This window comes from Tasmannia lanceolata, unplaced genomic scaffold (assembly GCF_043159265.1).
Source record: "Tasmannia lanceolata isolate RefF3 unplaced genomic scaffold, GAP_Taslan_0.1 ptg000048l, whole genome shotgun sequence".
Classification (NCBI taxonomy): Eukaryota; Viridiplantae; Streptophyta; class Magnoliopsida; order Canellales; family Winteraceae; genus Tasmannia; species Tasmannia lanceolata.
This window is the reverse complement of record NW_027518725.1, coordinates 4,734,056-4,843,536: the sequence shown is the minus strand read 5'-3', so window position 1 is coordinate 4,843,536 and position 109,481 is coordinate 4,734,056. Positions and strand designations below refer to the sequence as shown.

Sequence of the window (109,481 nt, the reverse complement as noted above, 5' to 3'; positions counted from 1 at the left end):
GCTGATCCAATGCTACAGAGAATGGAGGAGATGGACCACCGAATAGACGAACTGGCAAGGGACCAGAGCCGGCCCGCCTCCAGGGGGTTTTCAAGTAAAATGCCGTTCACCGACGACGTCATGGGTGCTCCAGCACCCAGGGGATTCAAAATGCCAACCGTCCCGCAGTATGACGGGACTACTGACCCCGTGGACCACTTGGAGACATTCAGGACAATGATGCTCCTCCACGGTGCCTCCAATGGTTTCCTTTGTAGAGCATTCCCGACGACACTGACTGGTGCTACACGAGACTGGTACTCCAGGATCAAACCGAACTCTATCAGTAACTTCGATGATTTCGGGGAGGATCTGGTCCACCACTTCATGAGTAGCCGCAGGCCAAGGAAAACAACAGCATCCTTGATGGCCTTGCGGCAGGACGACAACGAGCCCCTGAAAGTATTCGTCCCCCGCTTCAATAGGGAGGCACTTCAGGTGCCAAATTTAGATCCCTCAGCAGCTATGAATTCGCTCCTCGCGGGTGCCAGATCTAATGACTTCCGCTGGGCAGTAGCTCGCCAAAATCCGCACTCATTAGCGGACCTAATGGCCGGGGCTGAGGAGTTCATAACAGTGGAAGAAACGCTGGCAGCTCTTAACTTGAGTCGGAGGAGAACCTCTGAAGATAAAAACCCTCCCAAGCAGCGTAGGGAGGATAAACCTCCCAGAAGAGAGAAGTCTCCACCTCTGCAAAGAAGAGAAGAGAACTTCACGCCTCTCAACACCTCCATGAAACATATATTGGCCGCAATCAGCGAAGAAGAATTCGTGAGGTGGCCTGCTAGAATGATCTCCAAAGGAAACAGGAGGGATCCATCAAAATACTGTCGGTTCCACAGGGACCATGGTCACGACACGGATGAATGCTGGCAGCTCAAGGAGGAAATCGAGCAGCTGATCGGCCGGGGCTATTTGAAAAAATATATCCGAACTGACGGCCGCAAGCCGAAGCGCAGAGAAAAGAGCCCCCAGGGCCGTAGCCCTCGACGATCGCAGCCGCCCCTTGCCCAGAACAAGTCCCCTCTGCCGTCCAGTACGCAGCCAGAGGCATCTTGATCTCAGCCAAGGGGGGTCATTAGTACGATCATGGGTGGGCTTGCTGCTAGGGGCACATCCTCGTCTGCTCGCAAAGCGTATGCGCGGCGAGTTAACGCCGTGCACACGTCCAGCAAGAAGACAAGGACGGAGAATGAGATCTCCTTCTCAGACGCAGATCTGGACAACCTCATACTGCCTCACGACGACGCACTGGTCTTAACCATGCTCGTCTCCAACTGGGACGTAAAGAAAATCCTCGTAGACAACGGGAGTTCGGCGGACATCTTGTACTATCACGCCTTCCAGAAGATGATGATAGGTGATGACCGCCTGAAGCCGGCGAACTCCGATCTGTTTGGCTTCTTAGGAGAGGTTGTGAAAGTAGAGGGGCAGATTGAGCTCCCAATCCTTGTCGGAGAACTGCCCTGTCAAGCGTTCGCCATGGTCAATTTCCTGGTAGTAAGGGCCACTTCGGTCTATAATGCTATCCTAGGACGGCCTGGCCAGAACCTGATTCGTGCAGTGGCTTCGGCATATCACCAAAAGATGAAGTTCATAACGCCTAATGGCGTGGGAGAAGTTCGAGGAGATCAACCCCAGTCCAGGGAGTGTTATGTAATGGCACTCAAAGGCAAAAATGCAGTGGAATCACTGCCAATCGAACTACTCGATGTAAGGGACGAACTCAAGGGGACTCAACCCGCTGAAGACCTCATCTCCATCCCGCTATGCCCAAAAGACCATGAGAAAGTCGCTCTGATCGGCTCCTCTCTCAGCAGCAGCATTCAGCACCAGCTCACCGAGTTTCTCCAAGACAATGCAGATATTTTCGCATGGGCTCCTGCTGATATGCCCGGCATTGATCCGGAGATCAGCACGCATAGACTCGGTGTTGATTCAACTTACAGACCGGTTAAGTAGAAAAGGAGGCATTTCGCTTTTGAAAGGCGACAGGCGATAAAAGAAGAAGTGGAGAGGCTTCTGAAGGCTGACTTCATTCGCGAGATTCGATATCCGGACTGGTTGGCAAACGTAATCCTAGTCAAGAAGACAAACGAAAAATGGAGGACCTGCGTCGACTTCACCGATCTAAATAAAGCCTGTCCAAAGGACAGCTATCCGCTCCCGAAGATTGATCAGCTCATCGACGCCACTGCAGGCCACGAATTGTTGAGCTTCATGGACGCCTTCTCCGGATACAACCAGATCAGAATGTACGAATCATATATACCGAAGACCTCCTTCGTCACAGATCAAGGGACTTATTGCTACCGTGTTATGCCCTTCGGCCTCAAAAATGCCGGGGCTACCTACCAAAGGCTAGTGAACAGACTTTTTATGAACCAGATCGGCCGTAACATGGAAGTCTATGTGGACGATATGCTGGTCAAGAGTCGAAGTGCACAGGATCACGTGTCTGATCTCAGAGAAACATTCCAGGTCTTGAAAAAGCACAGCATGAAGCTTAACCCCACCAAGTGCACTTACGGCGTTAGCTCAGGAAAGTTCTTGGGGTTCATGGTAAGCCAACGCGGGATAGAAGCAAATCCATAGAAGATTAGAGCCGTGGTGGAGCTCACTGCACAAAAAACTATCAGAGAAGTTCAGCGGCTCACAAGAATGATAGCCGCGCTGGGGCGCTTCATCTCGAAATCAGCAGAGAGGTGCCTGCCTTTCTTCAGCGCAGTCAAAGGACTTAAGACTGTGCCCTGGACGGAGGACTGCCAGATCGCGTTCGAAGAGTTAAAGCAGTATTTGTCCTCCCCACCACTATTGACAAAGCTGGAACCAGGCGAGGAGCTATTTCTATATCTCTCCGTGAGCCTCACGGCTCTGGCAGCTGTCCTTGTTTGTGAAGAGCACCGCCAGCAAAAACTTATCTATTATGTCAGCAAGGTTCTTCACGACGCAGAAATAAGGTATCAGCGGGTCGAGAAATTGGCTTACGCGCTGATAATGGAGGCCAGGAAGTTAAGACCGTACTTTCAACCCCACACCATAAAAGTCCTGACTAATCAGTCGCTCCGGCAAGTACTCCATCGACCAGATATCTCGAGACGACTCGTGAAATGGGCCGTGGAACTGAGCGAGTTTGATATCCAGTACGCACCCAGGCCAGCCATCAAGGCTCAAGTACTGGCAGACTTCGTGGCTGAGTGCACCATTCCCCAGCAAATCGCCGATCCTAAAGCTATGCAACCCCCGGTTGTGGAAAAATCAGTTACTAAAGAATGTATAGCAGAAGGAACTGAAACAGAAATCATTCATTCACCAGCCGAGCAGGGCTCGGCAACCGCCGCACTGATCTGGGAAGTACATGTCGACGGATCTTCGAACAAGAGTGGTTGTGGAGCCGGCCTCATTCTCACCGGGCCTGATGACTTCACTGCAGATTATGCCCTGAGGTTCGGATTCCGCGCATCCAACAACGAGGCAGAATATGAAGCCCTCCTTGCCGGGATGAATCTCGCGATTTAGACCGGCGCTCGAAAGCTAAAGGCATACTGCGACTCCCAGCTGGTTGCGAACCAGATTCAAGGAGTCTATGAAGCCCGAGACGAGCGCATGATCAAATACCTTTCCAAGGTCCGCCAGCTAGCCAGCAAGTTCGAAAGTTTTGAAGTTATCAGAATCCCCAGAACACAAAATGCAAAGGCAGATGTGCTCTCAAAACTGGCCGCCTCCGGATACATCACTCTCGGGAGTATATGTATGGAGTTTCTACAGAGATCCAGTATCGAAAGTGAAGCTGTAGAAATAATGTAGGTGGAAAACGAGCCGTGCTGGATGGACGAGATCATTGATTATCTGCGGGATGGTAAACTCCCCAAAGCTAAGAAGGAAGCCCGCAAAGTGATACAGAGAGCTGCCCGATTTTCCCTCAGCAGCGACAACCTGTATAAGAGATCCTATACTCTCCCATACCTAAAGTGCCTCAGGCCGGGCAACGCCGCATACGTCCTGCAGAAGACGCACGAAGGGATCTGTGGAGAGCATCTGGGGGGCAAAGCCCTAGCAATCAAAGTGCTGCTCAGAGGCCTGTACTGGCCTACCGTAAGGCAAGATGCGCTGAGTCTGGTTAAAAGGTGTGAGAAGTGTCAGAAATTCTCTCCCACCATCCACCAGCCTGCCGTAGCAATGGCCCCAATTATCAGCCCACTCCCCTTCGCAGTTTGGGGGATGGATATCCTGGGCCCCTTTCCACCGGCCTCCGGAAAGCGCACGTTCCTGGTAGTAGCGATCGACTATTTTACTAAGTGGGTGGAGGCTGAACCTCTAGCACAGATCACAGAGCAAAATGTGCAAAACTTCTTCTGGAAATCAGTAGTTTGCAGATTTGGGATTCCCCGTGCCTTGATAACGGACAACGGCAAACAGTTCGACTGCCGGAACTTTCGGAAGTTCTGCTCCGATTTGAAAATTGAACAGAGGTTCACTTCAGTAGCTCACCCCCAGACCAATGGGCAAACAGAAGTGACTAATAGAATCCTGCTTCAGGGGATAAAGAAAAGACTGGATGAAAAAGCTGGTCGGTGGGCAGACGAGCTTTATCACGTTCTATGAGCGTATCGCACCACTCCGCGTACGCCAACTGGTGAATCACCATTCAACCTCTCCTTTGGAACAGAGGCTGTGATACCGGTCGATATCGGCACTCCGTCTCCCAGAGTCACCAGCTTCAATGAGCAACTTAATGGTGACGGGCTCCGCGCAAATCTCGACTTATTAGAGGAGGTCCGGGAAGAATCTCGAATCCGAGTCGCCGCTTACAAGCAGAAAGTATCTAATTATCATGACTCAAAGATACGTCCCAGAGAATTCCGGACAGGAGATTTAGTCCTGAGGAAGGCAGCCGTCTCCCAACCTACGAAAGTCGGGAAACTCTCCCCGACTTGGGAGGGGCCGTATCGAACAAAAGAAGTCATTCGCCCAGGAAGCTATAAGCTGGAGACGCTGGAGGAACACCTATTACCCCACGCATGGAACTCCAAGAACCTCAGGAAATATTATCAGTAGCCAAATCGTCCGCCGTGAAAGGTGATTTCGTAAATTAAATATATGTTAAATATGAATAAATATAGAAATTCTTTTGCAGACTTACTCTTTTATCTGGAAACCCAGTTCATAAAAACTTGGGTACTATTTGGAAACCCAGTTCATAAAAACTTGGGTACTATCTGGAAACCCAGTTCATAAAAACTTGGGTACTATCTGGAAACCCAGTTTATAAAAACTTGTGTACTTTTATCTGGAAACCCAGTTCATAAAAACTCGGGTACTATTTGGAAACCCAGTTCATAAAAACTTGGGTACCATCTGGAAACCCAGTTCATAAAAACTTGGGTACTTTTATCTGGAAACCCAGTTCATAAAGACTTGGGTACTATCTGGAAACCCAGTTCGTAAAAACTTGGGTACTTTTATCTGGAAACCCAGTTCATAAAAACTTGGGTACTTTTATCTGGAAACCCAGTTCGCCAGAACTTGGGTATCAATCGCCTAGAATCCCAGTTTATTAAAACTAGGGGGCAAGCCGGACAAGTTTTTCGACTAAAGTTTGTCAAAGACCAAGGAGAACAGATATAGACAAGTATAATTTCATTCATCAAAAAGTGGGGCCTCAAGGACCATTACAGAGCGTAGCCTTAAGGGCTGTCAAAAATTGGGCCTCAAAGACCATTACAAAAAAGAGTAAAGAGGACGCTTAAGAGACGTCGTGGTCGCCTCCTTGTGGAGATCTGCCCTCTAGAACAGAAGCGGTGTCGGCGGCAGTATCAGCAGCGAGCCGCCTTGCGAAGATCTGCCCTCTGGAACAGAAGCGGTGTCGGCGGCAGTATCAGCAGCGATGTTTGGCTCCTCGTCGACAATCGTCGGCACTGCAGGGAGAGTCAGATTCGTTATCACCAAGGACGGATTGGATGCTTTGACTTGCTCAAGACAGTCATAGTACCCAAGTTTATAGGCCTCACTAGACAGACTGAAGAGTTCGTTCTCTTTCTCCTCTACAGCCTCCTTCACAGCCACTGTCTGCCTCTCCTTAGCTCTCTCCCTCTGAGCACCCATGGCTTAGGCCACCTTGTGTAATTTCTGCTTCTGAAGGGCCAGCTCCTCCACAAGCAACTCTTTCTCTGCCTCCACCTGTCCAATGCTCATCTGGAGCTCCTTGACCTCACTAGCCAGCTTCCCATTCACCACTTCAGATTCGGTGATTGCTTCGGAGAACTTCTTGCTCTTCTCCTTGAGATCGTTGTAGTACACCCCAATCTGTAGACAGAAACAAGTCAGTATAGGAGGAAAAACAAAAGACGGACAGGAAGTAAGCAAGCTCGTCACCTCCCCTTACCTGATAAAGTGAAGAGAACACCGCCTCTTCGCCTGTAGCTGGCGGCTCATGGATAACCTGCTGCTTATCCTTCACAAGGATACATTTGCTATGGATCTCAGCCGCTACTCGACATTCACCCAAGGCGGTGGAAATTTAATGCGAGGCACGCATCTCGAGGGCGCTCGACTGGTGCCACGTGTCCTCTAGTTATGAAGGACACGCACTTCAAGACAGAGACGTGATCGAATACGCGCGTATGATTTGATACGCGCGTATCTCCAAAAATCCAAGGGTCTACGCGCGTATCTCCAAGAAATAGAGGGTCTCCAGAGGGAAGAAAATGGTCGAGTTCACGACAAAAACCAGTCCGGCTTGGGCCGGACTGGATATGACGCGTTCCACAAAACGACAAAAACCAGTCCGGCCCAAGCCGGACTGGATATGACGCGTTCTACAAAACGACAAAAACCAGTCCGGCTCAAGCCGGACTGGATATGACGCGTTCCACAAAACGACAAAAACCAGTCCGGACTGGATATGACGCGTTCCACAAAACGACAAAAACCAGTCCGGCCCAAGCCGGACTGGATATGACGCGTTCCACAAAACGACAAAAACCAGTCCGGCCCAAGCCGGACTGGCTCAAGTCCGGACTGGATTTCCGGACTCATTTCCAGCCGGACTGGCTCAACTCCGGACTCATTTCCAGCCGGATTGGCTCAACTCCGGACTGGATTTCCGGACTCATTCTTAAGACGATGCCTGCCCCTCCAGGAATGTGATCAACCACACTTCCCCAAGTCACTCAATGACTTGGAGAAATGGGGGGCAACTGATGCGGTGTAAAAGCTCCAGCCTCTCACAGGCCGCCACCTGTCCTGGAGTAGGTGAACTCCAGCTCTCACAGGCCGCCACCTGTCCTGGAGTAGGTGAACTCCAGCCTCTCACAGGTCGCCACCTGTCCTGGGGTAGGTGAACTCCAGCTTCTCACAGGCCGCCACCTGTCCTGGATACCTGTCCTTGACACTTCACCAGGTTTTTCCCCTATAAAAAGGGGTTCAAAGCTCAAACCAATGGGTAATACAAAAAACCCTCTCCACCCAAAAACTCCTAAAAACTAGCTCTGCACTCCTGCTCATACTGACTTGAGTGTCGAAGGGCCTGTCCGGAGTAAAACCTGGGTTGGTCTTCTGACCTCGCTTGCCTTGTGCAGGACTCAGCCCTCATAGCAGGACTCAGCCACTTCATCTCACCTCACTCCGGTCCCTCAGGATTCAGCTCCTCTGGTCATCCAGCTCCGCTCTTACGTCACTGTCGTACCTGTTACCGATTTTCGGTCTAACAGAAACGAACAGGGCTTTATTTAGAAGTCTTTCTTTGCGTGTCTCACGAGTCACGACTATAGCTCAAACCCACAAGAAGTTTATTCTCAATAGCCCTCCCTATAAATTTACGAGGTGGGTTTCTCATATAGATAATGTACAAGATACATATGCCATAAACACAAGAATCACAACATTTATCCCTTAGATTACTGAATCAATCTATAAAAGTATAAAATTCTCTATCTCTCATCTTCAATTATTCCATGTGATTACAATGGGGCTCTTGACACTGATATTCGTTCTCCCAAATCACAGAGGCAAACCCAATATCAGTAGCAGAGCTATTACTTTCGACAACTATGCTCTTAAACTCAACACTGTAACTCAACTTTTCGTTCATCTTTTCAAAAGTCAGCATCTCTGGTTTCACCGATACCTCCACCCTATCGGGTACTTCATTATCTATTCTAACGCTGTAATTCCCTTCTCAATCTTCAACATTTGTCAATGTCCTCTTCAACACACGAACCTTGTTTTCACTACCAAATACTACAGAGAAAGAAGGATAATTGAGTTCTCCTGGTTCTCCTTCAAACTTCGAACAAGATACTGATCTCTTCACGATGCTTAGGATTTGTTGGTCAGTGTAATTTAAACTACACAAGAAATTGATATAGTGATTTGCATCGGCGCCATAAACTAGACCAGGGTTCTACGGTTTTCATTGTCATGATCGGTGGCAGCTGTCATCAGAGCCGACCTGATTGCTGCAGGAGACCTTGTTGGGTGGGCACTACGGAGCAGAGCAGCAAGGCCCTAGACATGGGGCAAGCCATGGAGGTGCTTGCTGTGAAACAACCAATTACTCCAAAAGCTTAATCTGTTATAGTTTGTGTTATTTAGTCATTTATACTTCAATACTCCCCTCGTGTGGCCCCCTCTTCGGGGTTGGGTTGGCCACAGTGGATTTTTAATATCAAGGAGTTGTTGGGTTTTGGACCCGGAACCTGCCGCGAGGCAGTAGCTAGTACAAGTGGATTTTAATATCAAAGGGTTGTTGGGTTTTGTGGGTTTTGAACCCGGCACATGCCACTAGGCAGTAGCGAGTACAAGTGGATTTTTAATATCAAAGGGTTGTCCGTGAGGCATGAAGTAGTAGCTAGCTCTGATACCATCTAAAAAACAATTGTAGGGAATTTAACCGTGTAGAACTCACCCCTAAAAGCTAGCCTTTAGAGGGAGAGAGTGCCCATTCCCTTATAACCCAGCCCCATCCTCATAACTTTACTAATGTGGGACTATTTGCTTTTGCGTGGAACCCCAACAATCACCCCCTCCACATATGGAAGCAACGTGGACCATCTCGCCCCTCCATGCGGTGGCAAGTAGCCGGCAACGTGGGAACCACAAGATCTTCTCCGAGGGAATTCCACCGTCCTCGGAGGCACATCGGGGTTACCGAGATCTTCCCGGGAGTTACCACGCCCCAGCTCTGATACCATTTGTAGGGAATTTAACCGAGTAGAACTCACCCCTAAAAGCTAGCCTTTAGAAGGAGGGTGCCCATCCCCATCCATCTCACTTTTCCGATGTGGGACTATTATGCTTTCACGTTGAACCCCCCAACAATCTCCCCCTCCACGTAGAAGCACCGTGGACAATCTCGTCCCTCCACGCGGCTGGAACGTGGGAACTACGAGATCTTCCCCGAGGAATTTTTCCATCCTCGGAGGCAAAACCGGGGTTACTGTGATTCTTCCCCGAGGGATTTTTCCATCCTCGGAGGATAATCCAGGGTTACCACGTGCCCGGCTCTGATACCACTTGTTGGGACCCGGGAAGAACTCGCCCTCAAAAGCTAGCTGTTAAGGGGAGGGAACCCATTCCCCTATAAGCCCATCCACATCATTACACTTTTCCGATGTGGGACTATTTGCTTTTGCATGAAACCCCAACAATCTCCCCCTCCACGAGGAAGCAACGTGGACCATCTTGCCCCTCCACGCGGCGGCATTGTGGGAACCACGAGATCTTCTCCAAGGGAATTCCACCATCCTCGGAGGCACACAGGGGTTACCGAGATCTTCCCTGGAGTTACCATGCCCCAGCTCTGATACTATTTGTAGGGAATTTAATCGGGTAGAACTCACCCCTAAAAGCTAGCCTTTAGAGGGAGGGAATTTGTAGGGAACTTAACCGGGTAGAACTCACCCCCAAAAGCTAATTGTTAGAGGGAGGGTGCCCATTCCCTTATAACCCAGCCCCATCCTCATCACTTTACTGATGTGGGACTATTTGCTTTTGCGTGGAACTCCAACAATCTCCCCCTCCACGCGGAAGCATCGAGGACCATCTCACCCCTCCACGCAGAAGCAACATGGGAACCATGAGATCTTCTCCGAGGGAATTCCACCGTCCTCAGAGGCACACCAGGGTTACCGAGATCTTCCCTGGAGTTACCACGCCCCTGCTCTGATACCATTTGTAGGGAATTTAATGGTCTCTTTGTACGGCTGCACAAGGTGTGTGTTGCGGCAAAAATCAAAGGAGGGAAAGAGAGAAGAAAGAGAGAGAAAGGAAGAGGGACAGAGATAGAGAGGAGAAATAGGGTTTTTTCTCTTTGGTTACTTCTTGGGTTCCTCTTTGGTTTCTTCTAGGGGCTTTCTCTTGGGTTTTTCTCGGGTTATCTCTTGGGTACGATCTTGGGTTTGAGAAGCAAGGAAAGGGTTGGTTGCGGGTTTTGGGTTTTGGTTGTAATCCATTATAATCCTTGTATATTGTTTTTATCAAAGTGACAGATCGTGTTACTCGTTGTGGAGTAGGCTTGGCCGAACCACGTAAAATCTTGGTGTTCATCTTGTGGCTTTATTTATTACTTTTACCTTTCCGTTAAATTTGTACACGATCTGATTGTTTTGCCCAGAAGGATTTTCTCAACAACAACCAATTACTCCAAAAGCTTAAACGGTTAGAGTTGGTGTTATTTAATCATTTAAACTTTAATACGTGGAAGCATGTTGAAATCCGCCCTTCTTGGGTCACCTTTCAATCCAGACGGAGCCTTAGTGGGAATCCATGCAGCTAAGATGTTCACTCGGGGAGCGAGAATATTCGGCTTTAGAACTTCTGGGACGACGGGATTTGGGCCTTTGGAGGAAGTGTAGTGCACGAATGGAGCTCTATTTTCCCCCACAATTGTAAGGTCATCCAATTTCAGAGCTGCCATTGGATTCTACGTACTAATAATATAAATATTTATCCCTATCGGCTACTCTTAGACCAGGCAATGTAAAATCAGTATTTGGGACGCCATCTTGTATGTACGTTGCATCCAAAACGGCCACTCCTGCACCGCCAGCATCTTGAACCAGAATCGGAGTATCTACATCGGCGGTCACTCCTGCACGGCCACCATCTTGAACTAGAATCGAAGTGTCTACATCGGCTCTTTTGCATACTACAATCTTTCTCATGACGTTATCCGGAATTATATCGGCAGAGTTGCAGTAATTAAGAAGAACAAGAGGAAACATAGTGCTAGCATTCACCTTCTCGTTGTAAAGAGAAGTATCCTCATAGACCTGTTGGGACACAATTGGTATCATGAATGATCAAATAGTGGAGATGCAGTAAGAAACCCAAATAGAAATTAGAAAGAGGGTTAGAAAAATGGAATGTAGGCAAGGTAAGCCGGGACTTTCACTCAAAGACTTAAGGGCCCGTTTGGATACCTCATATTTTGTATTTGGATTTGGAATTGAGTTTTAAATACAAAATGAATGGATCCGGCATCTCATGTTGAGGGAGACAAGGGGGTACTTCCTAGTGGAGGGGAGAGGTTGGGAAGCAAAGAGGGTGAAGGAAACTGCCAGAGGATTTCTAATTACTTATTTCCACAGCATATTTGGAAATCTGATTTTTTTCCCTGTCAATCATTGATTTGGAAATGAAAGGATTTGATCCAGATCCAATTCATAACACAAAAGGGGCTGCAAATGTTAGAAATCCAAATAAAAATCTTCTTGGCATCCAAACGAATTTCCCCACCTATCCAGGTGGCTACCATGGAAATAAGTCCTGATGTTACCATGCCCTTTTATTCTGCTTGTTTTGAGTTTGTCGTCAAGGGTATCATGACCCTGTTAGTGATTTTGGATTTTTCAAAATCTAATATTTTGCCATGATTTTGGAAAATATTTTCTCAATGGCGTTTGGGAAAAAGAAAATGTTTTCTTGGAAAGATTTGCTTTTTACAAAAGGATGTAGAAGTGTAGTTGAAAAGATAGTCTCGTACCGAATGAGAAAAATGAAAGAGAAGGGCTTATAAAGCCTTACCCTTCTCTACTACTTGTTTGGTTGCACATTGGGTTGAACCCATGGTTGGACCCGCGGGACGGTGCAACGCACCGTTTGCACGCGCGCGCGACGTGGGCAATGGGCTATAGGGCGTTTTATTGGCCTTTTTTAGGCGCACTTTGGTTTTACTCAAACCAACAGTCACCTCTAAGATCGATCAAGACCGTTCAATATCAAATGGGTGCGATCTAACGGTCAGATTTCAAACTTCTGAAAAGGTGCCCTGTAGAGGGGTTTTTCACACAGAAAAGACACCAGGTGGTCTATAAAATGTGCAGAATTCAGTCATTTATAGAAACAAATTGACAATTTCCTTGTGCAATTCTGACAAAATCTAAACACTCTTCTACATTCTTTCAAAATCCCTCAAGTGTTTCTACATATTGTTTTTCTTTTGTTTACTTCTTCTGCAGAAACAGTATCTAGAGATTTCTCTAAGGCTTGAGATTTCGAAAGGGCATTTCGGGTTTGATTCCGCTAGTGCAAGGCGTCATCAAACATTAGTAGGGCTTCCCTACTAGGCTTCATTGTATCTTGGAGGCAATTCGCGGATCCCCTTTGTATAGGCAAAAAATCAGATCCATAGGATCATCCTAACCGTTCGAACTGTGGAGGCAAAAAATGGACTAATTTGTGAAGGTTTAAAGACATCCATTTTACCTCCACAAATCGTAGGGTTGGGATGATCCAATGGATCTGATTTTTTGTAGACACCCTATCTATGTGAAGGCCTTTAATATGGATGGCTTGGATCACCCAAACAATGTGGGCCCCCACTGTATTTTAAGCTAGTGTGTAGAGAACTCTCTACACATATGTGTAGGAACCGTTTTCTCAATGTTTATATATATATATATATATATATATATATATATATATATATATATATATATATATATTTATTTATTTTTAGGTTTTCTTGCATATAGTTAAGGATTTTTTTTATTATTAACTAACTACGAAAACTCCATCATTTTACATCTCATGTTTTGATGGGATAGGTCTCACCATCTCCACCCAAATCCATGCATAGGTATGGGCCCAATATTTTACACCTCATGTGTTGATGGGATTGGGCCCACCATTTTACACCATGCATAGAATTATCCAAGAATACCAGTTATGTTATAGTTGGTTTGTATCTAGGGGTGTAAATGAGTCGAGCCAAGCTGAGCTTGGCTCGTTAAGCTCAAGAGCTCGACTCGGCCAGGCTGGCGAGCCTTATCGAACTCGGGATATATTAAGGCAATGATATATTCACACCCCTCATCCTCCCTGGACAGCCCTATCTAGTGTAATTTGACTACTCTTTTTACACCACCGGGGGTGGTCGAAGTAACAAATGGGGTTCCAAAAAAAAGTGACATATTTTGCCTCGCCCTTTCACTCCCTAGACAACCCTTTTAGTGAGAAAACGGTTCCTACACACATGTGTAGATAAGTTATCTACACACTAGCTTAAAATACAGTGGGGGCCACATTATTTGGGTGATCCAAACCATTCATTTTTAAGGCCCTCACATAGATAGGGTGTCCACAAAAAATCAGATCCATAGGGTCATCCTAACCATTCGAACTGTGGAGGCAAAAATTGGACTAATTTGTGAAGGTTTAAAGACATCCATTTTACCTCCACAAATCGTAGGGTTGGGATGATCCTATGGATCTGATTTTTTGTAGACACCCTATCTATGTGAGGGCCTTTAAAATGGATGGCTTGGATCACCCAAACAATGTGGGCCCCCACTGTATTTTAAGCTAGTGTGTAGAAAACTCTCTACACATATGTGTAGGAACCGTTTTCTCATATATATATATATATATATATATATATATATATATATATATATATATATATATATGAAAGTGTCTCTAGTCTCTCCCCTAGATAAGCTTATCTACTCCTCCCTTAAAAAAACACAGTGGGCCCACGCTGTTTGGATGATCCAAAGCATTCATTTGATAGGTCCTAACATAGATAGGGTGTGCCTAAAAAATCAGCACCAAAGGGTCATCCTAGAACTTCATTTTGTTGGGCACACCGTGTCCAAAATGGACGCATATAAACGTGGACGTTTATATGTGTCCATTATGGGTACCACAAGGCACCACAAAACGATGACCGTTTAATTTGAAAAAAAAACTTCCTTAGAAAATAAGCTGACCAAACGCTAAAAAATTTATTTTCCATGAAAAAATTTCCAATAAAATTTTGAGGAATGCTAAACTCACAGGAGCCTTTGCAAAAAAAGGGTACAAGGGCTCTCCCATTGGTCAATTTTTATTTATGACAGTTATGATTGTAATTTTCTGTGCCGTCATAAATGGAAATTGGCCAATAGGAGAGCCCTTGTTCCACTTTTTTGCAAGGGCTCCTGTGAGTCTAGCATTCCTCTAAAATTTTCTAATAAAAAATGGGAAATGTTATCAGCACTACTAAATTTTGATGAGGGCACTCCTCACTTTACTATATTAACCCTCTAACATTCACATTGGAGGGTTAGGATCAACCTATGGAAATAATTTTTGGGGCACAACCTGTTGCCCATCTAATGGACAGTTTGGATCATCCTATGGTGCAGGCCATACCGTACTTTTAATAAAGTGAGGAGTGCCCTCATCAAAATACAGTAGTGCTGATAACATTTTCCTAAAAAAATTTCAAACGTTTTCCCATACTTGAGATGGGGCTGCTCCAAGTAAAAAAAGGGGGCCGAATGTATTACTTCCCCAAAACTTAGACTAAGTGGGGTGTTGGATTTTCTTCCACTATTGACGAACAATCAGAAAGCTATTGTGTTGGATTTTCTTCGTGCTCGATGGCAAATCAACACTGTCACATTTCAATATAGCTTCAATTCGGTGAACCAGATATGCATCGTTCTTTCATTTTTTTTAAACGAGAAAAGAAAAGAATAAGAATGAGAGAAATCCCCACTAGGTTTCGTCATCTGTAAAAAAAAAAAATAGTTTTTTGGGGTCGAAATTGGAGGGGTTTTCTGTTTTTCTGCAAAATAAAAAATCCTATTTTGTTGGTTTTAAAGACAGGACTAGAGTGTTGTTGCTTTAACTCTTGTTATCCTTCCCATTACACTTTTTCACGCCGTTTGATTTCACAAGCTAAAACCTAGATTTTATAAACTAAAACCTAGATTTTATAAGCAAAAACCTAGATTGAACATTTTCAGGATTGTAAAATCTAGGTTTTAGCTTATAAAATTCAGGATTTTACAATCCTAGATTATAAAATCCATGAATCCATACCAGTCAAACAAAAAAATTCCATGAATCCAAAAGCCTCGAAGGGGGTTTTACTGAATTTTAAATACCAATTGGTGGTGGTGTTTATTAACGATCTGTAATTGCTATTAACATTGTTAGAGTTAGGGTTATTGCTAACTTTAGAGGCTGTTTAGAGACCATAGAGTTAGCCCTACAAAATACTTGAGAATTCCCTATTTCTATCGCTTTTCCAATCGATTTCTAAACTATGAAAATAAGAACCTATACTTGTTATATTTGCTTGCAATTCTATAATGTTTATGAGAAAACGGTTCCTACACACATGTGTAGATAAGTTATCTACACACTAGCTTAAAATACAGTGGGGGCCACATTATTTGGGCGATCCAAACCATTCATTTTTAAGGCCCTCACATAGATAGGGTGTCCACAAAAAATCAGATCCATAGGATCATCCTAACCGTTCGAACTGTGGAGGCAAAAAATGGACTAATTTGTGAAGGTTTAAAGACATCCATTTTACCTCCACAAATCGTAGGGTTGGGATGATCCAATGGATCTGATTTTTTGTAGACACCCTATCTATGTGAGGGCCTTTAATATGGATGGCTTGGATCACCCAAACAATGTGGGCCCCCACTGTATTTTAAGCTAGTGTGTAGAGAACTCTCTACACATATGTGTAGGAACCGTTTTCTCAATGTTTATATATATATTGAGAAAACGGTTCCTACACATATGTGTAGGAATCGTTTTCTCAATGTTTATATATATATTGAGAAAACGGTTCCTACATTGAGAAAACGGTTCCTACACATATGTTTAGAGAGTTCTCTACACTTTAGCTTAAAATACAGTGGGGGCTCACATTGTTTGGGTGATCCAAGCCATCCATTTTAAAGGCCCTCACATAGATAGGGTGTCTACAAAAAATCAGATCCATTGGATCATCCCAACCCTACGATTTGTGGAGGTAAAATGGATGTCTTTAAACCTTCACAAATTAGTCCATTTTTTGCCTCCACAGTTCGAACGGTTAGGATGATCCTATGGATCTGATTTTTTGTGGACACCCTATCTATGTGAGGGCCTTAAAAATGAATGGTTTGGATCGCCCAAATAATGTGGCCCCCACTGTATTTTAAGCTAGTGTGTAGATAACTTATCTACACGTGTAAGAACCGTTTTCTCATATATATATATATATATATATATATATATATGAGGAATAAGATTGTACGCTCGACCGTACCTAAAGTTAGGTACGGTAGAGTGCCAAATCACATGGGTCCCCCATTTTTGGTGGCCATCTAAACCATTCATTTGCAAGGCCCCATCATAGATAGGGTGCATACCAAAAATCAGCACCATTGAATCATCCTAACCCCTCCAAAACTGGAGGCCAAAATGGGCAGATTTGTGGACAAACACTGTCTGTCCATTTTGGCCTCCACAAATGGATGGGTTAGGATCATCCTGTGGAGCTGATTTTTGGTATGCACCCTATCTATGATGGGGCCTTGCAAATGAATAGTTTAGATGCTCACCAAAAATGTGGGACCCATGTGATTTCGCACTCTACCGTACCTAACTTTAGGTACGGTCGAGCATACAATCATTTTCCTCTATATATATATATTTATTTATTTATTTATTTTTTAGGTTTTCTTGCATATAGTTAAGGATTTTTTTTTTATTAACTAACTACGAAAACTTGTTGAACTTTGAAACTGTTGACAATTAAGCTATGTTTGGTGCCATTCAAAAAAAGAAGAAGCTATGTTTGGATTCCAAAAAAAACTTTTCTGGTGGAAGATTTTTTATCACGAAATTTTTTTCTTTCCACAATTTAGAGATAATTGATATGATTATGGTTAATTTGGAGGAATATTATAATAAATTTAAGGTCCTACTATTAAAAGTTGCGTAGGGTTGGTTCAAGTTGTCATTTTTAGTGTGTCAAACAAATAAGAAAATTTCAAAATATTTTTCTTTTTCAAACTTTTCCAAAAAAAAATAAAAAATCATGTGATCAAAACAGGGCCTTAAGGGTCCCTGTATATGAAAAAAAGACCAAAATGCCTTTTACATAGTTTCTTTCCATTTTCTTCCATCTCTAAGACACTTGTTTTCTCTTCAACAAGTATGATTTTGACGCAGGGAGAGCGTCAATACAAGATGGAGATCAACACAAGAAGCGACTAGAATAATCTCGTGGGAGCTTAAAAACCCATGCCACGGTTTGGAGAAAAACTCCAACATAACACGTGAAAGGAGCGAAGCTCATTCACCCACGTGAACGAGCCAATGCTCTCTTCACAAATGATGTCCCAAAAATAAACTTTATTCAATCCCTCCTCTTTCCTCATGCCATTACATTATATAAAGAGCCAAAACCTAAGAATAGCAACCCTAAATACTTACCTAACAATTATTCTCAATCTTTTAACTAAAGCAACAAGTAGAAACATCATTAAAATATTCCTAAAATAGCAATCCCGTAATATATCTATACCATATCCATAAAATGCCTATAACTTAGCCAAATCAAGTCCAAATCGAGTAATCTTGGGCTCTTTAGATAGGTAATCGAAAAACCTTTCTAAAAACACCAAAATCAAGCTAAATAGACAAGTTTTGATGCCCCAAAAAAACACTACAAATAAAATGAAGAAAATAGGAAATAAAAAATAAAAGATTTGTTCAACCTCACGTGTTCTGCATCATTAACCTCCGCTTGAAGAAAACTCGTCCTCGAGGTCATCGTCCTCCAAATCTGATTTTCGACGTTGCACCAACCTTCTATTCTTCCTTTCTTTTTTTCATCTTTTCTTGATACCTTAAATGAAGCTTTTTTTTTTTTATAATGATCCCTTACATGAAGCATAGCCATGAAAAGGGCTCTTGAAAGCACTCTCAGATCCATAGCCGTCTTCTCATGGATGCGGGCTTCAAGTAGTGCTAACTATGTGAAAGTCTTCACCTGTTGTTGGAGTTCTTCGTTCTCCACAGTTAGATCAGGCTGGCCGACGTTAGGTGCAACGACTTCTTCATTCCGTCGGGCATTCGTCGGAGATCCCTTGTGCTCTGATACCAACTGACGCAGGGAGCGTCAAAGTGTCAATACAAGATGGAGATCAACATAAGAAGCAATTAGAATAATCTCGTGGGGGCTTAAAAACCCATGCCACGGTTTGGAGAAAAACTCCAACATAACACGTGAAAGGAGCAAAGCTCCTTCACCCATGTGAACGAGCCAATGCTCTCTTCACAAGTGATGTCCCAAAAATATACTTTATTCAATCCCTCATCTTTCCTCATGCCATTACATTATATAAAGAGCCAAAACCTAAGAATAGCAACCCTAAATACTTACCTAACAATTATTCTCAATCTTCTAACTAAAGCAACAAGTAGAAACATCATTAAAATATTCCTAAAATAGCAATCCCGTAATATACCTATGCCATATCCATAAAATGCCTATAACTTAGCCAAATCAAGTCCAAATCGAGTAATCTTGGGCTCTTTAGATAGGTAATCGAAAAACCTTTATAAAAACACCAATTCAAGCTAAATAGACAAGTTTTGATGCCCCAAAAAAACACTACAAATAAAATGGAGAAAATAGGAAATAAAAAATAAAAGATTTGTTCAACGCCACGTGATCATCTTAAATTGTATTGTTTTTTTTTTTAAAGTATCTTCAATTGTGTTGTCTGAGTGAAATTGGCATCTATCGGTGATGTGACTCATAAGTGCCAGTGTTCATGTTACCTTTTTTTTTTTTTTTTTTTTTGAACAATAAGTGTGCATGTTACTGTAGTTTCTTATTTTAATGTTGGGTGTTTTCTTTTAATAAAACAGGTTATTTCTTCTTGGATTGGATAAATATGGCAAAGGGGATTGACGAAGCATATCTAGAAACTTTGTGGTATGAAGAACATCTACTCAGGTAGCCAGCCATGCTCAAAAATACTTTATCCGCTTGAACTCAATGAACAAAGACAGGAGACGGTCAAGCATTCATGATATTACCAGTGTGGGTAATGGAGACATAACACCTCAAGGGCCTATCACTGGTCAATCAAACGGTGGGCCTTCAGGAGTTTCCGGGAAATCTTCTAAACATTCATCTCAACCCACACCGGGTGCCTCTGGAGTTGGCATGTACGGGACGACTACTATAGGCCAACCCATTGGAGGACCTCTTGTTTCTGCAGTTGGTACCCCAGTGAATCTCCCAGCCCCGCCACATACGGCCTATGGCATGTGGGCCCCAGTTCCTGGAACCGTAGTTCCTGGTGGCCCAATGAATCTCGCTCCCATGACATATCCGATGCCACATAGATAACAACTGTTGCTTATCTGGGTGTACAAAATAATGAATTGCCTACTCATGTTTGATTCTCGTTGTCTCAACTTCTATGGGCGGAATAAGAGACGCTGTCGAGAGCACAGTATATCCATTCCATTCCGACTTTGTTCTTGTCTGTAGTTGAGTTTTGTCAATTCATATCATGTCTGAATAACCCCTGGAAAAGGAATTACAGGTCTGTGTATATGCAATCTGTGGAAGAAAAGGTGGTAGCTTGATGGATAGAGCATCTTTTTACTGTTTTTGTTGTGGCAGATGTCCTGTATATCCTTTAGCTTTAGATGCAGAGAGACAATATCTTTAAGGCAAAAGTTGTAATGAACTCATATCATGTTTTGATATTTAAGTCACGCTTGTCACATTTTGTGCCAAGCTTTACAAATTGATTAGTCTCATCCTTCATTATCAGATATGAGGATATTATGGCTCCTTAGTATGGATGGAATAATGTTTGTGGATTTTCTTTTGCTTCTTGTTCTGTTGATTTATGATTCATGTAGCTTCCTTTGGTACGCCTCTGATATGAGTACGTTGCACTTTTTGGTTACTAACTTGGGTAACAGAAACATCAAGTGCATGAGTGTTGTTTTTGCCTTGAATTTTGCAACCCGGTTATGCCTGATGTTGGGTTTTTTTTTATACAAGAATCCTTATTAAGTTATTATAATGCACTGTTGGTTGTTTTCTATTAATAAGATAATGTCCAAGGAAACAAAATCCTTTTTTTTTGGGTAGGTAAGCTGGGGTTAGGCAGACCCCGACCAGACTTCATTAAAAAGAAGAAAAATTACAGCCGAATATAAAGGGATCCCGAAGAATCCGAGGCCAATGCCTCTACAAGAGAAGGAGAACGAAAGTTAGGAGCAATGGCTTCTCCTTTACAGAAATAATCATGTTTAGAAAGAATATCAGCAGCACTGTTTGCCTCCCTCCAAACATGAGAGATCTTCCAAGCTTCTAAATCAGATAAGTTTGACCGTATCCTAGCAAGGGTGGCAAGTTTTTGCCAAGGACACTTTTGAGAACCTTTGATTATATTCACAGCATGAGAGGAGTCAGATTCAAGCCAGAGATTGAGGAGATTTAGATGTCTTACAAGTTGAGTGCCATGGAAAATAGCTTCTAGCTCTAGCTGATGAATCGGCTCAGGGTCTGTGTTTATCGAAAACATTCCAAAGACCTCCCCTAGATGGTTTCTGATAAGACCCCCCAAAGATCCTTGCCCCTTGACCAAAGAAGCATCAGAGTTTGGCTTTAGGAAGATGGAGTCAGGAGGGATCCATCTACAGAATTTGGGAGGATTGGCAGAAGGAAAAACAGGGAGGTTGAAATTGCAGGCAATTTTGCAGTTGGAAACAGAGGCTGTATCTGTGAGATTCAGAAAAATAACATAAGAAGGGTTTTGGTGTACGACTTCATCAAATCAAAAGAAAAATAACGTAATACGTTATTGGTGATTCTAGACAACGTAGAGATTGTTTCTTTTGTAATCTGGACAAAGCTTTGAGCTTCTATTCTCCGATGAGTGCTTCTTATAATCCACTTATTTTATACAGTGCAATCTTTTGAAGTCTTCTCGGACGTAGCCACACTTGCTACAGTGTGGTGAACCATGTAAATCTTGGTGTTCTTGTGTGTTTATGAACGGCTTGCACTTTATTCATTTGTTCTTGCGAATTTACTTTGGAAACATTGCGTAGCATTATTAATCAATACCAGAAATACACTTTTGTGTTCGGATTGTTAACGAGTCACTGCGGAGGGCTGATTTGCGTCCCAACTCCTCAACAATGAGATGTGTGAAACAGCCAGTTACTCCAAAGGAATAAAGAAAATGCTGTCTGCTATGGGTTTTGCTGTCACTCACATTTGCAGGGAAGGAAACTGTGTAGCGGACAGTTTGACTAATTATGCTTGAGACACCAGCATCAATGCGGTCTTTTGGAATTGGACAAGTCTCCCTAAGGATTGTAGAGGAGCTGTTAGATGTGATCAGCTTGGTATTCCCTACATTCGTAGCAAATAATGTAGGGCTTTTTCTTGTTAAGGGGGTTTTCCTTTTTATATTGTAATGGGTTAGAGGCAAGGTTTCATTTCCTACTCTTGTAATTATTATTTTGTTATTGATAAAGTTTAAGATGCCGCCCCATTTCCTAGATAAAAAAAACCAATTACTCCAAAAGCTTGTGCTGTTGGAGATGACGTTATTTAATCTTTTTACACTTTAACACTCCCCCTCATGTGTCGCCCTTCTTTTTAGGGTTGGCCTACATGTGGCCCCTTTTTTAGGTTCGCCATTACATGTGAATTTTTAATATCAAGAAATTTTGAAGCCGGGACCTTTGCTCTGATACCATGTGAAACAACCAATTACTCCAAAAGCTTAAGCTGTTGGAGATGACGTTATTTAATCTTTTTATACTTTAACAAGATGCAATTCACTGTTCTTCTGCACAAGAAATGTGAAGTTCTGCGCGAGATTGATAGTATAAAGATGAATGCACTTCTAAATGAAAATAGAGAGAACTAATAACTTATAACTTATACTCTCCAACTGTACCACATCTTTCCAAGGAGAGATTAATAGAGAAGTAATCTGTATGGAACTTGCGACGCATCTATTTTCGTCAGGGGTCCGAGATGCGTAACTGCTCAAGATATCATCTCGCCACCTTCTGTGAAAATGATCTTTAGAGGGCCGACTGTGCTTATAATATCTGATGGGCAGGCAGGTGATCAACTTGGCGATGTACGAACAATAGGCCCCAAAGCTCCCCAAAGCTCTGTTACATGGATTCATCTGAATGGCAACATACCCGTGTTTGGATTGACTGCAACACTTGTAGATCTCTTTAATCAATTTTTTTTAATTACTACGACAAAAAAATTACAATTATCACATGTTTTTGAGTTTTATCTATTCTAATAATAAGTTTTTTATTATTAGAAGCCACCTCGTGAATGAAGCCAAAATTTGCTGAAAAGTGAGCCCCTGTGGCTGCTGTCAGATCCAATAGACCATCCACGAAATGCCTTCTGTAATGGAAGCTTGCAAATCCCTAGAAAATATTATATTTAGGGATTTGCTAGGGTCCATTGCAAAAGGCATTTCGCGACTGGTCTGCCGCATGTCCTTTTGCGATGGACGCTAGCAATTCCTTATTAGCCTACCAAAATTCTCATTGTATTACTTGTTATAGATATATTATCATGTGAAAAAGGTAAAATTAAAATTGATTAAAATATTTTAGCCTAATATGACACTCGGCACTCTTGTACCCGTACTCATGCAACATAGCCTCAAAGCATCTCATTGGCTGTTTCATGTGATGCTTGCCTTAAAGATTGGGTGATTTGTGGTGATAGCATTATTCAGTTTGATATTGAAAGCTCCAGAAATCTTGTGGGTTAAGGCTCCCTGATTTTGACCCGAGGATGTGGAGCTGATGTGGTGATGCTCTCTGTCACTTAGGTTTCATAATTACACACCGACATGGACACTCAAAAAGGAGTGGGGCCTCTAGCTGCCCAACTTATCCTTCCACATCATGCTGATGAAAAGAAAGCTAAAAAGGCTTTGTTACAGATAGGCACAGGGTATCAGATAATTTTCTTTTATGACCTCTAAGATTGACTTACTGACCCTCCGGAGAGAACTTGACCTAAAAAAAGTGTTGTTTTTTTTAACCTTAGATTGTAATTTGAGCTCACCTAATTTTCACAATATCATTCGTTCTCTTGTTTTGAATCTATGTGGGCATTAGAATATATTTTTGGTCATAAAGTCATTGTTATTTTTTAATACACCAGTAAGATTCCTTTGTATGCAACATTTCAAAGATCACAACTTTAATAAGCCAGCTCAAAAGTTCTCTAGGCATGAAAGAATGCTGTCTCCATAAAAAAAAATACTGACTTCACCAAACTGAATAAACAATCTACTCTGCCTAATCATGGAGAGAATGAAAAGGAAGAAAGAACATGGGTTGTCCTCAGTAGTAATATGGTGATTTTTTAAGAGTTTAAATTTTCTAAAAACCTTTGCAAAGTGAAAACTGATGAGAAACCTCTAACACAAACTTCCTTTAACTAGATTAAGTTTCCAATTGAATAAACAAACATCTATCGTCCTCTGGCTAAAGTGAAAAACTGCTGAATAACTGTTGCAACTACCCAAAGGGGCAGTTGGGTCAATTACTAGCTCTTTGAAAAGCTATGAATACCAGCAATGGGACCTTTCTTTTCTTTTTGAGCTCATGACAATGCTTTTATTCCTGATGAGCTGAAGATGACTCAGCAGCAAAAAGTTGTGATTCTGCACTAACTTTATTGCCCGGAACATATCTCTGAATTCCATGGATTCTTCACCATTAAAAGGACTCTCCGTCGACCTGTTCCAGTTGAGAACACTTAAAGGTGTCTATCTCTGAGGAAGAGGCTTGAAGCAAGAGGAGATCAGACATCCATTTAATATGAAGAACCTAATCCACGATCATGTTATAGGAATTCCCATTGCCTCCGTCAAAAATACAGATGAGAGATCACGGGAGAGACCTGTTTTTGTTCCAAAATCTGTTAGGCAGTATCTACTTCGCTCTGCTTCAAATGGGTCTTCCCAATTCAAACAGAGTAATAATCTGCTCTCTCTCCCCACCTTTTTTTATGAATAAGTTATGGAAATTTTAGTCTCACGCTGTTCAGTAATGGATCAATCTTGACTCTTGAACTGCAGAGAGAATTGATCTGGTCATTGACTGGATGAACAAATTCAGCAAAAGAGCAGACAGTTTTGCACATGGTGTCCGTGAACATGGTAAGTGTATTCTTGCATCTTACTGTACTACAAAATGGGGAGTTGTTAAAATTTTCAACATTTTGTCTTCTAACTTCTGAGGAGTTAATTTCCTAAGTTTTTTCTGGGTTTTTTCTGCTTAAATGAGCTTTATTTTATTGTGTTTATGTCTTAATAAAGAACTTTTCAAGCTGAGTTTGTGTTGCCCTGAAGAATTTTTTTTGTTGATTCCTATCCTGGGTTTCTAACCTGTTTTGTTCTTCCTTTTTTATGCAATGATTTCTATGTTTTTTTCTTTCTACAAATCTCTCTCGAGGGACAAGAGTTTAAACATCAGCCAAAATCCTAACCATGTTCATAACTACAACCCATTTATAAAGTAATGATGCTCTGAAGTCTGGAGTCTGGACCATATTGCCAGGTACTTGTGTGTAGATCATTCTATTGTGTAGCATATATGTTACCAATCCATCCAAAACTCATTGTGTATCTGAAAGTATTTGAAACTAACTCATTGTGTATCTGAAAGTATCTGAAGCAATGCTGACAATGATAAAGATAAAATGATCTATGCTTAAAGCATAGTTTTAGAACTCCTCCGCGTCAGTGTGAACTCCCCCGAGTCAACTCCTTTTTACCTTTGCCGCATCAAGTCAGACACAAGAATGGAAGATTGATTACCCAAAACTGATATGTAGCTTGTGTATATGGACTAATATTATAAATTTACTGCTGAAGAGATCTAATTTTTTTTGCCCGTTGGAAATTTCAGTGAGGATGGGGCCCAAGATCTCTGAAACTGTGAAGGGTAAACTGAGCCTAGGAGCTAGGATTCTACAAGTTGGTGGTGTTCGCAAGGTGTTCAAACAGATTTTCAGCGTTGGGGAAAGTGAGAAGTTGTTGAAAGCCTGTCAATGCTATTTGTCAACCACAGCTGGTCCTATTGCAGGGATGATGTTTATCTCTACTGAGAAGATTGCATTTTGCAGTGACAGATCTCTTGCATTCGATTCTGCCAATGGAGAATTGGTTAGAATTCCCTACAAGGTAATTTCATATAAAAGAACTTTCATAGATCCAGTTCTAATTTTAACTTATTATTGAAAAGATAATTAGATTTATATTTCAAAATTCATGGTTGCTCACATAATGAATTATTAATAGTAAACCACAGTATTACACCAAACAATTTTAGATTGTATTGTGCGGTCAAAATGGAAACCATAAAAAGAAAAGTAGAAAACATGTTACATCAAACATTTTGTTGGAATAGCTTAGGCCCATATCCTATTTAGAAGGTGCTTTGTGTTGCAACAACGAGTTTGTGGGTTCAAACCAGCTTACCTACTAAAATAAAACATTTTGAAGGTCTAAACTTTTGATATTTTCTTTAAAGAGGTGTTATTTCTACTTCAACAAGGGTAATTATTTCCATAGTAGGATTTTTTTAGGGTAATAATTCATTTATCCATGTATGATTTGTTTCTAAATGCTTGTAACAATCTCTGTTTTGACCAAATTATCCTTCTGCATTCACAATTAGCAATGTTCTTTAGTCATTTGTCTAGTATTTTCAATGAAGCTGCAAAGTTCCAAACACCAAAGAGGAGACAGATTTTCAATTAAACATTTCCCAGGACCAGATGCCTTTTCCCAGATAATTAATATAACTGCCAAACTGATTTTCAGAACTGTCCACTAAAACATTTCAGGTGGTTGGAAATTTAATCGGAAATGTAAAACCACATAGTTAAGAAAACGTTCAACACATCAAGATGAAATCAAATCACACACATAATACATGCATACATATAGGATCTCTTGTTTACTGAAATTTTCTTGAATCTTGTGGTTGTTTGCAGGTTTTGATTCCCATAAGGAAGATAAACAGAATGAACCCAAGTGAGAATGTGGACAAGCCAACCCAAAAATATATTCATATAGTTACTGTGGATAATTTTGAGTTCTGGTTCATGGCTTTTGTTAATTACCAGAAAGCTTTCAAGTATCTCCACCAGGCAATCTCACAATTTTCAAGGAATTATCATCAGTGAAGATATTTTTTTACAAGCCTTCCTCTTCCCTTGATGCTCTCAGTGTCTATATATATGTAGTGAGAAAAAACAGGCAAATTACAATTTTGCTTCAAATTGTTTTAGCCAGTTTGTAATACATAGGGATGGTTTTAGGGAAGCTCAGCTTCCAGGACCAGTAAGGAGCTTCTTCTTTAACAGAGGGCTCATTTGTTCAGGACTTCATCTAAGTGGGTGTGTATAAAAACAAGAGGGGTGTAACTAATCAAAACATGGGGGTAAATGTAAGTTTCTTATAATAAGATTCTTTGTTTCTGTTTTCATTTTTTGGTTTGGTTTGTTTTGTTTGGTGGAATGGGATTCACATGCAATGCCTGTAGTTAGAAAGGTATTTTGCCAAGAGAAGTGACAGACAGTTTAATGGAAGACAAGGTGTTGTAAGATTAGTTGCCATTGGTCAATAAACAAACTCCAATGACAACTCTCAGATAGAAAATCTGCAGAAATCATAGATTAGCTTCCATTAATCAAAACAAAATATAAAAGAGCAAAAAGTCACTAAAACTGTAACAATAATGTCTTATTTTTCAGCACTGCTGTTAATTATTTTAGCTTAAGAACTTCCCCATTTAATTCCTCTCTGCCTTCTTGAAGATAACCCATAGTGGTTGATCTGACATAGACAGCCATCTGGTTTCACTCTCACTGTGAGAGGAAATACCAACATCTCTACACATTGTTTTACTTGAACAATGTACAATCTTGTACCCATATGGGCCTGACTTCTCAATCTTAAACAAATTTTTTGCCGCCGAATCACCGGCCCTCCCATCAGCCGTTATGTATCCCCTCTCACTCTTGTCAGCATCTCTAACCTGCCAAATCGTCGACATGTTCGAAAACTTAATGTTAAGATTGATGGACTCCCTTATAGTTCTCTCTCGCTCCGGCGTCTCTGCTATAATACTTTCCATTTCTTGTGTTTCTTCGATAATTCTCTCTCCGGCGGCCATTGCTCGAGAGATAGTCTGCCAGATAATTCCTTCTCCGGCGGATGAGGATGACAATGGAATGAACTTGAGAGTCTGGCCCCACTTTGTTTCCCTTTGATGTTGCATGATATTTGAGCAAGATGAGGCCAGGGACGAGGCCAGGGAGGTGCTATTTCGGCATGCCAGTGATAACCCGCCTCCACCGGCTCCCCAAATTGCCGAAATCATATAGTATTCTTCGCTGCACTCAATCTCGTCGCCGTCTATGTCTCGCACGGCATGGGCGGTGGCATTGGTTAATGATGGTGTTTGTATGATCAGTAGGAAGAAGAACACACAAATTAGTGATCCTCTCAACATGGTTAGAGTTGGAACTCTCTCTTTAATGGAGTTTAAGACTTTTAAGGAGGGAAACTTTTTGGTCTATTTTGATAATTGTAGTGGATGGGGCTCAGTTTAAATAAGTCTTCAAACGCTCACACTTGATTCCTACATCTATGGATCTATAGTGGGTGTGTGTCAAAGACCCATTTGATCTAACTCCCAACAAAGTGAGATTTTTAGGATCCAAACAGAGTTCCTGATTTAGTGGGGCTCAAAAACCACCTGAGACTAAGCCCAAGCTGTTACTGAGTAGAACCAGTCCACTTTGATTTTCTGCCGTTTGCTTAATTATCATAAATGCAATTTGGTAATATAATTACCATCCAGTTGGGTATATATAAAATCACCTAGGGCAGCAATTGGAATGATCTTAACCGTTCTTCATTAAATTGCAAATGGACGGCTGAAACGATTTTTTTTTATGGCAACATTCCGCATTTATTCTTATCTTTATATAAGTAGAGCTGAATGCGGTAACTTTGGTGCTGTGGCACCCCTCTTATTCACGCAACTTCTGCGTATAGCCCCTTTTAAGAGAAAGGAAGAAAAGAAGTTGTGAATAGCACCTGCATAAAGGATTAAGGGTGGTTTTTATTTCCATAAAGATAGTGAATCTCAACCTGATAAGTTCTTAATTGGATCTGCACCACGGGCAGAATTCTAACCTGTAAACTTGTATAGAGGATGGTCTCATTGTCATTTAATAGATCATCATCAGTAGAAGATCCATCCCTAGATTGACAGAGGTTGAGGTAAGTTATTATTCTAAGTTGTATTCTGGTAAATCTGCGCGGTTATATCAGTTAAATTCTTCAAAAAGATTAGTCTGATTAAATTTACTTTCAATGATCATAACAAATTTCTTTCTTCTTAAACAAATGGTACAAATTAGGGGTGCAAATAGGGTTGACCTGACCCAAGGAACCCTTTTATCCATCCCGAACCCGACCTGACCCAACCCAATTTCCAACCCGACGAGCTTCACCCCGACCCGACCCGACCCAAGTTCAACCCGTCCGAACCGAAGTTTTTAAGCTTGTTCTAACTCTAAACCCTATACAGATACATAACCCATCATTACCCATCACCTTCTTTAATCCATCCACCGGTATTGTCTTGTTTTCCCTACAACCTTGATCCTTCCAACCTAGTTTCAGTCTTAAGAGTCTATTCTAATTCTAATACAACCCAAAACCCTTTGTAAAACCCTTCCTCTATCCGTCCCTGCCTCAAAACCTCAAACCTCAAACCTCACACTCAGCAGGTGTTAGTGTTTTGAAACAAAAGACGCCTCAAGTCTAAACCCTAGACCTTGTAGTAAAATCTCCTCCAGGAAAGAAAATCCCAGCATGGATTCCTCGTCGATCCTTGTCCCAAATCTCCCTAACGACCTTGCTGTGCAATGCATTGCTAGAGTCCCTCGATCCTTCCACCCAACACTCGCTCTCGTCTGCCGATCATGGCGTTCTCTCATATCCTCCCCTAACTTTTTTTCAACCCGCTCCCATCTCAAATGCACACACCAATATCTCTACATTCACATCGAAAATCAATATCGAGATGGTTGTTTCCAATGGTACGTATACCATATCTCTGAAAACCCTACCAAAATCTTTCGAATCCCTCTCCCTCCTTCCCCTCCCATTCACTTCACTTGGGCCGTCTTGGGTCCGCTCCTCTTCGTTTTGGGCGGTTCAGTCAACCTAATCCCTACACCCACCGTCTGGATTTTTGATGCTCGTCTCAATAGATGGAAAATTGGCCCTGAGATGAGGGTGAGGAGGGACTATGCCACCTCTGCGGTTTTGAATGGCAAGATTTATGTTCTTGGAGGTTGCTCTGTCCATCCGTGGGCTGAGGTTCTCGATCCGGATCTAGGATCTTGGGCCTCGGTGCCTACCACAATTAAATTCCGCAACAGTAAATGGAGATTATATGACCGGAAGTGTGGTTTTGCGCGGGAAACTTTTCGCGATTGGAGATGGAGCAGGGGTTGTTTTCAATCCGGAGAATTCGTCGTGGGGTCCTCTTCCAAAAGATTTTCGTCGCGTGTGCAGATGGAGAGGGGGAGGTGCTGTTGTTGATGATATTTTTTATAGCTTTGCCGGAGAGTATATGCTGGTTCATGATGGAGAGGAGGACGGATTGAAAGTGATATATGTTGAGGGGAGGTCACGTATGGTTTGGAAGGAGGAATCGGAGCTTGCTGATAAGACGTTGGTGAATGTTGATGGGAGGTTATGCATGCTTTTGGAACATGGATTTAGTGAGGGTGAATTGATGGATATTTCCTGTTCAGTGATTGAGGTCCGTAAAGAGAGTGACGGAGAGTTACAGGGTTCGTTTGTTTGGTCAGAGGTTATTCTGGGGATTGAGAAGGGGTCTTCAATCGTTCATTGCTTGACACTTGAGTTGTGATATAATAGAAAGCTGGGTATGTTTAATTCTGAATGCTGAAATTTTGTGTTTTTTGTTGGACCATATTGCTGATTGTTGGACTGTATTGTTGATCGTGTGTCATGTCTTCTACATGTGGATAAATGATGGGATAGTCCATTTGCCATGTTACATTCTGATATATCTGGACTTGCTAGGGTTTAATTCTTAATGGGTATCGCTATTATTATTATTTTTGCCTTTATTGATGATCACTCTTGCAGGACTTGGTTGTTTCTTTTGAAAGAACGTTATGAACTTTGTATTGTGTTTGTTCAATTTCGTGCTGAAATCAAAAATCAATTTGGTATGAATGCTTGTATTCTTTAGATCAGATAATGGTAGGAAATGCATGGATAAGATCTTTCAAAGATATTTATTTGATAATTGAGTTAACAATTCTACCTCCTGGTAAGAAGACTATTTGTTGTTGATGGCTGCGTACTATTAATTGTAATCCAGATGGCATATTTGATAGTCTCAAAGCAGATTTGTTGCCATCACTCAATCCTATGGCATAGATTACTCTGAGACTTTTTTTTAATGCATTGCTTGTTTCAATGGCTGCTAATTAGAGATGTTGCTATTTTTGTTATTTATGGAGAATGCTTTTCTTCACGGAGGCCTTGTTGAAGAACTTAACATGGAGCAGCAACTTGGGTTTGTTGCTTGGGTTTGTACGTGGGGGTGGGGTGGGGGGTGGCCCGGGTTGGGGGAGTTCTGTAGACCTCTCAAAGCTATAGACAAGTTAAAGCAGCCACCCAAGCATGGTTTGACTAGTTTTGCCATGTGTGTCTAAGTGAAGTTGATCACTCTATATTTGTTTGACACACAATAGTTGGTCATGTCATCCTCATTGTTTATTAAGGATGACATGGTTTTCATAGGGAGTGACACGTTTGTAATTGATAGCTTGTACCATTTTAACTAAATAATAATTATTAATTTATTAAATTAAGGAAACCGTTTTATAATAGAAAAAATTAAACAGCCATAAATTGCAAACAATAAAGGACTAATCCATAGGGAGAGAACTAGGGAGAGAACAATTATGTGCATGGCTTATTGAACTGTTAGTTTATCATGTTTCATTCTCTAATTTCATCAGCTAAACAAAGTAGCAACTAGCATCTAACACAGAAAATAAGAATATCAAATATCTACAAAGCACTATCAACGCAGCGAGCAACCATAAAAATTCAAGATCCAAGCATCACTCAAGACCAGCGACCCATGGAGCCACTGAGTCATACAAATTAAAGAATATATGACTAAACGTTAGCCCAAGAGGTCCTAGACAATAGAATAATCTCCAAGTACTATCCAAGCCATGACCTATCATGAAATTTAATATTCATGAATCAAACACCCAAACTATGCAGTCATTGAGTCTTACAAATTGAAATAACATATGTTATAATTGGTAAGTCTTAAATTTTATTGATTGCTACGAAACTTTAGCCCAAGAGGTCCGGGAGCATAAAAACAATCTCTAGATAGGTTTTATTTTATTTTATTTTATATTTTATCTAAGTTCGTGTTTTGTATTCTTTCTTAGTTGCTTTAGTAGGTTAGGTCCTTTCTTCATGGTGTAATGGGACACAAAAGTTTTTTGGGATATTAGGAGCTAGTTCAGAGATCAGGAAACTACTTTGAGATATATTATAAAATAACCATAGAAGAATCACAAAAGGGCTACCTTCGGTTCGGTTGCAAATGAAGGGGAAGTCTTTGTAGTGTTTATTCTTCTTTTTAAATTCTTTCCGGCCAGAGACCATAATTTGCATTCAGGCCGATGAAATCTGGTGATCTTGTGGTGTGGAGCTTCAACATTCTGTCACGGTAGACGTTGATAACTCTGGGTATTTTTGCCATGTTTCGGACTTCTTAGACAGTCAGTTTGACAGCGAAGCCGTGCGTCGGTGTCACAAATGTAAAAGATTCGATCATGAGTGGTAAGATTGGAATTGATATTAACAACTTAGTGGAGCATGAAAATGTACCAGTCATGTTGGGTGGGGAAGTGAGAGGGTCTGCTAAAATTGTGGGTGTTAATTATATAGCTTGATATCTCAAATTTGGACTTGGAAGCTCTGGTAGTATCAGTTGAAGAAGAAGCAATTGAAAGTAGAGAGGTGAGAATAAGAATAAGAATAAGAAGATAGGTGGAGAGAGTGGAGGAAGATTCGAGGGCCATCAAGGAAGAACAACCGCTGTTTTTTTTGTTCTTCTGATACTTGGAGGAGGAAGAGATGATGGTTCTTGTGTTGCATTCATGATGGGGAGGGGAGCACATTCTTATATGGATTGTTCACCATGAGAATAATATGAAGAGTTTTCGAGTTTGAATGGACTTGAATTAGTGCATAGTTTGATCAGCTATTCTATCTTGTATTTAAATATGTTTCGTAATCTGTTGTAACTGTTTGATTTAACAATTTTATCTAGAGTATATAATTTTTTTAATGGTTATCTAGAGTATATACTAAACCTTAATCTTTGGGAAATGACAAATCCTCCCCTTTCCTTTACATGGGACAACCAGCTCCAGTGGCAATCAGGCCCCTTGAATCCTTCCCACTTGAAGTACATGAGCCCCTGCAATCGTACGTAGATGCACTGGAGCTGGGTGTCCAAGTAAAAAAAGGGGATGGATATATCACTTCCCTAATCTTTCTTCTGTCATAAATTTTTTGTTTCATGGAAATTATTTTGCAAAATAAAAAATTTCTCCTTTTTTCTAGTAAAATTGCAAACCATCTGGACATGGGATTATTTTGGTGGGGGGTTCCACTCGAAACAAAAAGATATCCCACATCGGAAATGTGAAAAGATCAGCCTGACGTAGAACTGTTTTGGTGTGATGGATCATTGATCCCATGGAGTTAGTTGTGATTGACTTGAAATCTGAGTCATTGCTTAGTTAGGGCTGTCAAGGGACCCAAATGATCCGACGGATCCAAAACTCTAAATGGGTGGGAGATAAACATTTGATGTGAGTCTGTTGAAGTGTCTCATGTGGGGCATAGACACAACCCTTAATTAACAGGATCGGACCTACAGAGGCTGAGGTTCGAGCTATCTACCTCAGAATGAGCATATTTAGGAAGTGGATGGAAGGTAACATAGAGCTGGAATGTGATCCATCTAAGGTTATTTCTTGGGTTAAGGTAAGAGCATAGGTCCTTGGAGCTTAACTAGGTTTTTGGATGAAATTTTACAATGAAAGATGACAGTTTTATTTCTTTTGTCCATATAACTAGAAGTGCAGATCCTTTGGCCAAATTAGGAGCCTTGTGGGACTCCTTGTATGTTGGGCAATCTTTGCCCGTTGACTTGGACTTGTAGCTTTCTCTCTCTTTAAATAAAGTTATCCATTGCTAAAAAATACTGGATGGGACCCAGACACTATAAAAAAACAGTAGTGTACTAAATCTAAATATATTTAACTATGGATTGGTTTCTTCGGATGCAAAATGGGTGTGAAACAAATTTTACAATTTCCCCTAAAATGGGTAAAGTTTCTTTAACATCTATTTATGTCATAGAAACAGAACTTATAGTACAAAAATGCCATTCATAATTTTTTTTTTGTTTTACTTACAAGCTAAAAATTCGTTAGATGTTATATAACATCTAGCACATTTACCCGTCACCATTTCGATTCATCAGTTGTCATGACACACTCCATCCTCTCCATTCGTCGACGTAGGACTGTGTTCACTAAATTTCTGTTGTTTGGTGCCCATCCTTTGCGTTGAAATGGGCTGATAGTAACTAAACACCCATTCTATTTTCTCTTTGTAAGGAACTAAAATCAAACACTAAAAATTCTAACTTTGTACAAATTTTTAAGGTGACTGACATGGGCACACATGTTTTGATAATGAGACAAAGTCACCTTGTTTTATATGCTTGAGAGTTTTTTGGGAGTTCCTACCAGCTTTTTGAGAGCGGCAAATTTAAGAGAGGGGGGCATATAGATAATGTACAAGATATATGCCATAAACACAACAATCACAACATTTATCCCTTAGCTTACTGAATCAATATCTAAAACTCTCTATCTCTATCTCCCCTTATTTTTCAAGGAGCATTATACTGTAAGTTCTTTTTATATAAATCTAGATGTGGATTCATATCAGTTAGATTTCTTTTTATTTTATTTTTGATATTTCTTCTCTTTCGTAGAGAACAACAGAAGATTTAAAACAGATAGACTTACCTTAGTAGCAGTGTTCTAAAAACCGCTGGGCGGAGCTGGGCGGCTGACTGACCTCCCAGCGCCTAGGCCGACCAAGCGTTTCTAGGCGTTTTTCATTTTTTTTTAGATATTAATATATTTTTATAATATCTTGCATTTTTTTATATAAAATATAAATACTTGAATACATAACAATCCAAACCATTTTATGCATAAGCACTAAACATTAAATAATAACAAAAAGTCAAAAACATAATAAGAAATTAAGCATAAAGTACTTAATAATTTAAGTATTTAACAATACAACACAAATCCATGACCAAAAGAAGATTAAAATCCAAGCACTTCTTCAGTCTTCACCAATCATTGTCCTCTCCCTCCAAGACCAAGACTCTATCTTTATCTGAGTCTTCAAACCCGCCCAGGCCCACGCTCAGCGCCTAGGCGGTCGCCTCATCGCCTGGGCGGCCACCTAATAACGCCCAGGCGGTGAGACCGCTTTTTTAAACTCCCAGGGCCTGGGCGGGGCGTTTTTTCTGCGCCCAGCGCCTAGGCGGCCGCCTTTTAGAACAGAGCTTAGTAGTTTTGTGGTGTGCTTGTATTAAAAAGAAATCATGTGAGTTGCTTTCACTAGTTTCGTTTACAAGGTTTTTCTTTACATATACAATTGGTTTGACTAAAATTTTGAGAATTTCTATTCATCTCTTGTTATGTGGATAATTGTTCGAGTACAGTCCCACTCATGATTTGATTTGGTTGATATGTTTCACTTGTTCGAGTATAGTCCCACTTATGTGTTATTCTTCTCTTTTTATTTTGCAATCACTAATTCGATGTTAATGAGGAATGATTTCTTAATCAAATGGAAAATATATAGCAAGGTTTAACTGTGTTATTGCTAAGACATCATGATGTAGATGTTAGTGTTGCAATTTCGTTCTGAATTAATTCCTTGAGCTTAATTTCTAGGATCTGTATGTTGTTTGGCATTATCATCTAGACCTGGATCAGCTTTGGAGTCTAATTTCTTAGGCTCATAGCTTGTTTGGTATTATGATTTTAACTGATCAGATATTTGATGTTGACTCTGGAATCTATAAACAAGTTGGTTTTACAAATTAGATCTGTGATATTTACTTCTAGAATCCGTAACTATCTAGTGTTATGACCTGGATCAAGCTCTTGAACTTTATTGTCTCATGAAAGCTTTTGGGAATTGTAATGGCATGCTGATAGTCATAGGGATGTTAACGTTTTTTTTCTTATCAGTGTAGTCATATCTGTTGTTTACATGATTTGATTGAATATCCCTTTTTAATCATTTTATGGGTAATTGTGGTAACATCGGTATGGCTCTTCAAATGTTAAAAGGCAAGGTGACTTGGTGTGAGTGTTAAATAGTTGCACAGACGTTAATTCCTTAGGTTGAGTACAGGGGGTGAAGGGTTGAAGGGGATGGGTAGAGCAATAGGATCCTGTTGATGTAAGTGTGTAGTGTGATGCCTTCCTTTTGTTCAGGTCAGCTTAGTAGCTCCTCATGTGATTTTAGAATGTTAAGTTTAGAAGTCTAGATAAATGGCCCAATTACTTATCTTTTCATTTAATCTTCTTTGAGGCAGAGGAAATACACAAGTCTTGCTTATTATCTCAACAGGTTATGGCCCGATAGTTGTACTTTTTTCATTCCATGGGGTGCCTTTGTCAAGTTTAGAATTAAGATTGTGTGATCCCATCAGATTTATGGTATGATATTTGCATTTTGATTGTTCCATGGATTGTTTGTATTAAGCTTGAAATTGAGATTGAGCAGACCAAAAGTGTTATGAGATTTGATCTTTAATGCCTTTTTTCAAAAGAAATGAAGCTTATGTCAGCTACTGTTTATAAATAATGGCATTACCCTCATTTTTTTTCCTTTGTAACTGACTTTTAGAGGTCATCTCAATATCCTAATATTCATTTGCATGGTCAATATTCGGAATAATGATGGCAAAACAGATTGGGTAATTTTTTTTTATTAAAGGGTTGTAGTGTAGACATCAGTTGTAGTTCATGTTAGCACCATTATGTTTTGGGAAGACCTTTATTACTAGAATTTGATCGAGTCAGTGAAATTGACCTCAAACTAGCACGATTTCAGATCATATGATCCTGAATGATCTTTTACCTGTGTTGGACTATTTTGGCATTAAATCTTGTTTGCAAAAAAAAAAAAAGGAGGGGGGGGGAGTCTCTGTTTTAAAATTCAATTTCCTATATTAGCCTTAATATTGTGACTGCAATTTGAAAAACAAACAGTGGTAAAAACTTGATCATAACCTTAAGTCTGCCCTGTGAGTGGGCTTTAAAAACATGTGCTTCTTCTCGTAAACATTTCCAAATCATTTTTTTTATGGAGTAGAAAATTGAAAATGCCTGGATGTCTTAATTACTTTAGTCAGATCCATGTTAATGAAATTCATGTCTATAATTTGCATCACATCTGTGTTTTTAATAAGCCCCATGTGTGAATCAGTAGTTCATCATCAAATTCTAGGTGTTTCAGATAAAATATGTAAAATTCACTGGAATCATTAAAATTGCATCTCGCATGCATTCTTTGAATTATATGTTGTCTTCAATCGTTGGAATTGTTAATTGACCATGTATTTTTTTACCTTATACATTTTCCAGTTAAGATATATTTTCCTGCCAAATGTTCTTATTCAGGGGAGTAGTGATAAAAAGGCTTTAAACTCACAATGATTCACTTTATTGAAGTAGTTAATATAGTGTTAATGAGGTTTGATGATTAGATTATCTCATTTATATGGTGTTCCTCCGATTTTATTTCAAATGGTAATTGGTGTGTGAAGAATATGCATTGATTCACTTATTCAAGTGTTTTAAAGGTGTTATCAAAAGCCGAAGTACTGAACAATCATTATTATTTGTAAGTAGTGTTCGGTCAATAGTGATTTATGCCATTTGAGTTAGGGAAAAGTCATGTTCATCCTTTGATTTCCTTAGAGCTAGCTTGTTCTTTGTATTACAAATAAATGGATGGAGTAACGATTTAAGCGTTGCTATTATATGGTCACATTTTGATTTATTTTTTTCTTTTACTTAATCAATACTTTATAACACCGCTAATTAATTGATCCATCTATGATTTGGTATTCTTGATTCTCCTTCAATTATTCTAATACTCTTGTTTCCTTGTGACTTCCAGGGAAAAGCATATGGTCTTCTTTTGATAAACTTTAAGGTAGAATGTAAGTTGTAGTTGCAGCTGCATGTTTTGGTTTTTTTATTTTAAGCAAGACCAATTGTTTTGTTGGACTTCTAATACTTGTTTTTTTGGACTAATTGTAAATGGGATTATAAGTGTGGTAAATGACATGGGTTTTTTGCTTTGCTGATACTGTGGAGATGGGAAAAGAAGTGATATACTTCAAATGTAATTATGAAGAATGATATTTTGGGCATTATTAATATATATTGTCCTTTTGACTTGTAATTTGCATTTTTCAATTAATTGATGTTAATGGTATTTGTTTGATATCATGTTCTTGGAATGTGTTTGGATTTGTAATGATCCCGAACTTGATAACTAGCTTAACTCGGTTCGTTCCATTTGATGAGCCGAGCCGAGCTAATTGGAGTTGTGGGTACATTTGTTGAGATGATCTTAACAAATGTACAGGGGAGCTGCAAACGAGCCGAGCCCGACCAAGCCCAACCAATGATATCATGTTCTTGGAATAATTTACTTACCGAGCTCGAGCTTTGTTGTTTTTTAGCGAGCTCGAGCCCATAGTTTAAAGCTTGTCACGAACACGAGCCGAGCCTGAACACCCATAAGTTCGGCTCGGCTCATTTGCAGCCCTAGACATGGGATTATTTTGGTGGGGGGTTCCACTCGAAACAAAAAGTTATCCCACATCGGAAAAGTGAAAAGATCAGCATGATGCAGAACGGTTTTGGTGTGATGGATCATTGATCCCATGGAGTTAGTTGTGAGTGACTTGAAATCTCAGTCACTGCTTAGTTAGGGCTGTCAAGGGACCCAAATGATCCGACGGATCCAAAACTCTAAATGGGTGGGAGATAAACATATGATGTGAGTCTGTTGAAGTGTCTCATGTGGGGGCATAGACAAAACCCTTAATTAATAGGATGGGACGCACAGAGGCTGAGGTTCAAGCTATCCAACTCGGAATGAGCATATTTAGGAAGTGGATGGATAGAGGTGGAATGTCAATTGTTCCAGAACCCACTGTGATTATCCACGGCTCTGAATTCGCAACAGAAAAAAAAAGAAGGTCGACTATTTCCGGCCGCACTTGCAACGAAAATTCCTTGCTCAATTGCTGCAAAAGAACCAATACCAACTGGGTTCTGGTAGTAAGGAGTACTAGGATCCCCACCCAGAGAAAGGGAAAAGGACATGCATTGCCATGGCCATCTGCATCTCGTGGTGACCTGAATTCACCAGAGTCTTCATCTATGGCCCCGGCAAGGGATTCCTGACCAGCAGAGAAGAACATGGTGTTGGGACAAATTGGTATGATGAATGATCAAATGGTGGACACCCAAATAATCAATGTTAGGAACACAAAGGAAAAGTAAAAAGAAATGGGAGTTAGGCTAGGCAAGCCAATTAAGGCTTTCTCTTAAAGACTTTAATTTCCCCACCTGGCACCACCGAGCTTTTTGTTGCATAAACTTGATTTGAATCGGGTTCCATTCTCGTACTCTCCCTTCCACTCAGACCCAACAGCTCCGAGGCCATCATCCTTAAAGCTAAGCTATCACTTTCTAGCCAGATTCCGGTGTCAACAACACCAATTATCACACGTTCGCCAAAGTTGCTTTCCGGCCAGAGACCATTATTTGCATTCATGCCAATGAAATCTGATGATCTTGTGGTATGAAGCTCTATCACTTGTCATGGTAGACATTGAGAACTCCAGGTATTTCTGCCATGTTTTGGGCTTCTTGGGCAGTCAATTTGGCAGCGAATCCATGCATTGTGGTGTCATAGATGTAAAAGATTCGATCATGAGTGTTAAAATTGGAATTGTCATTAACAACTGATTGGAGCATGAAAGAATACCAGTCATGTTGGGTGGGGAAGTGAGAGGGTCTGCTAAAATTGTGTGTGTTAATAATATAGCTTGATATCTCAAATTTGGACTTAATTAAAAGCTCTAGTAGTAGTAGTGGAAGAAGAAGCAGTTGAAAGAGGAGGGGAAAGAATAAGAAGAAGATAGGTGGAGAGAATGGAGGAAGATTTGAAGGCCATGAAGGTAAAAGAACCCATGTTTTTTTTTCGAAGAGGGAGGAAAGAGATGCTGGTTCTGGTGTTGCGTTGATGATGGAGGAAGGGAGCACATTCTTATATGGGTTGTTCACCATGAGAATAGTATGAAGATTTTTTGAGTCTGAATGGACTTGAATTAGTGCTTCACCATGAGAGTAGTATGTAGAGTTTTTGAGTTTGAATGGACTTGAATTAGTGCATGGTCTGAGCTATTCTATCTTGTATTTAAACTATACCTTTTTTAATCTGTTACAACTGTTTGCTTAGCAATTTTATCTAGAGTACATACGAAAGTTGATTGTTTCCTTTGTCATTAGTTTTTGTTTCACGGAAATTATTTCCCAAAATAAATAAATTTCTCCTAATTCAAGTAAAATTGCAAACTATCTGGACGTGGGATTAGTTTGGTAGGGGTTCCACTCGAAACAAAAAACAGGACGTCGGAAAAGTGAATGGATGTGGAAGGGTTTATATGGACTTGCACACTCCCCTTAATAACTAGCTTTGAAGGGTGAGCTCTACGAGAGTCCCAACATGTGGTACCAGAGCCAGCGTGTGGTAACCCCATTGTACCTGGAGGGGGAGATTGTTGCAGGTTTCCTGCAAAAGCAAAGATCCACACAGGGAAAATGAATGGGTGTGGAAGGGTTTATAAGGACCTGGCACCCTCTCCTTAACGGCTACCTTTTAGGGGTTTGCTCTACCCGGGCCTATATATTTTCCATGGAATTTTTATGCATTTCATTCGTAGTATGGGTGTGGGGCACGTCCTTTAACAAGTGATGTTTTGTTGAAATAGGACTCACCATTTTATACCTCATGTTTGGATGGGTGAGCCCCAATTTACATCTCATATTTTTAACAGGGTGGGACCTGCCATTTCTACCCAGCCCATGCATAGGGTGGGGCGCCACCATTTTACCCCTCGTGTTTACATCGGGTGTTGCCATCTCCACCTAAACCCATTTTGTTTTTTGGTGGGTAAGCTGGAGTTTAGCGGGTCTCTACCGATTTATTTGATAAAGATGATACAATAATAGCACAAAACCAACCCTAACTCGGATCATGAGAGAGAGGGAGAACCAACGCTCAGCAGATATGAGACACTAAGCCTAAGAGATCAAAGTGCTCAATACTTATAAATTACATAATCAGCTAATTTGGAAAGGGTAAGTTGGGCTCTTTGTGAGCGTTTTGGCCAAATTTTCATGTCAACTTCTTGCCACGTTTTCTCATACCTCAGATGGGGCAGGTCCAAGTTAAAAGAAAAAGGGGTCCGAAATCCGAATAGATTAGACTAGTGGGGGTGTTCCATCAAATAAATGGGGAGACAAAACAAGCATATAAGTCATAGAATCCCCCAAACCCTTTCCTTTTTACCCAGTGAAGAACGCAAACAGAGTTCTTGGGTTGGATTTTCTTTGTGCTCCATGGCGAATCAACACTATCAATGTTCAATATAGCTTCAATTCGCCGAGCAAGGTATGCATCGTTCTTTTATTTTATTTTAAACGAGAAAAGAATAAGAATAAGAGAAAATCCCCACTAGGTTTCGTCGTCTGTTAAAAAAAAAAAGGAAAAAAATAGTTTTTTGGGGCGAAATTAGATGGGTTTTCTGATAATTTGGGTTTGAGCAAACAACAGAAAATAAAACACCTGAAACCCATTACACTTTTTCAGGCCGTTTGGATACATAGATTTTATCATCCAAGATTGTAAAATCTGAATTTCACAAGCTGAAACCTAGATTTTATAAACTAAAACGTACATATTATAAGCAAAAACTTAAACTGCACATTTTCAGGATTATAAAATCCAGGTTTTAGCTGCTAAAATCTAGGTACCATTCAAAAAAAAAAAAATCCATGTATGCAAACACCCCCTTTAAACTATGAAAATAAGAACCTGTACTTGTTATATTTGCTATTATTTCTATAATGTTTTTTATATTTTTAGGTTTTCTTGCATGTAGTTAAGATTTTTTTTTTATTAACTAACTGCAAAAACTTGTTGAACTTTGAAACTGTTGACAATTAAGCTATGTTTGGTGCCATTCAAAAAAAAAGAAGCTATGTTCGGATTCCAAGAAAAACTTTTCTGGTGGAAGATTTTTTATCGCGAAATTTTTTTTCTTTCCACGATTTAGAGATAAATGATATGATTATGGTTAATTTGGGGGAATATTATAATAAATTGAAGATCCTACTATTAAAAGTTGCATAGGGTTGGTTCAAGTTGTCATTTTTAGTGTGTCAAACAAATAGGGCCTTAAGGGTCCCTGACCAAAATGCCTTTTTACATAGTTTCCTTCCATTTTCTTTCATCTCTAACACACTTGTTTTCTCTTCAACACTCAAATGCACAGTGCATTATTTATTCTGACTCTTAACATGATTTACCTTGACTCCTATACGATTTACCCAAACTCATAACATCATTACTCTGATTCCTAACATGATATACTCTGACTTCTAACATGAGTTATCCAAAATTCTAGTATGATTTACCATGACTCCATTATTTATCCTGACTCATAATATGATTTACCCTGATTTCTCCTTACTCCTACATTATTACTAAATAATTGCTCATAACTGCAGTGCGATTTAAAATGGTACAAGCTAAGGCGTCTTTTCTCTTGCATTTCAATGGGCATATAAAGCAAGACGGTTCATATGACTATTTGGGCGGGAGTATAAAGCTTCTAACGGCCAATCGCAAAATTAAATTTTTAGAACTGGTATCTCTAATTCATAGCAAGATTGGAACTAGAACCAATGAGGTATCATTATCTATAAGGTGTCGATATGTAGTAGATCCATTGCATGTCATTTTATATGAAGTCAAAGATGATGATGACCTACAATCAATGATGGGGATTTTCGATAATAAAGGGTACAACTCTTTGTGCTTATACATAACGAAACATCGGACAAATGAAACCATTAATTGTCTGAATGTACCCTTCTCTACTTCGATCCCACCTCGTGTTGTTCCCCAAGATCGGCAACATGACAATGAACCATTGGAGAATGAATTTAGGCATGCAGATTCACTTCAACATTTGGACATCCCTAGGTATTATTGTTCTCAATTGATTTATTCTTTGCAATTTCTCCAGTTTTACTATGGAATTTTTATTTTAAATTCCTGTTTTCAATGAGTACCAACTAAGCAGGGATGAACCCCAACTAAGCGCGGATGAAGTAAACTCAGAGAAGGATTTCGAAGATGAGTTTTATCTTAACCAAGTGCACGAACAAGTTGATGATGTATGTACAGATGATGAGGACAATAACATCGATGCAAATATTGTTGAACCCCATGTCGATGTGGCTGGTCAGTTAGATTCCACGCCTTCGACCAGGTAATCCTAATCAAAATAGTCTATTTTCTTCAACTCCTTTAAAATTACTAATTTTAAATGATACATATTATCTCTTTTGTCTTTATTTGAAGTTTACCAAATCTAAGCGTACCCATAGAAGACGATGAAATGGTCATCAGGCGTTCAGAGGATTGCGAGGTTGGAGACGTGCAGTACGATTTGAAGGTGGGGGCAACCTTTCTAAGTTTAACACACTTCAAGAGGCTGGTTCGAGAATATGCAATCCGACACAGATTTATGATCGTCCGAGTTAAGTCATGTTCTACAAAATATTCCGTTCGATGCAAGGAAAGAAATTGCCCTTTTCGTATAACTGGCACCAAACATTTGGGTTTTGTGAAGGTGAAAAATTTCATGCCAAATCATACGTGTTCATTTAAATTCAAGGGCAATGATCATCCTCTTGTTACATCGGCTTGGGTGGCAGAAACTTGCATTGGCCTATTCTCTCGTCCAGCAGACATCAAGATAGACTCTATAATTGATTACATAAAGGTGCAATGGGGTGTAACTATAAGCTATCGAAAAGCCTACCTTGCAAAAGAAATCATATATAAAACCATTTGTGAAAAATCGGACAATTTGCACTTAATGGAAGAACATGCAACAACCCTCCCCCCAAAAGCCACACAAGGAATATGGATCCTATAGGACCTTCTGCACCTGAAAAATCACAGGTATATTGTATAGTTCGTATAATTACTTGTGTGAAATCATTGTTTTTAATAATCTCATTTTAATTGGTGGTTTTATATTCCTTGTAGATTTGCTGAACCTGGACGGGCTCCCTTTTTTTCATAACAGTTATATCTTCCATCATGTGCCTTGTATCGACACTCACTGTGACTATTGTGAGCTCAGTATTTGTTCTTATTTTATTAGATCGATTGTAGTATTTTTCTAGCTTTTATTTACTTTTTCTTTTACCACATCTTCAGCTTCTTACTTGCGAATGAGACCATTGTATATTCTCCTTTATGTCCTATGAAGATGAAGAGAAAGAAGGATTCCTTTTCAACTTGTCCGCGATTGGAACTTTGTTTGACAATTTTTTAGCCTTCAAATAATGATGAAGAGCGCTTATGGTTGATGATTAATAATATTTTCCATTTTTTTTTTCTTTGACATGATGATGATGGTCACATAAACAACACTTCGTGTTTTAAAAAGAAGAATCAATTCCACATATGTTGCCAATTTTCACAATATTTGCATATTCCACATATCTTGCGATTTTTTGCCATTGCATCTTGCTTAAAAAGGATGTTTGTGGAGGAACCCATGAAGAAGAGTTAGGATGGATATGAGGATGTTACAATTTACAGGTGATTATGCATTGTAATGCATCTCAATGTTTTTTCTACCTGTATACGGAACAACAACTTGCAAAAACTTACCTATATAGCAATCGCAAAGTACCTCTTTCATGTTGTATTTTTATCTAAATTTTCCAATAAATAGCCATATACCTCGAAACCCCATGCATAATTAGATAATTCACTATTCTTTAAACATCATCTTCAAAAGAAAAGGATATGAATTCTTTTTTGGGTTGTTTGAACAAACAAGACGGTAGAAAAAAGAAAACACGGGTTTTCCCAGCCTGAACCTACTCATTCTGAGGGGAACAAACGAAGGATTGCTTTCATGGGAAAAAAATGCATTTGCAAGGAACTCACAAGAATACAACTTCCTTTACACCCTCTTTAACTAAAAATATATTTCTCTGAATGAGTAAAGGTTCTTAGTAACTATGCTAGTGTTGATACACAATTTGCTTGTACAAATGAGATCTAAACATATAAACACAGGGCAAGATTACAAAGGACCTATGATTTGTGGACACGGACACGAGTCTCGTGTATCGACACGGACACGGAGTGTGCAAACTCAAAAAATGTAGAAACACAGACATGGGTAAAATAGAAAGTATAGGGGCATGATATTTCACCCCCCCTGGACGGATAAAACAACCCGCTTTAATGTCATTCGTTAAGTTTTAAACACCAAGAAAAACGTTAAAGGGGGTGAATTTATCCTGAAGCAGTGAACCATTCTCACAGAATCCGTTAAAGGGGGGATTTTACCCGTTTCGGGGGGAGAAGTGGGGGGGTATCACTTCCCAAAGTATATATGATGCAACGAAAAAAAAAATTAGTTAAAGAAGAGCTAAAAAGGAGTTTATAATCAAATAAGGTTTAATAATAAAAGAGGTAAACACAATGTGCAATAATAAAATAGAATGTCACACATGACAAAGCAAAGAAACATGTCTGCACACTCACATTAAGCATAGTACTTGTAGCATTACATTTAAAAGTGTCCAAAGGAGGGTGGACACGTGTGTCGTGTGCGACATGGCAGGACACGTATGTCAACAGTAAATTCTTAGTGTCGGCTGGATCATAGCAAAGGACATGATGACAGGACTAAGGATTCCCTTCCTCCTTGAAAAGAGGAAAGAAAACACAGGTTTTCCCAGCCTGAACCTACTCATTCTGGCACATCTTAGGTCTTAAAACAAAAAAGAGCTCTGGGAGGAGAGATAGAGTTACTAGTTATGTGATCGTTCTCTCATAAATCTTGGGGGAGACCTTAGATGGATTGGCCCATAGGGATTCGTCATAAAGACACAAATAATGTCAGGACTACGGACAGCTTAAATTTTTACTAGAATATGGACATAGATTAGTGTACTGCCAAAGTAGTATCCGGTCGTAACCTTAATCTGTTTCTGTATCATATCTGCATGGATGTTGGCCTGATAGAAGTGTCTGGGTATCGTAGTTGAAGAGAGTACTTAATTCTTAACTCATCTGCATGTTCCCTCACTGATTGCTTTCTTAGAAATATGTTGGTGCTGTGTGTTTTCATACACATGTATTAATATGCTACATGGGAATTGCACTGTTTTATTTGATTTCTGATGTACGAGGATGAATGATGAATGCCAGAACTTACAAACAACACCTTTGACGGTAGTAGAATCTATTGAATTAGGATCGGAGCATTGTCCACCCCCAAATTTTGGAGAGCAAAGCAGTTCCATGAATTGGAAATATATTTTTAGCTAAAGAGGGAGTAAAGGAAGCTGTTTTCTTGTGAGTTCATCTCCACCTAATCCTATGCATAGGATGGGGTCCCATCATTTTACATGTCATGTTTTTTATGGGGGTGAGTCTCACCATCTCCACCCAAACTCATGTGTTGCTACTCAAATCCGTCCGGGAGTCCGAACGACTATAGTGTGCACGTGGGCCCCACCTGTTGTCTGGCTTAGTTAGAAGAGTAGTGGTCTCTTCCTGCAATCTGCACTCACAGACAAAAGATTAGAGACCCTCGGAGTTAGAATTCCGAGAGAACTCTTATGACACTCAAGTCAGACAGAGGCAACAGAATGAGAGCTACACAAAAGGGTGAAGGATGGTCAGGGGTATGAGAACCAATGGGGGTGAATGGGCAGTTGCGCATTTAGGCATTACCTTGATTATAACGTGCCCGCCTTGGGTATGGAGTGGAGGGTTCCCTTTTATAGACGGAGGTTTCGTGTTTCGCAATTTCTATTTTTAGTCTTCTGTCACTCATATGTCTCGAGACTCGAGTCAGCCTCTTTTTTTCCTTCTCTAACCATTCCATTGACTAGGCCGTTTGGATACACGGATTTTAGAATCCTGGATTTCCTCAAAATTGTAGTTGGGAGACAAGAGAAGAAAGAGAGCAGCCATCGTTTTACGATTTTTAGCCCTTATTGCCGACAACAAGAGAGCTGGTAATCGTCCCATGTTACCAGGTTTTAGAAATCGCAGGATGCAGGAGAGATTTCTGAAACCTGGTTTTCTTACATAAAATCCAAAAAACACTCCTAGGACCAGCAAACCAGCAGCTTGATCATGACCCTCTTTTACACTGTTTTCAAACAGGAAAACAAGGGAGATGATAAATTCGCATCTCCCTGTAGGATAATTCGCACTCATGTATCCTGAATTGACGTCAAAAAGCGTCAAAAGGAGGGTACGCTACTTTTTCACGCTTTTTGACGTCAATTAAAGTGGTGTGGATTATCCTACAGGGGTTTGAATTTATCATCGTACAAAAAAAAAAAAGGTACGTTTTCTTTCTTTTTAACCCATCGACGAACAACCACAGCTTTCTTGTTGGAATTTCTTGGTGCTCGATGCCAAATCAATACTATCAAGGTTCAATATAGCTTCGATTCGGCCGGTAAGGTATTCATCGTTTATTTGTCTGCAAAAAAATCCTATCTTGTTGGTTTTAAAGACTGAATTTTTGCGTCAGCTCTTGATATCGTTGCCCTTTTTGGGTAATTTGGGCTTGAGCAAAAGAAACCCTAAATAAAATACCTGAAACCCATCACAAAATTTCCAAGGGGCTTTTAATGATCTGTAATTGTTATTACCATTGTTAGATTTAGGGTTATTCCTAACTTTGAAGGCTGTTTAGAGACTTAGCCCTAAAAAAATACTCGATAATCTCTAGTTCTATCGATTTCTAAACCATAAAAATAAGAACCTATACTTCTTATATTTGCTTGCATTTCTATAATGTTTTATATTTTTTTATATATTTTTAGGTTTTCTTGCTTATAGTTAAGGATTTTTTTTATTTTTTATTTTTTACGAACTAACTGCAGAAACTTGTTGAACTCTGAAACTGTTGACAATTAAGCTATGTTTGGATTCCAAGAAAAACTTTTCTGATGGAAGATTTTTTATCAAGAAATTGTTTTCTTTCCACGATTTTTAGATAAATGATATGATCATGGGTAATTTGGAGGAATATTGTAATAAAAAAAAAAACCCTGCAATCCAAATGCACAGTGCATTATTTATCTCTAACACGCTTCTTTTCTCTTCTTTTCTATCTCTAACACGCTTCTCTAACACTCTTCTTTTCTATCTCTAACACGCTTCTTTTCTCTTCAACACTCCAATGCACAGTGCATTATTTATCCTGACTCTTAACATGATTTACCTTGACTCCGATACGATTTACCCATTCTCCTAACATCATTACTCTGATTCCTAAGATGATATAGTCCGAATCCTAACATGATATATCCATATTTCTAATATGATTTACCATGACTCTTCCATTATTTATCCCAGACTCATAATATGATTTATTCCTACATTATTACTAAATAATTGCTCATAACTGCAGTGCGATTTAAAATGGTACAAGCTAAGGCGTCTTTTCTCTTGCATTTCGATGGGGACGTAAAGCAAGATGGTTCATATGACTATTTGGGTGGGAGCATAAAGCTTGTAACGGCGAATCGTAAAATTAAATTTTTAGAACTGGTATCTCTAATTCATAGCAAGATTGGAACTACAGCCAATGAGGTATCATTATCTATAAGGTGTCGATATGTAGTAGATCCATTGCATGTCATTTTATATGAAGTCAAAGATGATGATGACCTACAATCAATGATGGGGATTTTCGATAATAAAGGGTACAACTCTTTGTGCTTATACATAACGAAACATCGGACAAATGAAACCATTAATTGTCTGAATCTACCCTCCTCTACTTCGATCCCACCAAGTGTTGTTCCCCAAGATCGGCAGCATGACAATGTACCATTGGAGAATGAATTTAGGCATGTAGATTCACGTCAACATATGGACATCCCTAGGTATTATTGTTCTCTCTCTTCTTCTTTTTTTTGCAATTTCTCCAGTTTTGCTATGGAAATGTTATTTTAAATTCCTGTTTTTTCGATGAGTACCAACTAAGCAGGGATGAACCCCAATTAAGCACGGATGAAGTAAACTCAAAGAAGGATTTCCAAGATGAGTTTTATCTTAACCAAGTGCACGAACAAGTCGATGATGTATGTACAGATGATGAGGACAATAACTTTAATGCAAATATTTATGAGCCACATGTCGATGTGGTTGGTCTGTTAGAGTCAACTCCTTCGACCAGGTATTCCTAATCAAAATAGTCAATTTTCTTCAACGCCTTACTAATTTTAAATTATACATATTATCTTTTCTCTTTATTTGCAGTTTACCAAATCTAAGTCTACCCATAGAAGACGATGAAATGGTCATGGCGCATTCAGAGTATTACGAGGTTGGCGACGTGCAGTATGATTTGAAGGTGGGGGCAACTTTTCGAAGTATAACACAGTTCAAGAGGCTGGTTCGAGAATATGCAATTCGACGCAGATTTATGTACGTCCCAGTTGAGTCATGTTCTAAGAAATATTCCGTTCGATGCAAGGAAAGAAATTGCCCTTTTCGTATAACTGGCACCAAACATTTGGGTTTTGTGAAGGTGAAAAATTTCATGCCAGATCATACGTGTTCATTTAAATTCAAGGGCAATGATCATCCACTTGTTACATCAGCTTGGGTAGCAGAAACTTGCTTTGGCCTATTCTCTCGTCCAGCAGACGTCAAGACCGCCTCTATAATTGATTACATCAAGGGGCAATGGGGTGTAACTATAAGCTATCGAAAAGCCTACCTTGCAAAAGAAATCATATATAAAACTATATGTGAAAATTCGGCCAATTTGGACGTAATGGAAGAACATGCAATAACCCTCGCCCCAAAAGCCACACAAGGAATATGGATCCTATAGGACCTTCTGCACCTGAAAAATCATAGGTATATTGTATAGTTCGTATAATTGCTTGTGTGAAATCATTGTTTTTAATAATCTCATTTTAATTGGTGGTTTTATTTTCGTTATAGATTTGCTGAACCTGGACGAGCTCTCTTTTCTCCATAACAATTATATTTTCTTTGTGCCTTGTATCGACACTCACTATGACTATTGTAAGGTCAGTAAACTTCATTTGACAATTTTTTTAGCCTTCAAATGATGATGAAGAGTGCTTATGGATGATGATTAATAGTATTTGTAATTTTTATTTTCTAAGACATGATGACGATGGTCATGTAAACAACACTCCATGGTAAAAAAAAAAAGAAGGAAGAATCAATTCCACATATTTTGCCAATTTTTCGCCATATTCCACATATCTTGCCATTTTTTTGCCAAGGCCGCATGCTTAAAAAGAATATTTATGGAAGAACCCATGAAGAAGAGTTAGGATAGATCTGAGTATGTTACAATTGATAAGCGATTATGCATTGTAATGCATCCCAATGTTTTTTCTGCCTACATACGGAATAATAACTTGCAAAAATTTGCCTATAAAGCAATCGCACAACCAAGTACCTCTTTCAAGTTGTACTTTTATCTAAACCTTCCAATAAATAGTCATAATTCTCTATTCTTTAAAGATCATCTACAAAAGAAAAGAATATGAATTCTTTTTTGCGTTGTTAGAACAAACAAGACCGTAGAAAAAAGAACCAAGCTCCCATTCCAAAAACAAAAACCAAAAAAGAAGCCAGATCAAAAACTTCACAGTTAATTTAAATTTAGATAAAGAGCATCTTGTATTTGCACAATCCTATTCCACAAACATATACACGAGCTTAGCCAAATCAGTTGTTTATCATCAAGAAAATTTAAGCCATTATCTTCTCTTTTTTTGAATGACGAAGCATTTTATTAATAAGAAAGAACATGTATAAAATCACGTGCGGGATGGTCGGTACCAATTAAAGAGGACAAAATGGAAGTACAAGAACTGGAAAAATACAAAGGAGATAATAAGGAGGCAGGGAGTCAAAAATCTCTAGATTAGCTCTATCGAACCTTAGGCAGGTGATGCAGGGTAACGCTGCGGAAGTTTGCTTGAGCGTCACAAGGGAAAATGGAGATAGACTGATAGAGTTTGGATGTGCGACTTTGGTTAAATCGGAATTTATGGTTGTAAAGATGGCTATCAACTGAACACTAAATTCATGAATTCTAAATTAAAGTGCATAAACTCCAAATCTCCACTGAGACTACTCCTTATCTAAATGGTAGTTATTTTCTCTCCTCATTGAAACTGGTGTCCGAAAGACGACCCACGGATAGAAAATTACTCGTAAATAGAATGCTCGCAAAAGGAGAGGCTTGCCAGTCCTGAGTCAAAATACAACGGCAAATGATGACAGGTCTGCTCCAAGGTTGCTCATGTATCCAAGAACAAGACAGTCACTGGGAGTTATAGGTTCAATCCTCTGAGTTGTAGCTACATGGTAGATCTTCCCAATGGTACAATTACATACGGTGCTTAATGGTGTGCCTTTCTTACGTGCTCACATGCAACCGAACTTTCTTCTTTTTGCCTGCATGAAATACTTAAAAACCGTAGGGAAGTTATTTGTGCTTGGTGGTGCATTTTAGGTTCTGACTCTAGGTGATTTGAGTTGGAGTTAATGTTTCTGCTGGCTTTGAGTAAATGCATCTGGATTGATCTAATTGGTGTTGGGCCCATGGCATATAAGTAAGATGTGCTATGGAAGGCAAAATGAATCTATTATCTGATAAGGAAAACTGTGAGCTTTAATCTCAAACGTTGTGTTTTGAGGCGTGACTGTATGTGGTTAAAGTTTTTCATGTTTCAGATCTACAACACAGCAATAACTCATGCCACATCATTGCTCAGTAAGCCATTGTTAGGTTTGATCTTCCCATAGCTTAGATTAAATCAAGCTTCATGGAGCATATTAATTTAGTCCTGTGGCATCATCCTCTGAGAGATGTACTTAAGTTTATTTCAAACTGAATTTGGTTGCATAATTTTCTGCTTCTATAGTCTCATAATTTTTGCTTGTACTCTGTTAATTTACTTTACCACTTCCCAACTTGGTGCAGTTCTTCAATACAAAGCGCGCTCGAGGGAATGGAAAAGAATGACACCATCTCAGTGCACAACTCTTTTGTCAGTGCTCAAGTCAAGGTTGTGAAGAAAAACAATATGTAATTAGTGTTCTTCTGTTAGAACTTGTATTCTTCTAAGATGGACTACCAAACATTGCGGTTCTGTGGATGAATATTGTGGGTTTTCTATTTATAAAAATAGACAACAGTTTCTACACACTAGTGTAGAAAGTTATCTACACACTAGATTAAAATACAGTGGAGGCCCACATTGTTTGGGTGATCCAAACCATTCATTTGATTGGCCCACACATAGATAGGGTGTCCACAAAAAATCAGCTCCATAGGATCATCCTAACCCTTCGAACCGTGGAGGGAAAAAACAAAGTATCGAAATGTAAAATCCTATATTTGTTTATATATTTCCCCATTGTTACAAGAAGCTTGAACGGAAGAAAATCATAAACAGTAATTGTCGATCAATTCTGCCAGTACAATTGGATGTTTAGATTAAAACATGTAGCTCTTGTTTTAACAAATGATATTTCATATTTCCATCTCTTTTTTGTTGTATTTTCCTAAAATTGATTGTATTTCCACCCCTTTGTGCTTGACTTTTCATAAAAATGATTGTATTTTCACACACCTTTTGTTTCATTTTGTAAGGAGATAGACAAGCAAAATGGGTTGAAATATCATTTCCCTTAAACAAACCTTTCTTCTGGCCATACACCTGCCGTTTGCAATTTACAATTGTCCTGTGGAGATTGAGGGTGGAACACCCATTCAGGTGTGGTTAGAAGCATTAGCCTGAGATTTAGCACAGCCAAATGGAGGGTTAGGTGTGGTTAGAAGCATTAGCCTATACTTATGGAAATGATTTTTGGGGCACAACTTATTTATGCTGTGACCCATCTAATGGACGGTTTGGATCATCCTATGGTGCGGGCCATACCGTACTTTTAATACAATGAGGAGTGTCCTCACCAAAATACAGTAGTGCTGATAACATTTCCCTAAATTTATTGTCATCGTCCAATTTTGATCAGATGGAGATGATAAGACTCACCTATTGAAACTGACCCACTGATCTTTTATACAGGGTATGTTTTTTATAAAGGGAATGGTCTATTTTTCAACACCCATTGGGTACTTTTCTACCAATCAAGATCAGATGAGGTTAGGAAGTGAGACTCCAATTGGTCCCACCACCTCCTTAAAGTGACAAAGCAAACGGGCCCAATTGTATTTCATGTATTTTCTACTAATACAACAAATATGTGTGATTTGCAGTCATCTTCTGTGATTTGTCTAAGTGCATATCATTCAATATGTAGCTGCCAGTTCCCTTTTTATAGCTTATACTCTTTAAGCTACAGTTCCCTTGAACTGTTCTTGAGAGTCGGCCAAGTTCCCTTATTATGTCTTATATTCATGAATTCCATTTAAATTGAAATTCGAAACTCTGTTTGCATCATTTATTATGCTGATACCCATTTGATTGTAAATTTGCTATCTTATTTATACCTATTTTCGAAACTCCTCACCAAATTTGCAAATTTGCTAGCATTTGTTCTATCATTTTTCTTAGGTAAGCCGAAACAGGATCTGCTTTTCATATTCAGGTGATGGGATGATAGCTTTTTCTCCCCAGTTTCTAGTTTGTATCAGCCAATGATACGTGGTACTGTTGGAGCTGGATTTGTAATAGTAGTGAGCATCTAGAGAAACCATCACCAACTTGGGAACCAGGATGAAATTTAACGTTGATGGCTCTAGCCCGGGCAATCCTGGGCCGATGAGGATCAGAGGGGTTTAGAAAAGAAAAATAAAACAGGAAGCAAAAAACTATAAAGAAAGTAAAGAGGAAACATGTGGGAAATATCATTGAAAGTAAAAATGAAGCATGCAATAAGCCTCACCGGAAGCGAACGAGAAGTACTATATAAAAAGAGCAGGGTTATTGTGAGCTACGAATGAAGGGTTATGTAGGTAAGGTTTACAAGTAGTAAAGAGGACTTCACGAGTGCATAGAATTACAAGTTTTAGGGATTTAGGGTCTCACGTGTTCTAATCATATAGATTTAATGTTAGGTTTTTGAAAAAAACTATGCATAAGCTTCATTTGAAACTTAATAGGGTTTTTCGAGTTTTAAATAAGTACCATCAACATTATCAAAAGGAGGAAATGCTCTTTTTAGGGGAAGAAAAACACCTAAATAGGAAGTGTAGTCTTAATTAAGAGGAAATGAGTAGGAAGTGTGTTTCCCCTAAATTTGAGAAGTGGGAAGAACATAGCCTCGGAAGTAAGTTTTTACGAAAGCGAGCTTCTCATCCAACTATGAAGTTTTCGGTAACTATGATCCAAACAACATATTTTAAAATCTGGCTTTCTTAAATCCGGGCTTTTGAAGAAATTCAGGATTTTAAAATCCTTGGATCCAAACAGCCCAAATCGATTGTACATTTTCAGGACTGTAAAATCCAGGTTTTAGCTTGTAAAATCCATTATAAAATCCATGTATCAAAAAGGCTAAGATCTAAACAACAGAAGCGACCCAAAGAAGCACACTCATAACAAAGCGACGAATCATCGTAACACAAGCTTATATCAACCTTAGGAGGATTTTAGGATAATAAGGGTGCTAAAATAAGGAGAGTTTGAACTTTGAAAAAAGAAAAGTTTTCCCTTTCCAAAATTTTTCCTGGCAACCAAACAGAATAGGCCCTGCTCTTAGGATAATAAGAGTAGACAAATAAAGAGTTTTTTGAAGAAAAATGTGCTTCCTTTCCAAACTTTTTTCGTGGCCACCAAATAGAATATCCCCTGATGTCATGTTTGGCTACATGACAAACTAAGAAATACCATGAACTACCCATGAAATAAAGATTCTTATCATTCTAATAAAATACCATGCACAAACTAAGAAATCCATGACCTACCCAGTAATCCCAGGCTCATATCACACACCATTTCTTCTCAGTTCACTCTACCATCTTCAGCATTCAAACAGAAACCTGCCATTAACAAAAATCATAGTAACATCAGATAGGGAAAATTAGTATTGACACCCATAAATTTCCATGCATAAAACATGGAACAAATTAAAGGAGAAAATTGGTAATAACACCCATAAATTTAGAGAGGAAGGAAATTACCTGCTAATTGGCCTTGTAAATCTTCCCCATTGTAGAGAGAAGACCATAGAAAGGGAAAATTGAGAAGAAGAAAAACACCATCTTTTTATTTCTCAGTTTGTTTATTTCTATGTCTAATAGCATCCTCTATTTACCATCTCCATGCATGTAATGCTTGTAAGACTTCTGCCTCTCCAACCTTATCTCCTCGTTAAATTTCTTAATAAACGCCTCGACTCGATGATTCAACTCGTCCTGACTCAGCGATCTCTCCCTCCTCAACCCACCACTTCCCCTTGCCGCCCCGTCATTGAACGTCTCCGACTTCCTCAGCTCGGGCCGGGCTGAATACACCGGAGCCACCATCGGCTCCAATTCCACGTGAGGCGAAGCGTCCCACGTGTCGCTCTTTTTCAGGTACCGACTCTGCGGCATCTCCCGATTTTCAGTTATCGTCCTCCACGTGGCATCCAGAGTGTCATGCTTACTCCGCTTAGCCACTCCGAGACGACTACGAGGCGACGGCGACGGCTTGACGCTTTTCCGTTGACGCTTTTCCACATCCGGCCTGGCATTTTTTCCGACGGGAATAGAAGCGGAGACTGGTGGTTTCTCTCCGGAATCCGCCACGCAGGAGATATCAGACCACATTTCCGGCGGCGAGGAATCGACGGATTTTTCAACAACAGTAAGAGCCATCTCCGATGTGTTTCCGCCGGAATCAGGCGAGTTTTGGCCGGGATCAGGCGAGTTTTGGCCTGGATCCGGCGAGTATTCATAGGAGAACATTAGAAACGAAATTTCAGAACAGATCTGTTGAGATGTTTTTTGAGTTTCAGAATCTCTCTGTTTGTGCTTCTGTTTGCTATTTTCTTCTTCTGGTTCTTCGCTTTTCTTGTGTGATAGCTTTTGTTGGAAGCTTGAAGAAGCAGCAATGATGATGATAATGAAGTTCACGAGAATGTAGAGAAAAGGAGGAGAAAGCCAGCTTTGGAAAGAGATCCAGAAGCGCGGGATCGCCGATAGGAAGAGATTAATAGAATACGGGATCGCGAGCTTTAGTAAAAGGACGGTGGAGATGATTCCGATGAAGAGGAATGCGAATCTGACGGTCCAGATTGCATTTTTCAAACTGCTCTTCTCCAAATTTTTAACGAGATCGGCCATGAGTTTTCTCAGCAAGACAACCATAAAAAAGTGGTCAGATCGGGAGAAAATGAAGGACTTCAGCTCTTAAAGGGGAGAAAGTGCTCAGATTTTAATAAAACTGAGGATTTACAGAGATCGGAGCTTGAAATAGAAAAAAAGTTGTGGTTTTTGGATTCTAGCTGGTTAAAGCTTATCCAAAAGGTGAAAAAAGGTCTGAAAGCTCTAAGATCTTGCTGTTCTTCCGATTTTTTTCACAAAAAAAACAAGAATCTGCAAGGATCTTGCTTTTCTTCCGATTTTTTTTACTAAAAACAAGAATCGGAAGGAAATCGCTTTACAAATTCAAAGCAGTATTGCAAAACGACAGGAAAATATCAACCAGATGGCGAACGAAACCCTAACGAAATAAAACAAAGGATAAAGAAGAACAAAAATCAAAGATCACTTACTAACAGCTCTTGGAGATCACTTCAGAAACACTAACAGAGCGCTCTCAGAGATCATTCATTCAGACAAAAAAAAATCTCAGAGATAATGCTTAGAGACCAAAGCTTCTTTAAAAGCCTCCTTTTTAGGAAGACGGATTTCAAAATCACTCCTTTTTCAAGATCATGTAGAGAGTAGAGAAGGGTATTTAAAGAAACGACAGGGTCTTTGTAACCTGAAAATCACAGCTATTACAACTGGCATTCAAGAAAAAGACATCAGAATAGATGTCTTTCACGGACAGCAGAGCAGGCAAAGAAATGCAGGGGATTCAGATTCTCTGGAGTGGAAATGTTTCAAACAGAAACGCCATTGTCGGAGTTTTGAAGCTTTGCTGGTTACAGAACCGGCAGAAACAACGACTTTTCAGAGACAAATGCGCTTTATGTAGGGGAGGAGTGTGCTTAAACAACGACTTTTCAGGATACTGATATTGGCACGACTATGTTTTGATAATTGCAATAAAAGTTATTACAGTTTAAAAAAAAACTCTCTGAAGCCAATTAATAAGGAAAGGGCAAGCTGAGTTCGTGCAATTATTAAAAATGGCAGTGCCAATATCATTAGCTCTAGGATAATGCTGTTCATCGTTTCAGAGCTTAACCTGTTGAAATTACGATAATACTCCCATTGTTTTGGATTGGCGTCTCTGCCGTGGTAATAGGGGCCTAGAGGGGTGGCCCTGGGAAGAAAATGGGGGCGAATATATAGTTCTAAGCATCTTTTGGAGGAAATACGGAGGATTGAGGACTGTACCTATGCCGTTGGATTATTCGAAAATATAGTTCTGAGCCGTCGTTTTTAATTGCCACGCTGGCAGTGTCAATGCCGAGATGTTAGTTAGGTTTTGATATGGCCACCCCTTTTCTATTATAAACTTTATGTTAGGGGGAATGTTTTTCACTCTCGCCTTGCCTCTACACTAGAGCATAGCTGGTCCGACCTTTGACAGATCCAAACCGTCCACTTGATAGATCTTGCTTTGAATCTCTTATGGCCCCAAAAATAAGATCAGCACTCCAATACCAACATCCAATAATATGTTAAGGGAAATGATATCAGCACAACCTTGTTTTAATAATTGCACAAATTCAGCTTGTCTTTTTTTTCTAATCGGCTTGTTAGGGCTTTTTGGAAACCATAATAAGCTTTGATAGTTGAGTTTGTGCACTTAAAAATGCTTGAGTTTTTGCAATTATTAAAACATGGTTGTGCTGATATCATTTTCCTAAGTAAATTTTGTTGCTGAGGTTGGTAAAAAACTAGGATTATTGGGAATATAAGTAGGCAAATGACATTGGCACGACCATATTCTAACTTTTGATTATGTTAGTCTTTGCCTAAGTCCAGTATTTTTCACAGAGTACTATAGTCCCACTTCGTAGGATGATTCAAAACATTCATTTGTTGGGCCACAACGTGAATAAGTTGTACCTAGAAAATCATATAGGATGATCCTAACCATCTAATTAATCTACAGAGATGATCGGACGGTTTATTGTCGATGAGATAGTTGATCTCTTCACCAAAAGTCTTTCTACTTCTCATTTTCATAAGCTTCGATCCAAACTATTACGTTTACCATCAAGGGCGTGTGATCGAGCTCTTGTATAAAGAAAAAGCCCTTGCTCTTCATTGGATCCACGTCATTTTCAGTTACATTTAAAATCAGTTGAAAAAGAAGAATTAGTTACATTTGATGAAGTGGATCCAATCATAAGCCCTTTTGTGGCTCTTTATGCAAGGGCTCCCTTGTATCTATCATTCCTCTCTTATTATATGTACTAGCAATCAACCCTAATCGAGGGCTAATACAATTTCCTTCATTGTTTTCTTGACTCAATGTTGCAACGCATTCGCCCCAAACCCTAGTGCACAAAGTTGCGGTAGCTCGATCCTTTCACCTTAGTCACTAGGATGTGTTGTAGTGATGAACTTCGATCAGATGTAAAGAGGGCTCAACCCATAAACCGTAGGGGTTTAATGTAAGCCCATTTTGATAGAGAATCATGCTAAAAAACAAAAAATCCATGTTTGGCAACCATGATTTTTTTTTTCATGGAATATAATTTACCAAGTGTTGAGAGAGTGGAAAGAGTGGGAGAGGATAGAGAGTTGAGAGTCCATGAGTGATGAGATGGTAAGAAGTGGCTGAAAAAATAGGGAAAACAAAAACAGAGTTTTTGAGTAGTGTCTCTCTTCTCACTCTCTTCTCACTCATGCTCTCTCAATTCTCTCCCCCTCCCATCCGAATTCATATTCCATGGATAAAACTTCCATAGCTGCCGAACATGGCCAAAAGTGGATGTTACATTACATCATTGTATTTTGATAATGGGGTAGAGGCACATGGACTAGTGGGTAGTTGGCACTCTATCATTCTTTCTTTACAAATCTCTTTGCTTTCTTTAATGAGAAGTCATTCTGTAGAAGTAGGCAACTACAGAAGAAGCCCGTTTAGGGTCCCAATAGGGGTCCGACATGCTTTGTTTTTAAGTTTAGATGGTACATTATTAGAAAACGACGAAAGAGAGATGTTGGTCATATATGGGACGGGGGTGGGCCTCATCTCATCATACATTACTTTCTTTGAGATATTTCTCAATGCTCGTAATTATTGAAAAAGAACAAACAGGCATAGTCACTTACTCACTTTTACTATCAGCGGTAAAAGTCATGTTTCGGTCCCACACAGGAAAATAGAGGCAAATGTAAGTGAAATCAAGACTGTTGATCTAGTAGAATCATGAGGTGACCCACATGGTCATAGTCTCATCCTGAATGGATGATTTCTTTTTCATCTTCTATGCATTGAAATGTTCATGAAAAAGTCCCAAATTTTTAGTATGATATTTTAAACTTAAAAATAAAATCCCCAATAATTCAAAATATTATACTTTTTGAGTTAAATAATAATTTTTGAACTATGAACTTTGACGGATAATTTGACCAAATCTTCATACATTGTATGCATAAATTTCCTAAGATTCAAAATTATTGAAAAAGACATTGTATTCAAAACTAAATCGCAACCAAATCTAGCAAATGCATGATTTTGGTTATATCTTAGTTAGAAAAATAAGTTAATATATAGTAGATGTATGGTTGTGTCTATGTGCAATGCATGCCCCAAAATTTTTAAATACTTATAAGAAATAATATAGATATATATTAGGAAAAGGTTTCTGAGCTCGAGCTCAGCCTTAGCTAGAGCTCAGAAACACCATCTCCCATAGTTTTTTGGCTCCTCCAACTCATTAATTCTATAGGTTATGATTAGGATTATAATTTCTGGTTATGGGTAGAGTTATGATTTGTGGAGGTTTAAAATGGATGGCCAGGAGATGTGCTTCTATAGATAGAATGGTTAGGGTATGGTATGGAGATGGTTTGTTAGGAACACCCTATCTAAGTGAGGTCCAATAGAATGAATGGGTTGAATAAGTCAAACAACATGGAGATGATGTTTTTATACTGTCTAGCCCAAAAACAACACTGTGAAGGTTTTTACACGTCCATTTTGCCTCCACAGATCGTAGGGTTGGAATCATCCTATGGAGCTGATTTTTTGGGCACACCCTATCTATGTGAGGGCCCATCAAATGAATGGTTTGCATCACCCAAACAATGTGGGGCCCACTGTATTTTAAGCCATCGGTGTAGCTAAGTTAGCTATACGTATGTGTAGCTACACTTTTCTCACATATATATATATATATATATATATATATATATATATATATATATATATATATATATATATATATAGAGGAAAGTGTTTCTACTCGGCCGAGTAGAAAAGCTTATCTACTCCTCCCTTTAAAAAGTACAGTGGGCCCACACATTGTGGATGATCCAAAGCATTCATTTGATAGGTCTTATCATAGATAGGGTGTGCCCAAAAAATCAGCACCAAAGGGTCATCCTAGCCCTTCGTTTTGTTGGGCCTTGTAGAAACAGAATGGACGCACTGTGTAAGATGCGTAAGATGCGTCCATTCTGTTTCTACAAGGCACAACAAAACGAAGGGCTAGGATGACCCTTTGGTGCTGATTTTTTGGGCACACCCTATCTATGATAAGACCTATCAAATGAATGCTTTGGATCATCCACAATGTGTGGGCCCACTGTACTTTTTAAAGGGAGGAGTAGATAAGCTTTTCTACTCGGCCGAGTAGAAACACTTTCCTCATATGAGGAAAGTGTTTCTACTCGGCCGAGTAGAAACACTTTCCTCATATATATATATATATATATATATATATATATATATAGAGAGAGAGAGAGAGAGAAAGAGATGGATATTGGGGCCTACCTTGTACAAGATAAGCACATAAATGGGCCATATTTTAAAAAGGGAAATGTTATATTCGCCACTTATTTTATTCGGGACAGCCCCCTTTAGTATAAAGGAGTAGTCATAAAGACATTAGAGGGGCCTCTTTAAAGTATAAAAGGGGGTTGAATATTTCAATTCCCATTTTAAAAACCTCATAAATCAGTATAATTATCAGTTTTTATAGTTACATTGGCTAAAAAAGAACCAAATGTTAAGATGAACCCGTATCAATTTATCAACTTCTATTTTCCTCTAAATGATATTCTGATATATAACTCAATGAGATATCAGACATCTTATCAAACAAACACACATACACACGGGGAGGTCGGGGGCGCTGGTTGTGGGTCAAGACAATAAGAATATTTAAAGGTTAGGGTTAATGATTTTTCTCTCTGGAGGATACTAGAAAGGAGCTGGTGGAATGTCCTTTCATTGACATTATAAAAAGGGGGACCCTTCGAAGCCTAGCCTCTATTAGAAGCAAATGGCTCAAACCATTCCATGAAGAATGCATGTCTCCACCCCTCGTGAATATTCAAATCTCAAATCAACAAACTTTCTTGACAAATTATCTCATCTAATGTTTCACTAAAAGAAGAAAATCCAACTTATCTTGCCTTTAGTAGAGCTCCTCATGGTGTATCCTTGTTAATATTTCTCTTCCATCCCTTTTCATACTCACAAAAAAAGTGTTTTTCATAGAAGAAAACCTACAAGATAAGTAACAAAGAGAGTGGGGTTCCTTAGAATACTTCAAATCATTCAAATCTCCAGTACATTTAAAGATTGTATATGTCCCAACTACTTTTTCAAACCAATCAAAGAAGTTTCATTAATTTTCTCTAAGAACCTGATAAGTAAACCATAAAATGCTGTTAGCTGAAAAAGAAGAAGGAATTCATTGTATTTTTTAAAGAAAGAAGGGACCATTCCATGGAATCTTGTGATGGTCCACGAGATCAACAGTCCGATCATCACACTCACATGTGGCGTGTCCCACACCCAACCAATGACAAAGAAGCTCCCCCTCCCTAAAAAAGACACTAGCATTCCCTTGATATGTGGGAAAAAGGGAAATAAGTGGAGAAGATTAAGGAATCCAAGGGAGATTAATTTAATGTCTTTTTTTCCTTTTATTTAATCTGTCTTAAGATAAGTGGATTTAAGTGCGTTGTTTTCGGATTTCATTTGTATTGTTTAACTAAAGATGCTAAAGTTTTTCAACCATACATAAGACGGGAACAATTTATTTGAAATAATAAGCAAATAAAATGCATAGAAACCATCAATAAGATTGAAATGTACTCACTTAACTAGTTAATAAATTAGACATTGATTAATAAATTAGCCACTTATATTTATTTTTTATAATATAAAGTGCAAGTCTAGACCGGAGAAGATGACAAAGTTTAAAATCCTTAATAAGATTGCTAATATAATGAACATTAGTAAGCGAGGGAATCGAAGATGTACTTAATGCGGGTACAATTTTTAAAACATAAAAAAGATTAAAAGATGTTCTTTTAGTCCATAATCTATTTCATGCTACGGTCAAGTTGTAGGCCATGTTTGGCTGTCATGAAAGTTTTTTCCATGGAATATTAGTTTATCAAGTAGTGTAAAGGGACAAGGAGGGTGAGAGACAGAAGCCAGGCAACCTTCATTTTTTTTTCATGGGACTGGGTGGGACCCGGCCTGGTATGGGACAGGTTTAAAGGGCCTTGCCTAACGCGTTCCATCAGCTCTTGAGCTTTTGGCGTATTGGTAAGATACCTAACAGAATGAGGAAGAGGGAGAGACGGGATTGGAGAGAACATGAGGAATCCCTAAAAACAGTGGAATAAAAATATCTTACTCTAAAGTCTAAATTGAGACTTATTTTCCCTATATTCGGAGTTTTCCATGCTCCCTCACACCTAACCTCTGATGCCTCTCCCTCTCCCTCCCATGTCTCACAACTGGCCCTATGGAATATTTTTTCATGGTGGCCAAACAAACCCTAAAAAAGGCTTGCACTTGGAAAATTCACATTGGACAAGGCCTATCATGTAAATAGTAAATGGCAATCAAACAATGCTAGGAAAAGGAAAATATGTTCTTTTATTTCGGTTTTCCCAATTTTTGGTGCGACCAAATGGACCCAAACGGAGTAGGGATAGGATTGGCCTCGGCTAGACAAGGGACCATTAGTGAAGACAATTGATTTTCTATGTAACAACTAACAACTAATGATGGAGCTAGAGCAAACCAAACTTCGGAACCGGGTTCATATGAAAGTTACAAATCATGAACCCGAATCCAAACCAAGCAAACCAATGAATCAAGTAACGTAATTTGAACTGCAAATGGACAATCATCAATGCTCAGTGAGAAAATGCTCAAAAAAATAGCAATCCCCACACATGATGGACATTATCAACTGTACTTTATACAAAGTAATGTAAGCTTAAACCATAAACTATGGCCCTCTCAATATCTGGGCTTCATTGATCAAAAGACGGGAAAAAAATAATAATTAGAAAAGCTGTTCCCTTAAAAACAGGGGAAGGCTGTTTTTTATTTCACAAACTATGGCAGCCTTAGGTTTTGATTTTTCAAATGGATGATTACATACACACTATAACTTTTATTCCTTAATGGCGTCTTCGCCTATAGGATTGCTCCAGAATCATCTGCCACAATTTTTCTTCTTGGAAACAATCTGCATTTTTTTCCATAAGCCTCTTTATAGAAGGAAAAGAAAAACAAGAGAAACATAATAATCCTATTCATAATTCAAGTAGTTTCTGGCTTATGATTCAAAAGATTGGATAAACAAAAAATAAAATCAATATGAACCTAATCAGATTATTCATTTCCAGTAAGCCTCCACATTTTACCAAATATCAGCCTCTTACAGTTCAAATTTCATGTTCAAAATATGGGGCTTGCAAAGAAGGGCATTAGAAAAAAGTGAACTTTAGAGTAATTGTATGCATAAAATGTGGTCACCAGAACTAGAGCTTAGTAGCAGAAATCTCTTACCCAGGGTGTTTGATCGAATTTGTGTTATTTGTGGTACTTGTCATTGTGAACCGGTGGTCACAGGTTCGAGCCACGGAAACAGCCTCTCTACAAAGCAAGGGCAAGGCTGCGTACATCTAGCCCTCGCCAGATCCCACAATGGCAGGAGCCTTGTGCTCTGGGCCACCCCTTTGTGGTACTTGTTATTGTCTGTTTGTAAGTAAGCTGCCATAATTAGTTAGCTCACATCATTAAACACCATTACACATTTAAAATTTTAATATTTTTTTATATTAGAACTGCCACTTGCCTATACCAACTCCTGCTTTTACATTGTGCAACTAGTAGAACTGGATTGTAAACCATAAGATCTTGTAACTTCTATAAAATCAATCATTTTACAAACAAAAAATAAATAAAAATACTTATACAATGGTTATATAATACATGTATAAATCAGTGATTTTCTAACATCTAAATCAGATTCTATTCAATAAACATCAGCATTCCCCATGTAGTAGCAAACAATATACTCCACTAATACCTCTCACATATGGAAAAAAAGAAGAGAAAACCTACCTCAATAAGCTCATCATAATTTGATTTCAGCAAGTTGATCTTTCGATAACAATAATCTTTACCTTCAGCCATTGTGAATAAAAAGAAAACAACATAAAAGGAAAGCACTGTACTAACATACATTATCTACCTCTTTAGTCTTAAGGAAACATTACCTATATGATCTATTTCATATGGATTTGTAATACAAACATGTAATGCACCTGTGCATTTATTTCCAAAATTTCTGCTATTAGCTGATTTACAAGGGTCATCAAACACGACCATGGTATTAAAATTTTTGAAGAAAAAAGCTGCAAAAGCCAAAACTAGTCCAAAAGTTGCAATGGCATAGCAGAGTCCTGATCTCAGATTCAAGTTCCTAGTGTAACATGGATGATATTTTAGTTTCATTGACTCCTAGTCATATAGGAAATATCCACAGCTCTGTCTCCCCTCTTTGAATTGTGAGTTTCCAATAATTGAAGTTGTTAACAATTGAAAAACAGACAAAATATGTGAAGGGACACTTTTGGGTCCTTCGAACACCATGTTAAACCACACTAATTGATTTATATTCATAGATAAACTCATAAATGCATGTGAAGAAAAAAGAAAAAAAAACTAGGGTCCAATCCATCAGCATGTTTGATGGAGAAAAGAATCCCAATTGTGGATTCGTATGCATAACAAAAGCTGGCCATGACAACATCCAGGCATCCCTAGACGGCGAAGCATATAGGGCTGACCATGCTAATACGGATATATTCTAGTCCGCTTTGACCAATGCAATGTGCATATAGAAAGGAATAAGTCATGCTGACAGAGTTAGTTCTATTTACTTCTATTACATGTTTTCCCAGGGTGTTAATAGTCCCACAGAATCCACAAATCAGTTTCTTTCATGTGAAAGCTTCACTGAAGTTTCTCCATAAAACTCAATTCGGATGCATCTCTATCGGGGCTGGTATTGGAGGTTTACTCCATAATCATGAGGGAGAGAGTTTGGCCATGTTCTCTCTCAATGTGCAGTGTGAACCCATCCATAACCTTGAGCTTGAGGCCAATCTCCAAGGGCTCAAACTTGCAAAGAGGAGAAATGTTCACAGAGTTTGGATCGAATCGGACTCTATAGTTGCTGTTGAGGTCATAAAAGGGTCATAAAAGGTTAATACAAATGTCCTTGGAAGAAGAAATGTACTTTAGAGAAAATCAGAGAGTATCTTGGGGGGCCTTGAAGAGTGGAAGTTAACCCATGTTTGGCAAGAAGGGAACAGTGCTGACTATCTGTCAAAAGGGACGTGCCCCATTAAAGGTGAGGACATTGGACTTCGACCACCACCCCTTATGGAGCTTACTTGTAATGATGCCAATGGCATTTGCTATACCCGTTTGTAATTCCTTATTCTAATTTTTTAAATTCTGGTAGGGGTCCCGCTTAACCCCAGCTTGTCTATCAAAAAAAAAAAAAAAAAAGCTTCACTGAACTAGAAAAGTTTTAGATGTACAGGCAATCAATAGGAAAAGGATAGCTTGTGACAATCACATTGCCCAAAAGGCATTTAGAAAAGGGGAATCAGATTATGAACAAAAGAGTATCAAAAGAAAGAAATGCTGAGATTGGATTATAAAGAAGAGACTGATCCGAAGAAGAAATGTAGAAGAAGTTCTATTGCATATCTAGGACATCAGATGTCTTCACTATCTAAAAGAGTTACATCAGTTAACAAATTATCATTTGAAAGCATTATAGTCAACAAATTGTCATTGACTACTATAATGCACACTCTATGTACTTAGAAACTTTTTGTGAGATACCCTTTTGCTCAAATTTGTGGAAGATCTGCATTGATCTCAATCACATGCTGCCATACAAAAAAATAGACCATGAATTATTGAAAAGCTCACCTCCACCTAGAGCTTGTACAACCAACATTAAGCTCATTTCAGAATTTAATGGTCTTATAGTAAGATGTTCTATCTTGTTATAATACCAACCCTAACAGCTTAAGCATTATAGTACTTGGTTGTTTCAGTTGGTATCAGAGATTGAGTGGAGTGTTCTACAATTATGGCATTAATACTTCCAGAGCAATATGAAGGAAAAAAATGTCTAAATTCTTAACAGAGTCCAAAAATTCTGACTTTTGGAATCTTCAGAGAGAAAGTAGAAGAAATTTCCCGTTTTATGGAGGGCTGAAATTCACAACCCCAAGTTTTGGTACTTGCCACCACATCTCTTGTACGCAAATTCTCCCTGCGGTAAATGAATGAGCTCAATTTAGATTTATTAAAATATTGATAGGGTAGTGCAAATCAGCCCCTATAGCTCAGTGGTAGAGCGTCAGTCTTGTAAACTGAAGGTCTGTAGTTCGATCCTGCATGGGGGCATTTTTTTTTGCACTACCATGCATTGATAATTGCACTAAATCATATTGTCTTTTATTATTTAAACAGCTGTCAAAGGTTCTTTTTGATAATTGCAGTGATTCATATTGTCTTTTATTATTTAAACCGCTCTCAAAGGTTCTTACAGTTCCTAAAAAGCTCTCGGAAGGTAATTAAAGCAGAAAAGACAAGCTGACTTTGTGCAATTATTAAAATAAGGTAGTGTGAATATTGGCAGTCTTACAAAATTGTGTTTTGAGTCTGATAATATGCTTGGGGCTCACAATCGGTTGTCACAATCCCAAACGAATAGGGATAAATGTGGTAGTAGCTAAAAAAAAGTCAAAGGAGACGCGGCTGAGTACTCTACTCAGTTAATGTGGTAGTTACTCAAGGAAGTCAAAGGAGACACAGCTAATCAGTAATCACTATACTCGGTTAATGTGGTAATAACTCAAGAAAATCAAGGGAGAGTTTTGAATGAATGTATGTGGCAAAACACGGATTCGGACAGGAACACAGGCTCGGAAGCATAATTCCACTTCTTGAGGCGGGAAACAGGCTCGGACAAGTGTCGATTCGGCCCTCTTAATTTTGTTTTTTTTTTTAAACCTAATGTTCTAATATCCTAATTTCGGCAATCCAAACACACCCTTAATTCAGACCCAGTGTCATTTCAGGCCCTTTGATTCCATATATATTTTTTTGAACCAAATGTTGGAATTGATCAGAATCAGAAGAGGATGCCCATTCTGGTGCCTGATTCCAGCAATGCAAACACAAGTCAAATTTTTTGAGAAAGTCAAATTATTAATATAAATGAGTAAAGTCAACCATGAGAGAAAAAAATGGAAGTCAAATTAACAATATAAAATAGAAAACTCAAGTCAACCATAAGAGAAAAAAATTATGAATAACCAAGCCATCCTCCCTTCTCATGAGAGGGAGACAGAAAAGTCATTTTCTTTTGGGAAAGTCAAATTAATAATACAAAACAATAAAGACAAGTCAACCATAAGAGAGAAAATGCAAGTCAAATCAAGCCAACCATAAGATAAGAGGAAAAAAGGTGTGGCTCTTTGGCGTGTAAAGTCATGGGTTTGCTTCCCAATGAATCCCCCCTTGCTTACGCGCGTGGTTTCCGTGTGATTGCGCGTGCATCCGTAGGGAAATAGTCCTACCCTGGGAGGGTGGGGACACCCTTCGTTACCAAAAAAAAAAAAAAAAAAAAAAAAAAAAAAAAAAAAGAGAAAAAGAGGTTATAAATAACCAAACCATCATCCCTTCTTATAACGGGATAGAGAGAGAGAGAGAGAGAGTGGCAATGGTGAGCATGAGAATCAAAACCATGGCCATGCTGCTGGCTATAAGCTTGTTAGCTGCTCGCATCGTGGCGGAGGATATCATGTTCAGCGGTGAGAGTCTCAACTCGGGCGAATTCATAGAGAACGGACCCTACAGGTTTATAATGCAAGGTGACTGCAATCTAGTACTGTACGTGAACCGAACAAGGCCTCTATGGAATTCCAGGACAAATGGGAGGGGGACTACTTGCCGGGTTACTCTGCAGAGTGACGGAAACCTCGTAATCCTCTTAGGTTCTAGTGTAATCTGGGCGAGCAATAGTGCTCGCGGCCCAAACAATTACCGTCTGATCGTTCAAAGCGATGGGAATGTGGTCATCTATGGAGCGGCTCTCTGGGCAACTAACACTGTTCAAAGGAAACGCTTGCTTTAAGACTGCAAGTGCTCTGTTTTGCTTTAAATCATCCTCTCTTTTTTCTTTTGTTCTGTTTGCTGCTTTTCGGTTTTTTTTATGGGAAGTGTTATTTTGGTTATATGTATTTGGGTCAGTTCACACTTCAGATGAAGTGAAGAACACCTTCTAGTGTATGAGAAATAAATAAATTATTATGATAATCATAATTTTGTTTCATTTTTTCTTATTTTTATTCAAAGAAATCAAATAAAAAATGAGAATCTATATTTAAAATGGATGGTAAATAGGGGTGCAACTTGGGGCGGGCTTAACCTGAACAAAACGGTTTCGACCCAATTTCAGCTCGGGTTCGGCTGGCATTTCCTCAGTTTGGGTTGGGTTAGTGTTGAGGACTTGGGCAAACCAACCCGACCTTCGTCCTTTAATTAATTTTATTGATTTTTTAAGGCTAACCTGAACCTAACCCGACTCAACCAGAAATGATTTGGAAAAAAAGTGGGGTTAGGCGCGTTGAGTTAGGGTTGACCATTAGTTTCAGATTGGGTTGGGTTTGGGTTGAAGGAATGCTATCTCAGGTTGGCCTATGGTTGGCCTCAACCCGAACCAACCCGGCCCGAGTTAAACCCCTAATGGAACACATAGTAGCTAGGGTCAATGGACCCAGATGGTCTGACAGATCCCAACATTAATGGACAGGATTTGGGCATAGTAGCTGGATCTGAACATGCCCATTGGATCGATGTCCTAGGATCCAAGGCACAAAATCTGATGGATCGTCCTAAATCCAAATAGAAGGTGCCAGTGTAGAAGAATGCCTTTCATATTTCCGCTCAATTATGTCTATCCATGAGGGATAATTCCGTAACATTAAAAAAATCTACTCAAAATTAGAAACATTTTTTTTTTTCCCTCTTTTCATTTCGACGACAGGTCTTCCCTCTTCGGAGTTTCTTGCCTCTTCGTTCTCCTACCCTAGATGGCTAATTATTTTTCTTCCCATAATTTAAAGGAAAATGATATAATTATGGTTAATTTCGAGGGACATCATCTTAAATTGAAGGTCCCACTAAATAAAATTTAAATAGGATTGGTTCAAGATATCTTTTTCATATGTAAAATAAGTGGGAAATTTTAAAATATTTTTCCTTTCTAAACTTTTCCAGAAAATTCATGCAATCTAGTTTTGACCTCCATCTGTGAGTTCTTGATCGTGCAATTAGAATGAACCAATCAATCAACATGGTTTTTCAACCTATTGATGATCCAAAGGCAAGCCCACTGGTAGATGGTCTAGTTTGGCAACAAAGCATGCTCTTGGCATGTACACTATGTCACTGTAACGCCGTGGGCCCAACTTTGGTTGATCTAGACCGTCCATCTGATAAGCACTATGTTGGCTGCCTGGGATAAGCTGAACAATTAGGATTGTCTTTGGAAAGATTTAGAGTACTTGGTTGACGCGCTGAGTACTCTTTGCTAATGTGGTCATAACTCATAACTCAAGAAAGTCAAAGGAGAGTTTTGATTGAATGTGTTATGGAAAGCACGGAGTCAGACTCAGATAGGCGAGCAAACTCGGACAAGAACACAGGTAAGATAAAAGGGAGTTGACTCGGCAAGTCAATAATTACAAAGGAGTGATAATTAGACGCTGATGGGGTGTAAAACCGCAGACCAGCCTATTAGCTGCCGACACGTGGCTAGGGGAGGTCCCACCATAAACCAGCCTATTAGCTGCCGACACGTGTCTCGAGGGGGGACCCACTGCCGACCCCACGTCAGCAGGGGCAGTTTGGTAATTACCTCGGAGTAGGTGAGCCTGGATCTATAGCTGGTCAACACCTGCCTTGGAGCATTAACTCCCCACCGACCTCAAACTTTTCCTATAAAAGGGCTTCCAAAGCTCATAAATCGGGGTATTGAATTCTCACCCACCACTCTTAAAACTTCCTCTTCACTCCGGCTCATACTGACTTGAGTGTCGAAGGGCCTGTCCGGAGTACACTCCGGGTCGGTCATTCTAACCTCGTTTGCTTCTGTGCAGAACACAGTTCTTCCGGACTCTGTGTCCTTCAATTCAGCACCTCGGGCCCTCCAATTCGGCTCTTACGTCACTGTCATATCTGTTAATTGATTTCGGGCCTAACAGACGCAAATTTACTTTTATTTTTAGTTCAATTATCAGAGTTCCGGACTCGAAATCAGTTCTCAAAATCCAAAAAAAAAAAGGCCTAATGTAAGAGTAAGACGCCTACATATGTAGCTACTTCAAATAAGTTAGCCAAAGAATAAACATTCTAATGGTCATGTTTTCAAAAGCTTGGAAAAGAAATGTTTGAAGACACAAACAAGTTTTCTCAAAACTCAGTGAGTCGACTCAACACGATCAAGATTCAGTCCAAAGTCAAAGAGTAGCTACCAGCACTTGAAATAACTTGATTTAATACTAAAAAATCCTGGTTAGGTATTTTGAAACCACAGTCGAATGGTAGCCGCGAAATTGGGTAGCAAATTAGTTGAGCAGTCTTCCTCTTCTTCTCTTTTTTTTTTTTTTTTTTTGGGTGAGGAAGGGTGTCCCCACCCCCTTGGGTTGGGGGGTTAGGACTATTTCCCTACGGATGCGCGCAATCACCCGGAAACCAAGCACATCAGGTAACCAAGGGGGATTCGAACGCTCGTCACTGGGGAGCAAACCCATGGCTTTACAAGCCAAAGAGCCACACCAGTCTTCCTCTCTCTACCAATAATAAATACCAAACATCATTTTTTATTAGAAAATATTTCCAGGGAAAAGTTTATTGGAAATTTCTTCCATGAAAATTTTTCACATAGACACCTCATGCATCTATCTGAAATTTATGGGAAGTGATAGACACCTCATGCATCTATCTGAAATTTTTGGTTGCCCCCAGGTGGGTCCCGCCAGTTTTTGAGAGAGAATCTCTCTTTGGTTTGGAACAGCAGCCTAAAGCCACACATTTCTTGCTTCACCCAAATCAAAACATTGGTTTTGGATAAAGAGAAAGAAAAATTTATTGAGAAGAAGAGAATTGGAGCATGGTGAGTATGATGATGAGCATTTGCAATCCAACCTCTGGGTTTCCTCTCTCGTCTTCTTCATTTGCCCCTACAATCTCATCTGCTTCCTCCATCCATTTTGCTTTTCCGAGGAATCTCCCTAATTTCCACTTCCACCCTCATAAGTGCAGAGGAAAATCACGACCCCATCGCTCTTTCTCTCCCCAAAAATTCTCAATAACCTGCGAGGTTACGCTGATAAACGAGAGCCAGTTTTCGGACACAGTTTTAGGGTCGGATATTCCCGTTCTCGTCGAGTTCGTAGCTAATTGGTGCGGACCTTGTCGCTTAATCACTCCCATAGTCGATTCGGCTTCTCAGGTATCCACAATTCTTTTTTCTTTTTTCAACTGTTTGCCTTAATTGGGTGAATCGACTATGCAGTGTTGTGATCATAATTGCAAGATAAAGGAGCTTGGGATATACACGGCCAAAGGGCTGAAAACACAAATAGAACTTACAAGTTACTTGCTCTTCTTTTTCCTTTTCTCTTTCAATCTTTACACTTCTTCTCCCTTGAACCTTTACCCTTGGAACTAGACGTTGGGTAGTCTCTTGGCTTCGGCCGACCAACCACACCTTTGCTCAACCGAACAACACTTCATCAACCGCTTTCTTTAATCACTCTTCTCCTCTTTTAACATTGATATGACCTGGTGTTAGAGATCCTGAATTAGAGGGTATAGAGGTCTTCATTTCATGTCCATGAGGTTCGTCATTCAAAGTTTCTTATAGAAGTATTGAGTTCAACATGCAAAACACTTTTAGGAGGAATGTTAGACATATCTGTTAAAGGGTAATGAAGTATGATGCAAATGGATGAAACTTTATTTTCATATTCTACATGTATTGAAAATATATGACCCACTCAATCTAACAACCATCCACCGCATGATTAGAAGTAACACCAAAAGGAGGCCATTTTGGAATGGAGTGGAAACAGAAATCAAGCTTTCTCCAATTCTTTGGCACAAAGATTTAGAGTATTCCTCCATGAAAGATGAACATCTTGCAATAGCGGGAACTTGACTATCCTAATTCCAATTTCTTCAGCTTCATCCAAATTTCGAAATGAATATAATGCTCACCTTTGAAACAATTATTAACGTTCCGAACCCTAATTTTTTACGACAAGTATCATTAAGCCCTAATCAAGCTACCAAAAACTATATGCTTGTCAATCAAGAATGTGAAGTCGTCTATGTGCCTTAGATGCCTGGGCAACCAAATCAAGTCAGCCAGCTTAGGCCTAAGCTCACCAAGGTTGCTAGAGCGAGAATCGAAGGCTCCCTTGATGGTCGGAAGCGGGAATCGTGAAGTCGCCGAATAGTTGCTGGAGAATCGCCGGGGAATCATCGGGAGTTGCCAAGGAGTGGCTGAGGAGTTGGGAATCACCAGGGAATCTTTGGGGAATCGCGGTTCCCAAAAAGTGGGAACCGCAGTTCCCAAATTCGAAATCGGGGTTCCGGCGAATCCAAACCTCGATTTCCAATTTTCAGGGATTCAAAACAATTCCCATTTCAGAATTGCGTACTGGTGCTTCCTTGATTTGAACGCCTAGGCACCTAAACTGACGCTCAATGAGAAAGGTACTAAAAGGTAAAAATATTATCGGATCTTACTCTTGATGTAATCTTACTCTTGATGTAATCTCCATGTAATACCTTGTTTGTTTTGTTAACTTTTGGTTGAAGGTGGGAGGATTCAAAGTTCTATGTTTTCCTTTTTGGCATTCCTGAAATGTTTGAACTCCAATTTAGTAGCTGCCACCCAATGACCAAACCAAGAAGGTAGTAGTTATATTTTCAGGGACATACTTGCTGGCATACACTTGCCCTCAACTTTTGAATCTCCTTTAACCTGGAACTTAAATGGCTGATAATTTATTGTCTTTTTGTACTGTTCTCTTTTTTGTCTTCACTGTGTCTTTTCTCGGTTGTCCATCACATTAGCTATGCAGACAGTGCTGTTCTTTCAGGTGACAAGAAATCTCTGATTAATTGCACCTTTTTAGATAATTTATAAAAACAATGCACCTTTTTAACTTACTTCTATATTGTGATAATGCCAGAAATAGAAAGCAAAATCTAATTTTCTATCAAAGTACTATTAGTGCTGTAACTTCTACCAGTAGGAAGTTCTTTGAATCCAATAGGAATGTATAAATGTAAATCTGCCTGCCTTTGTGTGAACTAAGCATCACAACCCATTACTTGCTTGATGGTCCAGATTTTATTTCTGAAACTACATAGCATTTTCCCTTTCTTTGAAATTAATAGCTGTATATTTCTCGTCAGTATTATACGGTCGATAGCTCGTATATCGATCAAGATTAACGTGTTGATGTTATTGAATTCAACATAGTTGTTTCTCCTACTGATTTACATTTCGAAGTTCTCTGAAATGCTTTTTTTTTCACGGATGTCTGTGAATATCAGGAATACGAGGGCAGATTAAAGGTGGTGAAGATTGATCATGATTCAAATCCCAAGTTGATTGAAGAATACAAGGTTTATGGCCTGCCTACTCTAATTCTTTTCAAGAAGGGGCAGGAGGTTCCAGAAAGCCGAAGGGAAGGTGCAATGACAAAGGTTAAGCTGAAAGAATATCTGGATGCGCAATTGGAAGCTATGGCTGCCATTTAGTTGATTATACACACCCATCTCTTTGAATTGCAATGGGGTTGAGGCGAAATGACAGATTTCAAATCACAAAATTCGGGGTATGTCTTTTGTTTATTTCTTTGATTAACCCTCAACCGATATATGTAAATTGTCTTACATTGTTCCAAAACAGTTAACCCACAGAGGTTTCATGAGATTAGTGGTAATAAGCTCTCGAGATCAATATTCTTGTGGGGTCATTTTTGGTTTGTGATTCTTTTGTTGCAGTGCCTATGCAACCGTGTATGCTTGCACTTGCTGAAATACTTTTTTTTTTTGAATGGTCACTTGCTGAAATACTTAATTACGTAAAATGACAGGACACGTATTGTCATTTTCTACAAGGTTGTATTGTATGCGGATGATGTTTTTATGGTTTTGTTAATGCTTTTCACATTCACCATACAGCATAGGAGTCTTCTCGTACCCATTCTCATAATTTTATCTTGCATTTTTTGCCACCATATTGAGATTTCGCTTACCAAATTGATTGACTTGCGTCTAACTGCATTCTATGAACTATGCCCATTTTAACTGTCTATGACAAGGAGCGACAGTACTACAAGAAAACTCTTAAAAGACCCAATTTATATTCTCTTAGATTCTTGTAAGAGCATGAGAGAGTACAGACAAATCCATTCTCAGATCATCAAAGAAGACCCATCTCCTTGTCACGTCTCTGCAACTATTAGAGCCTATCTCTTTATGTGCAATCTCACCCCATGGAAGGAGACTATGCCAACACCCTCTTCAATAACCTCACTATCTTCTCTTGGAATTCGCTCATCAGATACAACACCCCCCGCCCCCCCCCCCCCCCCCCAAGACACTCACAACAGATTCATCTTTCCCTTTGTGATCAAAGCTTGCACAGAATCTTTGGAACTCAATGAATGACGCCTTTGTAAAAATGCATATAATTGGAGCTTACGCGTTTCATATTTGATCAAATGGACTGTGGAGATGTGCTTTCGTGGAACACAATAATAAATGGGGTATGGAATTCTTGCGAATTTAGATGAATTTCAGGACCTGTATGATGCAATATCTGAGAGAATTGTGGGTTCTTGGTTTTCTATGCTGGTTGCTTATACAAAATGTGGGGATGCTGAATGTGCACGTAGAGTGTTTGATGGAATGCCTTGGAGAGATGTGGGGTTTTGGAATGCAATGTTTCTGTTAAGTTAATGATACAAAATCACCGGTTCTATTTCATTCTTGGAGTGGGTCCCACTTGGCCCTTTTAAGTAGGATGTGTTTTCTCTCTGTATATGGTCGGTATATGAAAGAGAGGGTTTGAAGAAGAAGGGAAAATGTAGAAGAGAGTAGAAAGCTAGGGCAAGGTAAGAGGGGTTTTCTCTTGGGGGGCCCTAGGAGGGCTTTTGTGGTGAAGCAAAAACAAGGCTCTTCTACTCAAAGTTGAAGAGAAAGATTAGGGCAAGAAAAAAGGTTTCTATTGGTGCTCTTGGAGGGCTTTTATGATGAGGCAAAAGCTAAGTTTTTCTTCTTCTACTCAATGTGTGTTCTTCTTCTCCGTAGAGTTTTCTTCTTTACAAGAGAAGCATTGTATTGGAGGGTTTTTCCAAAGGGATTTTTTTCATACTCGGTGTAGAGATTTGATGGTTGCTTTGTGATTGCATAGAAGGTTGGAGAGAAGGGTTTATTGGTGGCTTTTACCGGTGGAGGTAACATTGTACTATTTTTCAAAAAAAATAAAAAAATAGTGAATTGTGTGTTGCCTTGTCCGTGGTGCAGTAGCCTATTGTGGTGAACCGCGTATATTCTTGTTTTTTTGTGATTGTTTGTTTTGCTTCCCTTTGGTAGTTGTGGTTTGTTGGTATATATTTTTCTCCATCTTGTTGTGCACGATCTTGGGTATTTTCATGTGTTTTTTTGTGGAAGATTAACTGGTGTTATCGGCGGTGGCATGCTATGCTCATTACAGCTAATCCAACCGAAGTAGAGTGAACTATAACTGAAGTAGGCAATAGGTCTAACAGTAGTGAAGTAGTCTCCGCGTAGAGTAGTGGTAAGTTGTGTTCGGTTTCCAATTGAAGCAGTAGTTTCATGGTATAGAGTGTCATTACCAAAAGTCATTACCAATATAGAGAGAGAAGAGATGAGAGAAGAGTGCTAAATCCCAAGGTTCTACTAGCAAAAAATACTTTTTTTTTTCAATTAGTTTGGTGGGGGGCAAAAGTCATGCCACATGGTTCGGCAAGGGAGAGACAAGACAAGTAGGCTCCTAGATGATGGGGTACCTAAAACCAATCAAAACACCTTGTAAAACCCAGTAATTGGGCAACTAAACAACCCTTTTTGCCTTTTGTTATGAAGATTAAGGGCCTCATTTTGATGCCTCTATGCTTGGATTGCAGGGGAAACATTCCTAAGAAAATTTTCTGTTTCCTGGCTTTTCTAGTGGGATAGGGGACTAAGTAAAACCAGAACTATGGTGGTTCGAGTTACTGTTTTTCATTTGTAATTGTAATCAGCCAAGCCAATGGAAAAATAATAAATTTTGAAAAAAAAAAATAAAAAATTTCCAAACAATTCCTGCAAACCAAAGAGGACCTAACACCCAAACCATATTACTGGTTTTCCTACGATTACAAACGGGTTCACTCATATACATTATACACTCATTGATCCAATCAAATGCCTTTTTCCTGTTCTTTAGGCATGGGCGCCCTTGCATCTATCAGTCCTCCTCAATTTTTAGGCTGCCCATCTTCACTTATGATAAACAAGCACAAATAGCATGGACATTAATTGCATCATTCATTCCATCTTCCTCTCCCACGAAGGTTTCTGTTGCCAGCCTTTTGAGGAACTAAAATTTCACCAACTTAACTCCCACCCACCCAACTAGTCAAATGCCTATTTTCACCCTCCTTTTGTTTGTCTTTTCCTGAAAATGAAGTTATTTTTAGGAGGGATTTGCTAGGGACCATCCAAAAAGGCATTTCATGGATGGGCCGTTGCATGTGAGAGGGCAGTCACCTTAGGTGAATTAAATGAATAAGACAAAATCTGAGCCTTTGTAGCTGTTCTCACATGCAACAGCCCGCCCATGAAATGCCTTTTGTGATGGTCCCTAGCAAATCCCTTTTTTATAGGAATAGACAAATAAAAGGGGTGGTAGGTTGTAAATTGTAATAGAATTTCAACAAATCAAAGGCTTTACGAAGGATCATCTTATGGCCCCAATTTTTGGGTACCGGCAGATACAGAAATTGAACGGTTCAGATCATCCATTCACGTGGGCCCTCTACACTTTTGTAGGTGCAAGTACACTGTTCGGCCGCCCACACCGTATTAAAACTCTGCAAAGGGGTGATATTGATTACGATTTAAACGGGGAAATGACATTCTCCCCCTTTTCTTCCCCCCGGCCACGCCTTCTTCTTTTTTTCTTTTTTTTATGCCATAGGGTATCCCCACCCCACTTTGTAGGGCCGGACTATTCCCTAGGAATGCACCCAGGTGCACCATGCGCATCAGGTAAACGAGGGGGTTTCGAACACTCGTCACTGGGGAGCAAACCTGGCCACGCCTTGTGTAAAAAGAGTGTTATAAATACACTGCATCGTACTGCCATGGTGGGTCTCAATAGATGAACAGTCTAGATCATACGATAGTTACCAATTCATATAGGTAAGTGATATATTCACCCCCTTTTCTTCATTGGGCCACCCCTTCTACTCTTCTAGTGCATTTATGACAACTCTCCTAGTCTCTTAACACCATAAGGGGGTGGCTTGGTGAAGGCAAAGGGGCGAATATATCATTTTCCTTCTTTTATTCCAATTGAGGGTGGCAAAATCAATCGAACCGAAAATTTGGTTTCAGTTTCAGTTTGGGTTCGGTTCGGATTCGGTTTAGTTCGATTTGGTACGGTTTGGACAATGATAAATGCACTCCTTTTCATAGGAAAACGATAAATTTGTCCCTTTTTATCGGTTCGGTTCGGAGTATTTCGGTTTCGATTCGGTTTGATTCGGTTTAAGTTTGGGGGTGAACCGAACCGTTGCCACCCTTATTTCCAATATATGAATGGTTACCACACTCACATGAACGATCCAAACCGTTCATCTCTGAGACCAACACACTAACCATCCGATAAACTGAGGATTCTCGCACTGAACCCCAGGCCTTCGTTTTTCCGCCTTCCTAACCTTGCTGGGTTTAAATGGTTGAGCTCCTTGACCGTGGGGCCCAGGAAATGAATGGTTTGGATCATGTGAAAAGTTACACATACGGGCCATCTTAGAATCATCCAAGGGCTCCAATGTAGAAATTAAACGGTTTAGAACATCCATTCAGGTGGACCCACTTTACTTTTGTGGCTACAAGCGAACTCGAAGGCACATGCCGCCCCACTGTATTAAAAACTGCGTAAATGATGTACTCGGCCCCTTTTCTTCCCCCTGCCACCATACCATGGCTGTGGTGTGAAAAGGAAAGTGATATATTTGCCCCCTTTTATTCCAGTGCCACCCCCTCTAGACTCTAGTGTACTATGAGTTTATGACATCTCTTTTTACACTGCGAGGGTGAACGGGGAATAAAAGGGGCCAAATACAGTACAGACTGTACAGTGTCCTGCCATCGTGGGATCACGGCACGGGACACCTGGGGTAGTGGACCCACACTTACATGAGTGATCCAAACCGTTCAACTCTGGGACCCACGCACTATGCGCCAATTTCCTAACCATCTCTGATCAACCGAGGATTTCCGCACGGGAAGTGGGCCTTTGTTTTTGGCATTATCATGTTTAACTAATAGCACAAACTCAGCTTGTCTTTTATGTTTTAATTTTCTTCCCAACGCATTTTGAGAAATTTAAATAACCTCTGACAGTTGTTTAAATAATAAAGACAAAATGAATTAGTGCAATTATCAAAACATGGTAGTAGTGCCAATATCAGTAGCCGTGGAAACTTTTCTCGCCTACCTAACCTATACAAGGTTTAAAATAAATCATCCAAAGTTTAGCGATCCTTGACTGTGGGGGGCCCAAAAAAATGAACGGTTTGGTTCACGGGACAAGTTACACCCTTCGGCGCACGTTAGAGTCACGCAGTCCCCTTCCTCTCCTATATATCTATAATAACACCACTTACCGTCGCTCCTGTCTATTCTGCCCTCTTTTTTTAGTATTCCTTTGTACAGCGGAAAGAACTAAAAAGGCAAAAACCACCACGCGTTTTCTGTATTTGGCGGGACGTAGTTTTTCAAAACCGGACTTGCAGAAACGAAACCCGGTTTCCCGGCTTCCAAATCCGGTTTTCCGGCCATGAAATCCGGCAAGAGTTCAAAACAAGAGAGTTCCGAAACCCCTCCCGATGAGCTACGTTGCAATCGGAACGACGGGAAGCTTTGGCGATGCAAAAATTGGAAGATCGCAGGTAAAAACATGTGTCAACAGCATTGCCTTCGGATTAGGAAAGAAGGGAAAAATGCTATTGTTAGGGTTTCTGAACCTTTGGTTAAGAAACAAGGGTATAAGAATAAATCGAGAAAGAGAGTCCGAGGAGATATTGATGAGAGTGAGGATGAGATTATACCGGCGAAGAAACAGAGGGGAAACGTAGGGTTTAGAATGAGGGGAGAGAAGGTGAAAATGGGTTTTAGGGTTCCAATTCGAGGAAATGGCGGTTTGAATGTTGAGCGTGGGAATGAAGAGAATGAGATTATGGCGAAGAAGAAATGGCAGGAGGGGAGACTATTGAAGATGAAACTGCGGGGACGGCCTTCGAGACGTGGGGATTTGGATGAGAAAATGGAGAGTGTGAGGGAGAAGAGAAAGAGGAAAGAGCAAATTATGAGTGATATAGAAGGCGGGGTGGATCTTTCTGCGTCGATTAGTTTGGGTCTGGTGAGGGTTTCAATCCTGGCAATATGCTCTATTGTTTGTTTGTATAAACCTATAGTTAATGGTTCCTCGTACCCATGTTACATGGATTCTTCGAAATGGACGAAGAATACGTGTCGGACATGCCTCGGATTCCTATAGGATTCTTTGAGACACTTCTAGATCTCATTTTTTAATACTACTACCACAACTTGACAATTATCGCATATTTTGAGTTTTACCCATCCTAATAGTAAGTTTCTTATATGGAAATAACACATTATATCTACTCATCCGGTTAAATTTTTTGATATATTACTTGTTATAGTCATATTATTATGTAAAAAAAAATCCAGGATTGATTTAAATATATTACCGAATCCACGAATCATTCCTTTTGAGGTTTGTCGAAACTTACACTTGATAGGATTTCGACACTCGTATCCGTACTGATGCAATATTTCGTCCTACATGTTTCCTCTTAATTAAGAGTACGCTTCCTATTATGGTCATTATTATATTAAAAAAATATGGATTGATTAAAATATATTGGCGAATCCACGAATCATTCTTTTTGAGGTTTGTCGAATCCGACACTTGATACCCTTGTCGGATTCCGACACTTGTATACGTACTGATGCAATATTTCTTCCTACGTGCTTCCTCTTAAGTAAGAGTACGCTTCCTATTATGGTCATTATTTCTTCCTAAAAGAATATTTTCTCCATATAATACTAGAAGAACGTATTTAAAAAAAAAGTGCATTTAAAACTTGAAAACTCATCTTAAATTTCAAATGAAAATTATTGTCGATGTTTTCCCAAAAACTAATATTAAATATGAGAAAACGGTTCCTACACATATGTGTAGAGAGTTCTCTACACACTAGCTTAAAAACAGTGGGGGCCCACATTGTTTGGGTGATCCAAGCCATCCATTTTAAAGACCCTCACATAGATAGGGTGTCTACAAAAAATCAGATCCATAGGATCATCCCAACCCTACGATTTGTGGAAGTAAAATGGATGTCTTTAAACCTTCACAAATTAGTCCATTTTTTGCCTCCACAGTTCGAATGGTTAGGATGATCCTATGGATCTGATTTTTTGTGGACACCCTATCTATGTGAGGGCCTTAAAAATGAATGGTTTGGATCACCCAAATAATGTAGCCCCCACTGTATTTTAAGCTAGTGTGTAGATAACTTATCTACACATATGTGTAGGAACAGTTTTCTCATTAAATATACATGAATAACACATGTGAAACTGCAAATTCCTAAAACTTGTAATTCTAATTAGTCATGAAGTCTTCTTTTCTACTTTTATGCTTACCTATATCAACCCTTCTTCCCAACCCCGCTACAATCCTATTCTTTTTATGTACTTTCTGTTCGCTTCTAATGTGGCTTCTTATGTGCCTCGTGTTGACTTTCAATGATGCTTCACACATTTTCTGTTTACTCTTTAGAGCGTTTCGCTACCCGCATTTTCTCTTTTCTAAACCCCTTGCTTCTCGCACTCGCTTCCCAACCTAGCAACTATGGTTTAACCTTCTTGCTTTTGATTACTATTCTTCTTTCTTCTTATTTTGAGGGTTTTGTTTTTAATGTTTGTGTTTAAAGCGTAAGAAGGCGAAAAAAGGGGAAAGCAGAATGTGCCATCAGTGTCAGAGAAGTGATAAAGAAAGGATTGTTTGGTGCAAATGCAAAAAGAGATACTGTGTACTGTGCGTAGGGCGATGGTATGGTCTCTGGGTTTGAACTTTGAACTAACAAATGAGTGTTACTGTTTGGTTGATGAATCATTCACTTTGTTCTTCTGATTGATTATTTTTTTATGTGTATGAATTTGGAGTTGCTGATTGGCACTTTAAACTTGTTTTAGACCTTCATATTTTTTCACCATAGTTTCCTATTTCCTTTCTGGGTTTGAACTAACAAATGACTGTTACTGTTTGATTGATGAATTAGCTCTTCGGATTGTTTAATTTTTTTTACGTGTATTAATTTGAAGTTTCTGATTTTGCACTTTAAACTTGTTTTAGATATTCTTAATTTTTTGCTATAGTTTCCTATTTTCCTTACACTTACAATTCTAGATTATGTTCCATGTTACGCACTAAACCACGTTGAAGATCTTTCATTTGCTTTGATTGGTATATTGATTTCTACAATAGTGGAGTTTAATGGACTTTTTTCTTTTACTGGAGTACTATGCGAGCAGACTTTGTCCAGCTGTACTGAGGTTGTGTGGTCTTTGGGATTTTTATATTTTCTAATTAATTTTTCATAATTGGAATGAAATGTGTTATAAGAAAAATCTGAAAAAGCGATGCTTACAATTGGGTATGCAATTCCTTATTACAGTTGTTGATGGGTTTAAATGTATTTGGCTGTCCTTCTCTCATCCAATATAAATTTTGAGTATGTTACAATCCTATATTGTATTTGTTATCTGTGAAGCTGATGGGGAGTATCCTTGGGCCCATATTTTAATTTCAAGTGTCCTTTAGGTGTATTTTATGCCCCTTATAGGAGCGGGTCCATGGTCTTTTTTACCAATATCACTTGGTTTCTTTAAGTTGTAGGTGCATAAAATGGGGCCCACGTGTTTATTACAAAAAATTTAAGTGATAGAGGCATTTAAAATAGATTGTCATTTTGTTCCTAAAAAGCTCACTAACAAATTGATATCTACAATGTATGTTGGGTCTAAGGATTAGGGGTGTTAGCAGATCTAATTCGGATCGGGTCCACCTATGCCTGGGTCATGATCATTCAGATCACTTATCGGTTGGATCCTATTAGAGCGTTCTTCGGATCCTACTTTTAGTGTTTGAGTCGCAATCCATTTCAAATGGGCCATCCATTGGAATGTGCTAGATCCTAGCTATGGTCTATTCACATTTAGAATTTTGTAAAAAATTTGACTGTTCTGTCAACTATTAGTGTTTGTCTACACAGTTTGTTCAATCGAATCAACCCTTTTCGGTGACTACTTTAAACTTTTAAATAGTTAAATCATGTTTGAAACAATGAAATTGATCTACACTGCATACAAGAATCTAAAATGAATGTACCGTCCCTTTTTTGTTTTCTTTTATGGTCCATTCCATCAGAGTGATTTGGCAATTAAATCTATGTTGCAGATCATTTTTTTTTCTTACACATTTAGAATTTTGTAAAAAATTAAAATCTTATGTCCACTATTAGTGTGTTTACACAGTTCATTCAGCCAAATCAGCCCCTTATCGGTGACTAATTCAAACTTTTAAATAGTTAAATCACGAAATTGATCTACACTGCATACAAGCATCTAAAATGAATGTAACCGTCCCTTTTTGTTTTCTTTTATGATCCATTGCATCGGAGTGATTTGGCAATTTAATCTATGTTGCGGATCATATTTTGTCTCACTGCTTTTCTTTGGATCAACAACAGGTATCCTCACATGTCAGAGGCAGAATTTGCAGAGGCTTGCCCATTCTGTCTTGGAAATTGCAATTGTAAGGCATGTTTACGCACGTATAAGATACCTAAGGTTTGTTTATTATATATCATTCTTCACTATAATAAACTTTGATCCTCCAAGAGTCCTACTTCTTTCGATGCCATCTGAATGTGTTCATGGTTCACCTGCAGATTGCAACGAGGACGATAAATGAAGTTGAAAAAAAGCAACGGTCTCTTTATTTGATAGATCTACTTCTCCCATTTCTGAAACAAATAAATGAAGATCAAATACGGGAAAAGGAGTTAGAGGCTAGGATTCGAGGTAAAACCTGCCAGACTTTCGGCATCATTCTTCTTAATTGTTTTCCTAACATAAATTTCCATTTGAATAGGATTATTACCGTCTGAAATCAAACTTCAACAGGCGGTTTCCTTTAATGACGAGCGTGTTTACTGGTAGATTTCTCTTTCCTAAATTGTTGTAAAGTTATCACTTATCAGCAAGTTTGTTTAGCATTTCTTTCTTGTGCTGGTCTCTTATGTTGTCTAGAACCTGATTTATAATATTTTTCTGGACCAGTGACAACTGCAAAACTTCTATTATTGACTTTCATAGAAGCTGTCCAAACTGTTCATATGACCTCTGCCTTAGTTGTTGCCGGGAGATCCGTGAAGGTCGCCTACAAGGTGGTGATGAGCCAGTAGTTGTGCATTATCCAGATAGAGGGAAAGGTTATTTGCATGGTGATTTTGCTCCCAAGACTAAAGGGCGAAACAGAGTTTCAAATGTGCCTGGAGGGGCGACTTCTACGAAAAATGTAAATGGAGGGGAGACTTCTACGGAAAATGTCAGGCCATTGGCTGAATGGGAAGCCAACAGTAATGGTAGTATTCCTTGCCCCCCAAAGGCGATGGGTGGCTGCAGCGATTGCCTTTTGGAGCTCAAGTGCATCTTTCCGGAGGACAGCATCTTGGTGTTGGAAAGGAATACAGAAGAAATTGCTGACTGCAACAAATTTCTGCGATTGCCTGATATTTCTGCTCGATGCTCATGCCTTAACTCAGGTGGTCATATTGATTCCCGTAATTCGCGGAAAGCAGCTTCTAGGGAAGATTCTGAGGACAACTGTCTATATTGCCCAAGTGCAAGAGATACTCGAAATAATGACCTAGTGCATTTCCAGTTGCATTGGATGAAAGGTGAGCCAGTGATTGTTCGCAATGTTCCTGACCTCACTTCCGGTTTGAGCTGGGAACCATTTGTAATGTGGCGTGCATTTCGTGAGATGACAAAATCCAAGGCTGATTCCGAATCTTTGACAGTGAAGGCTCTTGATTGCCTGGATTGGTGCGAGGTTAGTTTTATTGCCCTCATATTGTATGGCCAAATATTTATTAAATTTTTACTTTTATGTTCTATGTACATTCCTTAAGTTGGAGTCACTGCTTTATGCATAGTACATTATGGTTTCCTGTTCTCCTTGGCCTCATGTGTCCTTAAGCCATGTTCCTTTCACTACAGTTTTTTTCTTAATTCACCTCAACTCTTAAATATAGACATTGGGATTGCATTCTGTAATTGTAGTAAACTTGTTACTGCCTCCGAGCATGTGAATCAGTCCATGGGTTTCTTGTGTCTTTTCTAGGTATCTAACTCTGGTTTATACGACATTTAGGGTCAAATGTTGGACTAGTAGCCTGTTTTGACAGGAGTGTTGTTTCTAATATAGGCATTTATACTTGTTCAGAGCAACATAGTAAACTTATATCTAGGCTTGGATGCTGCCATTGTTGAAACTGAACTAAGCATTTTTTATCCACTGATTCCTAAACTGACCCGGATGCCTGTTAAGATTCGAAATCGTCTTTTAAAATAATACATTGTAGGTAAACGGCTGATTGGCCATACTTTCTAATGGACGTTTCCTTAGTTCATAGTTGCATTTATTTTGTTCTGTATTTCTTCCTTTGTTGTGATGCGGATCTGTCCTCATTCTTGATAGTGTGGTTCTTATTTTGCTCTTTCATCAGTGTTCTAAACTGGTGGATTATATCTAACGTTTGCATCAAATTCTGTGATAATATGCAGGTTGAGATTAATATTCACCAATTTTTCACAGGATATACAGAGGGTAGAAAACATTACAATCTTTGGCCTGAGATGCTCAAATTGAAAGATTGGCCCCCTTCTAAGTTCTTTGAAGAACGCTTACCACGCCATGGTGCCGAGTTTATTGGTTCATTGCCATATCAGGAATATACGGATCCTAAGTTTGGTCTTCTTAATGTTGCTTCAAAGCTGCCAGCAGGAACCCTAAAGCCGGATCTAGGACCTAAGACATATATAGCTTATGGGACAGCTGAAGAACTTGGGAGGGGAGATTCAGTAACTAAGCTTCATTGTGATATGTCTGACGCGGTATGCTTTGTTCTTATGAAGTCTTGTCTCTATCAATATTTAAAAACTCAACTCCAATATGGAAACTTTATTGAATCTGCCATTTTATTGAAAAAAGTTGCTTTTCTATAAAATTGAATTTTTATCTCGGTAATCATAACATGGTCGGACCTACGCTTAAATGGATGTTCTTGGCATTTCTATTTTTTGTGGTGATATTTCACCAAAAATATCTGCCATTATTTTCAAACTTCAAAACCATCCTGGAAGGTTTCATAGATAAATTCTGATTATAGCCTCTGTACTTCCATTTTCAGTCTCCGATTGAACTTGTATCCATGGATACGCTCATTATGGCACGGAAATCATATTTGGTTGATTCTCTAATTTGAGCTACAAATACAAATTTGTCTTGGAAAGAAGAATTTATGTTTTTCAAGTTTGTGTTTGCTTGGATCATACCTGATTTTGAGTCTGACTAGGTTTCCTATTTCATTAATATTTCTTTCCTGATGATAGTTCGTAATAAAGTGATTATCTTTTACCTTGCATATTGATTAATCGTGGTTATGAAAGCTAATTTGTTAATTATGCCTTTTCCATTTCAGGTGAATGTTCTGATGCATACTGCAGAAATAGTTCTGGACTCTAAACAACTTTCCAGTATAGAAAATTTCAAGAAGAAGCATTGTGCTCATGATCAAAGAGAACTTGGTATCATTCAACTGAATCAGAAGGTTGATGAGAAGCACCCTGCACCATCTCCTGAGAAAAACATTGCAGTGGTGAATAAATTCCAATCACATGTCATGTCTACTGATGCTAAATTGCCTCTATGTGAAGCTTCCACTTTAGAAACTGTTCTGTTTTGTACAATGCCAGATATGCAATCTGATGATGGTCTTGGTGAAATTAGCTTTGGCATCGGACCTAAACAGAACAAGTTAGATGTTGTGGTTGGAGACTCTGAATGTAATGCCGGGGTTCTCTCTGATTTCAAAGATGTAACAAATGAAGAACTTGCTGGTACTGAAGAACAAAATGTGGAGAGTGGTTACTTTTCTGTCAAAGCTGGAGGCCATGAAGATAATGATGACTTAATTGATGAAAAAATCGGAGAAAATGGGTCGTCTAGTTTAAACGAGCAGAATCTTGCCAATAGAGATGAGTTGGAAGAGAGGCATGGAACTCAAAATAAAGATGGGCATGGCGGTGCAATCCAGAAGAATCAGCAAGTGGCTGATGAAACGCACAAAGAAACATTTGTAGATAAATGTATGTCAGACCTAGATGTCGTTAAGCCACTTGCCGTTATTGGTGGAGAACTGGATGGTGTGGGGTCCATTGCCATTATTGATGGAGTGTGTCCTGAATCTGAGGATTTAATTGTAGGAGCTGGTCAGTCTCAGGTCATGCTTGCAATTGATAAACAATGTAATGACGTCCTTGAAGAGCAAAAAGAAGACCATGTTGGCTTGGATATCTCACCGATGTCAAAAGTACTGGATGTTGGGACTGGAGTCTGGGAAAAGAGAGATATGGGTATTATTGATATCCAGGCTGGGATAAATGAGTCACTTTCTGTAATTGAAGAACAGGGCAAAAGTGAGACTTGTTTAGGCAAAACTGAAAGCAATGAAGAAAATGGGCAAGAGAAAGAGAAAGGTTCTGAGTTCTTTGGTATTAAAAGTGAAGAGAATGAATATGTTGGTGTTTTAATTGAGGAACGAGAGGGAGAAAATGGGTTTTGTAGTTTGAATGACCAAAAGATATCCAAGAGAGATGAGTTGGAAGAGAGGGAAGGATCTCAAGATAATAAAGGGCATCCCTTTATGATAAAGGAGCAGACAGATGATGATGTGATGCACGCAGGACCATCTCTAATGAAATGCATGTTAGAGCTAGATGCTGTTCTTGGCATTGCTGACGGAGAGTGGGACAGTCTCGAGTTGCATGCTGTTAGTGGTGATAAGCAACCTGGTAATGGCCTTAATGAGCAAAAGGGGGGCTTGGTCGGCGTGGATATCATGCCTACATCTAATATCATGGATGTTGGAACCGGAATTTGGACAGAAGGAAATACTTGTGTTACTGATGTCAATGGAGAGATAAATGAACAGCTTGCTGGAGTTGAGAAACAGGATAAGGGTGATGCCTATTCATATTTCAGAACTGAAACCAATGAAGAATTTAATACCACTGACCTAAGTGTAGGGGATGTTGCTTGTTTCTCTGACATTAGAACTGGGAATTATAAGGGACCTGATGTTCCAACTGGTGAAAAGGATGCTGGAACTGGTTGTTCTAGTTTTCCCCCAGAAGAGGTGATAATGGATGATGTGGCTGAAGAATCTCTAAAAGCACATGAGACTTTGATTGATGTGCCAATGGGTGAAAAAGTTTTTTCTGATTTCCCAACAGAAGAGGGAATTGGTAATTATGTTGGCAATGAACCTGCTAAAAATACCCATGATGTTTCTGATCAGAATATTCCTGAAGTTTTTGAAAAGAGTGTGGAGAAGAAGCCTGAAATTTCCGAAAAGAATGCGGAGGATATGCCTGAAGTTTCCGAAAAGAATGCGGAGGAGATGCCTGAAGTTTCCGAAAAGAGTGTGGAGGAGAAACCTGAAGTTTCTGAAAAGAATGCGGAGGTGAATCCTGAAGTTTCTGAAAAGAATGCGGAGGAGATGCCTGAAGTTTATGAAAAGAATGCAGAGGAGATGCCTGAAGTTTCCGAAAAGAATGGGGAGGAGAAGTCTGAAGTTTCTGAAAAGAATGCAGAGGTGAAGCCTGAAGTTTCTGAAAAGAATGCGGAGAAAAAGCGAGTTGGGGGTAGAAAGATGAAGAGAGGAAGACCTCGAGTTTCTGGCAATAAGTTGAGATCTGAAGTTCGACTTGGTCATGCCTCGAGGGAAGTACGCAGTAAGGGGGAGACTAGTTCTTCTGTAGTAAAAAGTTGTACTGGTGAAGCACAAGACACTTCAATTGATGAGCGAAAAGGAGAAAATGGTTTTTCTGATCTCTTGCTAGAAGGAAACGAGGATAATATGGGGGAGGATACTGGTAGCTGCAGAAATATTCCTAAAGTTTCTGAAAATAGTTCCGTGTCTCAAAAGGTCAGTAGGGGTGAGAAGAAGAAGAGGAAAAGACCTGACGATTCTGGCACCGAGTTGATATCCAAACCTGAAACTGGCGGTGCTCTTTGGGATATTTTTCGAAGACAAGATGTTCCTAAGCTACAGGAATACCTTAGGAAGCACTACAGAGAATTCAGACACACTCATTGTTCTCCAGTAAATCAGGTAACCAAAATTGGATTATATAAAAGGGGCATTGCAGTTTTTCCATTTTGACAATTACTTGTAATTTATGCTTCTTTTTATTGATCAGGTTGTGCATCCTATTCATGACCAAATATTTTATTTAACTTTGGAGCATAAAAGAAAGCTGAAGGAAGAATTTGGTTAGTTTACTTCATAATAGTTTAGTTGTTGACTTAATGTTTTTTGCCCTCATTTTCCTTTTTCATACCTTATATTGGGGAGGCGGTTTGTTTGTCGATACTCTGAAATCAGAATTGATATCTTCGATGCTTTGGTGTTTGTGTAGAAATTGAACCATGGACATTTGTTCAGAAACTTGGAGAGGCTGTCTTTATTCCTGCCGGCTGTCCTCACCAAGTTAGAAATCTCAAAGTACGTACACCATGAATTCGTTAATGCATACTTGATGATTACTTAAGAAACAAACAGGTTACTCAAGGAAAATTTTGTAGTAGTGTTTCCTTGTTTTTGTGTTGAACAAGAATGAAGTGATTTTGTTGGCAGTTTACGGTGAAATCAACTTGTATCATTGGGCAGACCACTGGGCATGCTACTGAGCACTCATTGACTTCTTCTGAAGCTTTTGTTTTTGTTGTTTACAGTCTTGTATAAAGGTTGCACTCGACTTTGTGTCACCCGAAAATGTCCACGAGTGTGTCCGTCTTACAGAAGAATTCCGAGTACTTCCCCAGGAACATAGGGCTAAGGAGGACAAACTAGAGGTAAACCTTTCTCTTCCTAGTTTATGTGTCATCTCTCTCTCTCTATATATACATGCATACATACTATTTGTGCATTTGTGTTACCATGCATGTATTTGTTTGTATGGTAAATTCTTATGTGGGCCAGTGGACTCGGCTCCTTCATAGCCAAGCAGTCTGAACAAGAGAGTATTAATTGAGCCAGCGCTTCATTTATTTATTTTTGGAATGGTTTGAGCCAGCTCTCCATGGTTGCTTCAAATTTGGCTATATTTTGAAAAATAAAATGCTAATTCTTCGTGAAATTTCATGAAAAGTTTCTTCATGTGAAATTTGTGATTTTGCCATTAAATCTTGAAATTAATTCAAATATCTCAGAAGGAAATTCAAATATTCATGGAAACAAACAGTACGAACTGAACCCACAACATTAACAGTATTTATAGATGTGCTTAACCAGTATGCCATGCAGTCTACCTGTACTATATTGTGCATGCACTCGTTTTTTTTATTTTTTAAAATGTATTCATGTTTTCTCTCAATTTTCAAACATTTACCTTGAAGAATTATTCCCGAATCTGAATTTGGTCAATGATTCTAACGTCCATGTTGTAATGATTTACCTTGATTTTGATTGTGTAACAGGTAAAGAAAATGACAATTCATGCAATCAAACAAGCTGTGAACGATTTGTCGGGGAAATCTGACCCTTCATATGATCCAGTGGAAAAAAAATTTAACCCAAAGTGAGTGGTTTGAAATTGCTTATGTGTAAGAGGGTCACGATCATTTCATTTGTAGTGCCAGTCCCAAGCCCAAGGATTGGTTAGTCTTCTGTAGTTTCTAGGCTTTAGAACCTATCAGTCCTGGTGATTTGAGTTTATATCATCTATGCTAACCAGCATACTTTCTGCATAAGTGGGAACTTTTGTGATTCTTCTTTGATTTTTTGGTTGTTGTTACAGGTCCAAGGCTGTCAAGAAAGGGAAGAAACAGGTCAAGGGGAAGAAAAAACCTGTCAAAAAAACACTGCCACAAGAAACTGCAGAAGCAGGACTATGTTCAGATGGTGTCGAGGAGAAGAAACCTACGGAAAAAACACTGCAACAAGAAACCGCAGAACTATGTTCTGATGATGGTGTCGAGGAAAAGATACCTACCGTAAAAACACTGTCAACGGAAACAGTAGAACTGTGTTCTGATGAAAAACAGTCACCATTGCCTGCACCACCATCACCCATATCACAGCCTTCTCCGATCTCATCACCTGCCGCCCCTGATTTACGAGAAAGTATGGTTGAATAGGAGACTCTTGACTTGCCAATTCTGGTGAGTTCTCATTTCTGAGTTTTTGATATTCTAATACTGATGTAGGCATTATCCATATAGGGTGTACCATAGTTGCCCATTTTGTGCAGAAAGGGTGTTCTCTACTGCCACTCTTGCTTCTGTGTTTGAAATTTGTAGCATGTAAAATGAGGGTTCTTTTTGTATGAAAGCATCAGTCTGTAATTTGTATGTTTATATCCTCACGAATGCTGTTACAGTAAGTATGTCTTGTATTTGACATAAAGCACAGGAAATTTTTTTACTGATCATTACTGTTCAAAGATCATTCATCTTATATATTCTATGATTCAAAGGGAAAGGATATATTGGCCCCTTTTTCTTCCACGGCCACCCCCTTGTAGGGTAAAAGTAGTAGAATGGGGGTGAATATATCACATCCCTGATTCAAATCATTTATTTACTGGCCCCATTATATATGGTTCATGTCCCAAAAAAAAAAAACCTCTGTTTTCATATCCTACCTTCTTTTGTGTTTCGACTTTGCAGAAATTTCCCTCATTGAGGTATTCTGAATCCAATCTTTACATTCTGGAGTGATTATCTGATTCTGAATTTCCTGAGAATGGAAAATCTAAAAAAATGATGGTTGAGTGCATTGGGCCTACTGCCTTGGAGTCGCTCCAAAAAAGTGATTCTGAAAATTTCAGAAATTGAAAGTTCCAACAAAGTGATTAATTTCATAAGCAGAAATTTTAGGATGGAATTGCTACTAAACGACATTGATGCTCCTTTTCTGCTGCACTGTCATTACTTGTTAGCTTACCATACAACAGCTAGATATTTGGAAAATGAACACCTTTGCTTTTGATACCTACACCCCTTTGCCATAAGGCTGCTATTACTGTATCACACATGCAAAAGCAACGCTTAGATGCTTATAGAGGTAAAAGTAAAAGAGAGATTTCTTTTCCTATTTTCATTAGTGATTCTTTTCTTTTAATTGAACTCTTTAAAAGTAGTAAGTTATTTAATTGTTGTGTGTGTGGGACATGTACAAATGATGTGGTCCATTTGAGTGTCTTGTGGGGGGACATAGACACAATCCCTAATCAATTGAATGGGGATGTTTAAGTGTTTAGAATTTTATTTTTTTTACTTAGTATTGGAAACCTAGTGAACCATGAGCTATCTTGAACAACCGTGTGCTATCTTGAGCAAGTTTCCCAGGACAATTGGCAGACCTTATGGAAGAAATATCATATTGCTCTATATAAGACTTTCACTTTGGCTCTCTTCACTTCTTTTCGTTTTCCTTTCCTTTCCGGGTGACATGGCAGAAGGAAAAGGAATCTAGGAAAACTATCAAGGAAAATGTTTCGTTTTCCTTGGAAAGCCTCTTTCCGATATATTTAATCGGAAACCAAATCTCGACTAAAAGGGAAAAAGTTCATTTCCACATCATTTTCAGCGTTTAAACAAGAAATTCCACATCTGATAATATTTTTCCCTGGAAAAGAAGTGAACACAGCAATTCTGTCTTGTCAGGAAAAAAATGGATGTTTTCTAGGGAAAACAACACCAGGGAAAAGAAGCGAACAGAGCCTTTGGAAAATGTTTTCCACTGTACAGCCCACTTCATAGGATGATCACCAGTGCCCTTGGCACTATCATTCTTCTTAATTTAGAAGAATATTTCACTTCCTATCCAAACTATTCATTTGTTACTCCCCACAACCCCCCCATATATTTGATGTAAAATGGACGGCTTAAAAAGCTTATGAAATGTTGGTATGGAAACTTCCACACATTGGAGTTGGAGGGTTTAAATTAGTTTATGGAGAGGATTTGAGGCATGGCCTATCGACAAATGAATGGCTTAGATCATCCAAATAGATGTCGATATGCTCTATTTTCAGTTTGTTTTTTCCGTTACAAAGGAAAACAATTTCCAAATCAGACATCCCGCTAAACTGCCATACTCTTTTTGCAAAGAGGGAAATTTTTTAGGGTTTCTTCTTCTCTTCCTGTTCTGTAGTTTAGATAGGCAGAAAAATTCTCCTTAAAATGCTCTCCATTTCCAGACATTTCCATATCCATTTTTTTTAAGCTGTTGTGGAAGATCCGTCCATGGAATCTCTGAAAGGAACTCGGCATCGATGGAGAAACGGAGGTCTTTTTTAGGGTTTTTTCTTTGGATTTGGACATGGCATTGGCTCATTTAGTGCTCCGCACTGGTTTTCTCGCGGAGCGGAGGGATTCGATTCTCGGTGTCGTAGCTTCTTCTTCCTCTCTCTCCGGTGGTGGAAATGGCAAATCTAGGGTTTCGCCGGGGTTTTTTCCGCTTGGATTGCGTTCGTTTTGTGTTATCAGACGCGGGAGATTGAATGTGACAGAGTCGCAGATCGTTGAGAATAATCAGATACGGACCGGCGTGGAGATTCCGGTTACATGTTATCAGGTCGGTGATTTCTCTTTTACTTTCGTTTTTTGCTATCTCTTTCTATTGTTTGTAGATTAGCTTGTTTAGTGATGTGTTTGACTGTTTTTTCTTCTGTGGATTCAAACAATTTATAATAGTCTCTGGGATTATGAAAGTGGTCTGTAAGTAGTAAGGTATATTGGTCAGGAGCAGCAGGGACAAATTGAATTTTGTTGTATTGCGATATTTTATTTTAGCAACAATATTTCTGAGGGTATGTTAGCGCTTTATATATTGAGAAATTCTCTTTGGTTGTTCAAGGAACTGTGACAACAAATTTCCACTGTCTCACTTGGGAATGCTTATTTCTCATCTAATGTACATTTTTTTGAAAGGCAAGGAAATATTATAGATGAAAAAAATGAGAACCGGGGGATCAGCTTGGCGATCGAGTTGATCAAGACACAACCAAGAAAAAAACAAGATAAGACAACAAATTCAAAACAAAAATCCATCAAGTGGGAAGGAAGTCAAAGCCGCCCTAGTGACTCCCTCTCTTGCTAGGCGATCGGCCTCTGTATTTGCTGATCTTCTTACGTGATGAAAAGGGATGGAGGAACCCTCCACTCGATCCACTATCTCCTCTATCGATGCACAAACTGCCAAGGATGAGGGAGACTCTCCTGCAGCCATTTTATAACATCAAGGGAATCCCCTTCCACTATAACATGATCATGAATGTTAGAATCAATCATCATAATTCCCCGGTGACGCTTTGATCTCTAGCTCATCTAATGTAATTCACCACAAAGCTATTGAATTTAGTTATCCAGCAATTCCTGAATTTTTTTTTTGCAAAAAGAAAGTCAATTAGGTTGGCTGAAATCATCAGCAGAAATCATGTAATATGAGGATTGATTGTGAGAAGTAGTAAAGAAAAAGAAGCTCCAGACATTTTTTTTGAATGAGATTTTTTTTTAAAAGAGAAAGTGGTGGGGGGGGGGGGGGGGGGGGAATCCCACCACCAAGGTGGTCAGTATAACCGAACAGAAAGAACAGTCAAACTGCAACTACAAAACTGCAAGGAATAGACATCAAGGAGAGTTGGTCTCGTCACGTGTTGAAATTGAATCTGGTGCTGCTCAACTTGATCCTAGATCTCTCTAATAACATCTGCAAATCAAGGATGAGGATTCCTTCGATCCATCCACCTGATAACATTGAGGGAGTCTCCTGCCACTACCTGTCCCATGTCGGTTCTCTCATCATCACTCCCCCCCGCCAGAAGTAGGTTCAGTGTTCCCAATGCTTCATTCTTCGAAGTTTGCCCTTACCAAGCTTGAATCAGGAATGGACCAATGGGGTGATGGCACCTCAACCTTCTCCTCACTAAAGTAAACCTCCCTCCAGCAATGGATGAGAAGGCATTGTGATGTGTTTTTAGTAAATTGGACGGTGTATGTCGTGGTTCCACAGCTATTTCCAAGTTGACACCTGGCACAAGCAACTTATGTGGGTCTTTATAGAGAAACTGACAAGTTATTTTGACATGAAATTTATGTAAAGTGGGACAACTGGCATAGACTAATCTATGGAGTGCTATTGAAGCCAAAGCAAGTTTCAGCATCGGCTAACCCAAAACATGATTGTCCTCGCTGTGAAAAATGGCTCCTTGTCATATGATTATATGTATCATCATCGTGGTTCTCACGTTCTCCCCCTTTTCTGTATTTTGGTGCCACAATCCTTTTCTCGAGACCATGTCGCTCAAACTAAACGGGATCAATTATCGTCTTTTCTTTTTTTGATTTTTGCAGAATATCTTAGTAGGGAAGATGATGCGGCCATGTGGGCTCATAGAGGGGCTCAAATTTGGTTATGCAGGGGTGGAAGTGACTCATCTGCAGTATGAGGTCGATAAATTGATCTCTAATTCTACAGAGGAAGAGAAAATTCTGAATATGGAACCCATTCTTTGATGCTACGAATTGGTAATTGGGCAAAGAAGAAATTTCATCAAATCGGACTTGATGGGAATTAATGTATCCATGGAAGAAGGGACAGATTTGGGTCCATGTTGTGGTGTAAAGTGGATCGCAATTCTAGCAAATTTCGTGGTCTTTGTATGGTGGCAGACCCAGGAAGCGGCTTTGGTACTTGATAATTGAAAAAGTGGAGAAATGGCTATCATCCTGGAAGAGGAATATGATCTTGTAGGGCTGTAGAAAATCGAAAAAGTGAAGGAACAAATCCTGGAAGAGAAGTATGATCTAGCTACACAGTAGAATCACTTTAATTAATTCTATTCTCTCTAGTCTAATCTCCCCATTTATTACCTTTCGTTATTCAGAGTCTCAGTTGGCGTGGTTTAGCATCTTGGGAAGGTTCAGCTCAGCTTTCTCTAGGCAGACAGTCGGAAGGAAAATATTTCACTTGGGGTCCATTTGGATGCCTGTGATATAAAGGTAGAAGGAAAGGAAAATAGATTCCCATTTTTCTTGATTTGAGAGGAACGTCAAACAATAAAAAAACGGCTTGCGTTTGGAAAATTTACAGCCGACAAGGACTATCACATGAATAGTAAATGACAACCAAACAATGTTAGGAATAGGAAAATATGCTCTTTACTTTGATTTTCCTTATTTTTGGTGCAACCAACGGACCCTTGGTTAAGTGGAGGAAGTGTGTTGTTGATGGGGACCATCTTAGGCCCCATATTCTAATTTTTATGTGTCTTTTAGGTTTCTTTTAAGCCCCCTAAGTTTTAGGAGGGGTACCATGATCTTTTCCCACCCATATCACTTGATTTCTCTTAGTTATAGGTGCTTAAAAAAATCAATGTGGTACTTCTTTTATGTTTTAACTCTTCCTTTCAGTTTTATGTTGAATTTATTTGATTCAATCTTTCATATAAATTTGTAGATTGTAGGTGTTCCTAATCAAGCAGAGAAAGATGAGATTGTTAAAGCAGTTATGGAGCTCAGAAGTGCAGAGATCGAAGAAGGATACACCTTGGATGTTGTTGTATCCCGTCAGGTAACCTACCTACCAAAAAACGGTTTATTCTTTTGTTTTGTTTAGCATGATTATCTTTGGATGCTATTGTACAAAGGATCAAGCTGAATTTACCTCTCTGTTTCAATTTTTTCTATATTTTCTGTCAGGATCTTTTGATGGACGTGAGAGATAAACTCCTCTTTGAACCAGAGTATGCTGGTAATGCAAGGGAAAAGGTTGTCCCTAAATCTTCCCTTTGTATTCCCTGGGCTTGGCTGCCTGGTGCTTTGTGCCTCCTGCAAGAGGTAAACTTGACTTTCCTGAGTTCACTCAGCATGTGGGTTGGCTAGCTGACTTACTCGAAGATAAATAAAAAAAATGTGTCAAATTGTGAGATCCCCTTCATTCTCGAATGAAATAAAAAGACGAACCTGATCTTTACCCTTTATAGTAACTCTGATCCTCCAAGTGGTTCTTTCAAACATTATTTTAACCTGGGAGAAATTTATCTGTTACGGTTATGTGGAAGAGTTATTTGGCTGGAAGATAGGTTTCAGGGTGTTTCATCAATTTGTTTCGGCATAGTAGGTCTCAGATATTTGCCTGAACTTTATGATTAACTTGGTAATTCCGAGCTTGACTGACTGTGTTGTGCAAATTAAAATCAGCCTGTAGTTTTGCACTTGGATCTCAAGTCAGTGTTCACATCTTTTTCTGTGTTTTTAAAAGAAATGGTGTCTCTACTTTTTGGAAAATCAGGATATCAATTTTTTTTTCTTTTTTCTTTTTCTTATATTCTGAGTGTCCTTAATTTTAAAGAAAGTTGTCACCCCCAGATCTGGATTATTTGATGCAGGTTGGAGAAGAGAAGCTGGTGCTAGAAATTGGCCGAGAAGCTCTACAACACGCGGATGCAAAACCGTATATTCATGATTTGTTTCTCTCTATGGCACTGGCTGAGGTAAAGCCAAGAAGCAAAAGGAAAAAGAATTTTTTTTGTGTGTGTGTGTCCTTTTATGACACCCCCACTATTGTTTTTTGTTTGAAGTGTTCGATCGCAAAAGCTGGTTTTGAGAAAAGCAAAGTATCCCAAGGATTTGAAGCACTTGCTCGTGCTCAGTATCTACTCAGAAGCAGACCTTCTTTAGAGAAAATGCCATTATTATCAGAGGTAAATAAATATTTCCCCCTGATGATTTATTTCCTTCATGCATATTTATTAATCAAAACTGGGGTGTGTGTTTTAGATAGAAGAATCGTTGGAGGAGCTCGCACCTGCTTGTGCCTTGGAGCTGCTAAGCTTTCCTCAAGTGCCTGAAAATTCTGAACGGAGGCTGGGTGCAAATGCAGCCTTGCGTGAATTGCTCCGACAGGGCCTTCAAGCTGAAACTTCCTGTAGAATTCTAGACTGGCCATGGTTCTTGAGCCAGGCTTTGAATAAGCTAATGGCTGCTGAAATAATAGATCTCCTTCCTTGGGATAACTTAGCTATTACTCGCAAGAACAAGAAGTCACTTGAGTCGCTAAACCAAAGGGTTGTAATTGATTTCAATTGTTTCTACATGGCCATGATAGCCCACATTGCTATAGGATTTTCAAACAGGCAAACAGAACTGGTATGTCCTTTCCCTAGCTGGTCATAGAATTTTTTGCAGCTGGCTTATCTGTTATGGACCTTATGGTTATGGGTATTATGTATTATGCAGATCAATAAAGCAAAAATCATTTGTGAGTGCTTGATAGCATCTGAAGGTATTGATTTGAAGTTTGAGGAGGGTCTTTGCTCTTTCCTTCTTGGGCAGGTAAGCATATGTTTCTTAAGGCATTTTAATTTTCCGTACTTGGATCTTAGAAAAATTAAAACTTTGGCTCTCAGGGTGGCGAGGCAGTGGTTTCTGAAAGACTTCGGCAGCTTGAAATTAATGGAAGTCCTGCTTCTTGGAATTTTGAACACACTGTTTCAGATAAGGAAATAAAAAACAGTGCCAGCATGAACCAATCATTGGTATGTTATTACTATGACATTATTCATTGTCCTGTTGCATTTTTGAAATGTTACATTGATAAAATGTTTTTGATTTCATATTCTTGAGAGCAACTGCAACCCTTTAATCTTGAGATTTCTTGTGTGTTTTGTTTAGTTTTTTATTATTTTAGTACTAGAGGATTCCTTTGGGAAAGGTAAATTAAAATATATGAAGGCTGTAGGTCAGTTGGTGTATCATGCTGTACGTTGTGTATTGCAAATCTCTGTTCCTAGTAACTATTTCAGTTTCGTATGGAAATTTCAGTGAAAAATCTATAAAATATTGGAAACGTATGGAAACATATGTAAATTAGGGGTGAGCATTATTCGGTTAAAACCGAATAACCGAACCGAACCGAACCGAATTGGCTGATTCGGTTCGGTTTTTTTCTTTTCGGTTCGGTTTCGGTTTTTTTTTTCGGAAATTCGGTTATTCGGTTTCGGTTTCGGTTTTATAAAAAAAAAATTCGGTTAACCGAAATAATGGATGAAAACCATTTTTTCCCCAAAAAAAGTGCTATATGTGTACTCCGTAGGATGATCAAAACCGTCAATTTGATTGATCACAACTTAATTAGGTTATGCTCAAAAAATCATTTCGATCGGATGATCCTAGCCCTCCGATCCAAACCGAGATTTTGATTTTTTTCCCTCTTTTCTCCCACAATTCGGTTATTCGGTTATAACCGAATAACCGAATAAAATTTCGGTTCGGTTTCGGTTCGGTTTTTGGCAAATTTCGGTTCGGTTTCGGTTACCGAAATTTGGAACCGAAATTATTTCGGTTTCCAAATTTCGGTCTATTCGGTTCGGTTTTAACCGAATAACCACCCCTAATGTAAATGATGGACATTTAAGATAAAATTTCATGAAGTGCCAGAATAAGCACAAATACATACTCAAGAACCATTACATAAGCAAAACCACCCACAATGGTTTAACATTGAACCTATGTCTGATGATTCAGTATATATCACGTTTCACATGTAAATCATATAAGTATTTTTAATGAAATCTGCAACCATTCAAAACAAAAAAGTATTTTTACATAATTAGTACATAATATGTCACATGCAATTCATATAAATATAATTGTGGAATAGGTACTGATATAATTTCTGTTATCTTTCAAAAAATAAAACTTACTGATATAGTTTTAAATTTCGGTTTTGGCTTTGATCGCATGGAAACGAAAACATTTGGTGGAAATCTTGTAAAATCACGGAAATGTATGCAAATGATGATTTTATTTTTTTAATCTTTTAAAAATGTGTATGCGAATGATTAAATTTTATGATGAAACTTGGGAAATGCTAGAATAAGCTCAAATACATACTTAGAAACCATCACATGAGCAAAAAAGACATCCATAATGGCTTAATCACATCGAGCACCTAGTGACATGCGGTGTCACACATGTCTGGAATTGTAAAGTCAATAAATAAGTACAATATAATGAAGTATAAGAAAGTATAATGACCGGTCTCTTCTCTAAGGATCCCAACACTATGTCAATACCACAGAGTTACAAGGTATTATTGGTCATGGATATAATATATCACTAATGCTATTACGGCTTTGGTTTCTGTATACTCTTAGTTTCAGCATGTGTTTCAATTTGGTGGAAATTTAAAACTATGTACTGATATAATATACGACTAATACAAATACGGTTTTGATTTTTGTATGCGCTTTGTTTCAGCATGTTTTTCGAGTCGGTTTCGGTGGAAATTAAAACTATGGTCCGTTCTATCTTCTCCTTTACTTGTTATAATTAACAGTTACTTGGCATGGGTCTGTAAAAATTATTTGCAATTTGCGCGTTCTTATGACAGGTTAATTTAAGAGTAATTCCTTATGTACCCAACTTACCTCTTGTCAGACTTTACATACTTGCCTTAAGGTTGAAATTTTCTTATGCCAGACGACCTGCTGAAATTGACCAGGAAATATGGCTGAAGGATGCAGTGCTTGGAATGTTTACGGATACACGTGATTGCTCTCCATCTTTGGTGAGTTCTGTAATTGCAGCACAATAACTACTCAAAATCATAGTCCGGAAACAGTATAAACTCCTTAGACTTCATTTCTGTAGGCCAATTTTTTCAGGGGCGAGAAGAAGATTCTTAGTGGTAGCAAGCAAAATAAAGGAACTGCTCAAACCATCCCAAGTGTAAACCATAGGTCACTATCTTTTTTTCATCCGCCTGACAATAGAGATCCCGGGGAACCTCTTTCACATATGAACTCCACACGACAAAAGGGAGTGGCTGTGAAGCAACTGGCTCCAGCTAACTTGAATAATCAATTGATGGTAGGAAAGAATAACAGTAGTCCTACTGCTCCACAACTGAAGAGAAACCTCGGAACACAGCATAAGAAAGTATGGGAAGGCTGGTGGGCAACCGGTGATATGGCAGGACGGATCACTTTAGTCACTGTGACGGGCTGCTTTGTTCTCACTGCATTTAGACTGTTGCACTTGCAATTTGGGCAGATTAGAACCCCTTCTAGATGGCACAATGCTAAGCCAAAGTTAAGCATGAGTGATCTTGCTTGGACTACGGAAACTGGCCCCGCATGCATTGATAGGAATAACATAGTAGGAAGGCTTGGGGGGTTTCTAGGAATGTTTAAGGAGCAACTCAAGCATCCACTAGATGCAGGAACCATGAAAAACTCATGGCCCGTTGATGATCTTTCCTTGTTTACTAAGGCACCTGCTGGTGCTCGTAATTTCCTTCACAAGAGACAGATGCCACTGGAAGAAGCTGAAGCATTGGTGAAGCAATGGCAAGATATCAAAGCTGAGGCTCTAGGGTTCAACCATGAAGTTAACAACCTCTCTGAGGTCCTTGCTGAATCAATGCTTGATCAGGTAAATAGTGTTTTGATGAATTTTCCCTTTTTATTACATTTTACTTTATCTGATTGCAGTCAGTAATTCTATGTAGTTTAACTGGTACTCCCCTTTTATCTCTTTATGTGCATCAGTGGCAAGCCCTAGCGGAGTCTGCAAAGGCCAGGTCTTGTTTTTGGAGATTTGTTCTACTACAATTGTCTGTCGTGCGGGCAGAGATTGTATCAAATGTGATTGGTGAGGAGATTGCAGAAATCGAGGCTCTCCTAGAGGAAGCGGCAGAGCTTGTTGATGAATCTCAGCTCAAGAATCCAAATTACTACAGGTATCAGTAATCAAAATATGTTCATCAAGCTTACTCTACTAATTTTCTCTCATTTGGATTGTTTTTTTACAATTTTGTTTTGTCATTGCAGCACATATAAAATTCGTTATGTTCTGAAAAGACAAAATGATGGTTCATGGAGATTCTGTGGAGGTGGCATTCAAACTCCATCATGATTCTCCCTTAATACACATTTCAAGATTGGCCTTGGTCTTTATCCTGCAAACAGCTCTTCTCTGTTTCAGAGTCCTAATTGTCATTGTTACCCTTTATGGTGAAGAATGGGGAGCCGATCCCGTGACCAATCAGAAAATGGGACGATCGTCTGTCTACCTCCAACACCGATTCTGGTGTTTTTATGGGAGCATATCTTACAGACCATGTCATACACATTTCGTTTTACCAATTCCTAACCTCCTCCAATGAATGCCTTGGTAGGCGATCTTACTCGCTGTAGTTTTTACCACTGTATATGATGTTTCTTCTATTCTTCACAAGTTAATCCAAAAGGTATGCCCATTTTTTTCATGCTTTTTTTTTTATATAGGTAAGCTGGGATTGAACCTCCCATTTTTTCTTGCTTTAATCTGCATGTTGTTGAATTCTTTGCTTACAAAATTCAATGATATTAACACTTTAACAGTACTACGAGTAATTTTCTTTTGAGTGATAACTGGGATTTATCTAACGAAAAGCAAGCTACAAATGAGGGGTAATGTAGCCCAGAAAATAAAAATGGATGACACACACACAAGTGGCACCTCTTCCCCAAATAGGCATAGGCCTAATTTATGAAATTGATGAACAATAACTTCTAGAGAAAAACTGCAAAGCAATGAAAGTTTATTGTTGTTATTATACTGAAAATATTAGCTCCTTAGCAGCGTCGATGCTTATGAAATTGCATACTCCATGATTAGTGAGAAAAATTGCAAGCTAATTAGTAGCAGACACACTCATTCTTTTACTGCAAAATTTCCTCTCAAGAAGCAGCTCAGTTTAAGAGATCTTTGCCAAAGAAAAGCCTTCCAAACCAGAGGAACAGTGAGAAGATAAACTTGATTGGCTCTCTATCTTTCTGTCACTTTATTAACCAAGCTTTTAACCATTGCACCTGTTAAGGTGTAGTGCCTCCATGGCCGCTCTGTTCCTTTCGAAAACCTTCCATGGCTGTCAACCGTCACAAACAGGCGGCGGAATTAAAAGGGGAAAATGCTGAAATTTGTTTCCCACCTCAAGTGGTAGTATTTTCTGATTTTGCGCCGGTTGGAATGAAATTTTTGTTAGAATATTTTTTAATGAGATTTTTTATTCTATTTTTTTTCCTGTTCCCCTTCCAAGAGAATCAGAATAGGAATCGAAATAGAATGCCAATTCTAATTCCTGATTCTGGCATTCCAAATGCAGCCTAATAGTACTTATTCTGGGCCCCCTTTTCTTACTCAGGCCACCCGCTTCTTCTTACTAGAGGTGACGAATATATCACTTCCCTTTATTCTCTGGACATTGACTGTAGCCTATTCAACCAGTGAATAGAGATCGTGTGTTCATAGCCGATTATTGGATTCAAAATTAAACGGCAGAAACATTTCCCAAAATTCCTAGGATTTCATGTTTTTCTTAACGATTCTAACATTAGTTTGACATGAAAGGCCTGGTACTAGACGTGAATCTACATTACCAGATTTGATTCTCACCCCTCTGCAACAATCGCACATTCTCGGCTCTACATTTATTCATCTGGCAGGCCCCCAGAAAACTGATAAGATGATCTTAACTATCTGATTTTCGGCCTGCGAATGTCGGCATGGACCAGAAGAAACCTATTAATCTGATGATTAGAATCATCTGATCGGTTCAATTTTGTATGCCACCATGTAGACAGTGGAGATCGCCAGATTCTTGCGAATGTATGAAAGCCCAGATGAGATTAGATAAATCTTATTTCATGAATCGTGAATATATCAATTAACCCACATTATCATGTAATAAATCACCTTAAAACAAACCTGACTGAACTCTATTCACTGATAATTTTTACTTATAAAAAACAAACCTGACTGAACTCTATTCACTGATAATTTTTACTTATAAAAAACAAACCTGACTGAACTCTATTCACTGATAATTTTTACTTATAATATACCACAATAGTATAATCCAATCATTTAATAATAAGTATTATAATGATTAACACGAATATCAGGGCCTAATCCTCTTGTAATCTGAAATCTACGACTCGTCCCGCTTGTAGAGCATCACCTTCAATCCATATTTCATGTACATGGTAAGTGCTAGCTTAGGCTCTACCGGAAAATTTTCAAGTACCTTAACCCGATAACGATAAATTATTGAAGCGGCGACAAATTTCATCTGATAGTAAGCAAAATCCTTCCCTAAACATAGCCTTGGTCCCCCGTTGAATGCAGTAAATTTATACGCAGATTCGCTCGTGTATCGCCCGTCTCGAAGCCATCTCTCCGGCTTAAAATCTTTGCAATCTCTCCCCCATATGCTCTCCATCCTCCCCATTGCGTAAATGGCGTAGACCACCTTTGTTCCTTTCTTCAATATGGTCCCATCAGGGAATATGTCGTCTTCTACCACCTGTTGGAGGAAAAATAAATAGAGTTGAAGCTCCCACAGAGTGTTCTGTTTTTGACATAATTAGGAATGGATTGTGTAATTTGCATGCACGACGAGCTACATATGGATGCATTTATAGAGATATGTACATAGCTGGATTCTCACATACATGTATGCATGCTTCGTGAACATATACATAAACAAAGTGTCAAGCCTCGGATACAAGACTATGTTTAGGGATACACCCATACACGAGAATAGAGCCATACAGGCTCACGTTTTAGCACATTTTGTCTTGTGCATTTAATTCATATGATGTGGCTGTTGTCTCATAGCTGCAAAATGGCTTTCCTCGGGGGGCCTACATGTGGCACATTCGGCTCCAAAATATGCCTGTTAATTAGGAAAGAGAGCCTAACAGCCACCCTTCCTTTTAGCAATTTTCTTCACATAATATTATTAGTTTGAATTGGCTTGTGAGAGCTTTTTGGGAACCGTAAGGGCCCGTTGGGATACCCCTTGGATTTGGATTTGGATTTGGAGGTGAATTTAGATTTCCAAAATCCATGGATTCAAAATCCAGATTTTAAAATTCACGAATTTATAAATAATGCCGTTTGGATGACCACTTATAGATTTGGATTTCAAATCTAAATTATTATTTTTTTGTTTGGATGCTCTTTGAATTTGAATTTGAAATTTAACAAAACCAGAATGTCCTAAAATACTTGATATAGGGGCATTTCAGCCATTTTCCATGATCCAGAGGTATTCTAGTCATTTTACCCCTATATGGGGCTGTTTTGATCATTTTTTATGTCATAAGGGTGTTTTAGTCATTTTCCATGACTCAAGGTATTTGGTCATTTTCATCCGGTATAGGTGTATTTCGGTCATTTTGCATGATCCGGGGGTATTCTAGTCATTTTACCTAATATGGCATATTTTAATCATTTTTATCTCATGAGGGTATTTTTAGTCAATTTTTCATAAGCCATAGGTCATTTTTACTTGATATAGGGGTATTTCAGTAATTTTTCATGAACTTGGGGTATTCAAGTCATTTTACTCTCTATAAGGTTATTTTGATCATTTTTATGTCATGAGGGTATTTGTCATTTTACACCACTCGGGGGTATTTTTTCATTTTTACCTGGTATAGGGGTATTTCAGTCACTTTGCCTGACCCGGGGGTTTTCTAGTCATTTTACCTAATACGACTTATTTTGATCATCTTTTAATGTCATGTCGGTACTTTAGTTATTTAACACTTCTTTGGTATATTTTGGTCATTTTAACCCCTTACGGGTCACCTTTAGATTTATAAATAACCTCTCGCAGAAATGATTTATAAATCCAAAAAATTACACTAATATGAGGAATTTGTAAATCTTGTGGATTTCACTCAAATCCAAACTCAGATGTCATAAAGGCTTGCCAAACGCCGAATTTGGATTTAAAAATCCAAATTCACCTCCAAATCCAAATCCAAGGGGTATCCAAATGCGCCCTAATAGCATTTGACAACTCTTTAAAAAATAAAAGACAAGATGAGTTAGTGCAATTACCAGAACATGGTCTCCTATTAATATTTGTAAATGTATGAATGCATACATATGTTGGATATGCATGTAGGGTCAAGCTGTGTACTCAAGGTTCAATCCAAATCGTCCCTACCAAGAGAATATAGACAACGAGACACATGCATGCGTGCATAATTAATATTGCATACATGTACGCATGAAAATATATACATCTATACATGGATAAATACATGGAGAGGAGTAAATGGGCATACCTCCTTGTGATCCACTGGCACTGAAGGATACAATCTTAGAGCTTCAGATAAAGCCGCTTGCAAGTAGTCCATTCTCTTCACTTCCTCTGGCCGAAATACCACCGGAATATTCCCCTCTGATGATTCCCTTTCACGGAGTATAGAACAAATTTCCATCATAATTCGCTCCTCGACGGCCGGATTCTGGCCGAGCAGCCAGAAAAACCATGCCAACGCCACCGACGAAGTATCCCTCCCGGCGAGTATGAAATTTACACAAATGTCCCTCAAAAACTTGTCCGAAAACGGCTTCCCGTCCTCGTCATTTAATCTCATAAAGATCGTCAAGAGATCGGAACGTGATGTTTTCTCGCTGTTATCCAATTCGATCTCCTTCTTCCTTGTACGTATCACCTCATCAGCAAATTGATCAACGCCTGTGATTGATCGCTTCAGCTTCCTTTCGGGGCCCACATTGAGAAATCGCATGGCTTTCCATAAAATTGTGGGCGTCACGAAACGCAAAGTTGTGGCCTCCGTTGCGTCCTCGAATGATCTCGCGAAAGGGATCACCGGTAGGCCCAGGCTCAAACAACCTGGGTCCACGCCAAAGGCGATCATACATACATTGTCAAATGTTAGCCTTAAGAGCACATCTTGTAAGTCTAGGGACACTCGATTTTTAGCAAAATCTTCCAACACGGGCAATAACCGTGAGTGGACGAGATCGATCAATGATCCGACGGTCATCTGCCGGAATCCAGCAGAGTGGAATTCAAGACTCGCCGTCCTCCTCTGCCGGCGCCACGTGTCATCATCGGCATTGAAGATTCCTTCTCCGAGGAGGTCTCGGGCCGCGTTTTGGAAGTACTCGCCTTTGGGGAAATTGGGGAATTTGGTCTTTAACAAGTGTTCGATGTTGCGTGGGTCCGCGGTGACCACACAATTGAGGTTACTTAGCCATGGGCCTTTGAATGTGAACGTCCCATTTTGGCGATCGAGCACCGTAGTGATCCACTCATAGATGTTTGATCGGACGGCTATGATCAACGAAGGTAACATGCCGACCAACGGCCAGATGGGTAGGCCATGGGTCTTTTTTTGCCTTAGGGAGTGTATTGACATGAAGAAGAGGAAGGCGAGGACGAGCTCGAGGGCTTGGATCTCTGATAAGAATCGACCCGAGATGATATTACCGGCGGTGACTTGGCCGGAGAGAAGGGCTGTGTGATTGCCGGAATTCATGATGGGGAGTTGGGGAGTGTATGTTGTGGTGCACTTCATGTGTTATAGGGAGTGGTTTTTGAGTTTCTGTGTGTGATTGGCTTGTTTTTGTAGTGGATAGATTGGGTGAGCTGAAATTAATATTTTTACTTTTGAAAAATGATATCTTTGCCCCCTTTTCTTTCCTCAGTCACCCCCTCTAGTGTAATTATGACTACTCTTTTACACCACACAGGGTGGGCCGGGGAAGAAAAGGAGGTGAATACACAATTTCCCTTTTCTCTAAATGGGTTTTGATTATGTTTCAACTTTCAAGGGATGTAGTAAAAAAAAATTTTGGGTTAGAGGGATTAGAAAATGTGGTTAATGCTTAAGAGTTTAAGGGGTTGTTGTGACAGATGACCCATAATTAATCTCTATGCTCTTTTTCCTTTTATTCTGTTTCACTCCTTTCTTCTCATGGAAACCTAGTGTTTTTCAAATTATGTTATTCACAGCCCCTTCTTTTAATAGGGCCACCCATCTATTTATCTTAAGATGCTAAAAAGACCCATGCCTATTTGGTCTCTTTCCTAACTACCAGTTTTTGGACCCCAAGTGTGTCACGTGGATGCATCTGATCCGTCGATCCAACTAGCAACCACAAGTTCGGCCTATTGCTGTTGATTACACCTTGATCGGATGATCATAGCCCCTTGATCCATCAAGGATAGTTTAGGATTACGATTGGCAACCATGATTTTTTTTTTTTCCATGAAATATTAGTGGGTAAGAGTGAAGAGAGCAAAGGAAATCCCTGTTTCCAAACTTGGCCTAAACAATTGATTTTTGTAGTGAGGAGTGTCATTACTGAAACAAGGGAGTTGAGATATAACTTTCCCATGATGAGAATGTTTGTTACTGTTGTTAGAAACATGGAAGGCGTGGGGAGGGAATTTAATAGGTGTAAAAGACTCGTGTTTTTATTGGATGTGAGAAAAGTTCCAACCACTGCAGTTCAGATTTTATTTACATGGACATTCAATTTAGGGAAATGATATCAGCACAACCAGCTTTAATAATTGCACATAGACAGCTTGTATTTTCTTTTTTAATTGGTTTGTAAGAGCTTCCAGGGATGACAGCTTTTTAAAATTTAAATAATAAAAGACAAGATGGGTTAGTGCAATTATCAAAACATAGTTGCACTGATATCATTTCCCTCAATTTATAATTATATTCCTCTAAATAAGCCATAACCACATATCATTTCCTTCTAAATCGTGAAAATAGAAAGAAAAAAATCCCAAGAAAAGTTTTTGGAAAAGAAATATTTTTCCTCCAATCCTAATAGTGCCTTACTTAGGTTGGCCGTTGGCACAGGCTGTGGTTGTGACGGTTGACCTATAAGTCTTCATCTTTTTCTTCTCAGTCTTTCCTTTTGGGGTGAAGGTAGTGCTTTTAAAAATTTATTATTAACACACCTCATTTTAATAGTGGCACCCCGAAAGATGTTAAAAAGACCCATTGAGATTTGCCTCTTTCTTAACAAGCATTTTTTAAACCCAAGTGTGTCACGTGGATGAATATGGATCCGTTGATCCAATCCTTTTGTTGGGGATAATTTGTATCTGTTGAAGAATAAAGAATAGTAACCGGTTTGCTTCAAGGCGCGAAATCGCTTTCCTTAAGACAGATTTCACCCCCACTAGAAGTGTGCAAAGAGGATCGGCAA

General features: G+C 39.3%; 11 protein-coding genes, 1 non-coding gene and 2 pseudogenes across 16 annotated transcripts; 10 read left to right on the top strand and 4 right to left on the bottom strand.

Moving 5' to 3' along the window:
- The first annotated feature begins 18,221 nt into the window (after positions 1 to 18,221).
- On the top strand, positions 18,222 to 19,684 carry LOC143864474 (transcription factor SRM1 pseudogene; annotated as a pseudogene).
- Positions 19,685 to 20,495: 811 nt separating this feature from the next.
- LOC143864473 (uncharacterized) lies at positions 20,496 to 21,322 on the bottom strand. Its single transcript, XM_077375395.1, has 2 exons — positions 21,301 to 21,322; positions 20,496 to 21,121 (listed from the first exon to the last, which is right to left on the bottom strand). Exons 1-2 carry the CDS (start codon positions 21,320 to 21,322, stop codon positions 20,496 to 20,498), a joined length of 648 nt encoding a protein of 215 aa, XP_077231510.1.
- Positions 21,323 to 23,951: 2,629 nt separating this feature from the next.
- Positions 23,952 to 26,856, top strand: LOC143864129 (putative GEM-like protein 8). Its single transcript, XM_077374948.1, has 4 exons — positions 23,952 to 24,337; positions 24,441 to 24,521; positions 25,273 to 25,547; positions 26,363 to 26,856. Exons 1-4 carry the CDS (start codon positions 24,181 to 24,183, stop codon positions 26,552 to 26,554), a joined length of 705 nt encoding a protein of 234 aa, XP_077231063.1. The 5' UTR covers positions 23,952 to 24,180; the 3' UTR covers positions 26,555 to 26,856.
- A 175-nt stretch (positions 26,857 to 27,031) lies between these two features.
- LOC143864128 (21 kDa seed protein-like) lies at positions 27,032 to 27,969 on the bottom strand. The gene has a single exon (XM_077374947.1). The coding sequence runs from the start codon at positions 27,883 to 27,885 to the stop codon at positions 27,163 to 27,165; it is 723 nt and encodes a 240-aa protein (XP_077231062.1). The 5' UTR covers positions 27,886 to 27,969; the 3' UTR covers positions 27,032 to 27,162.
- Positions 27,970 to 28,920: 951 nt separating this feature from the next.
- Positions 28,921 to 38,048, top strand: LOC143864130 (F-box/kelch-repeat protein SKIP6-like). The gene is made up of 2 exons (XM_077374949.1): positions 28,921 to 30,343; positions 37,761 to 38,048. Exon 1 carries the CDS (start codon positions 29,259 to 29,261, stop codon positions 29,991 to 29,993), a length of 735 nt encoding a protein of 244 aa, XP_077231064.1. The 5' UTR covers positions 28,921 to 29,258; the 3' UTR covers positions 29,994 to 30,343; positions 37,761 to 38,048.
- Positions 38,049 to 41,177: 3,129 nt separating this feature from the next.
- LOC143864361 (uncharacterized) lies at positions 41,178 to 44,360 on the top strand. Of its 3 annotated transcripts, XR_013241143.1 has the most exons (6): positions 41,178 to 41,336; positions 42,455 to 42,932; positions 43,030 to 43,221; positions 43,314 to 43,919; positions 44,007 to 44,093; positions 44,181 to 44,360. XR_013241143.1 is itself a non-coding variant. In XM_077375291.1 (5 exons), the coding sequence occupies exons 2-4, from the start codon at positions 42,466 to 42,468 to the stop codon at positions 43,891 to 43,893; spliced, it is 1,236 nt and encodes a 411-aa protein (XP_077231406.1). In that variant the 5' UTR covers positions 41,178 to 41,336; positions 42,455 to 42,465; the 3' UTR covers positions 43,894 to 43,919; positions 44,007 to 44,360. The 3 variants fall into 3 exon arrangements, 2 of the variants coding, with proteins under 2 accessions (XP_077231406.1, XP_077231404.1); XM_077375291.1 differs by having other exon boundaries at positions 43,033 to 43,221; positions 44,007 to 44,360; XM_077375289.1 differs by having other exon boundaries at positions 44,007 to 44,360.
- A 2,943-nt stretch (positions 44,361 to 47,303) lies between these two features.
- On the top strand, positions 47,304 to 52,219 carry LOC143864243 (uncharacterized). The gene is made up of 6 exons (XM_077375142.1): positions 47,304 to 47,463; positions 48,424 to 48,901; positions 49,006 to 49,194; positions 49,278 to 49,883; positions 49,971 to 50,059; positions 51,997 to 52,219. Exons 2-4 carry the CDS (start codon positions 48,435 to 48,437, stop codon positions 49,855 to 49,857), a joined length of 1,236 nt encoding a protein of 411 aa, XP_077231257.1. The 5' UTR covers positions 47,304 to 47,463; positions 48,424 to 48,434; the 3' UTR covers positions 49,858 to 49,883; positions 49,971 to 50,059; positions 51,997 to 52,219.
- Positions 52,220 to 54,592: 2,373 nt separating this feature from the next.
- Positions 54,593 to 57,137, bottom strand: LOC143864199 (uncharacterized). 2 transcript variants are annotated; one of them, XM_077375085.1, is made up of 3 exons: positions 56,739 to 57,137; positions 55,162 to 56,314; positions 54,593 to 55,020 (listed from the first exon to the last, which is right to left on the bottom strand). In XM_077375085.1, exon 2 carries the CDS (start codon positions 56,305 to 56,307, stop codon positions 55,288 to 55,290), a length of 1,020 nt encoding a protein of 339 aa, XP_077231200.1. In that variant the 5' UTR covers positions 56,308 to 56,314; positions 56,739 to 57,137; the 3' UTR covers positions 54,593 to 55,020; positions 55,162 to 55,287. The 2 variants fall into 2 exon arrangements, with proteins under 2 accessions (XP_077231200.1, XP_077231199.1); XM_077375084.1 differs by having other exon boundaries at positions 55,162 to 57,137.
- Positions 57,138 to 66,997: 9,860 nt separating this feature from the next.
- TRNAT-UGU (transfer RNA threonine (anticodon UGU)) lies at positions 66,998 to 67,069 on the top strand. Its single transcript has one exon. It is a non-coding gene; the product is annotated as a tRNA-Thr (tRNA).
- A 1,321-nt stretch (positions 67,070 to 68,390) lies between these two features.
- LOC143864472 (mannose-specific lectin pseudogene) lies at positions 68,391 to 68,804 on the top strand (annotated as a pseudogene).
- Positions 68,805 to 71,747: 2,943 nt separating this feature from the next.
- Positions 71,748 to 74,727, top strand: THX (thioredoxin X). Its single transcript, XM_077375235.1, has 2 exons — positions 71,748 to 72,185; positions 74,303 to 74,727. The coding sequence occupies exons 1-2, from the start codon at positions 71,844 to 71,846 to the stop codon at positions 74,507 to 74,509; spliced, it is 549 nt and encodes a 182-aa protein (XP_077231350.1). The 5' UTR covers positions 71,748 to 71,843; the 3' UTR covers positions 74,510 to 74,727.
- Positions 74,728 to 79,596: 4,869 nt separating this feature from the next.
- Positions 79,597 to 91,873, top strand: LOC143864137 (uncharacterized). Its single transcript, XM_077374960.1, has 13 exons — positions 79,597 to 80,411; positions 82,012 to 82,130; positions 83,830 to 83,929; positions 84,031 to 84,163; positions 84,234 to 84,297; positions 84,422 to 85,196; positions 85,931 to 86,260; positions 86,848 to 89,541; positions 89,630 to 89,702; positions 89,849 to 89,934; positions 90,165 to 90,284; positions 90,909 to 91,009; positions 91,229 to 91,873. The coding sequence occupies exons 1-13, from the start codon at positions 79,830 to 79,832 to the stop codon at positions 91,566 to 91,568; spliced, it is 5,517 nt and encodes a 1,838-aa protein (XP_077231075.1). The 5' UTR covers positions 79,597 to 79,829; the 3' UTR covers positions 91,569 to 91,873.
- Positions 91,874 to 93,388: 1,515 nt separating this feature from the next.
- PARC6 (plastid division protein) lies at positions 93,389 to 102,822 on the top strand. The gene is made up of 12 exons (XM_077375229.1): positions 93,389 to 94,011; positions 96,895 to 97,008; positions 97,137 to 97,274; positions 97,826 to 97,930; positions 98,018 to 98,140; positions 98,217 to 98,585; positions 98,676 to 98,771; positions 98,846 to 98,974; positions 100,942 to 101,007; positions 101,091 to 101,873; positions 101,990 to 102,180; positions 102,272 to 102,822. Exons 1-12 carry the CDS (start codon positions 93,757 to 93,759, stop codon positions 102,354 to 102,356), a joined length of 2,454 nt encoding a protein of 817 aa, XP_077231344.1. The 5' UTR covers positions 93,389 to 93,756; the 3' UTR covers positions 102,357 to 102,822.
- A 1,266-nt stretch (positions 102,823 to 104,088) lies between these two features.
- CYP86B1 (cytochrome P450, family 86, subfamily B, polypeptide 1) lies at positions 104,089 to 107,863 on the bottom strand. Of its 2 annotated transcripts, XR_013241124.1 has the most exons (3): positions 106,565 to 107,863; positions 104,284 to 104,787; positions 104,089 to 104,189 (listed from the first exon to the last, which is right to left on the bottom strand). XR_013241124.1 is itself a non-coding variant. In XM_077375169.1 (2 exons), exons 1-2 carry the CDS (start codon positions 107,825 to 107,827, stop codon positions 104,413 to 104,415), a joined length of 1,638 nt encoding a protein of 545 aa, XP_077231284.1. In that variant the 5' UTR covers positions 107,828 to 107,863; the 3' UTR covers positions 104,275 to 104,412. The 2 variants fall into 2 exon arrangements, 1 of the variants encoding a protein (XP_077231284.1); XM_077375169.1 differs by lacking the exon at positions 104,089 to 104,189 and having other exon boundaries at positions 104,275 to 104,787.
- Positions 107,864 to 109,481: the final 1,618 nt, after the last annotated feature.

Excerpts from the sequence above, each read along its gene's own strand:
- LOC143864473 (XM_077375395.1), bottom strand. The coding sequence starts at position 21,322 with ATGGTTCACCACACTGTAGCAA. Across the intron at positions 21,122-21,300 it reads GGTTCACCACACTGTAGCAA|TCGTACACCAAAACCCTTCT; the intron begins GTGTGGCTACGT and ends GATTTGATGAAG.
- LOC143864129 (XM_077374948.1), top strand. The coding sequence starts at position 24,181 with ATGAAGAACCTAATCCACGATCATGTTATAGGAATTCCCATTGCCTCC. Across the intron at positions 24,338-24,440 it reads GTCTTCCCAATTCAAACAGA|AGAGAATTGATCTGGTCATT; the intron begins GTAATAATCTGC and ends CTTGAACTGCAG. Across the intron at positions 24,522-25,272 it reads ACATGGTGTCCGTGAACATG|TGAGGATGGGGCCCAAGATC; the intron begins GTAAGTGTATTC and ends TGGAAATTTCAG.
- LOC143864128 (XM_077374947.1), bottom strand. The coding sequence starts at position 27,885 with ATGTTGAGAGGATCACTAATTTGTGTGTTCTTCTTCCTACTGATCATA.
- LOC143864130 (XM_077374949.1), top strand. The coding sequence starts at position 29,259 with ATGGATTCCTCGTCGATCCTTGTCCCAAATCTCCCTAACGACCTTGCT.
- LOC143864361 (XM_077375289.1), top strand. The coding sequence starts at position 42,466 with ATGGTACAAGCTAAGGCGTCTTTTCTCTTGCATTTCAATGGGCATATA. Across the intron at positions 42,933-43,029 it reads CAACATTTGGACATCCCTAG|CAGGGATGAACCCCAACTAA; the intron begins GTATTATTGTTC and ends GTACCAACTAAG. Across the intron at positions 43,222-43,313 it reads GATTCCACGCCTTCGACCAG|TTTACCAAATCTAAGCGTAC; the intron begins GTAATCCTAATC and ends CTTTATTTGAAG.
- LOC143864243 (XM_077375142.1), top strand. The coding sequence starts at position 48,435 with ATGGTACAAGCTAAGGCGTCTTTTCTCTTGCATTTCGATGGGGACGTA. Across the intron at positions 48,902-49,005 it reads CAACATATGGACATCCCTAG|GGATGAACCCCAATTAAGCA; the intron begins GTATTATTGTTC and ends CCAACTAAGCAG. Across the intron at positions 49,195-49,277 it reads GAGTCAACTCCTTCGACCAG|TTTACCAAATCTAAGTCTAC; the intron begins GTATTCCTAATC and ends CTTTATTTGCAG.
- LOC143864199 (XM_077375084.1), bottom strand. The coding sequence starts at position 56,331 with ATGGTTGTCTTGCTGAGAAAACTCATGGCCGATCTCGTTAAAAATTTG.
- THX (XM_077375235.1), top strand. The coding sequence starts at position 71,844 with ATGGTGAGTATGATGATGAGCATTTGCAATCCAACCTCTGGGTTTCCT. Across the intron at positions 72,186-74,302 it reads TAGTCGATTCGGCTTCTCAG|GAATACGAGGGCAGATTAAA; the intron begins GTATCCACAATT and ends TGTGAATATCAG.
- LOC143864137 (XM_077374960.1), top strand. The coding sequence starts at position 79,830 with ATGAAATCCGGCAAGAGTTCAAAACAAGAGAGTTCCGAAACCCCTCCC. Across the intron at positions 85,197-85,930 it reads ATTGCCTGGATTGGTGCGAG|GTTGAGATTAATATTCACCA; the intron begins GTTAGTTTTATT and ends GATAATATGCAG. Across the intron at positions 89,935-90,164 it reads ACCAAGTTAGAAATCTCAAA|TCTTGTATAAAGGTTGCACT; the intron begins GTACGTACACCA and ends TGTTGTTTACAG.
- PARC6 (XM_077375229.1), top strand. The coding sequence starts at position 93,757 with ATGGCATTGGCTCATTTAGTGCTCCGCACTGGTTTTCTCGCGGAGCGG. Across the intron at positions 98,141-98,216 it reads AAATGCCATTATTATCAGAG|ATAGAAGAATCGTTGGAGGA; the intron begins GTAAATAAATAT and ends TGTGTGTTTTAG. Across the intron at positions 101,874-101,989 it reads CTGAATCAATGCTTGATCAG|TGGCAAGCCCTAGCGGAGTC; the intron begins GTAAATAGTGTT and ends TATGTGCATCAG.
- CYP86B1 (XM_077375169.1), bottom strand. The coding sequence starts at position 107,827 with ATGAAGTGCACCACAACATACACTCCCCAACTCCCCATCATGAATTCC. Across the intron at positions 104,788-106,564 it reads TGCCAGTGGATCACAAGGAG|GTGGTAGAAGACGACATATT; the intron begins GTATGCCCATTT and ends TTCCTCCAACAG.